This window comes from Mustelus asterias, chromosome 19 (genome assembly GCF_964213995.1).
Source record: "Mustelus asterias chromosome 19, sMusAst1.hap1.1, whole genome shotgun sequence".
In the NCBI taxonomy this organism is placed as follows: Eukaryota; Metazoa; Chordata; class Chondrichthyes; order Carcharhiniformes; family Triakidae; genus Mustelus; species Mustelus asterias.
Genome location: NC_135819.1, coordinates 66,647,685 through 66,761,701, shown reverse-complemented (window position 1 = coordinate 66,761,701; position 114,017 = coordinate 66,647,685). Strand labels below are relative to the sequence as shown.

Genomic DNA, 114,017 nt, shown 5'->3' with positions numbered 1-114,017 from the left:
AATCACTTTGGGACATCCTGAAATTGCAAAATATGCATACATATTCTTTTTTCTTCTTTAAGAAGTAATTGAAGAAAATAGCTTCAGTGAGATCATGAGATATGATTTTGGAGAACGTGATTAAGGAATTGGTGAGAAGATAAAGTTGTGGTCGGCTGTAATGAGAGAAGCTCTGTAGGCCAAATTGTCTTCCCCCATTCCTCGTATCTTTAATGTTCGTTTTTTAAAAAAAAGGAGACCTCACAAACATCTTTGTATTTAAGTAAGCAGAGGGAACATGATTTCACAATTATCTCATGGAACTGTTCAGATATTGCTAAACGGACTTGCATTTAAATAGAAAATACATCAAGAAATGTTTTTGTCACTTGGTCTACAACAGTTGACATATAACAGATGTTGTAATACAGGAAATCCTTTCACTGGAGGTTGACAATGTCTTAATGAATTTGGTTCAGATCAAATATAATATATATGTGTACATGTAGGTGACCACAGCATCAATGGCAGGAAGGGCACTCACTCACTTTTCCAGCCACCCGTTCATAGTAATGTGTGAACTGACCTCGAGTGGAACGTTACCAAAACAAGATAGGTTTAATAAGGTCATCATATCCTGATAAATACATCACATAATTTAAGTTTAAGTGTGTTTATTCATGTCACAAGTAGGCTTACATTAACACTGCAATGAAGTTACTGCGAAAATCCCCTAGTTGCCACACTCCAGTGTCTGTTTGGGTACACGGAGGGAGAAACTTAGCATGGCCAAAGCACCTAACCAGCACGTCTTTCAGACTATGGGAAGAAACCGGAGCACCCGGAGGAAACCCATGCACAACACGGTATCCTCCACCTGCTCCATTTCTGACTGATAATGGAAAAAATAAATGCACAGGAAAGCTTTAAGAGGTCAGAATGTGTGAATGGTGAAAAAAAGGTAGAGATTGTCAGAGGACAACCTGAGGAATGTGGCAGTTGGCCTGGGTGGGGTGTTGGGTGGTTGGGGGGGTCCCTCTCTCTTCATGGGGTATGTGGAGCATTCCCTGTCCAAGTCCTACTCCAGCCCCCTCGGTACATATTACATCCCTGCTTTTGTACTCAATACCTTGTCCTATAAGGAAAAGCGTTCCACATACTTTCTTTATCACCTTATTCAGCTTTCCTGCCACCTTCAGGGACCTGTGGATGTGCACTCCAAGGTATCTCACTTCCTCTACCCTCTCAGTATCCTGCCATTTATCGTGTATTCCCTAGCTTTGTTTGCTCATTTCATGTGCAATACCTCATACTTCTCTGCATTTAATTCCATTTTCCACTTCTCTCCCACTCAACCAAACCATTGATATTGTTCAAGAGCCATCTTCATGTCCTTTCCTTTCCTCAAGTTGTACTGATGTACATCAGGACCTTAGACTGTTCACCCTGCCTCAGAAAAATGTCCTGCAGCTGCCCTGTGGCAACTTTGATGCTGCCACCAGGGAGGCAACCTACCATCCTGGAGTCATATACCGCCACAGAAATGCTTGTCTAATGAATCCCCTAATACCAGTCACTTATCCGGGAGTTGGAGAGCCCTGGACCATTCTGTTTCCTCGGAAGGAACTCTTCAAATGCAGATAATAAAAATAGAACAAAACTTACTCCAACTTATAAATCAAAGAAAGGGTTTAATAAAGAAACTTCATTACTCCAAACATGAGGCCTCACCCTCGGCCAATCCAAGTTCGCCAAAATTCCCAACAGGTTCTTATTTATATTGAATCAGCTGGTCAGCTGACCATCACGTCATTCTGTAATTGGTTCCATGCTTTACTGGGTCAGCTGACTCTTACAGCTTGTTACCATTGGTCACATTACATCTAATACAAAGTTGTCACCAGTTACATTCCAACAGATTCCCTTTATTTTAATTTTTTTTTCAAAATAATTTAAGACAACCATCCTCCAGTATTCTTAATAACTTTCCAGTACCTGCACCCCTTTTTGTAAATCAGTCAGACAGCTGTAGATTTGCAGCAACCCAGTTAAGTTTGGAAACTTCTTTGTTTTCCAGCATTTGTTTAACACCAGCCAATGAATTCTTAATCGCTTTTCTGTTACACTTTTTGTTGAGTGAACATTGTCCCATAAAGTCCGATTGTCCACATAACACTCTATTGGTACTTTCTTACCCGATGTGCCCATTAAAAAAATTCTATTAATGTGTCAGACAAATATATTCCCATATTTAACACCTCCACCAACGCTTGGGTTTCAGCTGCCAATGTGATTTTGACTACCCTTCTTATTTTCTTTGCTTCCCAGGCCAAGGGGCAACATTTTCCTTCCTTACCTACCAGGAATATTATGAATCCAGCACCGCTTGAATGTCCATCTAGTGGATTGGAATGCGAGGCATCACTAAACACAACCAATTTCATATCTTCTGGTTCTCCTAGTGCTGGGAATTTAATCACACATTCCCCTAATTTTAACTTTTCAAATGTCTTATTAGCCTGCAAGATTTCTCTGACTGTGGCGCGCTTCAACATATTACTGAGCTCTAGGACATTATCGCTCCCATCCAGTCTTGTCTGTGTGCATAGCCAATTAAGCTGTCCTTTCATACTCCTCAACAATTCTGTTTCTTTATCGTTGGCCCGTTCCTCTTTTTCCATTGACCTCTCTCTGGTGATGGGAATGGGATCTATACTCTTTAGATCTCCCTTTTGACTCATCGTTACACCAGATGTACTTTGTCAGATATCAAGACCAAGTTATCGAAAAGCACCAGCTGCTTGACTCCCTACTTTAAATTCTGTTTTCAGCTTCTCAATTATCCTTTTTTCAAATTCTTCTGGGCCACTCCAAAGGAAATCATCCACATTGAAGTCGGTAAATATACCTCATGAGGCTGGTATGAGTCAAAATAGCGTAGGCTTTATTCTCACAAGCTTGAGGGAGAACCTGACCCCTTGAAAGCGGAAGCTAAAGTTCTCCCTGAACACAAGAAGCGTGGGCCTTTATACATCAGGGTTCCCAATACAAGTCATGAAGCAAAGTCCAGTTAACAGTCCTTGATCATAAGTTATAGTTCCTTTAACAGCTTCTGATAGTCTCTGGATCATGGTTAGAGACTATCTGGTATCCTTGGGTCATAAAGCACAATTCTCCTGGTCAAGGTGCCACCTCTGGTCCCCTGCTCTTCCCACAGCTTTTCCTTTGAAGTGACTGTGTACGATTGCAGCTGTCCCAGTGGGAGTCCTCCTTCAGACGGCCATTCTCGCACTCTACCATTTGATAGCTGCTTCCTTTGTTTAAATCATACACAAGCCTACGGAAAAAGTAAGACTTACAACCCTACATCTACATTTAACTGTCTGTTTTATCAGAATGATATAAACAAGCTAGGGAACCATGAACAAATGGCTTATACTACTAAAATTTAAAGATGAAACCAAGAACAAATGGCTTGTGCTACTAAAAGTTAAAGATGAAAGACATGAACAAATGGCTTATACTACTACCAGGAGCAATATAAACAAAGGGGAAACTAGCCATAAGGAAGGGTTATGTTTATGATACATTCCAGATACAAAGTTCAACCTTTTAGGCACAAAATACATTGAGTACAAAAAAAACATTAACTCTTTCCCTTCTTCACACCTGCATCACAAAAATTCCTGCTAATTTTCCTTTAGCCTTCCAGTAAAACATTGCTGGATTTGCTTTCAACTGGGCAGTCTTCAGCAATACAGATCGTACAGAGAAATACTAAAGCCATGATGCATCACTTAACCCATGTATACATTTGTTCAATTTCCACAAATTTCCCTGTGTATTACCTGCTTCTTTGGGTGGCCTCAAAAAAACTTTTCTCTGAAATGTTTCACCCTGCAGAAATGCTGCTTTGATATCTATTGATTTACACATCCAATTATTAGAAGCTAGAACAGCGAAAAAAAATTCAGTGTCACTTTCCCTGCTGTGGATGAATCAACCCTAATGTCTCTCCCATCCAAATGTTCCTCACCCACGGGCTACTAATCTGGCTTTAGTTTTATATGTTCCATCTTGCAAAACTTTCTCTGTGCAAACCCGCCTATGGAACAAAGCAGGCTGCCCTTCATCTGGTACCTCGGTGTACACCCCAAACTCTTTTCAACTGTTCAGCTCTCTTTGTTTGGCCTCTCTTACTTCCGCAAGCTCCATTTTGTTTGCAGCTATCAATACTTCCTTATCATGGGGGCTTCTGCTCCTATTCCTATCATTGGTTTGATTCCTAGCCTTCCTCGTTAAGCTCCGGTCTCTACTGCCATGTCTGTTTCTGTCAGGGATGCTACTCTCAGACCGCTGTTCTCTGTTGACACGCCTTTGGTCACAGATTCGCGACTTTTTCCTGGGTTCACGAATGCTTACTGTCTCATCCTCAGGACTTAGGTCTCGCTTTTTTTGTTTCCATCTGTCCACCTCATTTTCCCAATCTATAGCTTTGGCTTCTTGCCCTCGCTCTTGTATGTTGAGCAAGTGTTTGTACTTTCCTGCGGTCTTTCCTGCTTTCCCGATTATAGTGGCATCCCTCCACTCGCTTGACCCTTCGGGTATTTATGATACCACTATGCCTACTTTGGGTAGCTGAACCTCTGAAGTAGCAGCTTCATCCCCTGCTTCACTTGTTCTTTGTTGATCATCAGATTCCCTCTCAGCTATTGTTGACTGATCCTCATAATAACTCAGGGTATGTGCATGTGAGGTACAAGGTGCCTCCTGCCCTTCTGCATCTTGCTCAGATGCTCTAAATTCATAACCAATTCCCACTACTCTCGAAGAGTGAACTCGCACTGTCTGGTTACTGTGTTGTAATATAACTACCTTGCCGTTTGTTCCTATCACTTTCCCGGCCCTTTCCACTCTGGAACATGTCATCTATAACTGTGATTCCTTTCACAGAGGCCAATGCTGAATGGGTTCTCTGCTGCAGTGTGCATCATTACAATACTTAAGTTTTCGCACATATCTTGAAACTTACAATTTGCGAATTTGCCCCCATTGTCTGTCAAAAATTTAGGCGGTGCTCCCAATCCTGTTCCAATCCAGTGGGTCATAATTTTATCTCTAATGGTCTTTTTATCTTTGCCGTAACTCACCGTGGATAAGCTAAACCAGGTGGCCATGTCCACAAAGTGCAATAGATAGATGCTTTTATCCTTGTCCTATATCTTTAGATCCATCGCCACTACATCATTGAAATCTCATGCTAGTGGTAGAGAGAGGGACTGTCCTGGCTGGAGACATCTCTTTAACCTGTGCTTAACAGGTGTGTGACAACTCACGTTGTCTGTACCTTTAAGACTTGATTACCTGTAAAGACTCGCATTCCAACCATTATTTTGTAAATTGAGTTTGTGTCTTTATGTGCCCTGTTTGTGAACACAAGTCCTCACTCACCTGAAGAAGGAGCTTGAGGCTCCGAAAGCTAGTGCTGCCAAATGAACCTGTTGGACTTTAACCTGGTGTTGTGAGACTTCTTACAATTTCTATTTTGAATATGGCTCATGATTGAGCTTCCACAGCCCTCTCAGGTAGAGAATGCCAAAGATTCACCACCCTCCAAGTGAAGAAATTCCTCCTCATCTCAGCCTTATATGGCCTATTCCTTATCTGGAGATTATGTCCCCTGATTTTAGGCTCACCAGCCAGGGAGAAACATCTCATTTTCATCTACCCTGGAAGAATTTTGTAAATTTCAATGAGGTCAGTCTTTATTTTTCATAACTCCAGGGAATAAAGACGCAGTTGCCTCAATCTCTCCTCGTAAAACAATCACACTGTAAGAGGAATTTTCTGGGGTGTTCCACTTGGGGTTCTTGTACTCAGCTGAAGTCAACCAATACAGAGACCATGAAAGACACCATATATTTAAAGAGTGAAAAGAAGTTTATTGCTAATGCAGAATCAGGAGAAAAGATAGTCGGCAAGCACTGGCTACCCTTTCTGACGTAACAGTACAAGTGTGAGATTGATATACTCTTCTGAACGCTTCGATTTCCCGCCCAGCTTGTCACCCAAACTGGAGGGTTCAATTACAATATTACATGCTCTACCTGTCAGTAGGATTAAGAGCTCATTAGTCCATGGCACTGAAAGTTCTTCCCTCGTTACTAGGAAACCTAACTACGTAAATCCGGTAGATTCAAGGATATTGTTATCACCTGCAAATTTTAATTGGTAAGGGGAGTCTATTCCCTTGCCTATGTCCAGTCTCATTATCAGTTTCTCATTGTGAGAAACTGTACCAACCTCGTTAACCATGAGCTAATGCACTCCAATACATTCCAAAGTCCTGATTAACTTACAGCTGCCCGACTCAAGCTGACAAGGAGAACTGCTCACTCTATATTCCTTTGCCTCAAAAGAATTTGGTCAGTCTACTACTGTCTGTTTCCCATCATGCTGAGCAGTTAGATCCCCACTGGCCAAAGTTTACAAGGAGAGAAGAATACAGTTTAATTTCATAATACTTGGTTCAATTGTGATTATACAAATAATAGCTTTGCATATAGTATAGTATTAGGCACATGATGAATCTTTATTTTACATATAAGGCACCTTGTAATCTTTACCTTAACCTAGTCTACTTATAGTCCGTTTAAAACAAGGGGCTTTTATACTATAAATTTTATATTACCCTCCTTCACCCACCGTCCCAGGGATTCTGTTGAACATCCATTGCAGTCCCTCTTTTGCAATTAGATCCCTCTTCAGATAGGAGAACCAAAACTGTACACAATAAAGTTCAAGTCCAATACTAGACCTTGACTTAACTTTGCATGACTGGCAAGTACCCAGGCAGATATTGGCCTTTATCTGTGCACTAGTCTCTGTAGTCCTCTGCGTAGTCTGGTCCTTTGGTCTGGTCTGACACTCTGGCTCCGGTCTTCCTTCCTTCTTGGGTGTGGTGGCTTTCCTCGTGCTGGTCGTTGCTGGCAATGGTCACCGTTGTTAGAGAGAGAGAGATTCTTGGTTGCGCAGCATCCTTTATAACCCGTTGGGTTTCGCGCCCTTTTTGGCCATTGCCAATCAATCGATCAGGACTTGATCACCCTGATCGATAAAGTCCAATCGGGTGCTGCCACACCAATCTCTGGGTGTGTCCCCAATGGCCATGTCTGTAGGTGCTGGGGGCACATAGGACACACACCTCCCTCCCAGATAAGGGGTTATGGCGCCCCTATGTCTAGTAAACAACCCAGTTTGATCAGAAAGTCCCTTTTGTCCTGGAAATGGCTCATATCCTGTGTATTCAGTCATCTGAGTTGCAGCCTGTTTATCTCGGTCTTTTCGGCTGTCGCCTGCTGTTTTAGTTCTTGCCCAATTGTCCCAGAGTGCTTTATAAATCGCCATTTTAGGTGGCCCATTTGGCCACAGTAGCACCACCTTAGAAAGGGACTGAATTCCCGACTGTAGGCCCTGAATGGCGTCCATGGTGCTGTTTTCAATTATTTCCATGATAGCAGAAATATTAATAATAGCCTTTTCTAATTCTGAGACCCCAAGACCTGGAGGAGGGCCCGGGCAAACTGGTGAAAGCCGGTGTTACGGGTGACAAGCAGGTTTGGAACTGACCGTTCTTGACGCTTCACAAACCCTAGATGGTTGTGAAGGAAGTGGATTAACAGGTGCTTGACCCCAAAGGCCTCAGGGATCATGTGACCTATGGTGCAGGTGCCGGCCCAATCGACGAGGAATGAACCATTGTGAACCAGGGTCAGGTACCAGAATGTGGTGTTTTGGCAAAAAAGGAAGCCAATACTGGGTATGGGGAGATTTCTCCTGGGCATACCAACAGATATTTCAAGTCTGACTGAGACGTAAAGCCCTTAGGGCTACTTGGTCTGCACACCCAGACCAATCCCCATGGTTACAAGATCCTAATCCCTTCGGATAGGTGCCATCAGAAGGTCAGACGGTAACGAGACCATGGAGGCTGAGGTTGTGTGACCGCTGGCAATCACACTCACCCTTGGTATAGCGGAGTTCGGCCTCGGAAGTGGGCGATGCACAAGGGGTTGTTAGTCGTGCAATCCCAAAAAGGATTCATGGAACCAGACAGATTGTGGAAGCAAAACCAAGCTTCCCAGTAGCCATATTCAGCAAGGTAAGTACAGGAACCCAATGGAAGATCACCCACCTGAATGAACCCATGGGTATAATTCCTCCTAACACACAGCCATGCCCGTGCCTTAATGGCCACTGGGGTAGGCTGTTGTCTTCAGGATGAGGATCACTGTGGCTTCCTCAGACCACTCAAGGCTTGAAGGGAGAGCAAAAAATGCATTTCTGATGAGGCGGGGGTGGCAGGGAGGGGAGTACAGATCCAACATTGGGTCTGGTTGCCCTGTGAAGCGACAGCTTGCATTCTTCGAATCGTGGAATTGCTAATCCACACCTCTGCAAAGGGCAGTACAATCAATGACAACCAAAATTCACATTTCAAACAGTATCAAGTCCTTGTTTAAGTTTCTTCTTCTGAGGATGCCTGCTTGACATGGATCATGTGTATCCACAAAGGTTTCCTTTCCACCTTCACGGCTGTGTGAGTTGTCAGCAGGATGCAGTAAGGTCCCTCCCATCGAGGTTCCAGGCAATGCTTTCTTTGGAAGGTCTTAATGAAGACTAAGTCTCCTGGTTGGTAGAAATGGCAGCCCTCAGTGGTGACTTGCTTCTGAGCTTTCACGACCTGGGAATGAAATCTTTTAAGTGAGTGAGTTAGAGGTATGTAATAGTCCATCATTCCTTCATCCATGGAGTGGATATTCATCTGTTTAATAGTGAGGGGTGGGAAGATAGGTAAGCGCATGGGACATCCCATTATAATCTTATAAGGTGCCAAAGAAGGGAGCGCATGACCATGAGGGCCAGGGGTAGGGCTTCAGGCCATTTCAAGCCTGTTTCCTTACACAATTTGGCCAGCTTATTCTTTAGTATCCTGTTTTGCCTCTCAATTGCACCCGTAGACTGGGGATGGTAGGGGCAGGAAAGGTGGTGTCTGCATTGTAATGCTTTCAATAATTCCTGTATCAGTTTCCCTGTAAAATGAGGGTCATTGTCACTAGTGTCTTGGGAATCCTAAATCGAGGAACGTATTCACATAACAGCAACTTAGCTACAGAAACAGCGTCATTTTTTCTAGTTGGGTATGCTTCTACCCATCGCGAAAATAAACATTCAATAACAAGTACACAGCTATACCCCATACTTTTGGGCATTTGTATCAAGTCCATTTATAGTTGCAGAAAAGGACCCCATGGTTGTGGGCCTTCTGCTGCAGCCGCTGGCGGTGTCTTTCCAGGGTTATGGCGATGGCAGAGTAGGCATCGAGCAGCAATCTTTCCTGCCATGGTGGAAAATCTTGGTGCAAACCATGACTGCTGCACTACCCTGATCATCCCTCCGTTGCCCGCATGGGTATACGCATGAAACATATGGGCAAGCCAGGGCAGGAGTGCTATAGTAGGAACCCACCTTGTGGGATTGGATGGGTGTGGCCTGGGAGAACCCATTTTACTCGTTAGGTTAAAAGGACTTATCGTAGTCTAGTAGCACTAATACAGGTGCAGAAGCTACAGCAGGCTCTCAATCAAGGAGGGATTGTGGGATCCTCTGTATGGTTTGCCCAGTTAAAAAGCTTCATTTTAAGGTATTTCTGCCTAATGTAACTAATTATGCTATGCTTTAAGCTAACTTAAACTAATTTGGCCACCTCAGCTTGGAATTCTGGGTCCAGCCTAGAAATTTAGCTGCATTCTCTGAAAGTACAATGTAAGGTAAACAAGCTTGCTCATAAGGTGAACAGAAGCTTTCTCATGGCCACCGAAGCAAGTTGTTGATGCTGCTGTAGATTGCATGTACTCAACTTTTAATAATATAAGTATTCAGTTATATTGTAGACACAGATTGACGTTTAGTTAGTTCGATCCAGACTATGTTTTGAGTTGTTCAATTCAGCGCTGGCTCCCGGCCACTCCCTCTTTCAAGCAATTCCCATTTTGCAGGAAAAATAAAGAGTTCCAGAGGACATTGTCAGGGGCCAAGGGGAGAGTGAGGTCCAAGAGGCTGATTCCAGCATAGTTGGGAATCCACGCATTTACCTATATCTGTATTTGATAGAATCTGTGTAGCAGTAGGAAGCCACTCTGAACTTTGACAAAACCTAATAAGCATTATGGCAATAGAAGTTAGTTCCAATGAACATCATGCAGCTTTTGTTGTGGATCCTGGATGATCTCAAGAAGATTGTCTATTAGGGTTAACCCTTAGTATGCTAATGGCAGTAGCTTATTTTAACACTTAAAAAAGATATAACTCAATCTACTTGCTATGTGACACAATTTGGCATTATCTATAATTTCAATAGCAACAAGACTGTGGCAAAGTACCTGAATAAATCCCAAGATTCAATGAAATTAATTTATGGCAATAGTGTAAAGTGGGTGATCACAGTTCACCACCAGTTACACCTCTCTCCTGACTTTGAGGGGGATGGAAAATGAGCAGCAAATCCAAAATCGCTCATTTTAGGCAAATGGCAAAAGTCAAATTGCTCCCAATCTTTCAATAGGGATTGAAACAAAGAAAAAAAAAATGACTGTCCAAAATATTTGTACGTATCATGTTATCACATTTATATAGTTCCTCATGTTATTTCATTGTATTTATGTACACCAGATATTTATTTCATGCAAAGCATTTTCTCAATTTTGGTGTCTTTCATTTAATTGATTTTATACTTTGAAAACTAATTTATTACTCGGATTATTTATTTTTGTATTTATGTTTGATGTTTAAGATTAGAATACAGTTATGATTCCTATGGGGATCTGAATAGCCAATTTACTGAGCACTCCCCCCCCCCCAACAAATGAATAAATTACTGGATAAGATTGTTTGCCTCACCCTCTTATTGCCTATCCTGGCTGTGTTTTCAACTAGCCGTGTGTCATCGGATTTGGACATTGAGTGAAAAGAACGAACTTATATTATATCTCTTATAGCTTCAGGATGCCTCAAACTACTTTATAGCTAATGAAGTGCTTCTCCTGTTGTGATGCAGGAACTCCTTTGCTTTTATAGGTAAAAGCATAACTTTAAGATTCCTCCTGAAAGATTCATACCTTACATGATCACAGCAATGCCAAACTGTAGCAGTAAATGAGTTTAACATTCATATAAATCAGTAAGAAGTGATAGTTTACAATTATCACAGGAGAAGGTTTTCTCCCTCTAAATATTTACAATAAGGACGGGATTGAATTTAAATCTTATCACCAGTTCCATTGCCGAATATGTATGTCTTAAAAATATTAAATTCTATACCAAAGAGAACAGTGAGCATAGTGGTGTCCCAGCAGGGTTAGCACCAGTGTTAAGGATTACATTGGAAGCAGTTGATCCGATTTTAAATACAACCCTCAAAATGCTAGGCAAGTGAAAGTTGCAATCGATGAATCATATCACAAACCCCCTCCCCCAAATGACTGCAGATTTTTTTTACTGTAATCGTTAAAACATGGTCTTTTCTGTAACAGCAGTTATAAACATTTGTTCACACACGAAAAAAGATACATCAAATGCAAGAATTAAAGTAATCAAAGTAAATTACCAGCTGTATTAAATTACAATTTCATAAACCCTACAGAGTTACTGTTGCGAAAATAAAAACAGACTTTGCTGGCAAATGGCAAACAGAAATTACAATCTAAAACAATATGGATACTGACAACACCACAACAAAACTGAAGCTTCACAAGGTCAAGAAAATCAAAACAAACAAAAGAAAACAAAAAAATGCTATCACAGGAATAACATTACATAGCAAATTATACAAGTTCTACAATATTTTAAGCAGCAGTCACATATATTGACATTTATGGCTAAATTAAATGCCGCTACATGGTATAGGGAGTTGTTGGGGGTGCAGGCGGTGGGGAAGGCTGGGGTGGCACGGCCGAAAGTCTCTGGATACAGTCCCAGGACCAGTGTCCCTGGAGACCACAGGTGAAACATGCACTCGAGTCGCTGCTGAAATTGCCTTATTCCCAGCCCACATCCTCCACCTCTGCCCCAACTGGCCGGCGTATAAATACATTGTCTGTAACTTTACTCCTCGATTTTGGCTTCTGGTATTGGAGCTGGTGTTCGCAGTGCTGGAGGGCTCTAACAAGCTTGGGTAGGTCCTGTCTTCCCTCCCACGCAACACAAGTCATTGCAAACATTTTCTTCAGATCAGGATGCAACCCCGGTACAAGAATATTTACAAGCGCTGACATTCCAGCGTTTTGAGATATACCCAAATTCATGAACACAGAGCGAAACTTCTCGACATAATGAGCAGGCTGAGGGTCAGGGAGCTTGTTTGTGCACTAATTTATTTAATTATTTTTCAGTTAAATTAGTGAAAAAAAACGGAGGTTTTTTTTCTAAACAGGAAATAGGCCCAGCAGCAGCCTGGGAAGATTTTGGAGGGTTTAAAAGTGCTTAACTTGGAGGTTTCAGCCTCATTGTTCCACAGGAGCAGGCTGAGGGTAAGGGAGCTTGTTTGTGCACTAATTTATTTAATTATTTTTCAGTTAAATTAGTGAAAAAAAACGGAGGTTTTTTTTCTAAACAGGAAATAGGCCCAGCAGCAGCCTGGGAAGATTTTGGAGGGTTTAAAAGTAGGCCGCACCTTTGAGCGGGCAGCGTCGTTAGCGGGCAGTGGAGTGAGCAGGGGACAGAGTGAGAGCTAAAAGGGCTTTGGCTCACAGGGCTTCGGCGAGGAAGGTTGTTTGTTTGTTTTTCTTTGGTTACACCCCCTTTTTGTTTTATCCCCAAAACTAAAAAGGACATGGCTGGTATGAGTGGGAGGCCAGTATACTGCATTCGGTGTGGGATGTGGGAGTTCCTGGAGACAACTTGCCTCCCGGAAGTCCATATCTGTGCCAGATGTGTGGAACTGCATCTCCTGAAGGATCGTGTAAGGGAGCTGGAGCTGAGGCTCGATGAACTCAGTTTAGTTAGGGAAAATGAGAGAGTCATAGATAAAAGTTATAGTCAGGTAGTGACACCAGGGTCTCGGAAGGAAGACACGTGGGTCACGGTTAGGAGGGGTAATAGTCAGAAGGGTGATGTGCCAGAAAGCACCCCAGTGGCAGTCTCCCATAAGAGAAAGGGATGGGCAACAGATGGGAGAAGGGAAGGGAGTGAGCAGTCTGTGGAGGGATCCCCTGTGGTTGTCCCCCTCCACAATAGGTATATTGTTTTGGATTCTGTGGAGGGGGATGACCCTCCAGGGGTAAGCCACGAGGACCAGATCGCCTCCACGGAGACAGGCTCAGGGGTCCGGAAGGGAAAGAAGGGGTTTAGGAGAGCGATAGTTGTGGGGGACGCAATAGTTAGAGGCACGGACAGGCGCTTCTGTGGGACTGAACGAGAATCCAGGATGGTAGTCTGCCTCCCTGGTGCCGGGGTACTGAATGTCTCCGAGAGGGTAGGAAGCATATTTAAAAAGGAAGGTAGTCAAACGGATGTGATTGTACACATTGGGGGAAATGATGTAGGTAGGAAGAGCAGGGGGGTCATACGAGAGAAATTCAGGGAGTTGGGTGCTAGGCTAAAAAGTAAGACCTCCAGTGTAGCAATCTCTGGACTGCTCCCGGTGCCTAGTGCAAGTGAGGCTCGGAACAGGGAGATTCTACAGTTGAACGCGTGGCTAAAGGACTGGTGCAAGAGGGAGGGTTTTAAATTCATAGATAACTGGGAAATCTTCAAGTCAGGATGGCAACTGTACAGAAAGGATGGGTTACACCTTAACTGGAAGGGAGCAAATATCCTGGCTGGGAGTTTTGCTCGAGTGTTTCGGCAGGATTTAAACTAGTGTGGCAGGGGGGTGGGGAACAAAACAGGAGGTCAGTAAATACTGAGGCTGGGGTCGAGCTGGGGGCCAGGGCAAGGCTAGCTAAGAAGAGGAGCACTCTGGAGGAGGAGGATCTGACTGGGCCTGGAGGTCTGGAGTGCATCTACTTCAATGCGAGGAGTGTAACGGGTAAAACAGACGAACTTAGGGCCTTAATGCTTGTGCGGAATTTGGATGTGGTTGCGGTGACGGAAACTTGGTTAAAAGAAGGACAGGACTGGCAGCTGAATATTCCGGGGTATCAGTGTTTTAGGCGAGACAGAGGAGGGGCTAAAAAAGGTGGGGGAGTAGCGATATTAGTTAAGGAGCATATTACCGCAGTGCAGAGGGTAGACAACTTAGAGGGGTCATGTACTGAGTCGCTGTGGGTGGAACTCAGAAACAGGAAGGGTGCAGTCACTATGCTGGGGGTGTACTACAGACCACCCAACAGCCCACGGGAAGTGGAGGAAAGGATATGTCAGGAGATTCTGGATAGGTGCAGAAAAAATAGGGTTGTTGTAGTGGGGGACTTTAATTTCCCTGGCACAGACTGGAAAGTGCTTAGAGCTGGGGGACCGGACGGGGAGGAATTTGTAAAATGCGTACTGGAAGGTTCCTTGGAACAGTATGTAGATAGCCCGACTAGAGAGGGGGCTATACTGGACCTAGTTCTGGGAAATGAGCCCGGTCAGGTCGTCAAAGTTTCGGTAGGGGAACATGTGGCAAATAGTGACCACAACTCTGTTAACTTTAGGATAGTAATGGACAAGGATGAGTGCTGTCCTACGGGCAGGGTTCTAAATTGGGGGAAGGCTGACTATAGCCGGATTAGGCAGGAATTGGTGGATGTTGATTGGGAGAGGATGTTCGAGGGTAAGTCCGCATCTGGCATGTGGGAGTCTTTTAAGGAACTATTGATAAGGCTGCAGGATAGGCATGTGCCTGTAAAAAGGAAAGATAGGAAAGGTAGGATTCGAGAGCCGTGGATAACCAGGGAAATTGAGGATCTGATTAAAATGAAAAGGGAGGCATACGTTAAGTCCAGGCAACTGAAAACAGATGGAGCTCTGGAGGAATACAGAGAGAGTAGGAAAGATCTCAAACGGGGAGTTAGAAGGGCAAAAAGAGGGCACGAGATGTTCTTGGCAGGCAGGATTAAGGAGAATCCTAAGGCATTCTATTCATACGTTAGGAACAAAAGAGTTGTCAGGGAGAAAATCGGACCTCTCAGGGACAAAGGAGGGGAATTATGCTTAGAACCCAAGGGAATAGGGGAGATCCTAAATGAATACTTTGCATCGGTATTCACGAAGGAGAGGGGCGTGTTAACCGGGAGTGTCTCGGAGGGAGGTGTTGACCCGTTAGAGAAAATCTCCATTACAAGAGAGGAAGTGTTAGGTTTTTTAGGGAACATTAAAACTGACAAAGCCCCAGGGCCTGATGGCATCTATCCTCGACTGCTCAGGGAGACGAGAGAGGAAATTGCTGGGCCTCTGACGGAAATCTTTGTCGCTTCTTTGGCCACAGGTGAGGTCCCTGAGGATTGGAGGATAGCGAATGTGGTCCCGTTGTTTAAGAAGGGTAGCAGGGATAACCCAGGAAATTATAGGCCGGTGAGCTTGACGTCCGTGGTAGGGAAGTTGTTGGAGAGGATTCTTAGAGACAGGATGTATGTGCATTTAGAACGGAACAATCTCATTAGTGACAGACAGCATGGTTTTGTAAGAGGGAGGTCGTGCCTTACAAATTTGGTGGAGTTTTTTGAGGAAGTGACAAAAACGGTTGATGAAGGAAGGGCCGTGGATGTCGTCTATATGGATTTCAGTAAGGCATTTGACAAAGTCCCACATGGCAGGTTGGTTAAGAAGGTTAAGGCTCATGGGATACAAGGAGAAGTGGCTCGATGGGTGGAGAACTGGCTTGGCCATAGGAGACAGAGGGTAGTGGTCGAAGGGTCTTTTTCTGGCTGGAGGTCTGTGACCAGTGGTGTTCCGCAGGGCTCTGTACTGGGACCTCTGCTATTTGTGATATATATAAATGATTTGGAAGAAGGTGTAACTGGTGTAATCAGCAAGTTTGCGGATGACACAAAGATGGCTGGAATTGCGGATAGCGAAGAGCATTGTCGGGCAATACAGCAGGATATAGATAGGCTGGAAAATTGGGCGGAGAGGTGGCAGATGGAATTTAATCCGGATAAATGCGAAGTGATGCATTTTGGAAGAAATAATGTAGGGAGGAGTTATGCAATAAATGGCAGAGTCATCAGGAGTATAGAAACACAGAGGGACCTAGGTGTGCAAGTCCACAAATCCTTGAAGGTGGCAACACAGGTGGAGAAGGTGGTGAAGAAGGCATATGGTATGCTTGCCTTTATAGGACGGGGTATAGAGTATAAAAGCTGGAGTCTGATGATGCAGCTGTATAGAACGCTGGTTAGGCCGCATTTGCGTCCAGTTCTGGTCGCCGCACTACCAGAAGGACGTGGAGGCATTGGAGAGAGTGCAGAGAAGGTTTACCAGGATGTTGCCTGGTATGGAGGGTCTTAGCTATGAGGAGAGATTGGGTAGACTGGGGTTGTTCTCCTTGGAAAGACGGAGAATGAGGGGAGATCTAATAGAGGTATACAAGATTATGAAGGGTATAGATAGGGTGAACAGTGGGAAGCTTTTTCCCAGGTCGGAGGTGACGATCACGAGGGGTCACGGGCTCAAGCTGAGAGGGGCGAAGTATAACTCAGACATCAGAGGGACGTTTTTTACACAGAGGGTGGTGGGGGCCTGGAATGCGCTGCCAAGTAGGGTGGTGGAGGCAGGCACGCTGACATCGTTTAAGACTTACCTGGATAGTCACATGAGCAGCCTGGGAATGGAGGGATACAAACGATTGGTCTAGTTGGACCAAGGAGCGGCACAGGCTTGGAGGGCCGAAGGGCCTGTTTCCTGTGCTGTACTGTTCTTTGTTTGTTCTTTGTTCTATAATACATCCTTATCAGGTTCCTGTACCGTGCTATAAATCCTATGCCAAATGAACGTTAGGAGTCGGAACTATTAAAATACGGCCTTTAAAAAACCAAGGACGTTCTCTTAGGAGGAGGCTCATGTGCTTTCCCTAATGAATTCTCCATGATCAAAGAGGGGATCTGTTCTATCCTGCCAACCGGCGCAAGACATGGTTACACATAGACAAAGACCGACACAAAAAAAAACAGGCTAACAAAGGATTAAAACTCAATTCTAGCAGAGTGAAATCATCTGGTCCAGAGCGCCATCATGTGGCAGAAAAGGGTATCCATGATGTGAAGATGCCGGCGTTGGACTGGGGTAAAAGGCACAGTAAGAAGTCTCACAACACCAGGTTAAAGTCCAACAGGTTTATTTGGCAGCACTAGCTTTCGGAGTCTCATGCTCCTTCCTCTGGTGAGTGAGGACTTGTGTTCACAAACAGGGCATATAAAGACACAAATTAAATTCCAAGATAATGGTTGGAATGCGAGTCTTTAAAAGATAATCAAGTCTTAAAGACATTGATTACCTGTAAAGACTCGCATTCCAACCATTATCTTGTAAATTGAGTTTGTGTCTTTATATGCCCTGTTTGTGAACACAAGTCCTCACTCACCTGAGGAAGGAGCCTGAGACTCCGAAAGCTAATGCTGCCAAATAAACCTGTCAGAAAAGGGTATAACAGAAAAAAATCTGAATCAATTTGGAATTAGGTAATCAATCAAATCGGGACCGTGGTTTTCCGGGGACTCGAACCCTGGAAAAATGTGCCTACAGTAAGAAGTCTCACAACACCAGGTTAAAGTCCAACAGGTTTATTTGGTAGCAAATACCATAAGCTTTCGGAGCACTGCTCCTTCGTCAGATGGAGTGGAAATGTGCTCTCAAACAGGGCACAGACACAAAATCAAGTTGCAGAATATTGATTAGAATGCGAATCCCTAAAGCCAGCCAGGTCTTAAAGGTACAGACAATGTGGTGGAGGGAGCATTAAACACAGGTTAAAGAGATGTGTATTGTCTCCAGACAGAACAGCCAGTGAGATTCTGCAAGCCCAGGAGGCAAGCTGTGGGGGTTACTGATAGTGTGACACAAATCCAACATCCCAGTTTAGGCCGTCCTCGTGTGTGTGGAACTTGGCTATCAGTTTCTGCTCAGCGACTCTGCGCTGTCGTGTGTCGTGAAGGCTGCCTTGGAGAATGCTTACCTGAGGATCCAAGGCTGAATGCCTGTGACTGTGCTGCTTTAGAGTGCTTTAGCAGTGCTCCGAAAGCTTATGGTATTTGCTACCAAATAAACCTGTTGGACCTTAACCTGGTGTTGTGAGACTTCTTACTGTGTTCACCCCAGTCCAACGCTGGCATCTCCACACCACAAAATGTGCCTATACAGGGGGTCCAACACCCAACCCTTATGCTGCACCCTCAGGGGATTTGAACCCGTGTGCTTACTCTGGTAATGTTTACACAGGACAGCGTGTGCGTTCCCCCAGTCAAGATGGCTCAATGCCCAAAACCAGGCAGCCGCGGTCTTTGAGCCTTTTGTCAGCAAGGCACCACGCTACCTTCCCATAGACACTCCAGGGATTTGCAATCTCAGTGGAACCTCCAAAAACTGTCAGAGATCCTTGGGTACCAGCAACCTTATGCACACTTAGTCGACTCTTAATACAAACAGCACTGGACACCATGCATCCAATGCAAGGTCTTTAATTACTTGCGCACAAGGAGAACTCCCCGCCCTCCATCGAAATGGCTGGAGTAGTTCTGATGTTAGAGAAACAACTCAGTTATAGTCAATTGCAGCAAATCAGGAACAAGCGTTTTGTTCACATTCTTCATTGACAGACATATTTGCCAATTAAATCCTGGCTTTTCACCCTCTCATTCGATGAAAAATTGATTTCTGCTAATCCTTCATTTGCATAGCATATCCCCATATCTTGCCTTCAGTATTTGTTGTGGAAAAAAATCTGGTCTTGTTCACCCTCTGGTGAAGGTCAAAAAGCAGAATGTTTTGAGGGCTGGGCAAAAGAAGATTAGTCTAAAGCAGACAGGCTCCCTTGAAGGTCTGTAGCTAATAACATTCTCACTAGCTGTTAGAGAAGGCATTTTTAAAAAACATCTGAGCATTTTACCTTCCACAATACACCTGCATGATAACTTTTAGTGACCTTTTGGACATTCACACTTCCCAAACACCTACCATTTAAGAAATATTCTGTGTTTCTGTTTTTTCTACCAAGTAAATAACTTCACATTATATTCTACCTACCATGTTCCAGTCCATTCACTTAGCCTGTCCAAGTCCTCTTGACAGCTTCTTGCATCCTCCTTACAATCCCATCTAGTTTAGTATCATCAGCAACTTTGGAAATCTTGCAATTAGCCCCCACATTAGTTATGCAGATTGTGAACAGCTGTGGACTCAGACTGATCCTTGTAGTATCCTACTAATAATAGTCGGTCTCTCTGAAAATGATCCGTTTAGTAATACTCTCTACTTTTTGTCTGTTAATCAATTCTCAATATCTTTTAGTACATTTCTCCCAATCCCATGCGCTCTAATTTTATGAACTAAACTCCGTGTTGCAACCTTGTTAAGTGGGGTACCTGAGGTGACCAGTACTGCCTAAACTTCAGACAATAGAAGATTCACAGAGCCAGAATCTCTGTATTAAAGACGTAACTTTATTTAACCAGCAGCTGCCAGGAGAAAATCATTAAAAGGTCGAGGCCACTCTTGAGATAGAGCAGCCAGACCTCTTCAATGAGTTCTGGCATTTACAATTCAAAACAGATCAATTATAGGTTTTCTGATCAATAACTCCCACCTTTTATTAGCTTAAAATCAATCATCTTCAATATACACAAATCAACAATATCTGTTATGTCCTCTTAACCAACTGCATCTTACTGTCTGGCATAGTGGCATTTTATTAGTCCATAAAATTCGGAAACTAACTCCCGTCTTGGCTGACCACACTTCCTGTGTTGCCTGGTAACCTCAGACGCCAACCCAAAGTTCAAATGAATGTTCTCATAGGTTCCCTTAGAGTCATTGCCAAACCAGATTAACACATGACTCCATGTCTAAGCATCTTACCTGGGTAGTGAATAAACTCTATTCATGAAATGTGATTAAGTGTCCGAGGTATTCTCTCCATCTGAAACTTTACTGATAAATCTTGCATGTCCCCAAGATCTAAATATTCTCTTGGAATATGACTTACCCTAATGCCTTTTTATCATGATGCTTTGCAGCATATATGTATTTTAAAATCATAATCACTTGTTTAAATTTTTCACTGCATTCACATGTATGTAAACCATTCTCTTGTTAGCATATAAACTTGTTTTAAAAGTAATTTAACTTAATGCTGGTAGTTCTGTCAGTGCCTTAATATCTAATCATTTAAAAATCTTATTAACCTATTAGGATTCCCACTTATGGACCTTATCAAAAGCCTTCTGAAAATCCAGCTACATCATATTCACTGGTTCTCCATTATCAAAGCTATAAGTAAAAACTCCAGCAGGTTTGTCAAATATGATTTCCCTTTTGTAAATCCATGTTGACTCTGATCAATTTTACTCTAAATGTCCAGTTATCAGATCCTTTATCATAAATTCTAATATTTTCCCTACCACTTACATCAAGCTAACATGGCTGTAGTTCTCCATTCACCCTCTTCCTCCCTCTTTAAAATAGTGGGGTTATATTTGCTACTTTCCAGTCCAGGAGGAACCATTCCAGAGTGAATAGAATTTTGAAAGATAACCACCAATGCATTCACTACTTTCGAGCTACCTCTCAGGATGAAGCTCACCTTTTTTATTCATTGGATGCGAGTGTCACTGGCTGGGTCAGCATTAATTGCTCACTTCTAATGGTCCTTGAACTTAGTGAGTAGCTTGCTGGACCATTTAAGACACAGACCAGGCAAAGGTGACAGAGTTCCTTCCCTAAGGGCATTAGTGAACCAAATGGGTTTCTATGACAATGATGTTAAATCCAGAATTTATTGGATTCAAAATTCACCATCTGCCACAATAGGATTCAAACCCGAGTCCCCATTGCATTACCCCCAGTCTCTGGATTATTAGTCCGGTGACAATGTTACTACGCCACTGCCTTCCCATCGGAGTACGGGGGATTTATCAACCTTCAATCCTTTAAGTACTACCTCCTTCCTAATACAATTTCTTTTAGTTCTTCAGTTTTGCAAGTCCCTTGGTCGCCTAGTACTTCTGCGTGATTTTCCATATCTTCTCCCATGAAAACAGACAAACTGTTTTACTTCCCTCCCTTAATGGACATGGCCTTCTCCCAATGAGAATGGCTGCCCTCCCCCTCCGCCCCACCCACAGACCTCGCCTGTCTACTGATCATCTCCCCCTCCGACCGCCAGTCTTCCGATCGTTGATTCCACCCCCCCACTCCCCAACCAACCCCGATTGCCGACCTCCCGATCCCTACCCGCGCCCCCCCAACTGGCTCCACTCTGTCCGATATTATTACATATATTTGGATTTTGGAAAATCAAATGAGCCCGGACAATAGTGTAAATAAATCCATGAATATTAAAATCAGCCTTGCGCCATTCCCTGGTAAAAATCAGCCCCATAGTGCTTTCTTCCCCTTTCATCATGTGGATATGGAATCACACTCTATCTGGATCACATCTGAATCATATGGAAGTTCACATTTCAACAATGAAACCTTAATTCCCACTGATTTCACAGTTTTGATACCTTCTATTTGAGCTCATGAAGCCTAGCAAGAGTTGTTTCTGCTTCAGGGATATCTGCAGAATTCTTAGAAGCTTGACAATGTCTCCTGAGCATTTAGTTCTTTTCTTCTTTGGCAATGGCTACGCCTTAGACTCTTTCAAATAATTCGTTAGATCTTCAAGCTGTTCGATAGAATTCACTTTCTCTGCTTTTAAAGTTTGCTCTTTCATACTGAACGGCTCAGCTTTCATGTTATTTAGACTGTACTGAAGTTCAAGAATTTCATCAGTTTTGGTTAATTCAGCCTGCAAGCAGCTGTTCTGATTCATCAACAATTCCTTCTTTTGTTCCCAGCATTTTTCACAATGCTTACGAGAGACTTCTGATGCTTGGGGTTCATCAGGTTTTAACTGAAGATCTATTTTTTGCTGAAGTTGTGTCAGCAAGTTCATCCTTTAAGTCTTCCTTCAAGTATTATACTTCACGTGAGCGAGATTCCAATGTTATTACTTTTCCTTATCAAGCGCATCTTTTGTATATGAAAATTGATTCTCTACACTAATCAGTATTTTCTTGGCAGATTGCAATTTCTCTGTGCCACTATTCAAGCTTGCATTCTGTAAATGTGCTTCTAATTGTTTTTGATGTCCTTCATGCTCTTTTTTGGTGAGAGCTTCTACTTTTTGTTGCCATTGTAGGTTCTTAAATGTTTTTCCAAGTTTTCTTCCAAATGTCCAACAATTTTCTTCAGCTCTCGTCTCTTTTTGTACCTCTGACCCCTCATAAATTTGTTGTTCAGATCTTTGAACAGTTTGGTTCATTGACGACTTTAGTGTTTTCTTACATTACTATGTGGGTGGTACTGTACTCAGTCCCACAATAACCCGATATGCACCAGACCCTTATATTAACCTCATTATTCCAGGATCATCCTGGACTGCACAGTTAACACCTTGCTTCTTTTCTCTACCTCAAACTCCTCAGCCCAGTCATCTCCAACTACAAGTGTGAGGCACCCCCATGGCAATCTTTGTCACAAAGATGGAGACCAGCCAATTCTGCCAGCTCCATCGCTTTCGCTAGCTCATCAGGCCAAAGGTTCCCCAATGCCCTAGCTCTGAGTTGGCATTTTTCTCTAGTTTCTGTCCCATCTTCACTCACGTCCTCTCTGAGTTCATTGTGGCCAATTACCACTCAATCGCTATACTCTATCAAAAAGTGATGGAAGGTGTCGGCAATATTTTTTGAAAGGTTACGGGGTGATTCTCTCAACTCACTGCTCTGCTCTAGCAGTGCAATGGGCCGGGAGACATCAGCGGAGGCTGTTTCACAGGCTTCCCGCTGGCACCACGGCCTCCGCATGTCTCCGGCTCCAAGATTTTGAGAGTAATCAGCTCCGTGCCGGCAATAGGTGTGGAGCTGATCTCAATATTGAAATTAACATTAGCAGGCCCGGGACTGAAGTCTACAGGCCCACTAGCATTTCCCCCTGCCAGGGATGGTTCACAACTGTTCCCCACTAAATGGGGAACAGGCAGTCAACCCCACTGGAGTGAAGAGAGATCATTGAGGCCCCCCCCCCCCCCCCCCCCCCAAGGGGGGGGGGGGGGGGTCCTCAATAAGTTCCTTATTCCCTGGCACTGCCCAAGGGACAAACTGGCAATGCCCAAGGGTACCTTGGCACTGCTCACCAGGCATTGGGGGCAGGGCCTATTTGGGTGCCAATCGGAGTGGGGGGACCTGCTGCTACTCTGCACTGAGATTGCAGGCAGAACGAGGGAGGACAGCCATCGGGGCTGGATCGGAGAGGTTTGGGAGGCCAGCGATCATGGGGTGGGGGAGTCAGAGGGGCAGCGATGGAGGTTGTGGGGCTGGCCAGCGAGCGGGTGGATGGGGATGTGGGGCCACTGCGCATGCACTGATCTCCACTCTGACAGATTGGTACATGCGCTGTGACTCGCTCAGGGTAATGCTGCCAGCCTCTCCAGTGGGAATAGGCCCCACTTCCCGATTTTCAGAGGGAATCCTGCTAGAGCACTCTGAATCTCCAACACTCTGTGTATCACAAATTAAAAATCATGCTAAAAAAAATAAATCGGTGGAAGTTACTCCCACCTTCATGCAAATTGGGGCCTTTGAATTTCTTTGGGAGAATCCCGGCCTACTTGTTCATGGAACACAATTGTCATTAAATAAATGCAATGAAAAAGACGGATGCCAGGATTGATGCTCAACAGTAAGGTTTAGGTTATTTAACCTGATATGAAGAATAGAAAAGTTAATAATTCTTCGCTCTTCAAAAGATGTTCAACATTCAGAAGAAGGATTTGGATCTTATTTCATCTCCAACTACATCAGTCCTCCCGTGTACAAGAAACACGAAGTTAGCATGCAGGAACAGCACCACTGAACCACGTAAGGAGATATTTAGCCAGATTAACGAGGTATTTGGCCAGATGAACAAAAACTTGGTCAAAGAGGCAGGCTTTAAGCAATGTCATAAAACAGGTGAAAGCAAGGTAAAAAGATGCAGAGGTGTAGGGGAGATTTCCAGAGCTTAGGGGCTGGACAGTTGAAGGCACAGCCACCAATTCTTGAATGATTAAAATTGAGGATGATCAAGTGGCCAGAATTAAAGGAGTGTGTGCATCTTGGAGGGCTGTATGGGGTACACAAGATTAGAGATAGGGAGGAGCGAGGCCATGAAGTGGAAAATAGGGAGGAGAATTTCAACGTCAGGGTGGTGCTAACCAGAATCAATAGGTGAATGGAATGTGGTGTAAGTTAAGACATGGGCAGCAGAGTTCTGGAGAACCCATGTTTATGGAGAGTAAAAATATGGAAGACCAGCCAGGATTCCATTGTAACAGGCAAGTCTAGAGCAACATAGGTGTGAGAGTTTCACCAGGTGAGCTGAAACAGGGGTGGAGTCAGGTGATAAAAGTTTATTTATTAGTGTCAGAAGTAGGCTCACATTGCAATGAAGTTACTGTGAAAATCCCCTAGTCGCCACACTCCTGCACTTGTTCGGGTACACTGAGGGAGAATTTAGCATGGCCAATGCACCTAACCAGCACGCTTTTCTGCCCATCCAGTGCTGGATGTCGAAAGAGCAGTCTTATTATTTAGGTAGAGCCAGATATCATCAGTGTACGTGTGAAAACCAGCAGTGTTTTTGGATAATGCTGTTGAAGGGCAGCATATGGTTCAGAAATAGGAGGGGGCCCAGGGTACAAAAGGAAAAGTGTGAGAGTGGAAGAGAAGCCATTGAAAATGTTAGTCTGACTACAACAGATGGATAACAACAAAACCAGGTGAGTACAGTCCCATCTCACTGGATGATGGAGGAGAGGTATTGAACGAAGATACTGTGATCATCTGTGCCAAAGACCGCAGACAGGTCAAAAAGGAGGCAGAGGAATTAATTTAATTTTGCCATAATCACATATGTTATTTGAGAGAGTAAGAAAGACTTTCTACAGTTATACATGGCGTTGGTGAAACTACATCTGGAGTACTGTGTACAGTTTTTGTTTCTGCATCTAGTAAGGACAGAAACATAGAAATATAAAAACTAGAAGCAGGAATAGGCCATTTAGCCCTTCAGGCCTGCTCCACCATATGTTTTGATCATGGCTGATCATCAAATTCAATATCCTGATCCCCCCTTTGCCCCATATCCCTTTAGCCCCAAAAGCAATATCTAATTTCTTCTTGAAATCATACAATGTTTTGGCCTCAACTACTTTCTGTGACAGTGAATTCCACACATTCACCACCCTCTCTGGGTGAAGAAGTTTCTCCTCGCCTCAGTTCTAAAAGGTTTACCCCTTATCCTCAAACTATGACCCCCAGTTATGGACTCCCCCATCATTGGGAACATTCTTTCTGAATCTACCCTGTTTAACCCTGTTAAAATTTTGTAGGTTTCTATGAGATTCCCCTCTTACTCTTCTAAACTCCAGTGAATATAATCCTAACCGACTCAGTCTCTCCTCATATGACAAACCTGCCATCCCAGGAATCAGCCTGACAAACCTTTGCTGTACTTCCTCTATAGCAAGGACATCCTTCCTCAGATAAGGACACCAAAACTGCATACAGTAGTCCAGGTGTGTCCTCACCAATGCCTTATACGATTGCAGCAAAACTTCCCTATTCCTATACTCAAATCCTTTCACTATGAAGGCCAACATACCATTTGCTTTTCTTACTGCCTGTTGTACCTGTGCACTTACTTTCAGCGACTGATGCATGAGGCCACCAAGGTCTCACTGAGTATCCACCTCTCAATTTACAATAATTGAAGTAATAATCTGTCGTCCTATTATTGCTACCAAAGTGGATAACCTCACATTTATCCACATTGTACTGCATCTGCCATGCATATGCCAACATATCCACAAACTCAGCTGGTCCAAATCATGCTGAAGCATCTCTGCATCCTCCTCATAGCTCACCATCCCACCCATCTTTGTATCATTTGCAAATTTGGAGATAATACATTTAGTTCCCTCTTCCAAATCATTAATATATAATGTGAACTGTTTGGGTCCCAACGCACATTCCTGCAGAACCCCGTTAGTCACTGACTACCAATCAAAAAAAAACCCATTTATGCCAAATCTTTGCTTCCTATCTGCTAACCAGCTTTCTATCCATCTCAAGACATTACCTGCAATCCCATGTGCTTTAACTTTATATAGTAGTCTATGTGAGACCTTGTCGAAAGCCCAAATAAACTACATCCACTGGTTCTCCTGTCAACTCTACTAGTTCCATCCTCCAAAAGTTCCAATAATTTGTCAAGCATGGTTTCCCCATAGTAAATCTATGCTGACTTTGTTTGATTATACCACTGCCTTCCAAATGCTGAGTTATGTAATCATTGATAATGGACTCTAGCAACTTCCCAGTACCGACTATAGTTCACTGTTTTCTCTCTATCTCCCTCTTTGAATAGCGGGCTTACATTAGCTACCCTCCAATCAGTAGTAACCTAAACACTGAATAGCCCTCAATTTTTAGTTCCCATCCTTGCTCACCTTGGAGCCACGTCTCCGTAATGCCAACTATATCATACCCCTTTACATTTATCTGTGCAACTAATTCATCCAATTTGTTTCAAATGCTCCGAGCATTCAGGTACAAAACCTTAAGGTGGGCACTTTTAACATTTCGTTTCCAGTTCCTACTATTTTTTACTCTGTCGTTATCTGACGCTGGCCCTTGATTTCTCTGCCTATCACTTTCCTTATTCTCCTTTCTGTCTTTTCTTCTTGTTCTTAATTTCCCCTGCCCTGAATCCTTGCAAAGGTTCCCATCCCCCTGCCATATTGGTTTAAAAGCTCCCCAACCACTCTAGCAAGTACCCCCTTACCTTGGAAGGAATGCAATATAGATTCATTGAATTGATTCCTGGAATGAGAGGGTTATCCAATGAGGACTGAATTGAATGGGTCTATATTCTCTGGAGTCAAGAAGAACGAGAAATGATCGCATTGAAACAATTAAATTTCTGAGGGAGCTGGACAGGGTTAATGCTGAGAGGGGAGTTTTCTTGACTGGCGAGTTTAGACCTAATCTGAGGATAAGGGATTAACTAATGCGACCGAGAGATTTTTCTTCCCCTCAATTGTGAATTCTTTGAAATTCTCTAACCCAGAAGGCTGTGGATGCTCAATTATTGCATCTATTCGAGGCTGAGATTGATAGATAAGTTTCTATGGGATTCAGGCATTTGGATTGGGCAGGAAAGTGGAATGAGGTTGAGGATTTGCCATTATCTTATTAAATGATAGAGCAGGTGATGGCAACAACAAATGTTTAAAGGTGGTTCCAGAACTGAGAGGTTATGTACATCAGGAAAGATTGAACAAGCTTTGTGTGGTGATTGTCCCTTTAAAGGCTAAGGTGAGTAAGGCTATTCTGGCTTAAGGGACCAATTGGGACTCTGTGTGGGTGGGTAATCACACTCGAGGATGGAGTCCTCTTAGGCAGAGACATGTAGGTAGAGCCAGGTGTAGTCATGAGTCTGCGGTTTTCTTATTTAAAATTTCTTTGTGATCACAATGAAGTGCATCATTTCACTTTTTCCCATCTAGAGGCAACTGAGGCGACCTGATGGGAGGTCTTTAATATTAGAGAAGCATTTGATATAGAGAAGATATTTCCTACTTTAAAAAGGTGAATCCAGAACTAGGGGGCATTTTGTTCCTGAATTACTGCATTCCGGGGGAGTTGGTACACTGACAATGCTGTCAGGGAGTTCCAGGATTTTGATCTAGGAACAGTGAAGGATTTAGTTCCAAGTCAGGGTGGTGTATGGCTTGGAGTGGAATATGCAGGTGGTGGTCTTTGATGGTAGAAGTTACAGGTTTGGAAGGTGCTGTCGAAGGAACCTCGGCGAGTCACTGCAGTGCATCTTGTTGATAGTGCACACGGTTGCCACTGGGCTAGAGATGATGTGGAGATGCCGGCGTTGGACTGGGGTAAACACAGTAAGAAGTGTCACAACACCAGGTTAAAGTCCAACAGGTTTATTTGGTAGCAAATGCCATTAGCTTTCGGAGCGCTGCTCCTTCATCCTTCGACAAAGGAGCAGCGCTCCGAAAGCTAATGGCATTTGCTACCAAATAAACCTGTTGGACTTTAACCTGGTGTTGTTAAAACTGTTACTGGGCTAGAGTGACAGAGAGAATGTTATTTATGTATAGATCATTGTTAATACATCGAAAAAGAAAAAAAAAATCAAGAGAAACCTTTGTTCAGGGTGGTGAGAAGCTCGAGCTTGCAGCCACGGGTAGCACGGAACACACTTAATGGGACTTCGGACAAAGGCAGCGGTGAGAAAGGTTTGATAATTAAATGATGAAAGGTGAGCGGAAGTTCAAGCGGAGCGTGGACCATTTGCGCCGGTTTCAATCTCGCCAGTCTCCAGTTGGCTGACCCCTATTCAAACCTCCGGCCAACCGCGCATGCGCACCGCTGGGACCGCCGTGAAGCTGCACTGCGCATGGGCTGTCCAGCCTCCACATCGGTCACGGCTGTTTGAACGCAGGGTCGAAGTTATTTTTCATTTATTGTCTTCCGAATCTGACTTAGTGCGTGCGTGTACAAAGTTCGTCAACTTGTTTTTTTGAATGAGGTTGTCCGGCCATTTCCTGGTGTCCTGTTGACAGGTAAGGAATTTCTCCTCAGTACAGAGTCCAGCACTGGGCTGTGACCTGCAGCCTGTTTGGTTTAAAAACAAAACCCGCAGCGACCAGAAATAAATAACTTGCATCTCGATCAGCAACTTTCACAGCAGAAAGAGCCCCACATTTCCAGCCAGTGCAGTCATTTTACAAGTGCGGTCACTGCTGTAATTAGGCAGTCAACAGTTTGTGCAGAGCCTCAAACAGCAGATCGTATGGATTGATCAATTCCCAGGCAGTTTTTAAAATTTCCTTTAGGACTGCAGGTTTAGGCCATTTTTTAAAAATACTTTTCCAATTCAAATCAAATCAAGTCCAATTCACAGCCTCAACAAGTTGAGACATTCCCGATCCAAGCTGACAAGACCTGCAACCCCTGTCTTGGGCCTGATCTACGTGACCCAAGCTGATTGGAGTAGGCGCAGGTCTTCCTCCTCCAAGGCTTGAACTCAATTGCATGTTAGCCAAAAGGCCGAGATGCCGCTTTTAAAAATTGCTTCATATGAAAATGAAGCTTAAATGTAACCTAATGACCTCAACCAAGTGCAGCATCCGCATACTACATTTGATCTTAGCCAAAAGGCCGAGAAAAGCACTAATAAGCACTTTAAAACTTTAGTTTTTTTGCCTGTTTCCTGGTGCTGGGCAGCAATCCCAACAAGACGCAGAAGCAAGCTTTTTGGCGAGCACACGCTTATCTTGCGGTCAATGACTTTGTGCTTTTTCATTATTGTCATTGCTGAAAATTGAGTGCTGTAGAAGAAGCAGTGGAGAATTCAAAGTAGGTGCCCTCTCATATCACAAGTAGGCTTACATTAACACTGCAGTGAAGTTACTGTGAAAATCCCCCAGTCACCACATTCCAGCAGCTGTTCAGATACACAGTGGGAAAATTTAGTATGGCCATTGTTCCTAACCAGTATGCCTTTTGGATTGTGGGAGGAAACCCATGCAGACTCCGCGCAGACAGTGACCCAAGCCGGGAATCAAACCTGAGTCTCTAGTGATATTTGGTTTGACCTAAAAAGAGGGCAGCAGTGCTAATCACTGCACCACCATGCTGCCAATTAGTTCATCTTCATATCTTTTGAAGAGAAATTCAATATAGTTCCATGCCCCAGCTCTTTCTACACGTCCTTGCACTTTTTACCGCCAAGCATTATCCAATTCCATTTTGAAAACTACTATTAATTCTGTTTCCACCACTTATCAGGCTTTATGGAGCAACTGTTATCTGCCATCAGCTGGAGCACATTCCGCTGCAAATTTCCATATATACGTACTTACAGCAGCACCATATTCAAAGAACCTCATAATTCCAGGGCAGCACCAACATTCCTAACTTCCCAACAGCTGGTTCATCATTCCCTTCCCTTATTTCAGTTATTTCTTTTGCTGTCAGTGTATTTTTAGAGACTAATTGTGTGGTTTTTTTCCTGTCAATTCTCTGCATATTTCTGTCTGTTTATAGCAACTCTAGTTTAATCTAAATCAGTATGTACATTGAAATGAAGAAGCCTCATACACTGCGTCTCACTTCCCACTGGGAAACTGCTCACGACTCCTAATCTGTTTCCTCCTTTTTAACAAGTTATTTGTCAAAAATTTCCTTAAAGTTCATATGTTGTACATCACATCATCCATATCTTGCTTGATCAGGCTCATCAAGCATAGTCTTCCTTTCTGCAGCTTCTGTTTTTTTAAAATCTGGATATTTACCACAGCAGGATTAACACTATCTCTCCTCTTGAAGGTGAGTCTAGATTGGCCACTCTCCATTTCTCTGGTATACCTCAGTATGCCCGAAATATAATGTTTAGGACCTGTGCCATTTAAATTCTCCCTCTCTCTCATGTTCTTTGGGTGTTTCACATCAAGTGCTAGCAAAGAGTCTTCCAGCTTCACTGACATGCCAAATATTCTACTCTCATTTATTATTTCTCATCTTGCCTGCCGTCAATTCAGGACTTATCCCCTGTCCAGTGTGCTCTCCTTTTGTAAAAACTGAATTTTAATTTTACTAATTGTTCAGACAAATGTTGTATTTACATTGTGGTCACAAATCACAATTAGGTAAATAACATGTTAATGTGTTTTTGGTGGTATTGTCTAAGGGAAGAATGTTGCCCAAGGCTCTGGGAGTACTCACTGTTCTTCCTAATATAATACCATTGAACCCACCTCAACCACTAGGACAGGTAGGTGAGACTTCAGTTTAACGCCTCAGACAATGTTTGGTATTTATAAGTAGTTCCTTGGCACAACTCTATGGTGTAATTCTAGGAATGTGATTTTAACTCAGTCGCAGTGCTATGAACTCAATCAAACTGAGAGACCAACTTACTTGGGGAAGGGTTAATACTATGAGGGGGTGGGGCAGAATTCAGGAAGACAGATGAAATGGACAGACTCATGGTAGAAAAAAAATTAGCACAGAGAACTATGAATTGAAATATTTGGATAGGAAAAATGGAGACACAAAAAAATTATAGTGTGATTTTAAAGGTGGTGTAGAAACAGACCTGGGAGTGTATGTACACAAATCAAATTCAGAAGGTTGTTTGGCTTTATAGAAGAATAGAGGACAAGTGTAAGGCAGCTATCTATGCCTTTATAATATTGGTCAGACCTGTTTGAAACATAGAAAATAGGAGCTAGGCTTTGACTCTTTCCCTGCTCTGCCATTTAGTATCATGGCTGATCCTTGATCCCATATTCCTGTGCTGTCCCTATACCCTTTGACACCTTTAGAGTCTAGAAATTTATTCCTTAAATATATTCATTGACTTGGCCTTCACAGACTTTAGTGGTAGAGAATTCCACAGGATCACCACCCTCCCTTAATCTCAGTCCTCAATAGTCCACTCTGTATCTTGAAACTGTGACCATTCTTAATTCCAGCGAAGTGAGGCCCATTCAACTTGATCTCTCTATATGACAATCCTGCAATCCCAGTTATCAGTCTGGTGAACTTTTGCTAATACTCCTTCTTTGGCAAGTATATCATTTCTTAACACAAGAGACCAAAACGGCACACAATACCCCAGATTTAGTCTCAGCAAGGCACTGCACAGCTGTACCAAGACATTCTTACTCCTGTACGTACATCCTCTTGCAATGAAGGTTAGCATACCATTTACCTATAAACTTTTGCTGTACCTGTCTGCTTGCTTGCATTCAATGATTGTTGTACGAGGACACCCAGATCCTTTTGTACATCAACATTTCCCAATCTATCACCATTTAGATAATACTTTGCCATTCTGTTTCTCTAAGTGGGTAATTTTACATTATACGATGACTGTAATACTACATTCTGCACACTCATTTCCTTCCCAATGAACAGTATGCTTTGTCAGTACAGCGTGCAAGAAATACTTTTCACTGTATACTAATGCATGTGACCATAATAAATCATTCAACTTGTCTAAATCGCCTTGAAGCTTCTTAACATTCTCCTCACCACACACATTCCCACCAAATTTCGTGCCATCAGCAAACTTGGAAATATTACTTTTGGTTCCTTCATCCAAATCATTGATGTATGTTGTGAATTGCTGGAGCCCACCCTTCCTGAAAATTGAAATACACCACATCCACTGATTCACCTGTACCACCTATTCTGCTAAACACCCTGGTTGGTTTGTCAGACATGATTTACTCCAGCATTTTCCCTCCAACTGATAGACTAAGTGGTCTATAATTCCCATTTTCTCCTTTTTTAAATAGTGGGGTTACAATTGTTACCGTCCAATCTACAAACACCGCTCCAAAATGTGCAGAATTCTGGAAGAGGACAGCCAATACATCCACTATTTCCATGGTCACCTCTACCCTGGGATGTTATTAGGCCCTAGAGATTTATTGGCTTTCAGTCCCATTAATTCCTCCAGGACTTTTTTTAGTTATGCTAATTTGCTTCAATTTCTCCTCCTCACTAGACCCAGGATTCTTTAGCCTTTCTGGGAAGTTGTCTCCCTCCGTGAAGACAGAACTAAAGTAATTAGAACCATAGAAAATTATGGCTCAGAAACAGGCCTTTTGGCCTTTCTTGTCTGTGCCGAACCATTTTTTGCCTAGTCCCACTGACCTGCACTTGGACCATATCCCTCCACACCCCTCTCATCCATGAACCCGTCCAAGTTTTTCTTAAAATGTTTACCACTTTATCCGGTAGCTCATTCCACACTCCCACCACTCTCTGCGTGAAGAAGCCTCCCCTAATATTCCCTTTAAACTTTTCTCCTTTCACCCTTAACCCATGCCCTCTGGTTTTTTTCTCCCCTAGCCTCAGTGGAAAAAGCCTGCTTGCATTGACTCTATCTATACCCATCAAAATCTTGTACACCTCTATCAAATCTCCCCTCATTCTTCTACGCTCCAGGGAATAAAGTCCCAACCTATTCAATCTCTCTCTGTAACTCATCTTCTCAAATCCCGGCAACATCCTTGTGAACCTTCTCTGCACTCTTTCAACCTTATTTACATCCTTCCTGTAACTAGGTGAAAAACTGTACACAATACTCTAAATTCGGCCTCGCCAATGCCTTATATAACCTTACCATAACACCAACTTTTATACTCGATACTCCGATTTATAAAGGCCAATGTACCAAAGGCACTGTTTACAACCCTATCCACCTGTGACGTCACTTTTAGGGAATTCTGTACCTGTATTCCCAGATCCCTCTGTTCAACTGCACTCTTCAGAGTCCTACCATTTACCCTGTACGTTCTTCTTTGGTTTGTCCTTCCAAAGTGCAATATCTCACACTTGTCTGCGTTAAATTCCATTTGCCATTTTGAGCCCATTTTTCTAGCTGGTCCAAATCCCTCTGCAAGCTTTGACAACCTTCCTCACTGTCCACTACACCTCCAATCTTTGTATCATCAGCAAATTTGCTGATCCAATTTACCACATTGCCATCTATATCAATGATCTGGATGATGAACAACAACGGACCCAACACCCATCCCTGTGGCACACCACTAGTCACAGGCCTCCACTCAGAGAAGCAATCCTCCACAACCACTCTCTGGCTTCTTCCATTGAGCCAGTGTCTAATCCAATTTACTACCTCCCCATGTATACCTAGCGACTGAACCTTCCTAACTAACCTCCCATGAGGGACCTTGTCAAAGGCCTTGCTGAAATCCAGGTAGACAACATCTACTGCCTTCCCTTCATCCACTTTCCTGGTAACTTCCTCGAAAAACTCTAATAGATTGGTCAAACATGACCTACCACTAACAAAGCCATGTTAATTCTCCCTAATAAGTCCCAGGCTATCCAAATATTTGTCGATCCTATCTCTTATCACACCTTCCAATAACTTGCTCACCACCGACGTCAAACCTACTGGCCTATAATTTCCCGGATTTCTTTTGGAACCTTTTTTAAAACAACGCAACAACATGAGCCACCCTCCAATCATCCGGCACCTCCCCCGTGAATACTGACATTTTAAATATGTCTGCCAGGGCCCCTGCAAGTTCAACACTAGCTTCCCTCAAGGTCCGTGGGAATACCCTGTCCGGTCCTGGGGATTTATCCACTCTGATTTGCCTCAAGACAGCAAGCACCTCCTCCCCTTTAATCTGTAAAGGTTCCATGACCTCTCTACCTGTTTGCCCTATTTCCGTAGACTCCATGCCCATTTCCTCAGTAAATACTGATGCAAATAAACGATTTAGTATCTCCCTAATCTCTTTTGGTTCCATACACAGTCTACCACTCTGGTCTTCAAGAGGACCAATTTTATCCCTCACTATCCTCTTGCTCCTAACATACCTAAAGAAGCTCTTTGGATTTTCCTTCACTCTGTCTGCCAAAGCAATCTCATGTCGTCTTTTGGCCCTCCTGATTTCCTTCTTAAATCGCTTCTTGCACTTTTTATACTCCTCGAGCATCTGATCTGTTCCTTGCTGCCTGTACATTTCGTACAACTCTCTCTTCCTCTTAATTAGTGTTACAATCTCACTCGAGAACCAAGGTTCCTTATTCCTATTTACTTTGCCTTTAATCCTGACAGGAATTGTTTAATTGCTCTGACATTTCCTTGTTCTCGATTATAAATTCTCCAGTTTCAGACTAAGAGTCTTCACTAATTTTTATATACTTAATAGAAGCTTTTACCTTGCTATCAAGATTACTCTCAAGCTCTGCTTGCCCCCACCCTCCACCCCCCCTCAATCTTTCTCCTCCTTTGCTGAATACAGAACTACTCCCAATCTGTGGATTTGCTATTTTTCTAACAACTTTATATAACTCCTCTTTGGATCTTATACTATCCTTAATTTCTTTTGTAATCCATGGGAAGCTGCTTTTTTGTTTGTGTCGGAAAGGAATGTATAACTTACAATGCATACATTCATTCCTTAAATATTAGCCATTGTTTATCCACAGCCATTGCATGTTAACAAAGTTTCTCAATTTATCTTCGCCAACACTCACTTCATACCTCTGTAATCTCCTTTGTTTAAATCTAGGACACTAGTTTCAGATCGGACTTCTTCACTTTCCTTCCTGATGAAGAATTCTGTCATGTTATGGTCACTATTCCTTGAAGAACCCCGCACAACAAGATTAATTAACCCTTTCTCATTGTTAAAAGCCATAATAGAATAGTATGTTTCTTAACATGCTGGTCAAAAAAAATTGTACACATTCCTGGAATTCATCTGCCACAGTATTGTTGCTAATTGGATTTGTTCAATCTATATGTAGATTAAAGTTACCCATGATCACTGTAGCATGCATCTCAAATTTCCTGTTTAATGCCACCCCCTTACCTTTCCGCCACTGTTTGGAGGAGCATTGACAACTCCCACTAATGTTTTCCATTCCTTGTGGCCTCTTAACTCCACCTAGACTGATTCTATATAGATTTTCTGAGCAAACATCCACTCTTAATATTGCACTGATTTCAGGTGGGATTTTTCTGTCCCTCTGCACGGGTCAACTAGTGTGGCGGGGCAGGAATGTGAACAAGAGGTGAAAAATAGGCGTGTGACTGATTTAAATATTAGTGACCGGAGCCTCTCAAAGGATTAAGTAGCTCTGGGGATAGAGCGACAGAATCTCTCCAAAAAAAATCTGAAGTACATAGTCAAATACAGATCAATTATAGTTTTTCTAATCAATAATTCCACCTTTCATTAGCTTAAAATCAATTTCATTTAACAGTTATACAATAAGAAATATCTGAAGTACCTCAGCCAACCATATGATACTTAATAGCATGGTGATACTTTATTCGTCCAACTTATTCCCTGCTTAGCTCTGACTATTTCCCCATAACTTTGGAGGGAGTACAGAAAAGGTTTACCCAGGAAGCTGCCTGGTATGGAGGGTATTAGCTATGAGGAAAGATTAAATAAACTGGATTTGTTCTCCTGGGGAAGACGGAGGCGGAAGGGTGAACTGATAGAAGTTTATAACATTGAGGGGCATAGATAAGGTGAACAGTTGGGCAGAAATGACAATCACAAGGGGGCACAAGTTCAAGGTAAGGGGGTGAAAATGTTCAGTAGAGATGTGTGGGGGAACTTGTTTTTTTAAAGAAGGTGGTGGGGGCCTGGAATGCACTGCCAAGTGAGTTGGTTGATACATTCATGACATTTAAGACTCATCTGGACAGACACATGAACGGCGGAATAGAGAGGGATACAGGCGGTTGGTCTAGATAGGACAACATGATTGGTACAGGCTTGATGGGTTGAAGGGCCTGTTCCTGTGCTGTACTGTTTTTTGTAACCTAGTAACAGCAAACGCTACCGCAAGGTCAAAGTGGACGTTCCCTCTGGCTGTCTGCCAAGTTGAATAGAAATGTTTTCAGAAAAGGGTACAGATTCCTGCATTCAGGGGCATATCTATCCTTGTGTCTGGGCAGTGAATGCATCTATTCATTATTGTTGCAACATATATTCCCTTATAGGAATCCTCCCGATAAGACTACTGCTGACTAACCAGTTCCCAGACCTTTGGCTTTAAACTATTGACATTTCGCTAACCCTGCTTGGCTAAAGTGAACATTACTTTCAAAATATTAGTATATATGTTTTGAAATCATAATTACTTGTTTGTTTTACTGCATGCACATGTGTAAACTGTTTGTGTTGGCTGTTGTTAAGTCAACTTACTGATAGGTAGGAATAACAAGCCTAGACACCCATGGATGACCAGAGATACTCAGGATACGATGAGAAGGAAAAGAAAAGCTTTTAGCAGGTACAAGGGAAGCAAATCAGGAGAGGCATTAGTGATGTCTAGATAAGTGCAGGGTGGAACTTGAGAAAACAAAGAGAGGACTTTAACCTGGTGTTGAGAGACTTCTTACTATGCCCATCCCAGTCCAATGCCGGCATCTCCACATTATAGTGTAGGTAGACATGTTTCTGTTCTGCTTCTTCCTTAAGACCTCAGTAGCACATCTGCCATCACCTGCATGTTGACGTCAACCAGAGGCAATGATCTTGGACCTGGAAAGTAGTGGACAACTCATTGGACCACATTGAGCCCTGACAGGCTGCAGGGTGGCACAGTGGTTAGCACTGCTGCCTCACAACGCCAGGGACCCAGGTTCGATTCCAATCTTGGGTGTGTGTGCGCAATTTGCACGTTCTCCCCATGTTTGTGTGAGTTTCCTTCCACAGTTAAGTGGATTGGCCATCGTAAATGTATGGAGTTATGGGAATAGGGCAGAGGGGAGGGCCTGGATGGAATGCTCAGAGTTTGTGGACATCCAATGGACTGAAAGGCCTCTTCTGCATGATAGAGCTTCTAAGGTTCTAGGCTGCCCACCACTGATCTACCTTATTGTGAATGCTGCATTCATTCAGATATTCTCTTTAGATTTGTCTTTTTAACATTTTTATACTATTGCCCTAGCCTTTGTCTCCTCTTTTATTTCTAACTTGTTTCCCTTTCTTTTGTCTACCTGCTTGGGTTCCCATCTCCCTGCCACTCTAGCTTAAATCCTCCCAAACAGCACTTGTAAAAATTGCTAGGAGAATATTGGTCAGGTCCTGCTGGGTGTAACTTGTCCAGGTCCCATCTTCCACAAAATTGGCCCCAATGCCTCAAATCCAAATCCCCCTCTCCTTCCTACAACATCTCTCCAGCCATGTATTCAGCTGCTCTATTCTTCCTCTTGCGGCACTTGTGTTCAATACTGGACACCACATTTTAGAATGTCAATACCTTACACAGGGTGCAGAGGAGATTTACCAGAATGGTACTGTGCATGAGAGACTGAAGTTACGTGAAGAGACTAGAGAAACTGGGTTGTTCTCCTTAGAACAGAGAAGGTTAACAGAAGTTTGATAGAGGTGTTCAATCATAATGGTTTTGATATGTAAATAAGGATAAACCGTTTTCAGAAAAAGGTACAGATTTAAGGTAATTGGCAAAAGAACCGGTGGTGGCATGAAGAAACTTCTTTTTAATCCAATGGGTTGTATTCTGGATCCCACTGCCTGAAAGGATAATGGTGCAAATTCAATAATACCTTTCAAAAAGAAAATGGATATGAGAAAGCTCTGGTTGGTAAAAGTAGAGAAAATCCCAAGATATTATATGTGTATCAATGTGAAGAAGATAACCGGGGAAAGAGTAGGGACCAAAGGGGGCAATCTATGGGTGGAGCCAGACGACATTGGTAGTGTTGAATGAGTACTTCACATCCATCTTCACACAAGGAATAGAAAAGTGGTCGGTGCAGACTCGATGGGCCGAATGGCCTCCTTCTACACTGTAGGGTTTCTATGATTTCTATGAGTATGGAATACGGGAAGAGAGAGACTGACGTTCTTGAATAAATTGATATCAGGAAGGACAAGGTATTGGAGGTGTTGGAAGGCTTAAAAGTGAATAAATCTCCAGGTCCAGATGAATTGTGCCCTCTGCTACTGTGGGAGGCAAGGGAGTAGATTGCAGGGGCTCTGACCTAAATTTTTAATTCCTCTGGCCACGGGGGAGGTGCCAGATGACTAGAGAACAGCTAACGTGGTTGTGCTATTTAAGAAGGGTTGTAGAGATAAACCAGGGAAATACAGACCAGTAAGTCTCACGTCATTGGTAAGGAAACTATTGGAGGAACGTCTGTGGGAGAGCATCTATCTCCACTGAAAGAGGCAAGGCTTGATCAGGGATAGTCAGCAATGCTTCACCAGCGGGAGATCACGACTAACAAATTTGATTGAATTTTTTGAGGTCACCAGGTATCAGGCTTCATAACTTAACTTCAGGGTTTCTGCTCAGGAAAGACTGCATTCTGAAACTCAAGCTTCCAGGAGCTGCAGCTGGACACACTTCCTGCATAATGCTAGCCCCAAGCACTGGAAACGTGGCAGGCCTCCCATATGGAGCAAGAAGAGCAAACCATAGCTTCAAGCTCTCCTGCCATGACTAAACCCTTTTAAGTTTAAAAACTTTATAAGACTTAAAAAAAGAAATAAATCAAATAATTTCCTACCCTTGCTTAAATAATGACATACAATTTAATATGGTTTGGAAATACCTACCAGGACTTACTCACCAATCAGCTGCATCTGTTGGTCATCCATCATCAAGGAACTAATTGATGGGGGGGAGGATGCAGGGGTAAGGGGAATTACAAAATTAATGGTAGAGGAGAGGGTGCAAGTGAATGAAGGCGGTAATTTAGATAAGGGAGTAGAGGGAGAGGGTGTTCGCGACTCATCAAAGCGGGTCCAGATAAAAGCTGGAATAAGGACACTTTGCCTGAATGCACGAAGCATTCGGAACAAGGTAAATGAGTTGATGGTGCAAATCAGCACAAGTGAGTACGATCTAGTGGCCAGTACAGAAACGTGGCTGAAAGGTGACCAGGACTGGGAGATGAATATCCAGGGGTATCAGGCGTTTAGGAAGAATAGACAGGAAGGAAAAGGTGGTGGGGTCGCGCTATTAATAAGAGATAATATCAGGGTAGTACTGAGGGATGACATAGGCTCTGAGGAACAAAACGTGGAATCATTATGGGTAGAGATGAGGAATAGTAGAGGGAGAAAGACACTAGTAGGTGTGTTATATAGGCCCCCAAATAATAATGTTGAGGTAGGGAGGGCTATAAACAAGCAGATAAGGGATGCATGTAAAAACGGAACGGCAATAATCATGGGGGACTTCAACATGCACATTGACTGGCAGACTCAAGTCGGTAAGGGTGGAATGGAGGAAGAGTTCTTAGAATGCTGTCGGGATAGTTTCCTTGAACAGCATGTTACGGAACCGACGAGGGAACGAGCTATTTTGGATCTGGTATTGTGTAACGAGGTAGGTAGAATTAAGGATCTTATTGTGAAGGACCCTCTTGGGTCTAGTGACCACAATATGGTCGAATTTCTGATTCAGATGGAAGAGGAGAAAGTTTGGTCCCAAACCAGTGTCCTCTGTTTGAACAGAGGGAAATATGATAGGATGAGGGATGAATTGGCTAAGGTAGACTGGGAGAGCAGGCTGGCAGGTAGGATAGCTGAGGAACAGTGGAGGATTTTTAAGGAGATCCTTTTCAGTTCTCAGCAAAAATATATTCCAGCAAAAAACAAGGATTGTAAGAAAAGGGAGAACCAGCCGTGGATAACGAAGGAAATAAAGGAGAGTATTAAAATAAAAACAGCTGCGTACAGAGTGGCCAAAAATAGTGGAGAAACAAGTGATTGGGAAAAATTTAAGAAACAACAAAGAGAGACTAAGAAAGCGATAAAGAAAGGAAGGATAGACTATGAAGCTAGGCTAGCAATTAATATAAAAAATGATAGTAAAAGTTTTTATAAATATATAAAAAGGAATAGAGTGGCTAGAGTGAATGTTGGACCCTTGGAGGACGAGAGGGGGGAGTTAATAGTGGGAAATGAGGATATGGCTGAGTCTTTAAATAAGTTTTTTGTGTCGGTCTTCACGGTGGAGGACACAAATAGTTTGCCAAATATTAACGATAGAGGGTTGGCAGCAGGAGAAATACTTAATACAATTAATGTTACCAGAGAGGCAGTGCTGGGTAGGCTAATGGGACTGAAGGTCCCCGGGTCCGGATGGAATGCATCCCAGGGTATTGAAAGAAATGTCAGAGGTAATAGTGGATGCGTTAGTGATTATTTATCAAAACTCGTTGCATTCTGAGGTAGTGCCAGTTGATTGGAAAATGGCTAATGTTACGCCGCTGTTTAAAAAAGGAAGGAGACAAAAGGCGGGTAACTATAGGCCGGTCAGCTTAACGTCTGTAGTAGGGAAAATGCTGGAATCCATTATTAAAGAGGAGATAGCAGGGCATCTGGATAGAAATGGTTCGATCAATCAGACGCAGCATGTATTCATGAGGGGAAAGTCGTGCTTGACGAACATGTTGGATTTTTATGAAGATGTGACTAGGGCGGTTGATGGAGGAGAACCGGTGGATGCGGTGTTTTTGGATTTCCAAAAGGCGTTTGATAAGGTGCCCCATAAAAGGCTGCTGAAGAAGATTAGGGCACACGGAGTTGGGGGTAGTGTGTTAAAGTGGATTGGGGACTGGCTATCCGACAGGAAGCAAAGAGTCGGAATAAATGGGTGTTTTTCCGGTTGGAGGAAGGTAACTAGTGGCGTGCCGCAGGGATCGGTACTCGGGCCGCAACTATTTACCATTTATATAGATGATCTGGAGGAGGGGACGGAGTGTAGGGTAACGAAGTTTGCAGACGACACAAAGATGAGTGGAAAAGTGAATCGTGTGGAGGACGGAGAAGATCTGCAGAGAGATTTGGACAGGCTGAGTGAGTGGGCGAGGATATGGCAAATGGAGTATAACGTTGATAAATGCGAGGTTATACACTTTGGAGGAAATAATAACAAATGGGATTACTATCTCAATGGAAACAAATTAAAACATGCTACCGTGCAAAGGGACCTGGGGGTCCTTGTGCATGAGACGCAAAAGCCCAGTCTGCAGGTACAACAGGTGATCAAGAAGGCAAATGGGATGTTGGCCTATATTGCGAGGGGGATAGAATATAAAAGCAGGGATGTCTTGATGCACCTGTACAGGGCATTGGTGAGGCCGCAGCTGGAATACTGTGTGCAGTATTGGTCCCCTTATATGAGGAAGGATATATTGGCATTGGAGGGAGTGCAGAGAAGGTTCACCAGGTTGATACCGGAGATGAGGGGTTTGGATTATGAGGAGAGGCTGAAGAGATTGGGTTTGTACTCGTTGGAGTTTAGAAGGATGAGGGGGGATCTTATGGAGACTTATAAGATAATGCGGGGGCTGGATAGGGTGGAGGCGGAGAGATTCTTTCCACTTAGTAAGGAAGTTAAAACTAGAGGACACAGCCTCAAAATAAAGGGGGGTCGGTTTAAGACAGAGTTGAGGAGGAACTTCTTCTCCCAGAGGGTGGTGAATCTCTGGAATTCTCTGCCCACTGAGGTGGTGGAGGCTACCTCGCTGAATATGTTTAAAATGCGGATGGATGGATTCCTGATCGGTAAGGGAATTAAGGGTTATGGGGATCAGGCGGGTAAGTGGTACTGATCCACGTCAGATCAGCCATGATCTTATTGAATGGCGGGGCAGGCTCGAGGGGCTAGATGGCCTACTCCTGCTCCTATTTCTTATGTTCTTATGTTCTTATATTCTGAACTGTAATGCCTGGTCAACTCCTGCCCCCACTGGACCTGTGGAGGTAGCAAGGGACACCAGGCACAGCAATAAATTGCTCCCACACTCTCCAACTTGCATTCTGTGCTGTTTGTACTTTAGACCTTGCTTATATAACTTAGGCTTGTCCTGCTTCAGGAACCAGATTTAACCAGTTTACTTAATTAGCTGTCCCCTATGAGTGACAGCATTAGGAGGGCTTGTTTTGTTTTTACTTCCCTTAGGCCTGAAAGAAACTTAATATCTCCCCTTCAATTACCTGCAGTTAGTTAGATTTTAAGAAGGCAAAAGATTAAGATTTAAGAGTCAAATATCACTTGAGCCAGAGCCAGGGTCAGATCAGCTGAAGCAGTTAAAGGCAGTTAGATCACCAGTTAGTTCTTAACTCTGCCAGCTTCAGATATAGAACATAGAACATAGAACATTACAGCGCAGAACAGGCCCTTCGGCCCACGATGTTGCACCGACCAGTTAAAAAAAAAAACTGTGACCCTCCAACCTAAACCAATTTCTTTTCGTCCATGAACCTATCTACGGATCTCTTAAACGCCCCCAAACTAGGCGCATTTACTACTGATGCTGGCAGGGCATTCCAATCCCTCACCACCCTCTGGGTAAAGAACCTACCCCTGACATCGGTTCTATAACTACCCCCCCTCAATTTAAAGCCATGCCCCCTCGTGCTGGATTTCTCCATCAGAGGAAAAAGGCTATCACTATCCACCCTATCTAAACCTCTAATCATCTTATATGTTTCAATAAGATCCCCTCTTAGCCGCCGCCTTTCCAGCGAAAACAATCCCAAATCCCTCAGCCTCTCCTCATAGGATCTCCCCTCCATACCAGGCAACATCCTGGTAAACCTCCTCTGCACCCTCTCCAAAGCCTCCACATCCTTCCTGTAATGTGGGGACCAGAACTGCACACAGTACTCCAAGTGCGGCCGCACCAGAGTTGTGTACAGTTGCAACATAACGCTACGACTCCTAAATTCAATCCCCCTACCAATAAACGCCAAGACACCATATGCCTTCTTAACAACCTTATCTACTTGATTCCCAACTTTCAGGGATCTATGCACACATACACCTAGATCCCTCTGCTCCTCCACACTATTCAAAGTCCTCCCGTTAGCCCTATACTCAACACATCTGTTATTCCTACCAAAGTGAATTACCTCACACTTCTCCGCATTAAACTCCATCCGCCACCTCTCGGCCCAACTTTGCAACCTGTCTAAGTCTTCCTGCAAACTACGACACCCTTCCTCACTGTCTACCACACCACCGACTTTGGTGTCATCAGCAAATTTGCTAATCCACCCAACTATACCCTCATCCAGATCATTAATAAATATTACAAACAGCAGTGGCCCCAAAACAGATATGTCTTAAGAGAACTCACCATTCAACCAGCGAAAAGTACCCAATCGGACAGCGCTTACAGACAGCTACAGAAGAACCTCCAAATCTTTTCCAAGCCACCAGACCTGGTTGTATCTAGTTTTTTTGAGAGTGACTAAGATTCTGTTATTACTGTTTTGGTACTAAATGATCCTTATCTTTATTTGAACAGCATTTCAGTCGAACCATCCTTTAATTAAAATTGTTACTGGTTTAATTAAAGTTCCCGGTTGGTTGAATAAAATAAGTTGTTAATTATTCACTTAATGCCACCTTTAGGAAGGAGCACTGTTCTGGCCACCCTATCGTAGAAAGGACATTATTAAGCTAGAAAGAGTGCAGGAAAGATTTACTCGGATGCTACCGGGACTTGATGGTTTGAGTTATAAGGAGAGTCTGAATAGACTGGGAATTTTTTTCTCTGGAGCGTAGGAGGCTGAGGGGTGATCTTATAGAGGTCTATAAAATAATGGGGGGGGGGATTGGTCAGCTAGATAGTCAACATATTTTCCCAAAGGTAGGGGAGTCTAAAACTAGAGGGCATAAGTTTAAGGGGAGAGATACAAAAGGGTCCAGAGGGGCAATTTTTTCACACAGAGGGTGGTGAGTGTCTGGAACAAGCTGCCAGAGGTAGTAGTTGAGACGGGTACAATTTTGTCTTTTAAAAAGCATTTAGACAGTTACGTGGGTAAGATGGGTATAGAGGGATATGGGTCAAAGGCGGGCAATTGGGACTAGTTTAGTGATTTTTTAAAAAAAGGGCTGGCATGGACAAGTTGGGCCGAAGGGCCTGTTTCCATGCTGTAAACCTCTATGACTATCTATGACTAAATAAACAAAATCAAATTAACTCAGGGACAACTTAAAAGGGGCAGCTCCCAAAAGGAGGAGAACCGCCCAAAACGCAAGACAAAGCGTAAAGGAAACTTAAAACATCAAATTAAAATGTGATTAAAGGGGTCAATAATGCACCCAGTCCCTGCGGTGCCCAATGGGCACGGAAGCAAGCAGGTCTCTGGGGAAAGCCAAGGGAATTGTGATTAACAAAGAGCTGACGAGGGCCGTGGCCCTGCTCCATGCTAGCTTAAATCTGTTGCACCTGTTTTTAATGAACACAGATTTGTATGTGGGAATGGTTAAAGTCTAATGTTACCAAAGTTAACACAGATTTACAGGCTGTTTAGGAGCAAGATGAGATCTTGTACAAAAGCAAATGCGCTTAGAAGTATTTAGTAGATTATAAAGTGCTTATAGGTTGTTGCATAGCTATGAAAAGGAGTGTATGTATGCAAACTTGTGCTTTATTTCTTAAACTGCATTGGGATCGGCAATAAATGCAGGCAACACCCATGTCCCATGAATGAATAAAGAAAATTGGACTTTGTTGGAACAAGGCCATTATCAACAAGGTCAGGAGATAGGAGTAGGACAGCAAATGCAGTACAATGGTTTGAGAAGGGAAGGGACACCCAATTACTGTGGCAAATGAAAGATGTGTTTGAAATGCTGGAGAATGGTGCGGGAGCAGGGGTTGTGACGTATTTTCTAGTTTTGCATGAGAAGATGTCAGAACTGGTGCAGCTGTAAATACGGATGGTGGCAGTGACCCAAGATTTAAGGAATAATCCTGGTGGAAAGGGGAAAGATGTATTTGATCATGTTTCAGATGGTGGAAATGGCAAATATTGATGTCATGAAAGGAAGCTGTTGGGATGGAAGGTGAGGATCAGGGGAAAAAATATGATGATTGTATGAGGAGGAAGAAGGAACCAGGAAAGATGCACTAAATATGGGACAGTCCTAAACCTAGATTGTATCTTGATTGTAATAGACAGAAATGTTCAAACAAGAAAAAGGAAACTGATTCAATAGATGGTTTAGAGGCTTGTGATTTTACAGGCAAGTGTCTTTGAGAATGAAAGAGTTTGGGGAAAGACATGGCTATGGAACTGGAATCTGACAGAGAATTGAAAGAGTTAATAAATAACAATTATAAATAATTTGGCAATTTGAATACTGTGTCATTGATTCCACTGTGGTTGAGCACTTGAAGCATAGGCATTGTGCTAATTGCTGGGCCAAACTAGGAGCAACATAAAAATTGAAATATACAGTTTACCAATCTTTGACACTGCATGAGCTTAGTTAAGCCCTAGTATACTTTATTTGTTTGGTGTATTTATTTATTAGTGTCACAAGTAGGCTTCCATTAACACTGCAATGAAGTTACTGTGAAATTCCCCTAGTTGCCACACCCCAGCACCTGTTCAGGTACACTGAGGGAGAATTTAACATGGCCAATGCACCTAACCAACACATCTTTCGGACTATGGGAGGAAACTGGAGTACCTGGAGGAAACCCATGTAGACATAGGGAGAACTTGCAGACTCCGCACAGACAATGACCCAAGCCAGGAATCGAACTTGGACAATAAGCCAGAGACTAATTTTGGATTAATGCAGAGAATTTAAGGGGGACCAGGAACAACAGCAGGCAGAACATAGAATGAGATGCAAAAAATTCTCTTCGCTGTCTATTCTGGAAGCTGTCCAGTTGCTTTTGTCATATTTTTCTGCTTTAGCAATTCCGTTTAAAATGTGACGAAGAAGCTTCTACATAGGTTACACATTTGAAGTTATTCATTTATACATTTAAATTGTGTAACATTGTGTTGGGTCTGCCAAGGACAAGGGATCCTTGTAGCTAGTGTAGAGTTAGAGCATCTGTAAATCTAATCATTATTAATAGATATTTTGATCACATTTGGGATATTTTCGGAGTTACATTATTCTTGGCTTCACTTGTTACTTCATTAGGATATGATGTACTTTTGGATACATAAAGATTCATTAGCGGCAACTGTTCTAATAGTAACCACAATATGATGCGCTTCATTGGAAGAAAACTTTCCTCAGGTACTGTATTATATTCTACAGTCTTACTATGGTAACCTTTTTGATTTAAGTGTTGAATGATGTACTGAAAGTGTTTTTTTGAGTATGTTGTTTACTCATGATTTATTTTGTATAATGTAGGAAAAAACGGCAGCAATGGAATGCTGTTCTGCCTAACAAAACCCTTTAAGATCCTAATGTGCTGGAATCATAATGTCGGGGTTCTATCACTACCAATAACGGTTAAGGAACGGCTGTTTAATCGTCTTCACTCAACAGAAATGGGTAAAATTAAACCTGTGACCAAAACTGTTATAGTTACTACATCTATAAAAACTCAAAGGAGAAAAAGTTGTTTTTTGCACAGACCATGTATATTTTGCTCTTTGTTTGCTATAAACTCATGTACAAACGTTGAGTTTTAGATAAATACACAGTGATATCCAAAGGTTGAGTATCAAAACTTCAAAATGTTGATTCAATATACATTTCCATTATTGCCTTCCTCAAAAAATATTACTCCCATCCTTATTTTTTTAGGATACAATGGGAGTAAATTTTGACTTTTTGGTGGCACTGATTGGGCAACAATGAATTTATTTCTCTCTAAATAGATGTCGCCACTCAGGTGTTGCTTTTGGCTGCATTAGAGTGCTTCAGCCCATTTCCCACTTGCAAGGTGTTATTTCCATTGAAAACATGCATTGAAAAGCATGAGTTCAAAGTGTTGAAGATAACGAGAAAATGATTTAGTTCTGAAAAATTTAAAAGAACTGTGGATAAATAATTGGATTAAGATGGCATGAATGTGAAGTTGGTGAAAAAGAATTATGGAGGAAATCGCAGAGATTCTGACTAGAATCTTTCAATCCAAAGGAATTAGCATACCTTAGAATCCATGATTTGAGACTAAATTAGTTAGCATTTCAGAATGTCTAGGGTACTTGATGACAGCCTTGATTGGACAAATTTAAGAGAGCTTTATGAACATGTGGCTTATACAGATAAGGGAATGCAGCGTTTGTAAAGAGATTTTCAGACGACTTCTTACAATAGGCAGGTATGAGAGGAAATACAGCAGAATGGATAAGCAGTCGATTGGGAGAGAGGAAATAAAGTAGGAGGGTTTATGATTCTTCCTCAGACTGATATAACCACAGCTAGGGATCGCTGTGTTGGAATTTTCTGACTTGTCAAACGTTAAAGAGGGCTGCAGTAAAAAAAAAAGTCGGGAAGGTATGGAAAGGGAAATGAATGCATGAAGTACAAAATAAATTAAATAAGGTTTGGAATATACAATCTGAGATGTACAAAGAGTGTGAAGAGTTGAGCAATTGGCACCGATAAATAATTCAATAGGCCAATAGTCAAAAGAGCAAAGAGGTAATAACTTTGTACAAGTTGATCATTAAACCATAGTTATAGTAATGTGTGCAACTTTGGGACCCCATTGCAGAACATGCATTGAAACTACTGAGAACATAGTGGTTATACCAATAGACTAAGGAGCTAGTTAATGTTAGCTTGCCATATACAGGCCATTCCCAAACTAAATGAACTGAGACAGCTGTGATTGCAAATTATAATTTTTGAACTATCTTTGATCCTTTGTGCCCTGTTGCACCTCTTTTGACCCTTTCCTCCCCCAAATGTTCACAAGATTCACCCCCTGCTTCTTTAGCTCATTTCCACTAAGCTGCGGACCACACAACTTCCCTTTGCAATCCTCATGCTAGCTGAAATAAAAATAATGTTGAAATGCTCAGCAGGTCAAGCAGCATCTCAAATGACCTGAAACATTAAATCTGTTTATCTCTAAATAGAAGTCTGCGCTTAAGTGTTGCTTTCGGCTGCATTAGTGTGCTTAAGTTGGAGTTTGGTGACTGATGGACTTTTAAAGGTTGATTTCTATCTAAAGTCTCGGGGACCATTCTCCCCCCCCCAAAAAAATTCTAAGTGTCGAATTTGCGTAAAAACTGGAGTAAATCACGCTATTCTTTTCAGCGGGAGATTCAAAATGAATCTCCCTCGCTCTGTGCATTGCGGAATGCACTAGCGTGAATCAGTCCACAAACCAGTGGGCGGGGCCTATTCCCGCTGGAGAAGCCGGCAGCATAGCGCTGAGCGGGCCACTGCACATGCACTGATCTGTCAACGCCAAGATCGGCGCATGCTCAGTAGCCCCTCACTGTCAGCCTCCCAACCACTGGCCAGCCCCGTGACCCCTGCATCGCCGGCCGTACAGCCCCCCTGCAGCCTGATTGCTGACCCCCTGGATGTGTCCGGACCAGCCTCCACCTCCACCCCGGTGCCCAGGCCCGACCACTGACCTCCCTCCCTCTGTTTAAAAGCAAATTACTGCAGATGCTGGAATCTGAAACCAAAAGAGAAAACGCTGGAAAATCTCAGCAGGTCTGGCAGCATCCGTAAGGAGAGAAAAGAACTGATGTTACAGGGGCGGCACGGTAGCACAGTGGTTAGCACTGCTGCTTCACAGCTCCAGGGACCTGGGTTCGATTCCTGGCTTGGGTCACTGTCTGTGTGGAGTTTGCACATTCTCCTCGTGTCTGCGTGGGTTTCCTCCGGGTGCTCCGGTTTCCTCCCACAGTCCAAAGATGTGCGGGTTAGGTTGATTGGCCATGCTAAAAATTTCCCCTTAGAGTCCTGAGATGTGTAGGTTAGAGGGATTAGCGGGTAAAATATGTGGGGGTAGGGCCTGGGTGGGATTGTGGTCGGTGCAGACTCGATGGGACGAATGGCCTCCTTCTGCACTGTAGGGTTTCTATGATTTCTGAGTCCAGATGACCCTTTGGCATTGTCACTTTGCCCATTGGATAGTGCCATGGGGCCCAGGCTGGCACTGCCAGTCTAGCAGTGCCCAGGGGGCACCCCACCTAGGCACCTGGCCCATGGGGGGGGTGCTTCAATTGCCACTCAAACCCCCCCCCCCCCCCCCCCCCCCACTCCAACAGGATTGGGCGCCAGCTCCCCACAAGTGGGGAGCTATACTAAACCCCGCTGGATGAACCACTCCTGGGGGGGGAGGGGAGACATTAGCGGGCCAGGAGATTTCATCTCGGGCCCGCTAATGAAATGTAAAATAGATGGTAATGAATATTTGCATAATTTCTTCAACCTTGCACCGATTTCTGGTGCAGAGCTGACAGTGCCGGAAATGCGGTTGCCGGAGACTTGTGGGTGCCATGGCACCCAGCGAGGAGCCCGTGAAATGGCTTCTGCTCGAGTTTCCCGGACTGGTGCGTTATAAAAGCAACGCAACAGGATGGGAGAATTACCCCTCTAGTCTTCCTTTAATTTAGCAATTAAGTAGAAGTTGCAATATGGGTTGGGAGAAGGTGAGTATGAGTTAAGCTTGAAAACCATGATCATACAGGCTCTCATTGCACCTGCAGCTAGTTAATTAGATAGCTGGAAGCTAGATTCAGCGAGCTTAAAAGCAGGCCATCTACATTTTCTACCTTTCCTCAGAGCAGCAGTCTTTGTAGATAGGATCATATGGATTTCTGCTGTCCTTACTCCAGGGTAAGTCATGGCAAGGCAACTCAGCCATGTGGCATGCTCCTGCTGTAAGTTGTGGGAAGTCAGAGACATTTCAGTGTCCAGAGTGATCACATGTACAGGAAATGTCTCCAGTTGCAGCAACTCGAAATCTGTGTTGTGGAGCATCTGCAAGGATGGGATTTTCGCAAAAGAGGGATGGGATCCTGAAAACAGAATACAAGGAGCTAGGAAATAAATGAAAAAGCAGGATCTCAATGGTAGTAATCTCAGGATTGCTCCTGTGCCAAGTGTTAGCGAGAACAGGAATAGGAGAAAAGACTATGAATATGTGACAGAAGAGATGGTGTGGAGGAAGGATTTATCATAGAAATCATAGAAACCCTACAGTACAGAAAGAGGCTATTCGGCCCATCGAGTCTGCACCGACCACAATCCCACCCAGGCCCTACCCCCATATCTCTACATATTTTACCCGCTAATCCACGTGTCCCAGGACACTAAGGGGCAATTTTAGCATGGCCAATCAACCTAACCTGCACATCTTTGGACTGTGGGAGGAAACCGGAGCACCCGGAGGAAACCCATGCAGACACGAGGAGAATGTGCAAACTCCACACAGACAGTGACCCGAGCCGGGAATCGAACCAGGTCCCTGGAGCTGTGAAGCAGCAGTGCTAACCACTGTGCTACCGTGCCGCCCTAGCTTCCTCAGGTGTTGGGACAGATTCTGGGATGATAGGGCCTATACAAGCTGAATGGGTAACACCCCAGCAGGATCGTGAACAATATCCTTGCAAGGGTATTTGCAAGTATTGTGGGAGAGGTTTTAATTTAGAGTGGCAGGGAGATGGGAACCTGAGTGGGGAGATACAAGAGAGAGAAACAAAGATAGAAATGAAAAATAGAAAGCAAAAGTAGAAGGCAGGGGGAACAAGGGCTAGTAGCAAATAGGGCCTTAGTACCATAGAAAGCGTTCTTTCTGGTTGTATCACAGCTTGGTATGGCTCCTGATCTGCCCGAGAATACAAGGAACTACAAAAGGTCGTGAATGTTGCCCAATCCACCATGCAAACCAGTCTCCCATCCATTGACTCTGTCTACATTTCCCGCTGCCTCGGGAAAGCAGCCAGCATAATTAAGGACCCCACGCACCCCGGACATTCTCTCGTCCACCTTCTTTCGTCGGGAAAATGATACAGAAGTCTGAGGTCAGGTACCAACCGACTCAAGAACAGCTTCCCTGCTGCTGTCAGACCTTTGAATGGACTTACCTTGCCTTAAGTTGATCTTTCTCTACACCCTAGCTATGACTGTAACACTACATTCTGCACTCTCTCGTTTCCTTCTCTATGAATGGTATGCTTTGTCTGTGTAGCTTGCAAGAAACAGTACATTTCGCTGTATGTTAATACATGTGACAATAATAAATCAAATCAAAAAACATCTAAAAATGTTAAAAAAACAAGTCTAAAGGCACTGTATGGGAATGCATGGAGCATTTGCAGTAAGGTAGACAAATTAACAGCACAAGTAGAAGTAAACTGGTATGATATTATTACAATATGGAGTCAAGGCTGCAGGGTGACCAAAGCTGGAAATTGAATATCCAATGGTATTCAATATTTAGGAAGGACATGCAAAAAAGGGAAAGAAGGTGAAGTTGTTAGTTAAGGATGAAATCAGTGCAATAGTGAAAGGATATTGCCTCAGAAAATCTAGATGTGGAATCAGTCCGGGTGGAGCTAAGAAGCTAAATTTGCAGATGATACAAAGATAGGTGGTGGGACAGGTAGTATTGAGGAGGCCTCAGAAGGACTTGGACAGGTTAGGAGGGTGGGCAAAGAAGTGGCAGATGGAATACAACATGGGAAAATGTGAGGTTATGCACTTTGGTAGGAAGAATAGAAATGTAGACTATTTTCTAAATGGGGAGAGAATTCAGAAATTGGAAGTGGAAAAGGACTTGGGAATCCTAGTTTAGGATTCTCTTGAGGTTAACTTGCAGGTTAATTTGGTTAGTTAAGAAGGCAAATGCGATGGTAGCATTCATTTCGAGAGGACTAGAATTGATAATTAGAATAGAATCCTACAGTGTGGAAGGAAGCCATTCGGCCCATTGAGTCCGCACTGACCACAATCCCACTCAGGCCCTATCACCATACATTTATCCGAGCTAGTCCCCTGACACTAAGGGACAATTTAACATGGCTAATCCACCTAACCTGCACATCTGCACGTGGGTTTCCTCTGGGCACTCCTGTTTCCTTGTCTGCAGAATGGGAGGAAACAGGAGTGCCCAGAGGAAACCCACGCAGACATGGGGAGAATGTGCAAACTCCACACAGACAGTGACCCAAGCTGGGAATTGAACGCAGGTCCCTGGCCCTGTGAGGCAGCAGTGCTAACCACTGTGCCACCGTCACAAAAGCAGGGATGTACTGCTGAGGCTTTATAAGGCTCTGGTCAGACCACATTTGAAATATTGAGAGTAATTTTGGGTCCCGTATCTAAGGATGGATGTGCTGGCCTTGGAGAGGGTCCAGAGGAGGTTCATGAGAATGATTCTGGCAATGAAACGCTTGATGTATGAGGAGCATTTGAGGACTCTGGACTGTACCCGATAGAGTTTAGAAAGATGAGGTGGGGGGATCTCATTGAAACTTACAGAATGCTGAAAGGCCTGAATAGAGTGGACGTGGAGAAGATGTTTCCATTAGTAGGAAAGACTGAAATAGATAGGTTCTTGATTGGTAAGGGGATTAAAGGTTACCGGGGAAAGGCCGAAGAATGGGGTTGAGAAACATATCAGCCATGATCGAATGGCGGAGCAGATGTGATGGGCCAAATGGCCTAATTCTGCTCGTATATCTTATGGTTTAAGCACTAAGGTGTGGCAAACATTAGTGGGAGTTGTCTGTAGGCCTCCAAACAGCAGTGGACCAGAAGGGGTGGCATTAATCAGGAAATTCAAGATGCACGTAACTAGTGTGCTACAGGAGTCATAAGCGACTTTAATCTGCATATAGATTGGGCAAACCAAATTAGGTGGATGAGTTCCTGGAGTGTGTGATTTTAGACCAGTATGATGAGGAAACGGGGGAATATGCTATTCTAGATTTGGAATTGTGCATGGCAACACGGCCACCTACAAGCTTCCCATCAAGCTACGTTCCTGATTTGGAACTATATGATTGCTCCTTCATTGTTACTGTGTCAAAATCTTGGAACTCTCTGGACTGCAGCTTGCAACCGCCTTCTCAAGGGCAGTTAGGTATGGGAAACAAAGGCTGGCGTTGCCAGTGTGTATCCCATAAATGAATTTAAAAATCCACCAGCATCACCACCACTTCAAAAAAACCCACCTTGACCAGAGTCCTTGTAAACTATGTCCGATCTCTAAACTCCCTTTCCTCTCCAGGATACCCGGATCCCTCAGTACTATGGTGGCACAGTGGTTAGCTTCCTTTCTTTCCTATCTTCACATCTTCCTTTCCTACCTATCTTCTTGTCATCAGCAAATTTATTAACCATACATTCGGTTCATTCATCCAAGCCATTGATATCAATTATACATAGCTGAGCCTCCAGCACTGAGCCTTGTGGCACACCACTTGTCATATCTTGCCAACCCAAACAGACCCAATTATCCATTCTTGCCAATCTTCTATCCATACTAATGAATTACTCCTACACCATGAGCTCTTATTTTGTGTAGTAACCTTTAATGTTGCACCATGTCAAATGTCTTTTAAAAATCAAATTACAGCACATCAACAGGTTCCCCTTTATCCATGCGTGAAGGGTCATCTAGACTCAATGTTGGCTCTATTCTCTCTCCACAAATGCTGTCAGACCTGCTGAGATTTTCCAGCATTTTTCGGTTTTTGTTTCAGATTTCTGCATCTGCAATATTTTGCATTCATTCTCTTTATCCATGTTAGTTGTTACTTCCGCAAAGAATTCCAATTAGTTAAACATAATTTCCCTTTCACAAAACCACGCTGATTCTGCTTGATTGCATTGAGATTTTCTAAATGCTCTGCTTTAACCTCCGTAATAGATTCCAGCAATTTCCTTACAACAGATGTTAAGCTAACTGGTCTGCAGTTCCATGCTTTCTAGCTTCTTCCTTTCTTGAATAGAGGAATCACATTCACTATTTTCCAATCTGATGGGTCTTTTTCAGAATTTAGGGAATTTGGAAAGCTGAAACCAATGCATCGACTACCTCAGCGGCCACTTCTTCTAAGACCCCAAGATGAAATCCATCAGGACCTGGTGACTTGTTAGCTTTTAGTTCTAATAATTTTGTTAGTACCTTTCCTCTGATGATTATAATTGTTTTAAGTTTCCCCCTCTCTGTCACCTCCTGATTCACCATTATACCTGGGATGCTATTAGTGTTCTCTGCAGTGAAGATAAACACAAAATATCTGTTCAATTCAAATGCCATTTTCTTTCTTTCCATTATTTCCCCATTCCCACACTCCAGAAGACCACTTCCTTTTTAAGTGCCTGTAGAAACTATTACTACCTGTTTTTATATTTCTAGCTAACTTTCTCTCATACTCCAATTTCTCCCTCCTCATTAATCTTATAGCCAATCTTTCCCATTCTTTATATTTTTCCAATCTTTTGACCTGCCATTTGGCTTTGAGGAATTGTATGCTTTTTCTTTCAATTTAATACCATTTTAACTTCCTTAGTTAGCCACTGATGATGTGTCCTTTCCTCTATTTGTTTCTCACTGGAAGGTATTCTTTCCGAGCATTCTGAAATATCTCCTTCAATGTCTACCACTGTATCTCTACTGACGTATGTATCCCTTATGCTAATTTCTCAGTTCCTTTAACCAGCTGTCTTCATTCACTCATTTCCCTTATTTAAGTTTAAAATATTAGTCTTAAACTGAATGCAAAATTCAATAATATAATGATTACATAAATCCGAGGGAAACCTTCACTATGTGGTCATTAATTAACCCTGTCTCATTGAAATATAGTAAGAAGTCTCACAACACCAGGTTAAAGTCCAACAGGTTGGACTTTAACCTGGTGTTGTGAGACTTCTTACTGTGCTTGCCCCAGTCCAATGCCGGCATCTCCACATCATTGAAATATTCCATTGCTCTTCTATCCACCATCCCATCTTCTACTCTTCAAGGTCTGGCAACACCTAGATTTTTAGAATTCTTATCCTTGTTTCCAAATCGATTTGTAGCTTATCCCTCAGGCCTTTTCTGCATCCCTGATTTTAATTGCTGCACCATTGACGGTCATGCATTTGTCTGGACCCTTGTTCTGGAATGCCTTCCCTAAACTTCTCTGCCTCTCTATCGCTCATCTTCTTTAAAACACTCTTAAAACTTTCAGCATGATTTTGGTTACCTGAACTGATATCTCCTATGTGGCTTGGTGTCATGTTTTGTTTGATATAGCTCTTCTGTAGCACACTGGGATGTTTTTATTACATGCAGTGTGCTTTCTGAATTTAAGTTGTTGCAGCTGATTGCTTCATCACAAAACCGGCATGTTATCATTCTACAAGATCAAGCTCTGTTTGTGAGAGTTGAATTGTTCCAATGAATTTTACTTAGCTGAATCTTATCCTGTACATTAGAAGACGTGTGACTTAAATGTTTCCATTCCATCAATAGCCAATGGACATTCTTTTTAAAAATCTAGGTGCTATGAGAAGATACATTCACAGTGTGGCACCCATGATCAGAGCAGAGCCAACAAGGGGCCTTATCGATGAGCCAGTCCAGCTTGAAGTCACACATTTATTGCCTCGCCAACAAGTCACATTGCAATCAAGACTGCTGTCTGAGGATGCTGATTGGTGGGAGGCATACGCCCACTATGTCAGTGATTCAGAAGGGATTGTTCAAGGTTTGTGCAATTAAGTTACACTGTGCTACTTTTACAAAGTAATTCCATGCAATTGAAGCATTGGGGAGAACTTTAATCCTCAAGGACAGCTGGGTTGGGCCATTGCATTGCTCCCCTCCCACAGCCACTGCCATCTCCGCGTTACAAATATTTTAAACATTTGATGTATGTCCTATGTTTTAGAAAAGTACACATCATCTGCTTGCCGTTCTATTAGTTAATTCTTGCTGGCAGGCTTTTCCTACATAATGGCCCAGATAATTCAGACTACAGATCATTGGAGACCGGGCGTACCCTGCAAGATGCACTGTGTGACCCCTCGGAGGTCCTAAACCACTGACTCCGTTGGAGTTGCCCAGGATGTTTGAATTTCAGATGGGCAGTCCCCTTGTCCTCTGGAGCCCTCTGAAAAAGTCTCCAACTCTTGCGTTACAGTCAGATTTTGGATTGTTCTGAATAGCTACCCAGGAAATGTTAGACAGAAAAATCCTAGTCTAACTCCTGTGCAACTACACAACTGACACCCCTAATCATCCACACCGATGCCCGCTGATCACCCGATTCTCCCCGTCCTCTGCAGACACGACTTGATGCAACCTTATCACCCAACCTCCCTTCCCCGTGACCCCTAAATTCCAGCCCCAAACCTGATTAAACATCACAACCTGACTCCCCACTTCCCTGACCACCCTACTCCCCATCTCTGCTGACACCCCTAATTCAGTCGACCTGACCTCACTTTACTACTCGCCACCTGTTGCCCTACCCATTTGCTACTGCACCTACTTACTCATGCACCCTATCTCTTTACCCACTGACACATTCAAGCATTCACTTGCCCATTCATCCAGATACTCATACACTAACACACTAAAAAACTGGCTGAATGACCCAGTTTTTTGGTGTGTTAGAGAACACTTGCCAGAATACAGTGGCTAGTGCCATTAAAAAGGGAGTGTGGCTTGCCTTGCCCCAGTGATCTTGCGTTATAAGAAAGCAGTTGGAGTGAGGGTATGGTACGCAATTTTGAACCAGCTGGGATAGGAAGCCCCAGCCAGAAATGTGGCACTCTGGTATGGTGCAGAAAGAAAGCAGCAGAACTGTAATCCAATAGTGATTGTTGCCCCTCGGAAGATTTGAGCCGGTATGTCAGTCAAGATTACTGCAAGAGTAGAATACAGAGAAGTTAGTCAAGAAACAGTTGGTGCTAAAAATCTTGACTTATTTTCAAGCTAAGTCTTGAAAATAAGACTTTTCTTATTTTCTTGAACCTATGCTGTAAACAAGAAATATTTTCACTGAAAATTTCAATCTAATTGATGCCAAACTGATTCAAGAAGGAAAAGGTGCCTTCATTGATTATCTAATCTTTACATTGTTGTAATATTTGGTATATGTCTTACATTAAGAAATATGTTTTATAAAGATATATTTTTCATATGAACAGTATTCAGAATTTAGGGCGTGATCTTACCGGCTCTCCATGCTGGTCGATTGGAGTGACGAGCCAGTAAGATGGGGTGAGTGGCGAAAAAACAGGTTCATGCCCGGTTTCTCGCCCCTCTCGATCTTGCCAGCCCCCTTTTGCTGGTGAAACCATAGAGGCAGATTTCAATATTAATGACATGATTAGCATGTCATTAATGGGCACTGGAGGTTATTGTCCAGGCTGACTTACCTTAGCGGGATCAGACATGATGGCCTTGCTGGTGGAACCGGAGGCCATTAAAGCCCCAGGTGGTCGGGGGCAGGGCCGGTCACCCTGGCAGTGCCAAGGGGTGAGGCCTGAACGGATGGAGCTTGGCAGGGAGGAAGCTCTAAGAGGGGGTGGGAAGGTGGAACTCTGAGATGGGAGCTGATGGGGTGGTGACAGATCTCCCCGTATACGGTGTGTACACAGTACACTGGAAGATTAGGGCTCCTGCGCAATGGCGCCCCGAGAGCTCAGCAGCCGGCTTCACAGGTGAGCTGAGATTCCACCCTCTCCCACTTTAGTGGCAAGATTCGCATTATGGCATTTTCTCGCCCATTTGAAACTGAGAATACTTAGAAAATTCAGCACTTAGTGTTTAATCTAGTTCAGAATGTCATCTATTGTAAGTGTTATTTAACTGTATTGTTCAGTCACCAGAGACAAGTCACTTGGAGGCACTTATGTGGGCCAGGAGCCGATGGGCCTAATATGGAGCATGAAGCTTGCATCTGGCAGTCGCCCTGGAATGCGGTACAATTTTTAAAAATGCTATGGACATTAAACAAGATGCATCTGCTTAAAAAATAATAGCTGCTTATATTTATATTTGTTTTCTATATTTGTGTTTCTTAAAGCTTTGGGAAGCAAATAAACTTATCATTTCAATGATCGGAAAATTGGAAGAAAATATGTCCCTGTCCCGCTTGCTCCTGTTTGTCCCCATTTCACTTTCATTTCCACTGGTCATCTTCGTATGAGCATAACAACAATTCATCTTATTTTTTGTGAACTTTGCTAAGAAATGGTTTTCCAGTTTGAAGCTTATTTTACTGAGCCTGAATATTGTACTTCAATCCCAACGCTGCAGCACTCCCTTGTATGCTCGAGTGACATTTCCTGATTTCACACAGCACTGATTCTGTGGTTTTTCGAAGTGAACTTATCATACGTAGTGTGTTTACGGGCCCATCCTCACTGAACGTTATTGAGTCAGCACAAAGGGCGGCATGGTTTCCCGGCTTGGGTCACTGTCTGTGCGGAGTCTGCATGTTTTCCCCATATCTGTGTTGGTTTCCTCCCACAGTCCGAAAGACGTGCTGGTTAGGGTGCATTTGCCATGCTAAATTCTCCCTCAGTGTACCCGAACAGGTGCCAAAGTGTGGTGACTAGCGGATTTTCACAGTAACTTCATTGCAGTGTTAATGTAAGCCTACTTGTGACTAATAATAAATAAATTTTACTCTCTCCGTTTAAGACAGTCAATAGAGCGGAGATTTTCATTCCATCCATCTGGATTGACTTTAAATACTGGTACTAGAACTAAAGGTTTTGTGTTGTAGTACCTTGCAATTTTTGGACCTTTTTTAAATAAAGAATTGGGGATAGTGGAGGTACTTTAAACTTAGCATTTTTAATTCCTGCAAGATAAAAGAGAGTCGGAGACAATAGGAAATATTGCTAGTAATAAGCAATTTGTTAATCTGTCTTATTGATCAAAAATTACTTTGCATTAGCTATGTTAGGGTTTAGCTTCAATCGTGACTTTCTTGGCAGCCTTCTGTCTTATGAGTTGATGGCTTGTGTTGTGGTGGTCAACTCTACCTGGTATGGTTTAGGAACCCGAGTCTGTCATGGCAGTAAATGTCACATTTGCTGTGGAGGAAGTCTGAGAAGATACAGGATTCACTGGCCTCTATTTTCTCTGGGTCCTCTTCTTGGCCAGATTAACTTTTTGTTTCATCTCACCTCTTCCAATGCCCTTCCAAACAATCAGCCTCCTGGGTTCATGGCTGTCAGTGACCAACTCCCAGTTGTCAGTGTCAATATCCACCATCTTCCTATGTCACTCGCAACTGACCTTGTAGCAGAGGCTTGGATGCCCAGCAGGTCTTGATCTGTAGCCAGAAGGTCTTTGGGTACCTGACCATCATCCATTCGATGAACATGGCTGAACCAGCGCAGACATTGATGGGGTTTAGCAATGAATGTAAGCTGAAGGAATTGGTTGTAATATTTGTATTGATTTCAGCATCAGATAAGTGACAGATGGCTGGTGATTGTAGAGCCTAGATATGTGAAACTATCAACAACCTGTAGCATTAAATAAAGAAAATTACTGCGGATGCTGGAATGTGAAACCAAAAGAGAAAACGCTGGAAAATCTCAGCAGGTTTGGCAGCATCTGTAAGGAGAGAAAAGAGCTGAAGTTTCGAGTCCAGATGACCCTTTGATGCAGATGAACCTTGTCAATTGCATTGCAATGACTTGGACTATGACATTTATTTTACTGGTGCTGATAGTCAAACCAAATGAGAACCTGTCCATTTGCTACTGAAAGTGTTCCTCAGTATGGAATTCTAGTGCGCAATGTCAGTGTAGAGCAATTCTCTGACAAGGGCTTGGCGCACTTTTGTCTTGACCTCAGGCTGATCAGAACAATTTTCCCTCAGTTCAGATACCCTCTATAGATTACATGAAGACATAGACAACACAAGAGAGGAATATGCCAAAAGGTGTCAGTGGCAGAACATGATCCTGTTTAGAAGCAAAATATTGCGGATGCTGGAATCTGAAACAAAAACAGAAAATGCTGGAAAATCTCAGCAGGTCTGACAGCACCTGTGGGGAGAGAATACAGCCAATGTTTCGCGTCTAGAGCTGGACGATTAACCTATTCAACCCCACTGCAGATCTCAAAGGATTCCAATGTTGCCCCTTCATGGCTGACTTTACCCATGATATTATCATTGAAAGAGATCGCACTGAGTAGCTTCAGAGACGAGACAAATTTCTCTCGCAGCTCAGATAGACTGTCACTGCTCAGGTGATTAAGGTCCGCTTTGTTCATGGCATTTCTCTTGCAGCTGTTGGACTGAGAAGATCACGTCAACTCTGGATCTCCCAGTTCTGAAACCACGTTGGGATTTGGGACAGATGCATTTAGCCAAGATCTGCAGTCTTGACAAGAGTAACATGGGCAAATATGTTTGCCACGATGTTCAGTAAGGAGATGCCTCAATAGTTGTTGAAGTCGCTCTGATACAGAGTCATAATAGTTCCATCATTTATACCCTAGGGCACTTTCTTCTTCCTCCAGCAGAGATTTCCTGTGCTTGATGAGTTCAGGTGGTGTAGCGTTAGCATCTGTAGCTTTGCCCACGGCAAATGAGTCCATAGCTGTGGATTTGGAATCCAGCTGTTCAGACTGCATTGCTATGGGTCTGGAGTCACTTCTAGTGATGGCTGATTTCCTTCCCTAAAGGACATTAGTGAAGCAGGTAACAATTGACAATTGTTTGGTCACTATTAGACTTTCATCAAATTAATCTGTCATGGTGGGATTCAAACCCGGGTCCCCAGAGTGTTACCCTGGGTAGCTGGATTATTGGTCCTATCACAGTATCACTGTGCCAGTGCCTCCCCTGCAGTGTTGGTTTTGTATGATCATTGAACTAAGCAAATCAAATCATAACTACAGCCTTGTATAACCTGCTATGAAATTTAACATGTAATGGTTCAAATAAACATCATGTAGAACATTGAGCAATAGATTGTATAAGCTTTAGTGTCAAACCGGAAAGAAAATTATTTTACAGTTTTCTACTGGCTTCAGATTGCCTTCTATTTCCTCTTGAGGTCAACTGCGGCCATTCTCTAACTTCATGGCATGCAGCTGAGACCAATGAACCTGCCCAGATTATACAAATAACTCCGGGGTCATAAAATATCTTGGAGATGGGCAAAAGATCAGATTGTATTAAACAGGCAAATGTATGCCATCGCATTTTTTAAGTTCTATTTTGACTTTAGTTGCAAGTTATAATCATTGAATATGCCAATTTACCTTTTAGGCTGAGAAAGAAAGATGTGACAGTTCCATTTTCGGTAACCGTTTCTGTTTATGATGGATGGATTTCCAATAATTTTGACAAACGAGTAGCCCTGGCATCTGTTGTATTAGAACGTTTTTACATGGCACCAGGCACTACCAGGATAGAGCTCAAAGAGGGTCGTATCTTTGGAACAATGTTCTTTCCACCAGGTAATGAGAGTTGTGTTGCAAAATGATAAGTTTCATTATTTATCTTCCCTTTTTTGTTTGTACCCACCATGCCATGGATCATGCTGTATTGATGACTTTTTTTCAGTTCTGTCCCAGTGAGTTTCCATATCTGATTGCCAGTGGATGTAACTTTCTGTCTTTTTTTTTACCCGATTTTCTTACTAACCACAACACCTTTATATAGTACTGTTAACATACTAATGCATCCTCAGGTGCTTCACACAAAGATTTTGACACCAAACCACAGAAGGAAACATTAGGTCATATGACCAAAAGCTTGATCAAAGAGGTAGATTTTAAGGAGTGACTTAATGGAGGGAAGCCAGGCAGAGAAGTGTAGTGAGGAAATTCCAGAGCTTGCAGCCTAGGCAACTGAAGGTGTGGCCACCAATGGTGGTGCGATTAGAATCGAGGACGTTCTGGAGGCCAGAATTAGAGGAGTACAAATTTCTTGTAGGGTTGTGGAGCTGGAGGAGATTACAGAGATGGGGAGGGCCAAGGACATAGAGTGATTTGAAAACAAGGATGAAAATTTTAAAATCAAGAGCCAATGTAGGTCAGCAAGCACAGATATGATTGGGAAATGGGACTTAATGCGAGTTGTGATCCAAGCAGCCCACAGTACTCTCGGGTGTGGTCTCAACGACACTGTGTACAATTGTTGCAAGACTTCCCTACTTGGTTGTGATCCATTCTCTTGCAATATAGGGAAACACTCTATTTGCTTTCCTAATTGCTTGCTGCATCTGCAAACTAACATATTTTGTATTTTGTGCACAAGGACATCAGCATCCCGCTGTACTACAGGATTCTGGAGTCTTTCTGAATTTAAATATTTTGCTTTTCTATTCTTCCTACTAAATTAGATAATTCCACCTTTTTCCCATGTTATACTCCATCTGCCAAATTTTTGCCCACTCATTTTTCCTCTATCCCATTGCTGACTTTTTTGTCCGCATCTGTCCCTTCATCCAAGTCGTTAATAGGTAAATAACTGAGACCCCAGCACTGATCCCTTTGGGGATCCCACACTAATTACAGTCTGGCAACCTGAAAGTGAGTAAGAGTTTTAACAACACCAGGTTAAAGTCCAACAGGTTTATTTGGTATCAGTATTCTGTAACTTGAGTTTGTGTCTCTGTATACCTTATTTGTGAGCAGATGTCCACTCCATCTGACGAAGGAGCAGCGCCCAGAAAGCTAATGGCATTTGCTACCAAATAAACCTGTTGGACTTTAACCTGGTGTTGTTAAAACTCACTGTGTTTACCCCAGTCCAATGCCGGCATCAACAAAATCATAACCTGAAAGTGATCCAGTCCTCCGGGCTCTCTTCTGTTAGCTAACCAAACCTATATCCATACTGATATATCACTCCTAACAACGACTTGTTATCTTGTGTAGTAATCTTTTATGTAGCATCTTATTAAATGCCTTGGAAAATCCACATACACTGTGTCTACTGACTCTTTATTAACCCTGCTAATTATATCCTCTAAAGCTTTAACAAATTTATCTAACAGGATTTTGCTTTCATACAATCAAGCAGAATCGATTGGTTTTGGTATGATTTTCTAATTATCCTGCAAGTACTTTTTTAATAGGGGATTCCAGCATTATCTCAATGTCAGACGTTGGGGAAACTGGGCTGTAGTTTCTTGCTTTCTGTTCCTCTGCTCTCGAATAGGAATGTGAAATTCTTCCTGGACTGACAGGAAGGTCTCACCGGCACGGACTATAAAAGTTCTATGCAAATGTTTAAAAAGTTTTATTTTGATTACAGGTAAACATTGACTGTAGAAAACAAAACTATAATTTGGCATAACAATAAATTGGCTGTATTCTCAGCAAAACTGTAGGAAAGGAAAATGCACATGGCCATAATTGGTAATCTTCATCATGTCATCTGATAGGGAAACAAAACATCTGAACTACATATATTAATATCGGAATTTTTGATATATTAAGTTATGATAGATTTGTTTTGTGTTGTGGTGTTGGCTATTGTTCAGTAATGGCACTGTTGCCTCTGGCAAAAGCTCCATTCCAAAGATTTTAGCAAATCATCTAGATTAACACTCCATTGCCGTTCTGAGGGAGTGCTGCACTGTGAAAGGTGCTGTCTTTTGGATGAGATGTTAAATCAAGCTCCCATCTGTCTTCTCGGGTGAAATTTTAACAATCCTGTGGCACCAGTTGAAAAGCAGGTGAATTCCCCTCAGTATCCTGGTTGACATTAATCCCTCAGCACACAAAAACAGATAATCTGGTCACATATCCCAGATTCTGTTCGGAAGCTCTTCCTGGCTGCTATGTTTCATACAGTACAACAGTGACTACACTTCAGAATTGTTTTGGGTCATCCTACAATTCTGCAGAATGTTACATTAAGTGTTTATTCTTTACATTTGTGAAGAATTTAAACATGCTATGTATATGCAGGTTCTACAAAATTTACTTTCAATATGTGGTAATCATCATTTAGCTGTAGTGCTCAATGTCTTATTGACTTGCAACATACTGTTAGCTGCATCTTAGAACTATACTTACTATTGTCTTTATTAGGTCCTGGACCATTTCCTGCAGTTTTGGATCTATGGGGTGGTGGAGGAGGTCTTGTTGAATATCGTGCAGCTCTTCTTGCATCGCGAGGATTTGCAACTTTAGCTTTGGCTTACTTGGGACATAAGGGAGTCCCACAGTCACTGCAAGTCTTTGACCCAAAACTCCTTTATTTTGAGGTAAAGAAACATTTAATGGGTTGCGCTGATTTGGTTTTGCAAAAGTGATAATTGGGTAGTTGGCAGATATTTACTGCAGTGTACTTATCAGGAAAACATCAATGTCAAAAGTACTAATATGCCAAAGAATTGCAAAATTTGGATTGAAGGTCACATGCATAATTCCACTGATTATTTGCTGAATAATTAAGAGGAATTAAATTCCAAAAACATAATGTAAAGATGATGTAATTTTCACCGTGATGAGTCTTTTTTTTATTCATTCGTGGAACGTGGGCGTTGTTAGGTGGCCAGCATTTATTGCCCATCCCTGGTTGCCCTTGAGAAGGTGGTGATGAGCTGCCTTCTTGAATTGTTGCAGTTCATGTGCTGTGGGTTGACCCACAAATGCCGTTAGGGAGGGAATTCCAGGATCTTGACCCAGCAACTGCGAAGGAACGGCGATATATTTCCAAGTCAGGACAGTAAGTAGCTTGGAGGGGAACTTGCAGGTGGTGGTGTTCCTATGTATATATGCTGCCCTTGTCCTTCTAGATGGAAGTGATCGTGGGTTTGGAAGGTGCTTGTTGTAGGTAAAAAGATACCTCTGAGACTGTTAGTGAGTCAAAGTAAAGTGGGTTTATTACAAAAGCTTTTGGGAGAAGCAGGTTACCTAAAAAGCGGTCTGCCTGGCTTCTCTCTGAATACATTATAGAAACGTAGAAAACTACAGCACAAAACAAGCCCTTCGGCCCCACAAGTTGTGCCGAACATATCCCTACCATTTAGGCCTACCTATAACCCTCCATCCTATTAAGTCCCATGTACTCATCCAGGAGTCTCTTAAAAGACCCTATTGAGTTTGCCTCCACCACCACTGACGGCAACCGATTCCACTCGCCCACCACCCTCTGTGTGAAAAACTTCCCCCTAACATTTCCCCTGTACCTACACCCCATTATGGTGTGGATATTTATACATTATATATATATTATGGTGTGGATATTTATACATTATGGTTTCCAGTACCAGTCACGACGCAAACACTGGTCTGGTCACGAATCACAGTGCATCTGGTAGCCTCTGGTCACGAATCAGTCTTTGGGTTCACAGCCCTTCCGGCGGCATCGGCAGCTTTTCCCTTGAAGTAACTGGTGCGGTTGCGGCTGTCCCAGTGGGAGTCTTCCTTTCAAACGGCCGTTCTCGCATTTTACCATCTGCAGCCGTTTCCATTGTTTAACTAACACACAAGCCTGCAGAAACAGGTAAGACTTGCAACGTCTGCAAAATAACATTCACATTTGACTGTCTGTCTTTATAAAATGAAAGTTAAAGAATGAAAGACATGAACAAGTAAGTAAGACATGAATAAATAATTTGTATTGATGCTAGGAGCAGTATAAGCCTTGGAAGATTAGCCATAATGAAGGGTTATGTTTGTGATATTGTCTAGGTACAAAATCCATTAACCCTTTAGGTACAAAATACATTAATCCTTTCCCTTCTTCAGTGCTGTTTAAGGATCTTTGGTGAATTGCTGCAGTGAATCTTGTAGGTAGTACACACTGCTGCTACTGCGTGTCAGTGGTGGAGGGAGTGGATGTTTGTAGATGTGGTGCCAATCAAGCAGGCTACTTTGTCCTGGATGGTGTCAAGCTTCTTGAGTCTTGTTGGAGCTGTACTCATCCAGGCAAGCAGGGAGTATTCCATCACACTCCTGACTTTATATAATTGAATTTATACTTCTTTTATTTCTTATGGATCCCATTTTCTTCTGACAGTATTTTGAATGCATTTGTTGTCAAATCTCCCAAGACGGAACTCCGTCAGTTTGAGGTTTTGTAAGAATAAGATGTTATGCCAAATTGTATTATCTGAATTGGAGGGATCTTGGGGTCTGTCAGTAATGCGATGGTGCCCCAACATTTTTCAGAGGAGATTTCAAAATCTGGGAGTACTGGAACTTTGCTGTATTTGGAGGGCAGGATCTAACAGCTCTTTGGAGGAGTGGGGGTAGGGATGTGTGAGATGGGGCTGCATGGTGTGTCAAGGAGAATGGGACATGAACTGCCTTTAGCTTCTTTTAACTGGTAAGTCCCCAACCCCCTCGTTCTAACACCGCCTATCAGCCTCCTCTTGTGCATCATCAGTTGTCCCCTTGTGCCATCAAGGCACCTCCTGTGTCCTTGCTGCATTCACTTCCCGTGGGTACTGGTATGGATCAGACTATGTTCATACTCTTCACGCCAATTTGCCTAAATTTTAAGTACTCCTGAGACTCTGGGGTGCCAAACGACTGGAGCATTGCAAATGTTACACTCCTGTTCAAAAAGTGTGCAAAGATAAGCCCAGCAATTACATGCTAACTACGGTGGTGAAGAAACTTCTCGAAACAATAATTCAGGATAAAAATTAATAGTCAAATTAACAATACAGGTTGATTAAGGGAATTGAGGGCAAATAGTATTTGGCTAACTTGCTGGAGATTTTTGAAGAGCTAACGATGTGTTGATGAGGGCAATGCTAGTTAATGTGATGTACATGAACTTGCAAAAGGCACTTGATGTAGTATAGCAGACTTGTGAACAAAGTTATAGCTTATGGAATAAAAGAGACAGTAGCACCTTGGATAAAAAATTGGCTGAGTGACAGGGAACAGAGAGTAGTGGTTCATGGATGTTTTTTAGGCTGCATGGAGGAGTGTAGTGAAGTTACCCAAGGTCAGTGTTGGAACCCTTGCTTTTCCTGTTATATATTAATGAACTAGACCTTGGTGAAGGGGCACAATTTTAATGTTTGCAGATAATACAAAACTTGGAAGCAATGTGGACTCGGAGGATAATTGTGTAAAACCTCAAAGGGACATAAACAAGTTGGTTGAATAGGCAGATAGGTGAATTTCAATGCAGAGAAAAGTGAAATGATTTATTTTGGCAGGGAAAGCATGACGAGATAATATAAGATAAAGGGTACAATTCTAAAGAAGATGCAGGAGCAGAGGGCGATGGATGTACATGCGCATAAATCATTGAAGGTGGCAGGACAAGTTGAGAGTGGTTAATAAAAGCATATGGTATCCCATTCTTTATTAATCGGAGCATTGAGTACAAGAACAAGGAAGTTATGTTGAACTTCTAAAGGCACTAGAACCATAGAAAATTACAGCTCAGAAACAGGCCTTTTGGCCCTTCTATTCTGTGCCGAACCATTTTTTGCCTAGTCCCACTGACCTGCACTTGGACCATATCCCTCCACACCCCTCTCATCCATGAACCTGTCCAAGTTTTTCTTAAATGTTAAAAGTGACCCCGCATTTACCACTTTATCCGGAAGCTCATTCCACACTCCCACCACTCCTGCGTGAAGAAGCCCCCCCTAATATTCCCTCTAAACTTTTCTCCTTTCATCCTTAACCCATGCCCTCTGGTTTTTTTCTCCCCTAGCCTCAGCGGAAAAAGCCTGCTTGCATTCACTCTATCTATACCCATCAAAATCTTATACACCTCTATCAAATCTCCCCTCAATCTTCTACGCTCCAGGGAATAAAGTCCCAACCTATTCAATCTCTCTCTGTAACTCAGCTTCTCAAGTCCCGGCAACATCCTTGTGAACCTTCTCTGCACTCTTTCAACCTTATTTACATCCTTCCTGTAACTAGGTGACCAAAACTGTTCACAATACTCCAAATTCGGCCTCACCAATGCCTTATATAACCTTGCCATAACACTCCAACTTTTATACTCTATACTCCGATTTATAAAGGCCAATGTACCAAAGGCTCTCTTTACGACCCTATCCACCTGTGACGTCACTTTTAGGGAATTCTGTACCTGTATTCCCAGATCCCTCTGTTCAACTGCACTCTTCAGAGTCCTACCATTTACCCTGTACGTTCAGCCTCAGCTAGAGCATTGCGACCCGTTTTAGGCACCACGTGGGAGAGTGCTACAGGGGATGCTGTGATGTAGTGTTATTGTCACTGGATATGTAATCCGGAGACCAAGAGTAAAACTCCGGTGACCTGGGTTCAGATCCCATCATGGCAGATGATGAAATTTGAATTCAATAAAAGTATTGAATTAAAAGTCTAATAGTAACCATGAAACCATAGTCCATTGTTATAACCCATCTGGTTCACTAATGTGCATTAGGGAAGGAAATTTGCTGTACTTACCTGGTCTGGCCTACATATGACCTCTGATCCGCAGTGATGTGGTTGCCTCTTAACTACCCTCTGAAATGCCCTAGCAGGTCACTCAGTTCAAGGACAGTCAGGTTTGGGTGATAAATGCTGGCCCAGCCAGTAATGCCTACATCCCATGGATGAATGAAAAAGAGGAAGGATGTGAAGGCATTGGAGAGAATGCAGAAAATATTCACAAGAATGGTTTCAGGAATGAGGTTCTGAAGAGAGATTGGAGAAGATGCTGCATGGTGTACTGTTTGCCTCGGAGAAAAGGTGACAGAAAGGAAATTTGATAGAGACATTAAAAATTGAGGTGTCTGGACAAAGTAGATAGTGAGAAACTTCCCAGTCACGAAAAGATTGAGAATGGGAGAGCACAGATTTAAAATAATTAGACAAAGGAGCAAAAATGATATGGGGAAAAAAAACTTTTTCACAGACAAGTTGTTAATCTCTGAATACGTTGCCTCAGGCTGGCAAATCAGGGCCTGTCCACCAGAGATCCAGCAGGGTTCATGTGGATGAATATTTAATTAGTTTGGAAGCACATAATACAGCATGAAAACTCACCAATGTGGTTGATGGGAAGAATGCTGATTTTCATGTTTGCATTTAGTACACGGAATAGAAAACCCCACCCGTTGGTTAAGTGAGTGGACAGAAATTTAGCAAATGGAATATAATGTGGGAAAATGTGAACTTATCCGCTGTGACAGGAAGAATAGAAAAGCAGTGTGTTATTTAAACGGCGTGAGATTGCAGAATTCTGAGGTACTGAGGAATTCTGAGGTACTGGGTGTCCTGGTTTATGAAACAAAAGTACAAATATAGCAAGCGATTAGAATAGTAAATGGAATGTTGTCATTTATTGTAATGGGTATGTAATATAAAAATTGTGATGTTTTGCTGTGGTTGTCTAGGGTTTTGGTGAGACCATATTAGGAGTACTGTGGATAGTTTTGGCCTCCTTATTTAAAAAAGGATAAAATACATTACAAGTAGTTAAGAGGAATTTCACACGATACCTGGAATGCAATGGGTAGGACTACTTTATTAAGAAAGATTGTTCATCCTGGGCCTGCATCCTTTGGAGTTAGAAGAATGAAAGGTTATCTTCTTGAAATATATAAAGCTCTGAGGGGACTTGACAGAGTGATGCTAAAACGATATTTTCCGTTGTGGTAGAGACTACGAGGGCGATCTTACGAAAAAAATTCTAAGTCTGAAATGGGCGTGAAAAGGGGAGAGTTTCGGATATATTTGTTCGGCGAGTTCAAATGTCAAATCCTATGCACTTAGTGCATGAAAATGTGCTGAAAACTTTCTTGTCTGTAGGGAAAGGAGTTGGGCTTAAATTGCCAGAAAGCCAGCTGATATCAGCAGAGGGCACAATCACACATGTCAAGGCTTCTGCTGCTTTCAGCTGGCCTCTGCAGCCTATCGCAAGTGTCCCCCCACACCCGCCAAGAATGATTCCTCCCACGATCACTGTTGCAGAGTGCAACAGGGCCCCTTTCCTTCCCCCAGCAATCACAAGTTCAGAGTGTGAAGTGGTCCCTGCCGTGCTCCCGTGGCACTACCTGGTGCCCAGTATGCAGTGCCAGGGGACAAGGCTGGAACTGTCCAAGGGGCACCCTCCCCTTGACCTCCCGGGAGAGGCCTCAATGACCTCTGGGTCTACCGGTGAGGCCATCATGTCTGGTCCCTATTGGTGGGGACCAGCTGTGATTCTCACCAGAGAGATCCTCCCCCGGTGCGGCCATAGAGGCAAATGAGCCCGGACGATTGCATCCTGGGCTCGCTAATCACATGAAAATTATCTTCAAATTAAATTTGAATAATTAATTCAGCCTTGTGCCAGAAATGGGCAGAGGCTGATTGCGCCAGATATCCAGTGCTGGTAAGATTTCTTGACTCTCTCGCAATCTTTCTTGCTCGCCCCGCCCATCGGCCAGCGGGGAACAATGGTAAGATTGCTCCCTAAAACCTGAGGACACAGTTTAAAAATAAGGGATCCTCCATTTAATGTGGGAATGATGCAAAATCTTCTCTTTCAAACAATTGAGTGTCTTTGGAGCTCTTCCCCCAGAGAATGGTGGGGCATGGTCATTGAGAACTTTAAAGCCATACATTGTTAATTATTGAACAAAAGGGAGTCAGGGTATTGGGCGAGGCAGGAATGTGGATTCGAGGCCACAGTCGGGTCAATCATGATCTTATTAAATAGTGGAGCAGAGTTGAAGAGGTCGAATGGCCTACTCCTAATTTGAGTCTTTGTATGCTCTGCTGAAGATCTAGTGTCATTGCAGCAAAGGTAATTCAAACATTTGGTGTTTATTATTGTCAGATTCATAGAGATGTGTAAAATCACAAAAGGTATTAAATATTGTATTTACTGATTCACAGGAGGCCTTTAATACCCTGAATAACCATCCAAAGGTTTCAAAAGACAACGTTGCCATTTTGGGACTCTCACTTGGATTCACAATTGCACTCATGATGGCAGTAGAGATTCAAAATATTCATGTAAGTTGACCAGGCATGAAATATACTTAGACAAGAAGAATATTACATCCCTCAGATAATGGAAGCTTGACGAAAGTGTTGTGGGACTTCTTTGATGCTTCGCTCGTTAATGTAGTTATAATTACTGTTCCCCTCAAGTATCCCGACACAGTCACAGAGTGGTTCAAAATGCTTTACTGAAGACTATAGCTATAGGACCCTGACTTAGGTCATTAAGTCCAGTCAGAGTCCAGAATTCAGAAATACACAAGCTGTTATAGTTTCAAATTCAATTACAAATAATTAGTATATGCCAATCAAGATATAGGAGTGATCTCTGTCTACTCATAGTTATTGATTAAGGCTACACCATTCATAAGGTACACATATTAAAACCAATCACAATCACCTTATGCTTGCTTAATTATAACATCAACCAACGTGAGGTTTTAATTGCATCAGTAGATTATCTTTGCACACCCCAGCTGTGTTTGAATATTAGAACACAAATCAATCCTCCCATTCCAAATCCTGGTTTAATGGCCTCCCCCAGACTAAGACATCTTCCTCCTCTTCTGCTTATTTGGAAATGCATGTCTGTGCTGTTAAACTTTTGTGGTTTGCCTCTTTTAACGCTTTCACTGGACACAGTTATTAATGTGGCTACTATTCTCCTCCATAATTATTAGTATGGATATTATTCCCTCTCAGAAGTATACAATATATCATTCAATTATCTTACAACTTTGATATCTTAACTACTTTTGTCTGAAACTATATTAGTTATAAGTCGTCCATCAAGTATTTATTTACTTGTAGCTTTATAACTAGCTTAAGAACCTGTGGAATGCTATGTGATTTTGCAGTAGGGATTTATTCAACTAACCTTGCTCTTTTGCAGAAGAAATCAGACCTCTGGTAGGACTACCTTAAAGTACATTTCTCAACAAACCAGTGTATTTCTGTAATAATATATGATTCGTGCTTTGGCCTTTCTAATGGATTTAGTTGCTGAATATTGATCATATTATTTGTTACCCAATTTCTTGCCCTTGGATTTATTGGGCGGCACGATGGCACAGTGGTTAGCACTGCTGCCTCACAGCGCCAGGGACCTGGGTTCGATTCCCGGCTTGGGTCACTGTCTGTGTGGAGTTTGCACATTCTCCTCGTGTCTGCATGGGTTTCCTCTGGATTCCTCCCACAGTCTGAAAGATGTGTTGGTTGGAACCGAAGCGACTAGGGGAAATTCACAGTAACTTCATTGCAATGTTAATGTGAGCCTTTCTTGTGACTAATAAATAAACTTTAACTTTACTTTTATTTTTATTATGAACACAAACATGTTTTATGCATCTCCTGCAGTTAGTTGATCCATTCAATTATGAATGTTCTGCTTTTCCCTTAGCCCAAGTGCTTAGTCTGCATCAGTGGAAGTCATTATCACATGCTTGAGAAAGGAAAATCAGATATTCAGCCTACCTTTGCGAGGTAAGTTAATCGATTTTCCTGGTGTTTCATGTTATGTATATGCTCTCCCCTTCCCATGGGTTTTAATTCATTTATTGTAAGGGTAATGCTTTTGAAGATCAGAAAGATGCTAGAATCGATCATGAAGGAGATTCTAGCTGGGCACTTATAAACTCCAGGTAATCGGGAAGAATGAGCAGTGTTTTGTGAAAGGGAAATCATGTTTGACCAAGTTATTGAAGTTCTTTGAAGGAGTAACATGTGCTGTGGATAAAAGGAGAGCCTGTAGACCTGGATCTCCTGAAGTCATTTGATAAGGAGTCACATCATGGACGGTAAAAGCTCATGGTGTAGGGGATAATATATTAGCATGGATAGAAGGTTGGCTGGTGGAAAACAGAGCGTGCATAAATGGGTCGTTTTTTCAGAACGGCAGGTATGATGCAAGAGTCTCTGTTGGGGCCTCAACATTTTACAATTTATGTCAATGACTTGAAGAAAGTGAGTGAAGGCATGGTAGCTAAATTTGCAGATGACACAAAGATAGGTAGGAAAGTATGCTCTGAAGAGGGCATAAGGAGCTTGCAGGACAGATAAAAGGTTGAGTGAGTGAAGAAAATGTGAAGTTGTTCATGTGGCAGGAAAAATAAAAGGTCAGAGAATGGAAACGGCTGCAGAATTCTTGAGGTGCAGAGGGAACTGGGTATTCCAGTGCATGAGTCACAAAAAGTTAATGTGCAGGTACAGCAAGTAATTAAGAAGGCAAATGGGATGCAATCTTTTATTATGAGAAGAGTTAAACATAAAATTAAGGATGTTGTGCTTCAGTTATACAGGGCATTGTTGAGAACACATTGTGTGTAGTTCTGGTTTCCTAATTTAAGGAAGGTTGTAAATTCATTGGAGTTTCAGAGGAGGTTTACTAGATTGATGCCTGAAATGTCTTTTGAGGGAAGATTAGACAGACTGGGTTTGTTCCCACTGGAGTAGAATGAGGGGTGACTTGTTTGAAGCATACAAGATCCTGAATGGCCTTGAAAGGTGGATGTGGGCGAGCTGTTTTCTCTTGTGGGTGAGTCCAGTACTAGGGGACATTGTTTCAGAATTAGGGGTCAGCCTTATAGGATAGAGATTAGACGATTTGAGGGTTGTGTGACTTTAGAAATCTGCCTCAGAATGTGGTGGAAACGAGGTGTTGAATATTTTTAAGGCAGAGGCAGATTCTTGTTAGGCAAGAGAATCAAAAGGTTTTGGGAGTAGATGGGAATGTAGAACTTGAAAAACAAACAGTTCAGCCATGATCTTATAAATTGGCAGTGCAGGCTCGAGGGGCTGAATGGCCACCTTCTATTTTGTATGTTTATAGAAGCAAGTGGTTCCGACATCTTCACTAAAATTGAATGGTCTTGGGGGGGGAAAAGATCTGTAAATGCACCCATCACTGTTGAGATTGATAGGCTATGCAAATCTCTAATACACTTTAAGAAAGGATAGTTAATGGATTTAACTGAAAATATGTTATTGTTGAGTTACATAACTTGTCATTGATTTTTTTTTTGCTTCCCCCAACCAGTGATTCAAGCAAAATTAAAATGACGGAAGATGGTACTATGATATGGAGAAATATTATCTTACCATTCCCGGAAGATCCAAAGTTTATGGTTCAGGTAAAAGATTCTGCTACATATAGAAATAATTAAAGATATTAGGTTCAATAGAATTGCAGAGCAGACTGCAGTAAGAAATATTAATTTCTGTATGATTTGTATGACTTTATATTATTTGAATATTACAAGTGACAAAGCTAGCTGTACTCTGGATTGTCTGTTCTATGTAAGACCTTTGTTGTGTGGCAAAGTTAGTTTATGAATGACAAATTAATGTGACTGCATTGCAGTTATGCTTATTACCTTATTGAATGTGAGCATTTCTTCAATACATAGTCATTGTTTCAACCCATATCTGTTTATTCAAAACGTAGGTTATTATCTGTTTATAGCATCACTCGTTTTGTGAATTAATCTTCTGGATAACTGAAACTGCATTTGCAGACAAGCCGAGGTTGTGTGTTCGAGCCAAGCTAATTGAAAGGGAGTGAACACAGAGCTTTTTATCAATTATTCATGGAATGTTGGCGTTGCTGACTGGGCCAGCATTTATTGCCCCCCTGAGGGCATTTAAGAGTTGACCCAATTGCTGTGGGTCTAGAGTCACATGTAGATCAAACTGGGAAGGATGGCAGATTTCCTTCATGAAAAGTATGTAGTGAACTTGTGGGTTTTTACTACAAATGATGATGGTTTCATGGTCACCATTATTGAGACTAGCTTTATTGATGGGATATGGAGCTGTGTCTGCAGAGCATTAGCCTAGGCCTCTGGATGACTAGTCCAGTAACATTACCATTATACCACCATCTCCCCATATGCCACACATTCGTCCGCCAGTTGTGGTGGGGGTCAATATTTGAAATAGTGGATGGGATGCCAGTCAGGTAGGCTGCTTTGACTTCTTTCGTGTCAAAGTTATTCCATGTTGTTAAAGCTGCATTCGTCAAGGCACCTGGAGACTACTCCATCAAACAATATTGTGCCTTATAGATGTCGAACAGTCTTTGGGGAATCAGGAAGTGATTTTCTCTCGGTGAAATTCCCAGCCCCTGAGTTGCTCTTGTAACCATAATATTAATACGGCTGGCCCAATAAAATCTCTGGTCAATAGTGAAGCTCAAGATGTTGATGCTTGGGGATCAGAGGCTGCAAATTCAAAATGATTAACAGCTTGCAGCTGAAAAGCATATTGCCACTGAAATGAAATTCCAACCACTAAGAACTCCTATGTCCATCTCTGTAGACTGTGTCTCAGCTTATCCGCTGCTGAAACCTTCATCCATGCCTGTTAGTTCTAGACTAGACCATTCTGTTGTTCCCCTGGCTGGCCTCCCATCTTCCATCCTGTGTAAACTTGAGGTCATCCAAAACTCTGCTCGTATCCTAATTCACACAGTGTCCTGTTTGCACCCTCACTTTGTGCTCTGTATTGGCTCCTGGTTTACTAATGCCTCAATTTGAAATTCTCATCCTGGTTTTTAAATCCTTCCAAGGCCTTGCCACACATTGGGGCGATCCAATGACCTCATCCTGCCCATTTTTCAGTGAGGTGAGGTAAAATTGGGACTGAGTGGAAAAACGGGACACATGAGCGTGCCCATTTTCACGCTCATTCCCATCTTCCCAAAAGAAAATCCAGACACGGTCTGGCGAGACATCAATTAGCATGCTTTAGCATCAATATAATTAACGCAGTACTCTCCCAATCATCCCACCTCACTTACTTTAATGACCTTGTTGGGGGGAACCTCATACTACCGGCGAGTAAAACACGTGCTCCATAAAAGTCTGCTGCAGCAGTATTGATGGTGAGCGAGGAGATAGGGTCATTCTGACCCCAGGGCTCCATGCAGGGCAGGGGTCACGGAAGTGGTCATGTTGCATTTTGCGGTGGGGGGGGCCCACGTGGGTTGGGGGAACATAAGAACATAAGAACCAGGAGCAGGAATAGGCCATCTGACCCCTCGAGCCTGCTCTGCCACTCAGTAAGATCATGGCTGATCTTTTTGTGGACTCAGCTCCACTTACCCGCCCGCTCACCATAACCCTTAATTCCATTACTCTTCAAAAATTTATCTATCCTTGTCTTAAAAACATTCAATGAGGTAGCCTCAACTGCTTCACTGGCAGGGAATTCCACAGATTCACAACCCTTTGTGTGAAGAAGTTCCTCCTCAACTCAGTCCTAAATCTGCTTCCCCTTATTTTGAGGCTATGCCCCCTAGTTCTAGTTTCACCCGCCAGTGGAAACAACTTCCCTGCTTCTATCTTACCTATTCCCTTCATAATCTTATGTTTCTATAAGATCTCCCCTCATTCTTCTGAATTCCAATGAGTATAGCCCCAGCCTACTCGGGCTCTCCTCATAAGCCAACCCTCTCAACTCTGGAATCCATCTAGTGAATCTCCTCTGCACCCCCTCCAGTGCCAGTATATCCTTTCTCAAGTAAGGAGACCAAAACTGTACACAGTACTCCAGGTGTGGCCTCACCAGCACTTTATACAGCTGCAACATAACCTCGCTGTTTTTAAACTCCAGCCCTCTAGCAATGAAGGACAAAATTCCATTTGCCTTCTTAATTACCTGCTGCACCTGCAAACCAACTCCTTGAGATTCCTGCACAAGGACACCCAGGTCCCTCTGCACAGCAGCATGCTGCAATTTTTTTACCATTTAATTAATAGTCCATTTTGCTGTTATTCATACCAAAATGGATGACCTCACATTTACCAACATTGTACTCCATCTGCCAGACCCTCACCCACTCACTTAGACTATCTACATAGGGAAGGTGCCGCTCATGGGGGCTGACCTCAGGTCTTGGCGCTGACAGCAGCTAGCAATGGTGGGGTGGGTTGATGGGAATGGGGGCAGAATTGCATGGTTTCCTTGGGGCCTGGGACTCAGCGGCTGGCTGGGGCCAAGCTGGGTTTCTGGGGGTGGGGGTGACAGGAAGACTCTGCAATCGGGGGAGGGGGGGCCACTCTACAACCGGGGGAGGGGGTAGGAGGGACACTCTGCAATTGGGGATGAGAGGGAGAGTGTGCGAGGGTGGCATGCAAGGGGCCAATAACGTGGGGGAGGGTATCCGATGTCTGTGGAGAGGAGGAGAAGACTGTGTCCACAGCGGGATGGGGGGGGGGGGGGGGAGGAGGGGTGGTGCAGCAGGAAAGTGACCGTTTTGCTGCTTTGAGTGCATGCGCATTTGGGCTCGCCAATCTGCCGGCTTTCAGGCGATTTAGGCCCCTCCCCCTACTGGCAACAAACAGATTGAAGGATTTTTTTTCCTGCACAGAATGCATAAGATTTGACTTGTGGCCTCGCCAAAAAAAAGATCCAAAACGCTCCCGTTTTCACGCTCATTCTGGACTTAGAAAATGGGGGCGATCTTATGAAAAAAGATTCTAAGCTCTTCCAGCCTAGCACTCCTCTAATTCTCCACTCTTGAACATCCCAACTTTAATTGTTCCACAGTTGGTGGTCGTGTCTTCAACTTCCTAGGCCCTAAGCTTTGGCATTCTCTCCTAAATCTCTCCCTCTACCTCTCCATCCTTATTTCTCTTTGACCAAGATTTTCATCACCTGTGCTAATACCTCCTTATGTGACTCTGAAATGCTGCTTTGGGACTTTTTATTGTGTTAATGTACTGTATAGATACGAGTACTAGTCGTATTATTTCTCAGCAGGCAATATACGGTGATTTTGGAGTTTGTCGTTAAATCATAACAGTTTAAGCATGAATGACGGAATGTATAGGTGTAGATTTTCATCATTAAGAGACTTGCTCTGCTTGTGGAAAATATCACACTGAAAATGCAGGAAAGATGCGTGTGGTTTGTGAGGAGGCAATGGCCGAGTAGTATTATTGCGAGACTATTAATCCAGATACTCAGCCAATGTTCCTGGGACCCGGGTTCGAATCCCACCACGGCAGATGGTGGAATTTGAATGCAATAGAAAGAATATCTGGAATTAAGAATCTACTGATGACCGTGAAACCATTGTTGATCATTAGACAAACCCATCTGGTTCATTAACGTCCTTTAGGGAAGGAAATCTGCTATCCTTGCCTGATCTGGCCTACATGTGACGCCAGAACCACAGCAATGTGGTTGACTCTCGACTGCCCTCGGGAAACTAGGGATGGGCAAAATGCTGGCCAGCCAGCGATGCCCAGGTCCCACGAATGAATAAAAAAAAGTGCAACTGTAACACAAGATTTGTATTAAAGCTATTTTTAAAATACAGCATGTTCATTGTATAAATTACAGTTGGAGGACATTCATTGTTAGACACTTACTTGTACACATATAACAGGACACATATTAACATTAATGGTGGGTTGTAGAGTTAGGAACTATACACTTTGTAATGGCTCATTTTGTGACTGCATCTAAAACAGATACTACCTTCATCAACTGGTGTCTGTAGTTTAACAAAGCGAGTTTCTCTTCAAGGCCTTCAAACCTGTAAATTGTTTACCAGTCTATTAAAAGCTGAAATCTAAGATGGGAACAGCATAATTTTCACCTGTGGCTCCCAACTGCATATGAAATTTTGTTTCTTCAAATATTGACTGAATTTTTTCTGTTGAAACTATACATTTTAATGGCATTTGTTGCACAAACTTGTGCTTAAAGATTCATTCAAAACAAATATTTGAATTCAAATATTCCTTTTCACTGAAGCAATGCAGAGAAATTCCCTTGGGTAGCTTCCAAGATATCACAAGGCACTCCTATTTAGAAATTGAATTCCTATCCAATCACAGAAGGAAATAGAAAGCTCCAAGATTTTTTCCAAAGGAGATGGATGGACTCTTGAGGGAATTAAAGTTGCAGTGTTACAGGGATAGATGGGGGAAATAGGACTGACTCAATTGCTCCAAACAGAACTGGCAGGCACTCAAGGGACATTTCTATTTTCTCATGCCCGTCAGATTTTATAGTTCCAGGATTTCATAGCTGAGTAGACTGTTGTTAACTCCCCATTTCATAAACTTATATATTTGTTTGGCAGGTTGATAAAATTAGCTGTCCCTTGATGCTTATTTCTGGGGAGGATGATCAGAATTGGCCTGCACCTGAATCAGCCATTGAGGTAATTGCTGCTTGAACTCAATTTCAAGGTTAATCGGTTGATTTGTGAATGGGATTTGAGGTATGGATCAGAAATATTGAAACATGGATATTTGCTTACTTTTCTTTTTCAGATCCAGAAGACATTGAAGGCTGCAGGAAAGACTCACTTGCTCACATCACTCTCATACCCTCTAACGGGACATCTGATTGAGCCTCCATATAGCCCGCACTGCAGGGAATCCAAGTTTAAGATGCATTCCGTAAACAAAGCAGGTGAGCTTGTCCCAAAAATAGAATTAACTTTCTGAGCACTGATGAACAATTTTCTTAGAATCTCTACAGTGCAGAAGGAGGCCATTCGGCCCATCGAGTCTGCACCGACCACAATCCCACCCAGGCCCTATTCCCTTAACCCCATGCATTTACCCTAGCTAGTCTCCTGACACTAGGGTCAATTTAGTATAGCCAATCAACCTAACCCGCACATCTTTGGAGTGTGGGAGGAAACCGGAGCATCCGGAGGAAACCCACGCAGACATGGGGAGAATGTGCAAACTCCACACAGACAGTGACCCGAGGCCGGAATTGAACCTGGGACCCTGGCGCTGTGAGGCAGCAGTGCTAACCACTGTGCCACCGTGCTGCCCTATTTTATATTCCTATTTGAAATACAATCATTTTTAGGTAGTCTTGTCCTCATTAGTTAGACCCAAAGATGTTATTTGGGACATTAAAAATGGTAGTATCATAGTGTGATTATGATGCAGGAGGCCCTTTGGCCCTCGGGTCCATGCTAGTTCTGTGTAGATTAATCCATGATGTGGAGATGCCGGCGTTGGACTGGGGTAAACACAGTAAGAGTTTTAACAACACCAGGTTAAAGTCCAACAGGTTTATTTGGTAGCTAATGGCACTTGCTACCAAATAAACCTGTTGGACTTTAACCTGGTGTTGTTAAAACTCTTACTAGATTAATCCAGTCAGCCCTGTTTTCCCCTAACTATCACAATAACAATGCAAGTTTATTTCCCTCAAGAATTGATCCAGTTTCCTTCACATAGAATCACAAACTCCCTAGAATACGGAAGAGGCCATTCGGCCCATCCAGTCTGCACCGACTCTCTGACGGCACATCTTACCCAGGCCCTCTCCCCCACTCTATCCCCATAATGCCACACCTTTACCATGGCTAATCCCACCTAACCTATACATCTCGGGACACTAAGGAGCAATTTAGCATGGCTAATCCACCTAACCTATTCATCTCGGAACACGAAGGAGCAATTTAGCATGGCTAATCCACTTAACCTATTCATCTCTGAACACAAAGGAGCAATTTAGCACGGCCAATCCACCTAACCTGCACTACTTTGGAGTATGGGAGGAGACCGGAGCACCCAGAGGAAACCCACACAGACACGGGGAGAATGTGCAAACTCCGCACAGTCACCCAAGGGCAGAATTGAACCTGGGTCCCTGGAGCTGTGAGGCAGTAGTGCCAACCACTATGTGCCATGCTGTTTCAAAGAAACATTGAATTTTCTGTTTTCTTCTGTGATTAGATTTGAATCCAATTTTGCCTACTGACCAAATTATTTCCTAGATTTTTGCCTTCAGCTTGACGAGGCTGCACTTTATGCAAATGCCAATGTCATAGAAGAAAGATTTCATAGAAACCCTACAGTGCAGAAAGAGGCCATTCGGCCCATTGAATCTGCACCGACCACAGTCCCACCCAGGCCCTATCCCCATATCCTCACATATTTACCCGCTAACCCCTCTAACCTACACATCCCAGGACACTAAGGGGCAATTTAGCGTGGCCAATTAACCTAACCTGCACATCTTTGGACTGTGGGAGGAAACCGGAGCACCCGGAGGAAACCCACGCAGACACAGGAAGAATGTGCAAACTCCACACAGACAGTGACCCGAGCCGGGAATCGAACCCAGGTCCCTGGAGCTGTGAAGCAGCAGCGCTAACCACTGTGCTACCGTGCCGCCCTAATTGGGGAAAATACAGAATGTTCTGCCACAAATGTTATAAATTCTGACAGAGGACATACCTAAATGAACAACTGGTCATGTAAAGTTTCTCTTTTATTTTGACTACTGGTTGGACTGAGTCAAAGAATTGTTATTTGGGCTTCTTCCATTCTGTTTTCTTGTTATCACTGAATTTGTTTCTGTTTTACTTGACTCGTGCTACATGGTGCATTTTTCACTGAGCAGTCCCATTTTCAAGAAAGTGTCTGTGGGAGCTATAATCTAGAATAGTTGCTGCTAGTAATTCTACATGCTCCAATTGGAACTGCATTGGAGCAGACTTCAAACATTATGGCCCGGGATTCTCCCAAAAAAATTCTAAGTTTCCAGCATATGGGAAAATGGAGTAAATCCTGCTGGTTTTTTTAGAATGATTTCCAGAATGAATGTCCAACACTCTGTGCATCGCAGAGTGCCTCAGCATGATTCTCTCCAGAAGTCTGGGGCCGGGGCCTGTTCCCACTCAATGGCGCTGAGCAGGCATTGTGCATGCACCAATCTGTCAGAGCAGAGACCAGTGAATGTGCAGTAATTCCCCATTGTTGGCCTTCAGATCGCTGGCCTTCCTATCACTGGCCAGCCCCACAACCCCCCATCGCTGGCCTACTGACACCCCCGCCCCATTGATCGCTAGCCTCCTGGACCTCCCCGGGCCAGCCCCTATGTGCCCCTGCCCCCACTCCTGATTCTGCTGACCAGCGCCAATCACCCTCTTCCCTCCCTCCCCCAACCGTACAATTGCAGAGTGGTAGCCTGATGCTTGGTGGGCAGTGCCAAGGTGGCCCTTGGGCAGTGCCAGGGTGCCAGGCTGGCACAGCCCCAGAGGCACCCTGCCCCTTATCCCCAACTTCCCGGGAGGGCCTCAATGGCCCTGCATCCCTCCAGCAGGGTCAGGCCGCCTGTTCCCCGTTAGTGGGGAGCAGGAGTAAATCCTGCTGAAGGGAACCATTCCCGGCAGGGGTGGGGCGGTGTTAGCAGGCCTGGAGATTTCAGTCCCAGGCCCGCTAATATATGGAAACTGCGGTTTCAAGAAGCTAATTAGCTCAGCGCTGAGCTGAAAAACCTGATCCTGGAGACGCGCAGAGGCCATGACGCCTTCCGTTTCATGGAAGCCCGTGAAACGGCTGCCGCTGATGTCTCCTAGCCCGCTACACTACTCGAGCAGCGCAGCGGGCTGGGAGAATCGCTCCCTCCCACTGCTTTCTCTCCCTACAGATGCTGCCAGACCTGCTCAGTTTTTCCCACATTCTCTGTTCGTGTCAGATTCCAGCATCCGTAGTCTTTTGCTTATTTTAGTTAAGTTGAGAGCTGTGTTTAGCTTGTGTCTGATTGCTCTTAAGTTTTGAAATGATTATTTGCATTGACTGGGAGAGGATCTTTGTGTGCACTCGCGATTGAGGAGTTTTACAGGGTATATAAAGCAGTTTACTTTAGGCCTGCACATTATGTCCAGAAGTTTGTTTCTTTCTTTGAATTTGGTTGCTTTGAAAATGTATTTTCCCCCTCATCATTTTACAGTCGGATATAAAGTAAAGTTTTTATTTATTAGTCACAAGTAGGCTTACCTTAACACTGCAATGAAGTTACTTTGAAATTATGCTGCACTCACTTGATTCAAAAGCAGAATGGACATTTATAGTTAACTGTTGGCCTCATTCACCTGAAGGCTGAGGGGGGAGGAACCCATTTGGCCGACCTCCAGTTATTCTAAGAATCGTTAATTGTTAATCAGTGATTGAAAAATGGACAGAAATATTGCAGGAATTCTTTGTGATGCATGACTGTGCAACATTTCTCAAAACCTTTGGTTTCGCTCATTAGTGTTTCATCAGTGTTAACTTCCATAATGCAAATTTCAGTTCTTCCTCCACTGAGATAGATTTTGCAAGAGAAAACATTTTAAGTTGAGAATTTGTTCAGTTACTGGATTCCCAGCAACACTAAAGACTTGACCATTATGTTAACGCAACGTTTCAACATACTAATTAATAATACCTTATTTTACACTTCCTTTCTGCAGTGAATGTGTTGTGGGGCGGAGAGACCAAATCTCATTCAGATGCTCAGGAGGACTCCTGGAAAAAGATTCTAGCATTTCTAAAAAAAAACCTTGTGCTTCAACACCCAACTGCTTTAGCCCAAGCTAAACTGTGAGAGTGGCAATATCATGGTGCTTTTTCTGGACTGCATCAATGCTGAGAGAAATTTTGTCTTGTTCTGAGTCAAAAGAAAAAAATCCTTTTACTTTCTGACTGTAGGGTGTCCTTGCTCTAATCTACATACATTTTATTTTCCTTTTTTGACGCCAGTGTATTTCTGGGGAATGACCAACAAAAATCTTGTTTTTGGTGCTTTGGGGTAGAATTATAGATTGACAGACCACCGAGTTGTTACAGTATGGAAGGAGGCCATTGCACCTGCGATGGCTCTCCGAGGAGCAATTTACTCCATAGCCCTGCACATCCATCCTTTCCAGATAATCATAAGAATTAAGTGTACATTTGGGACAACTAGCTGGCTCAGTTGTTGGAGAATTCATTTATTGGAGAATTACTGGATAAATTGCTAATTGAAATTGTATCCCTAAGGATGTCACAATATTTTGATTGTAATCAGTTAATGCTTATCATTTTTATAAAATTACTTCAATAAAATTGTTACTTCAAGTATGGTTCTGCATATTCCTCGGAATAACTGCCAAATATTCAATGACTAATGCAGTTTCCTCTGAAATATATTTTTCATTTTGGAAACTTGTTCTCTGCTAAGTGAGCAGTTATTTTGAACATGACATGTTTCTATAGGGAAAGGTACGTTCGACTGAATAATCATGCAATACTGAAAGCCAGAAAGAGACTCTCGTGCTCTATTTTGATTATATTATAACTTGTAGGAAGATGTTTATCATGAATATTATGTTGTCATCGGAATGAGATGTTGCATCTACCACTAATAAAAGGATTAATACAACTTGGGGCAAATTTATTGTGAAAGAGCCACATAACAATCTGTGCTTATTTTGTTGTTAGGGATTGGGCAAATTGTGCAAACCTTATTTGGGAATATTTTTTGGTTGGGGTGCGGTGGGGGGGGGGGGGGGGGCGGGGGGGAAGGGGGTCTATTTGGGGTACTCCCCAGTTACGTTGCCCTGGAGCTGAGGTCACGGCATATCATATCATTAAGAGTAGCAATGCATGCTAACAAGCCTATAAAAATGCTAACAAAGTATTGAGATTCACCTATTCACATTAGCCGAGAGATTAATAACCAGAAACGTGGAATTAAAGTAATAGGTAGATGAAAAGCAGATCTGGAAGGATAATCTCTGGATTACTACCTGAGCCACGTGAAAGGCATAGGACAAATAATGTGTTGAATGTATAATTCAAAGATTGGTGTGGGAGAAGTGGAGGTTGTTTCATGGGACATGAGCACCATACTGAGGAAAGAAAGAGCGTACGATTGGGACAGCTTTCACTTGAACCGTGGGGGTTTGGTATGTTCACATGGATATAGAAAGTTAACAGACAGGACAATACAAAAGTGCAAGATAATATGGATCATGGTAACCAGAATATAACTGGAAGGGGCAGAGCATACAGACATAAGAGTTCGAGAACAAGTAGTTCCAGAGTAGAAAAAATTGGTAAAGACAAATCTTGACCTGAATGCACAGTGCATTTGTAACAAAATAGATAAATTGATGGTACAAATTAAAACTAATGTGTACGATCTGATAACCATTATAGAGATGTGTTTATCAGATGATCAAGACTGGGAATTGAATATGAAAGGATATTTTGACACTTTGAAAGGACAGGAAGAAAGGAAAAGGAGATTGCCTAGCTGTTAATAAAAGATTAGGTAGTTACAGCACTGAGTAAGGATTAGCTTCAAAGATTAAGGGCCGGGACTCTCCCAAAGAAGTTCCCAACATGCAGGAAAATGGAAGTAAATCCCACTGGTATTTTCAGTGTGATTTCCAGAATGAATCTCCCACACTCTGTGCATCACAGAGTGCCCTAGCGCAGTTCACTCTGGAAGTCTATGGGTGGGACCTATTTCTGCCCAAGAGGTTGGCAGCATAGCACTGAGTAGGCCACTGCGCACGCGCCAATCTCAGCGCAGTGATTGCCGATCTCCATATCACTGGCCAGCCCAATCGCTGGCCTTCCAAACACCCTCACACCCCCTGATCGCTGGTCTCCCAGACCTCCCTGGGCTAGCACTGATGGACACCCACACCCCTGATGCTGATGGCCAGCCCCAATGCCAATGTTCCCAGACCTCGTCTCCACGCACCCAATGGCCAGTCCTGATTGCCCTCACACCCTCCCTCTCCCACTGATCCTCTGCCAGAGTAGCAGCGGGTCTCCCCGCCCCCTTGATAGGGTTTATGGTCAGTAAAAAAATCCCTTTACTGTAGATGTATTGATGGAACTTCTTCACACCAAATACAACAGCCAACCCTTCTAAGTTTGAGAATATCTTTGCCCCGCGTCCAAAAGGGTCCTGGAGGCATAAACAATGGTCTTCTCCATCGCATCTTTCCAGCGATGTGATAGCGCTGCACAAACCCCATGTGGGGAAGTGTCACAGGTTAAAATAAGTTCTTTCTTAGGGTCAAAATGGGCCAGTAAGCTGAATGACAGTAACTGACGTTAGACCTTAGAAATTCCTCTGTCTGCAGAGCCTCCCAAGACCATCTGTGGTATTTCTGTGATAGGTAATGAAAAGGGGCCAGCATGGAAGCTAAATTTGGGATACATTTTCCATAATAATTGATTTATCCCAGGAAGGATTTTAGCTTCATGGTGTTCCTTGAGGTTGGTGCCTCCTTGATGGCCTTTACTTTATCCTCTACCAGGCTACTCGGTAGCCTAAATAGGTTATTTTGGCTGCCTAGAAAATGCATTTCTTCCTCTTAAAGTGAACTCGCGCCTGGGAGAATTGCTGCAAGGTTGGCCAGATGTTCCTTTTCTGAAGCCCACGTGACAAAACATAATCTAAGTGACCAGGTGTGTAGATGAGGGCAATGAAATGGGTGTAATCTTGGACTTCAGCAAGGATTTTGACAAGATCACACATGGGAGACTGATAGCGAAGGTAAGAGCCCATGGGATTCAAGGAAATTCTGGCAAATTGGATCCAGAATTGGCTGAGTGGCAGGAAGCAGAGTATAATGGCCGAGGGGTGTTTTTCAGACTGAAGACTGTGTCCAGTGAGGTCCCACAGGGATCAGTGTTGGGGACTCTTGCTGTTTGTGGTTTATATAAATCATTTAGACTTAAATGTAGGAGGATTGATCAGTAAGTTCACGGATGATACTAAAATTGGTAGGGTGGTAAATAGTGAGGAGGATAGCCTTAGATTACAGGAGGGTAGTCCTTGAAGGATGTTCTCCATAACTCTTTGAAAGATGGCACATGCAGACGAGACCCCGAAAGACAAATGGGTCTACTCGTAGAGTCCTTTATGTGTGTTGATTGTCACATATTTCTGGGAGGTCTCATCCAATTCAAGCTGAACATAGGCATAGCTCATGTCCAGCTTGGAGAATGTCTTTCCACCTGTTAATTTGGCCTAAAGATCTTTTCTGGGGCATCACCTCACACTTATCCGGATTGAATTCTATTTGCCACTGATCAGCCCATCCGACCAGCCCGTCTATGCCCTCCTGTAATCTAAGGGAATGTATTTTAACAATTCTGCTCCCTCTCCTTTCACACCAGGACTATCCCAGTTAATGTTGGGGAAATTGAAGTCCCCCACTATCACGACCTTATTACTTTTCTCTGAAATTTGCCTACACATTTGCTCTTCTATTTCCCCCTGACCTCTGGGGGTGTTCTGTGGGCCCCCGAACAATGTGATTGTTCCTTTTTGGTTTATATTGTTCATTAGAGGAGGCTTTTAAGACGTCTTCTCTCATTGCTGTAATTGATTCCCTGATCAAAATTGTGACACCCCTTCCTCCTTTACCTTCTTCACTGTCTCGCCTGAAGATCCTATATCCTGGAATATTGAACTGCCAATTCAGCCCCTCACTCAACCATGTCTCAGTGACAGCAATGAGATCATATCCCCATGTTTTAATTTGTGCCTCAACTCATCTGCCTTGTTCGTCAGACTCCTTACATTAAAATAAATAACATCCAATTTTGCCAAACTTCCCCTAACTGGCCTATTACTTCTATGTCTTCCTGACTCACTAGCTGTCTATTCCAATTTTGGCTGTGCATCTCCCCCTGCTGTACCTTCTCTCAGGATCCCACACTCCTGTCAAAAGTTAGTTGAAACTCTCCCTAACAGCAACAGCAAACATCCCTGCAAGAATGCTGGTCCTGGTTTTGTTCAGGTGCAACCCATTCACCTTCTACAGATCCCACTACCCCCAAAAACAGTCCCAATGTCCCAGAAATCTAAAATCCTCCCTCCTGCACCATCTCTCCAACCATGCATTCATTTGGACTAACTTTCTGATTCTAAATTCAGTAGCACGTGGCACTGGAATAATCCAGAGATTATTACCTTCTGGGTCCTGTTTTTAATCTACTTCCTACCTCCTTAAATTCTACTTGCAGGACCTCATTTCTTTTTCTACCCATTTCATTGGTACCAATATCTACCATGATTTCTGTCTGTGTGCCCTCCCCCTTCAGAATGCCCTGCAGCCGTTCAGTGACATCCTTGACCCTGACACCATCCTGGAGCTTCTATGGTGACCACAGAAACGCCTGTCTGTTCCCTTACAATTGAATCCCCTACCACTATAGCCCTGCCATTCTTCCTCCACCCTTCTTGTGCAGCAGACCCAGTCATGCTGCCATGGAGTTGTCTGCCACAGCTTTCCCCTGCACAATCATCTCCCCCAACAGTATCCAAAATACTATATCTGTAGAGAGGGGAATGTCCACAGGAGAAACCTGCACTACTTGCCTTCCCCTATGCCTGGTGGTCACCAATGCCCTTTCTGCCTGTTCAATCTTCACCTGCGATGTGACCACCTCACTAAATGTGCTATCCACAACATACTCAGCATCACGATACTCCATAGTGAACCCACCTTCAGCTCCAAGTCTGCAACGCAGTTAGCCAGTAGCTGCAGTTGATGCACTACCTGCACACGTGGTCACCAGGGACAACTGAAGCTTCCATGATTTGTCACATAGCACAGGAGGAGCATATCACGAGTGTGAGCTGTCCTTCCATGATTACCCTAAAGCCCCTTATTCAATTTTTAAACAAAAAATTAAGAATGCGATCAACTTATCTCCTTTAGCTAACGTTGCTTCCCTGCTCTACTTTCCTTATTCATATTACTTTATTATAACCACCTGACTTCTCTTGTATTGTTTTTCAGTAAATCCCTTCTTCCAAAAGCGAAAAGAAACCTCACTCCCCTTTTCACCAAACTCCCAAACTGCCACTCTCTTTGCTCATTGCACCCTTTATGGTTATTACGGAATAAAGCTCTGACAAACTATAGACTGCAAAATAAAGACCTTAGAATCAAAAGCAGTGAAAGTAGCCTGACCATTGTCAGCCAGTCGGCTGTTTCCATTTGCCCTGCATCATTTTTGAATCCTGACGTTATCTCAGGAGCTCCAAACTCCAAGGTAGCACTCAGATTTCTCACCAACTCTCGAGGGTTTTCCTGAGTTGCCACTCCCTTTTGTCCGACAAGAAGTGACTGTAAGGACACCATTCCCAGACTGCTTCACGGCGACGCTGACTGTGAGGACACTCTTCCCAGAGTGTTCACCCCTGTGATAGTCCATTGACCTCCTGAAAAGAGACCCCCTCCAAGGAGCTGGCGGGCTCCAACTTGACAAGAAACCACTCTGACAGCAGAAAATTGCCACCGCCTTCATAAACCAGTCCATATTTCTTCCCTTTTTATGTCAAATTTACCCCCAGCCTGCCCCTGGAAATTCTGCTGAAGGTGGGATTGGGTTGGGAAATCGCATCAAGGCTTTACCCTGTTTTCCCAGCTCTCCCCTCCGAATCCATCTCCATAAGAGCAGGAAACTTTAGCCCATTTAAAAATCGGTCTCAGTTGTGCCACCATGAGGTCTGCACTGGAACTACAGCGTCTTCACTTGCGGCATTTGAAATCAGTGCACTTGCAGTACCGCTAGAAGCCTGCAGATGACAGTGTTGAGGTACTGTAGCACTTGGTCTCGCAGTGCCACCTGGGGGTCTGCACTGGAACTACAGCATCTTCACTTGCAGCATTTGAAATCATGAGAAGGACTCACCTGATGAAGGAGCAATGCTCCGAGAGCTTGTGATTCCAAATAAACCTGTTGGACTTCACCTTCTCTTATAGCATTCGAATATTAGTAACTGTAAAATTGTTGCACTATTACTGCTGTGAGTGAGTGACCTCACAACACAGCAACTACTTGCACTTCTATATCACATTCCAAGCTGCCTGACTCAAGCATTATTATTCTGAAGTTCTTCTGTCTGGGTCGCTGAAAATTCTCCAACATTGGAAACATTCTTCCCACTCCAGCTTGTCCAGTCCCTCAGGATTTTATATGTTTCTATGCAATCCCCTCTCATTGTTCTAAATTCCAGTGAGCACAAGCTCAGTCGATCCAGTCTCTCTTCATATGTGGGGTTACATTAGCTACCCTCCAGTCCATTGGAACTCTTCCAGAGTCTATAGAATGCTGGAAAATGATCACCAATGTGTCCACTATTTCTTGGGCCAGTTTCTTAAGTACTCTGGGATGCGGAGCATCGAGTCCTGGGGACACAATCGGAACCCCATAGCACCGAGAGTAGCATTAAACAAATGCTGGAAAACAAGGATGTCTCAAAGCTAAACTGGGTTGGTGCAAATCTCCAATTATCCGATTGGTTTACTAAGAGGGGTGCGGGTACCGGAAAATTGTTGAGAAAGCTGGAGAATGGTTACCTCAAATTAATTTGAAGAAAATATAAGGGGAAACTGTTACAATGTAACCAATGGCAACAGGGTGTGATGGTCAGCTGACCCGGTAGAAATAGGAAGCAGGTGGGGATTGGGGGAGAATTTGTGGCCCAGTAACCATCTTTATTTTGGATTAATCTTGTGAAGTTGGTTTTTTGTATATTATTGCTTGCTCCGAGAGGATTCTTACTGCTGGATAAACACACATCATTATCAAGGCAAGCATGTTGCGATTACATTTCTGACAACCAATGACATTGTTTAAAGCAGGACCCCTGTTGCTGTGGGATGGGTGACTATTCAGTGCCCAATTTCAGGTGAGTTAAAATGATGGGGAAGGTGTGGGGTGCGGGTGGATCCAATTTGGTATGCAGCACAAAATACTGCCTCTATCTTAAACCTCTGCGTCCACCTGTACCCTTGGCACCTGGTTGGGACTGGGGTTAAACAAGACACCTGTGATTCAAACACAGGTAGCTCCATAAGATGCCACATCATCCAGTCCAACAGAAGGCTTACAGTCTATGGACAGAATTTTCCCATACAGGAATCGCAGCAGGCGGGACAGAAAATTCAGCAACCATGCAAAGGTCAGTTGACCTCGGGCAGGAATTTCAGGCCTTGGGCGAGCGTGGCTGGAAAATCCCGCCTCATGTGTTAAAGATCAGCAAACAGATCTGGATTGTTCCAATTCCAAGTTAAAAGCGAACGGCAATAAACAGATCCAGTCAAACAGCTGACCAGGAAGTTGTCACTTATTTGTATTCAGCAGAAAATGTGCAATTGCTAAAAATATTTCTTCTTTAAAGTCTGCCAAGTTTTTTTGGCTCTCCACTGTCACCCAGCTGGGTGTGACTGCACTCACCTGATTCCATTCTTATCAGTCTAATTATAACCACAGTATTGCCTCAATAGGCGGCATGGTGGCACAGTGGTTCGCACTGCTGCTTCACAGCGCCAGGGGCCGGGTTCAATTCCTGGCTTGAGTCGCTGTCTGTGCAGAGTCTGCACGTTCTCCCTGTGTCTGCATGGGTTTCCTCCGGGTGTTCAGGTTTCCTCCCACAGTACAAAAGATGTGTTTGGTTAGATGCATTGGCCATGCTAAATTCTCCCTCAGTGTACCCGAACAGGCACCGGAGTGTGGCGACTAGGGGATTTTCGCAGTAACTTCATTGTAGTGTTAATGTAAGCCTACTTGTGATACTAATATATAAACTTAAAACACTCCTGCTCCTGCACAGTTATCTCTGGTGTCCTCCAAACATCTGGACTTGGTTTCCTTCTATTTCTCATCGCGAGCTGTAACTCCGCAACATCATCCAAAATATTGATCCGGCCCACATCCCGGTCCCTCTCCTTCCTCAGCTCAGCTCACTGGTGCTGCTCCCGGGATGGCAGGTCTGTCATATGAGGAGAGGTGAAGTCGGTTAGGATTATTGTCACTGGAGAAGAGTGAGAGGGGATCACATAGAAATTTATAAAATTCTAACAGGATTAGACAGGGTAGATTCAGAAAGAATGTTCCCAATGGTGGGGGAGTCCAGAACTAGGAGTTTTAGTTTGAGGATAAGGGGTAAACCTTTTAGAACTGAGGTGAGGAGAAATTTCTTTACCCAGAGGGTGGTGAATGTGTGGGATTCACCACCACAGAAAGTGTCTGATTTCAAGAAGAAATTAGATATTTTGATTTGATTTGATTTATTGTTGTCACATGTATTAGCCTACAGTGAAAAGTATTGTTTCTTGCGTGCTATACAGACAAAGCATACCGCTCATAGAGAAGGAAATGAGAGTGCAGAATGTAGTGTTACAGTCATAGCCAGGGTGTAGAGAAAGATCAACTTAATGCAAGTTCCATTCAAAAGCCTGACGGCAGCAGGGAAGAAGCTGTTCTTGAGTCGGTTGGTATGTGACCTCAGACTTTTGTATTGTTGTGGGAAAAATCCACTAGTAGTCAGACTTCGAGATTCAGAAAATACGATTTATTAAACGGAGCTCCGTGGAGACAAGGCACATTGGTCTGTAGCAAACCTTCTCTCAATTGTATACCGGGAGCGGTTCATTTTTATATCCTTTACACAATGGGCATATCGGTGATTCGAACATTATCACATTGTTTAAGTGAGTACAAGTATTTAACATTTCATGAATGGGTACATTTCCCCATGTTTACAAGAGTACAAACAGGTATAGACATTTAACATTTTATGAATGGGTCTATCAATGGCTAGTTTCGTCTTGTGCGGGTGCTAATCGGTTCCCTCGCATTCATATTTCCCGCTTTCCTCTAACATTAATCTAAGCTCTTTGTTTAGGGGTTTCCTTATCTTAAAGATGTTTCGACCCTTGGCTTTGGCTTCCTGAGGTGTTTGTTTGCTATGAGTCACTGTCTGTACTTTGTAAGTGGTTTGTCTGTCAGGATTCTGGCTTGACGTTATTTCTGAACAGCGGGAGCCTGTGGCTGTTTTTCTGGCTTCTTTCCCAGTTAACCCTGTGTGTGCCAGGCAGCCATTTCAGAGTGTGCTTTCTTGTGCTGCCATTTTAAAGGGTGCCCCCCTTGTATTTTCCCCTTACAGTATCTTTTCCCTGACGGAAGAAGGTTGAAGAGAGAATGTCCAGGGTGCATGGGGTCCTTAATTATGCTGGCTGCTTTGCTGAGACAGCAGGAAGTGTAGATAGAGTCAATGGATGGGAGGCTGGTTTGCGTGATGGATTGGGTTACATTCACAACCTTTTGTAGTTTCTTGTGGTCTTGGGCAGAGCAGAAGCCATACCAAGCTGTGATACGACCAGAAAGACTTCTTCCTGTGGTGCATCTGTAAAAGTTGGTGAGAGTCGTAGCTATCATGCCAAATTTCCTTAGTCTTCTGAGAAAGTAGAGGCATTGGTAGGCTTTCTTAACTATAGTGTCGGCATGGGGGGAGCAGGACAGGTTGTTGGTGATCTGGACACCTAAAAACGTGAAGCTCTTGACCCTTTCTACTTCGTCCCCATTGATGTAGACAGGGGCATGTTCTCCTTTATGCTTCCTGAAGTCGATGACAATCTCCTTCGTTTTGTTGACATTGAGGGAGAGATTATTGTCACTCCACCAGTTCACCAGATTTCTATCTCATTCCTGTACTATGTCTCGTCACTGTTTCAGATCTGTCCCACTACGGTGGTGTCGTCAGCAAACTTGAAAATCGAATTGGAGGGGAATTTGGCTACACAATCATACGTACATAAGGAGTATAGTAGGGGGCTGAGAACACAGCCTTGTGGGGCACCAGTGTTGAGGATGATCGTGGAGGAGGTGTTGTTGCCTATCCTTACTGATTGTGGTCTGTGAGTTAGGAAGTTCAGGATCCAGTCACAGAGGGAGGAGCTGAGACCCAGGCCATGGAGTTTGGAGATGAGTTCCCTGGGAATAATGGTGTTGAAGGCTGAGCTGTAGTCAATAAATAGAAGTCTGACATAGGTGTCTTTGTTATCTAGGTGTTCCAGGGTTGAATGTAGGGCCAGGGAGATGGCATCTGGTGTGGACCTGTTGCGGCGGTCGGCAAACTGCAGTGAATCCAGGCAGTCTGGGAGGCTGGAATTGATTCGTGCCATGACTAACCTTTTGAAGCACTTCATGATGATGGATGTCAGAGCCACCGGACGATAGTCATTAAGGCACGCTGCTTGGTTCTTCTTAGGTACCGGGATGATGGTTGTCTTCTTAAAGCAAATAGGGACCTCAGATTATAGCTCCAGGGACCGAAGGAGTCAAAGGATATGAGGGGAAGGTGGGATCAGGATATTGAATTCGATGATCAATGTCGAAATCTCGACTTCCGAGTTTGACTTTAACACAAACACACATTAACACAAGATGCTTAACCGACAGATTGTCTTTATTTTTTATTTGCCAGCTTGACGCAAAAGCTTGACGCAAAAGGTCAAAACACCACTCCACTGGACAAAGGAAGTCATCATGAAGTCATCATGGTTTATACAATTCTACAGCTCACAGTCAGCTGGACACAATCCAATCAAAAGGTCAAAACACCACTCCACTGGACAAAGGAAGTCATCATGAAGTCATCATGGTTTATACAATTCTTCTTAGGTACCGGGATGATGGTTGTCTTCTTAAAGCAAATAGGGACCTCAGATTATAGCTCCAGGGACCGAAGGAGTCAAAGGATATGAGGGGAAGGTGGGATCAGGATATTGAATTCGATGATCAATGTCGAAATCTCGACTTCCGAGTTTGACTTTAACACAAACACACATTAACACAAGATGCTTAACCGACAGATTGTCTTTATTTTTTATTTGCCAGCTTGACGCAAAAGCTTGACGCAAAAGGTCAAAACACCACTCCACTGGACAAAGGAAGTCATCATGAAGTCATCATGGTTTATACAATTCTACAGCTCACAGTCAGCTGGACACAATCCAATCAAAAGGTCAAAACACCACTCCACTGGACAAAGGAAGTCATCATGAAGTCATCATGGTTTATACAATTCTACAGCTCACAGTCAGCTGGACACAATCCAATCAAAAGGGTTACAAATGACATACATTACGTATTGATGTAATAGAATGAAATACTGAACATCCCTGGGCTGTGTGATCACGGGTACCTTGTGGGACACCCAATACGTCACCATCAAGCCTTGTGAACTGTTCTTGATTCCCTGACCTCAATCTTTCTCTTAGTCAGACATATTTACCGAACGTCTCTTATTTTGAAAGCAGCCTCTCAAAGCAGCTTCATTAAAACAGTCTCACATGTGGGGCCTGATTCTCCCATCGTGACCCGCAACTTTTCTGCGGGTCTGGTCAGGAGAATCGCATCATTGGCCTTTTTCCGGGATTTGTGCATGCGCCGGGAAGGCATGTGCGTCTCCCAGAGCCGGAGAACAGTCACAGTCGAGACCACGCTGAAAACCGATGGGAAGGGAGTAATTTGAATATTTTTTAAATGTAGTTTAAATATGCTTTGCATGTCATTATCGGGAACTTGCCGGGCTGATAGATTCTCCCACCCCGCCAGGAATACTTCATTCCAGCAGGGTTTAGAGTAGCATCCGCGTTCGGGGAACTAGAGGGAGACCCCACAGGAATGAAGGGGAGGAATCGGGGCCCCCGAGGGGGTCAGGCAGAGTGGGGGGCGGCGGTGGTTCCCCCGGGCATGGGCACCCTGGCAGTGCCAGCCTGTCCGTCCTGGCACTGCCCAAGGGGCAAAGTGCCCATGCCCAGGGGGCACCTTGGCTCTGTCCACTGGGCACGGAGCAGTGCCAAGGCCAAGGGGCCTATTGTGGGCGGGGCCTAGGGGTGATTGGTGGGGGTGGGGGGATCCCGCTGCCACTCTGCATGGTCTATGCTGGAGGGAGGCCAGAAATCGGGGCGGACTGGGAGGGGGGGTCTGCCTCCTGAGGGGGGGTCTGCCTCCCGAGGGGGGGTCTGCCTCCCGAGGGGGGTCTGCCTCCCGAGTGGGGGTCTGCCTCCCGAGGGGTCTGCCTCCCGAGGGGGGGTCTGCCTCCCGGGGGGTCTGCCTCCCGAGGGGGGGTCTGCCTCCCAGGGGGTCTGCCTCCCGAGGGGGGGTCTGCCTCCCGGGGGGTCTGACCCTGGTGGGGTCAGCGGGGGGGGGGTGTTCTCCCTGGGTGAGGGGGTGGGGGATTGCCTCTGCTGGGGGGTGTGGGCTGGACATCGGGGCACTCTTGGACAGCGGGGGGGTGGTGGTCAGAGCTGGCCCGGGAATTGTTGTGGGGGCCGTGATCGGGCCGTGGGGGGTGCTGGAGGGGCAGCACTGTGGGGGTCCTGGACTGGCCAGCGAACGGGGAGACTGACAGATCGGGGCCACTGCGCATGCGCAGAGTTCCAGTGCTGTCAGACTCCGGCGCGAATAGGTCCCGCCCCCCTGGATTTTTAATGAGATTCCCGATTGGGACCTCTGCATTGCACACAGTGCGGAGATTCGAGTGTGAAGCTGCACTGAGAAAACAGTCGTGATCTGAAACAGTTTTCCCAACAATTCAGCACTTTTGGGAGAATCGCCCCCGTGGCTTCTTCAATTGACAAAGGGGCCCTACTAAAGCCATTAGTATTTTATTGCCTTGTTGGTGAAGTTAGCTGAATCTGTAAGGAATGTGGTCAAAACAACTTGACTTTGGGATATTCCCTGATTATACTCCATTTTGATAAGTTTGTTCATTGCCAATATAAATGAAACACATATATACATATGTGTAGACTAACTAATTACTGTATAGCAAATAACAATTGTTACAAGGTATTAAACATCTAATTACATCGACTGAAAACGTGCTTACCATTGATTAAAAGCAAATTCTACATCTGAATTGATTAAACCAAAAAAACCTAGCCGAGCCTGGCTATCTTATAATACAGTAAGAGTTTTAACAACACCAGGTTAAAGTCCAACAGGTTTATTTGGTAGCAAATGCCATTAGCTTTCGGAGCGCTGCTCCTTCGTCAGATGGAGTGGATATCTGCTCTCAAACAGGGCATACAGAGACACAAAATCATGTTACAGAATACTGATTAGAATACGAATCCCTACAACCAACCAGGTCTTAAAGATACAGACAATGTGAGTGGAGGGAGCATTAAACACAGGTTAAAGAGATGTGTATTGTCTCCAGACAGGACAGCCAGTGAGATTCTACAAATTCAGGAGGCAAGCTGTGGGGGTTACTGATAGTGTGACATAAACCCAAGATCCCAGTTTAGGCCGTCCTCATGTGTGCAGAACTTGGCTATCAGTTTCTGCTCAGTGACTCTGCACTGTCGTGTGTCATGAAGGCCGCCTTGGAGAACGCTTACCTGAAGATCAGAGGCTGAATGCCCGTGACCACTGACGTACTCCCCCACAAGAAGAGAACAGTCTTGCCTGGTGATTGTCGAGCGGTGTTCATTCATCCGTTGTCGTAGCGTCTGCAAGCTTATAATAGCCCTTTCTTTTCTATCTTTCTACATCAGCCATGATCAAAATGAAAGGTGGAACAGGCTCAAAGGGCCGAATGGCCTGCTCCTGCTTCTAGTTTCTGTGTCTCTATTTTTCTATGTTAAAACTGAGAATGCTATTGTCCCGCTCCCTGCCAGCGACGTAACGACGTTCATGTCCAGGAAAGTTGAGAACCTGATTTGAATGCATGATAATATCATGAATGGGCAGTCCCACAGTAACCTCCCTCATCGTTATAGATCCCAGTTCTGGGGTGTACTGGGGGACTCTGAGCTCTGAGAGTGGGGTATGATTTGGCCCTGTGAGGATAGGAGAGGATGAAACAAAACCAAAGAATGCTGAAAGGGTGTGTATTATGACCACCATGGAGAACACGGGGGAGCGTCGATAGATCTCCCCGTGGGCCATGTGGAGTAGGAACTCCCTTATTGAGCGAGCAGAGGATCACCCAATAGGAAGTGAGCAGCAGGAGATTAAGAACCTGTTGCTTTAACCGGGGCCGTTGTTGTAGGTCCCGGAGGACAGACTTGCTCGCTGTAAACCACGGGTTCAGCTCTTCCTTCTGGTTTCCAATAAAGGGTTTCTGGTGACGGGAAACTGGCTTTGGCTGAATTACTATGTTGGAGTTAATTTTGAGAAGTGGCTGCAGATGTGAGATTTGTTCCTGATAAATTAATCTTTGCCAAGTGTTTAGAATTTTCATTTTGGAAATAGAGTATGGGAGATTTTCTGATATTAAATGAAAAGAAACATGATAGTTATGGATTCCAAATGAAAATATTTAATGATATATCATGTATCTTTGGTCTTTGTGCTGTCTGATCTATCTAAAGAAGGAAAGCTTAAACAATGTCATGAAGAATGTTACTACATAATCACATCACCTAATAAAGGAGATAGTGAGAATGCAAATGGAATCCCTCAAAACCAAATAATAACACTCCAGATTACCTCAAGGAGATCCCTCAGAATAGTTACTTTGACTTCGACCTACCTGACTTGGTTGATCATCCTGTTGTAGGGAAATATCCCTTTACCAGTGCAGAATAGAAGTCGAGTCGCAAATCAAGGTTCAAAGCATGTCTTTATTGTACAATTACTGGGATCCCAGGGAGACCCCCGTAGCCAGCTCAGAAACAGTGGCTTGGCCACGTTGATCTCAATTAAATCACATCAGCTCTGGATCTTTATAGGGATCCAAATTCGCGCGGGAACATTTGATTATGCTTTTTTACACAATGTATAAAGTGGTCTGTCAGTTTCAAAAGTCCCTAGGAAGTTTCATCGATTAGCATTTGTATGGTGTGTGTTCGTGTTAATGGGATTACTTGGTCCTGCCCCGGTGTCTAAATGCGTTTCCCATTATCATCTCTATGTGTCCTCTTATTTGAATTGATCCTATTGTTCCGTGTCTGTGTTTCCTGCTTGTGAGATTGAGTGTTAATGTCATCCTGTCCTGTTGGGTGTCTGGGGTATTTCATTCTTAACCTTTTATCCTTATCTCTTATTTTATCAGATTTTTATGTCTGCCTTGGCCGAATTGGTAATATTTCAGTGATAGCTTGGTTTTGATAACCCACTCTATGTCTCGTTTCATAGGGATCTTGATCGTCCTTGGCCAGTTTAAAATGCAGCTGCGCGCTGTTGCTAGGCAGATTAGGGATCTTCCGTAGTTTCTGAAATTCGTGAGTCTCTCAGCTGTGCAGGGGGGGACCCGATCGAATATCCATCCGGGGGTGCCCCTCTGCATTGTTGGCCCGTTATGAGTGGTGCCAATTAGTCCAATAAAAATATGTTTGATGATACAAATATGGTTTTCTGGAAAATTTCCTCCTTCAGTCCCTCCTCTCGTCCAGGGGGTGCCATTCATGGACGACCTTCAGAGGAACAGTGATTTGTACAGCTGTTGTCCTTGCCGTTGTTCCTCTTCTTCTGTGTCGTTGTTAAGTTCTTGCATCTGGATACTGGCAGTGGGTAGCATTCTTGATGTAATATTTGCACATATCACTTTAATACAGGTTAGGCCAAGGCAGAGTGTGAACAGGATGGCTACTACTAGGATTAATCCCTTCATAATATATGCTCCCCAAACTGTGTTAAACAGCCATCCTAACCACCCATCAGTCCCTGTTAACCCCTGTTTAAAGTTATCCAATTGCTTTTGTATCCCGGACATGGCTGCTGTTATGTTTAGTGTCTCGTCGTGTACGTATGTGATGCATTTTTCCTTGATGATGGTGCATACCCCCCCCTTGTCTGGCTAGCTGATAGTCCACCGCATATCTCGTTTGTTGTGTGTATAGTCTGAGTTCTGCGAGTTCTTGGTCAATTGCGCCTAATGCTTGTAGGGTGTTGTTTCCTAAAATGGTCAGTCCACATATGAAGAAATTCCTATTACTGGCACTGATCACCCCTGCGGCGCCTCCCAGGGATAGTGTCCCCAGAAATCCATATCCTAAAGAAGACCCTAGTGTGACAGGGGCCTGCCAGTCGGCGCAAAATTCTGCGCTGATGGCCCTGGTCACTATGCGTTTCTGGACATGCCCTTCGCTTGGGCATGGAACCGTGAGAGGTCTGATTGTCCCTACGGAAAAGAACCTTGGAGGCCTGTCTGTGGCCGTCATATATACATTTTTAAATAAAAACACGTACCCGTCTTTAACCCGATAACATGCATTACCCCGGGGTCGTTTGACCGCATGGCCCCATCTTGTGGAACCTTCCCTCCCCCTGGACTGTCCACTTGATTGTACCTCTTGGTGAGAATCAAATGGATATGTCCCTGAGGCTGAGCTTACGTGGGTGCCGTTGCACTTGCCACACATAAGCTGCCTACCCGCGGTGACTGCAATGCATTTTTGTTGCTTGCAGTCACAAGTGAAGTGTCCTTCCCGGACCCGGCACTCCTGGAGAGCACAATGTGCCTCAGCGCACGAATCATTTTTAGGGACAAAGGCATGCACGCACCCCCATCCCTCTCCCTTAAAACATTGTGGGTAGTTCCCATGTGTCTCCTCCGGTTGGGGTCCCGTCCCCCTTAGAATTCCCGGCTCAGTGAGCTCTACACACCTTCCTTGTATCCCTTGCTTAAAGTACCCAATATGTTCTTTGCAGGGTGCCCCCGATGTGTCAATAGTGAATAACTCTTGTGGGAGCCACCCTGGTGTTGCGATGAATAGGGAGTTTACTGATCGCGCTGAAGGGTAACAAGCGGTCCTATTCCCATAGATCTGGATGTGTGTTTTCAGGAATAGGTTTCCTTCCATGATTGGTGGTTCTGCTCCCCTAACCCCCATATGTTGGAGTGTATTTACAATGGTCAGGGTTATTATCAGATATGTCCCTGTTCCCATATCGCTCTTTTTTTTTTCAACAGTATTTTACAATTACAGTATATACAGAAAATAAACAGGCAATTAAATTAAAAGTAGTTGGTTCCGACGTCTTGATAGTAGATCTGGTCCTGGTTCCTGTGGAATTTGAATGAGCAAAACGGTATTTTTTTTAGTTCATTTGTCCTCATATAGTTTTAATTGGGTCCAGTGTTTCCAGACCCCCTGTCCCCTTATATCTATACAGGCACAGGTATCTCCGCTAATAATGACCTCGTAAGGTCCGTGCCATCTTGGGGCAAATCCTGGTTTTGCAGGAAGCACTTTTGTTAATACCCGGCTCCTGGCTTTTGGGACTTCTGGTAATATTTCTGAGTCCCCCTCTGCGTCGACCTGTGCCTGATTAGAAATTACGGACCGGCGCATCCCCTTCAATTGGGTGCTAAGGTCTCGGATGTATTGTCGGATCCTATCTTTTATCGGACCCACATCTGTCCAGCCTGTAATAATGTTTTCGGGTAAGTGCATTGCTCGCCCGGTCATCAGCTCGTATGGAGTCAAGCCGGTAGTTCGATTTGTGGTCGCCCTAAGCCTCATCAGAACTGCAGGTAGGACTTCTGTCCAATTTCTACCTGAGGATTGCATTGCTTTTGCCATTGTTATTTTTAGAGTCCGATTCATCCTCTCCACCATCCCGGAACTTTGTGGGTGATAGGGGATGTGAAATTTTTGTTTTATTCCTAATAGTTGGCAAATGTTTTTCAGAACCTTTCCTGTGAAATGTGTTCCCTGGTCCGAATCAACTTGAATTGGCATCCCCCATCCATAGCAAGCTTAGTGTGAATTAAATAACACTTTGTACTGGCCTTTTTTGGCTGCAATTGGACATCCATTCATTTGTATGTAATCTTATCAAAAGACATCGCTTTCCCCATTAAAATCACATGCCATACAGCTCCGATCTTTATATGAATACTCTTACACTATCTCTAATTTGATCATTTGTTTGCGTGCAAGCGCTACACCACAGTACTTCACAAAATAATTATGTCTTTATCAATACCCAATATAGTATATGAATATATCATACAAAGTTGGTTAAGGCTTTTCAGGATTTGATGTTATTCTTGTGTCTATATGGCAGTGCTATACTGTATAATAAAAATAATCAAGCGGCAGTTGTATCATACCACTTTACACATCGTACCCGTGATATCCAAACCCTTTTAATTCAAGCCGTTTCTTTTTTTTTAAACTGAGCTCCAGATCGAAACCCCCGCACTCTAGGAAAAGTAACAGGCGCCGAATCAAAATCAAAGCAGGTACAATACATACCAGTTATTTGATTAGGAACATTTTGGTTTCTTAACTGGCTAGGTTTTAAGCTTTGCAGTGCTTTTATATTTGGCAAACCTTGAACCTTGATGGCTCATGAAATTCCGACGGCAGTACATAATTTTAACTAGTTCAGAATACTAAACTATCTGACGTTCGCAAATCGCGATATTCTGCGATTAATACTGTATTTCACTGACTTGATACACTTTAAACTAATTCATAGACCTCAGTCTTTTGTTCCTGCTTTTCTACCTTTCCACAAAATAACTTATTTTCTTCTCTTAACTCCTCAACTAACTCTTATAATTTCTACTTCAAGACAAAGGAAAGAGCACATGCTTCCTTCCAAGGTTTAAATCCTTTCTTAACATTAAAACAAACAACAACAAAGCATCCACGCAACCACTTTGTTTAAACACACACACACACACATGGAAGCTTCCAAAAGTCATTCCACAGTACATCCTTTTTCATTCAAACTTATCATTTCAGACTGGGATGAGTGTAAAACATTCAAAGAGAATACAGAACATTGATTAAGACAATCGCTTTTATTCTTCTTTCTTCCAAACTGTAATTAACTCAAAGCAGAAGTAAATTCAAGAAATCCTATCACTTTAATCTTTAACAGTTTTAACACTCTCCCAGCCCCCTGAGGCTAAACCAAGGTGCAATACACTGCACCCACTGCCTGTAGCAAACATTCCACAGGAACAAAGAGCTCCCTGCTCTCAATCTAATTACAACAACAACCACCTACATTCGACAAGCTACCAGATCTCACAAACACACTGAAATACAAAAACTAAGATCTCTCCTATCCATCTGCTGCCTTTCCCCTGGCGTAAAAGGCTTATAGGTTGCCTTTGGTTGTGCTAACGTCCCTCCTCTCGTGACTGGCGCTAGATTATAATTTTCTACATTTTCTTCTGATGCTGGAGTGGCTGTATGTTTCTGCACTGACTCGTATGGGCGCCGAGGGTCCGTTTCCTCTGATCTCTGCGTTATCTCCGCAGTGTGTCTTCTGTGTTCTAATTCCCTCACTCTCTCCTGTAATACTTTAATTTGTTCTGTCTCTTTGTGTCTCTCCTCCATTGAGGCATTTACTTCCTCAATTAGTCCAGCTAACTGGGTCACTAATATTACTCCCATTACTTTTGTTTTGTCCCGTTTAACTCCGTCTACCCACTTTCTTTGATCTTCTAAAGTTTGTGATGCGTTCCACCCGTTCCGTTTCATCTTTGCAACAATCGCTTCTCTGGCTAACAGATACTTCAAAATGAGAGCTACTGCAGTTTCTCCCTTAACAACGTGGTCTGCCATTTTTCTGTCTAGCAGTCCTGCAACCCCCGTATGCTGGCTGCTACAGTAAAAGTGCCTCAACTCTCTCCCTTATCTCCTGTCACTGATACTGCCCCAGCACCGTCTGTATTGCTGTAGGGCCTCGTAGTGAGGTTCCAGTGGGTCTCTTTCCCCTGGGCTCCCCCAACTATTCCTGACACCTCACGCTTGGACTATTTTGTGTTGTCTTATTGGGATGTGTGCTGGTTGTTTAGTGGGTTTGTCCGCCCCTGTTCCCAGCCCCTCTAAGTACAACGCCTCCCGCTCGGCCACCACCCCCACTAGCAGGGTTGATCCGTTACCCCAAAACCGGGTATCCTGCTATGGGCTGTGGTGTTCCCTACAGACGAACAAGGTTATCAAACTCCGCCCGGGTCCCTAATGGATCCTCCGTCGTCGTGTCTCTTGGTCAGGATGGATCGGGTCCCCTTTTCCTCAACACTTACACACATGTATTCTGTTATCAAAGCCCCTGTTATAGTTAGTAACTGTATCGACTGAGGTTGTTCGTCCCTGCAGAGTCAGTGTTGTTACCCGATTTACACTGTCCGTGCCTTGCACCCTGAGTGCCTGTGCCTCTTAGCGCCCGCTTCAAAACCCAACCTTAGCTTGGGAGATTTCTCCTCTTAACGTCCAGTTTAGGGTAGGGCACCTTGAGTCAAGCACTCCCTTGTCCTATTGCCTTGGCACAGACAGCGGTTTCATTTACAATCCTGGGTTAGTTACACCAATTAGTTCTGCATGCGGTACTTATCTTTATATTAGTCTTAATTCCTGTTATCAAATAGCCCAAAACCTGTTATCTTTACCTCTGGTCCTTTACTCCTATTAAAGTTAAAAGTTACTTACCTTCTTCCACGCGGTCGTTCTGACCTGTACCTCTTTAGTGCGGACTTCTGTTTCAATTTAAAAACTTAGGCAAGATTATACAGTTCTCAACAATACTTAAAACAGACAAACCCTAACCCTTAAAGGTACCTCACTTTGAACGGAGACCTGCACTCGCCTTTGACTGCTCTGGATTTGTATCAGATTCGTTTAAATTTAATCCCGACTTTCAAACTGTGGCCATCAGTCAGAAGTCAGATATCAAATCCTGCCGACTACGCCATTTTGTTGTAGGGAAATATCCCTTTACCAGTGCAGAATAGAAGTCGAGTCGCAAATCAAGGTTCAAAGCGTGTCTTTATTGTACAATTACTGGGATCCCAGGGAGACCCCCGTAGCCAGCTCAGAAACAGTGGCTTGGCCACGTTGATCTCAATTAAATCACATCAGCTCTGGATCTTTATAGGGATCCAAATTCGCGCGGGAACATTTGATTATGCTTTTTTACACAATGTATAAAGTGGTCTGTCAGTTTCAAAAGTCCCTAGGAAGTTTCATCGATTAGCATTTGTATGGTGTGTGTTCGTGTTAATGGGATTACTTGGTCCTGCCCCGGTGTCTAAATGCGTTTCCCATTATCATCTCTATGTGTCCTCTTATTTGAATTGATCCTATTGTTCCGTGTCTGTGTTTCCTGCTTGTGAGATTGAGTGTTAATGTCATCCTGTCCTGTTGGGTGTCTGGAGTATTTCATTCTTAACCTTTTATCCTTATCTCTTAGTTTATCAGATTTTTATGTCTGCCTTGGCCGAATTGGTAATATTTCAGTGATAGCTTGGTTTTGATAACCCACTCTATGTCTCGTTTCATAGGGATCTTGATCGTCCTTGGCCAGTTTAAAATGCAGCTGCGCGCTGTTGCTAGGCAGATTAGGGATCTTCCGTAGTTTCTGAAATTCGTGAGTCTCTCAGCTGTGCAGGGGGGGACCCGATCGAATATCCATCCGGGGGTGCCCCTCTGCATTGTTGGCCCGTTATGAGTGGTGCCAATTAGTCCAATAAAAATATGTTTGATGATACAAATATGGTTTTCTGGAAAATTTCCTCCTTCAATCCATTACTATTCTTGCCTAACAAAAATCTGTCAAAATCTTTCCTTTGTAATGTTCCAATCAGCACCAGCCTCAACAGCTTTTAAAAGGAGAGAGTTCCAGATTTTCATTCCCATTTGTCTGAGGGATTTGCTTTCTGATATCACCCTTGAATGGCCTAGATCTAATTTTAATGTTTGCCCCTTGTACTGGACTCCCCCACCAGAGAAAATAATTTCTCTCTGTCAATCCTATCAGAAAGGCAGCACAGTGGCACTGTGATTGGCACTGCTTCCTCACAGCGCCAGGGACCCGGGTTTGATTCCAGCCTTGGGTGACTGTGTGGAGTTTGTACATTCTCCCCGTGTCTGTGTTTGTTTCCTCTGGGTGCTCCGGTTTCCTCCTTCACTCCAAAGATGTGCAGGTTAGGTGGATTTGCTGTGCTAAAATTGCCCCTTAGTGTCCAGAGGTGTGTAGGTTAGGTGGATTAGCCATGATAAATGCTTGGGGTTATAGGGATAGGGTGGGAGGTGGGTCTGGGTGAGATGCTCATTCGGAGAGTCAGTGCAGACTTGATGGGCCAAATGGCCTCCTTCTGCACTGTAAGAATTCTATTGATATCTTTTAATCATATTAACCATCTTTACCATCTGTTCACTGCAATACAAACCAAATTAACCTCATAATTTAATGTTGTTTACACCAATATCATTCTGCTGAATCTGTGCTGCACCCATATCAAGTCCAATATATTCTTCCTGAGGTTCATGGTCCAGAACTGAACACAAAGCCTTTAATGGGGCATAGAATCCTAATATAATTGAATGATGATAGAGTGCAGCTGGAGGGCATTTGGTCCATCGTGTCTGTGCCAGCGTTTAGAGAAATGTATCAAATTGGTGTCACTGTGCTGCCCGTTTCCCTGATCCTTGTACATTTTTCCACTTCGAGTATGTGGGGGAAACACAAATACAAAAACACAAGTATTTATTCGATGTCTTTGGAAAGTTATTGGCAAATATTTTTTCATCACTCTGTTAGGCATTGCACTCCAGATAATACCATCGCTGTGTGTAAAGGAATTTCACCTCATCGCTCCTCTGGCTAATTTATCAATTATTTTAAATTGTATTCTTTCCTTGCTTACTTTATCAAAATCCTTGACCAGTTGAATATCTCAATTAATCACACCTTAGTGCCCTCAGAAGAACAATCCCAGCTTCTTTTTCATCTTTACATAACTGAAGTTCTCTCATTCCTGGAACCATTCTAGTAAATCTCAATGCCTGGAACAGGGAAGAATCAACAGCCTGGGAGCCTCAATGGCAGGCATTTATAGAACGAATCGGTGAACTCCAGAAGTTGTTCATACCTGTTTGGTGCAAGTCTGGTAAGGAAATTGTGGTCAAACCATGGCTTCCAAGGGAAATTAGAGGTAGTATTGGATTCGAGGAAGATACATACAAATTGGCAAGAAAAAGCCATAGATCTGAGGATTGGGAGCAGTTTACAATTCAGCAAAGGGGGATCAAGGGATTGATTTAGAAGGGAAAAATGGAGTATGAAAGTAAGGCAGCAGGGAGCATTATAACTGACTGTAAAGGTTTCTATTGATATGTAAAGAGAAAAAGATTGACAAAAACGAATGTAGGCCCCTAGCAGTCAGAAACGGGAGAGTTCATAATGGGGAATAAAGAAATGGCTGAGGAATTAAATTTGTCCTTTGCTTCAGCCTTCACAAAGGAAGACATGAATAATGTACCAGAAGCACTGAGAGAAACATGTTTTAGTGAGGAGGTGAAGGAAATCAGCATTAGTTGGGAAATGGTTTTGGGGAAATTGATGGGATTGAAGGTGGATAAGTCTCCAGTTCCTGGTAATCTTCATCCCAGAGTACTTGAAGAAGTGGCTCTGGAAATAGTAGATCCATTGGTGCTTATTTTCCAAAATTCTTTGGACTCTGGAATAGTTCCTACAGATTGGAGAGTAGCTAATGTGATCCCACTATTCAAAAAGGGAGGTAGAGAGAAAACAGGGAACTATAGACCAGCGAGCCTATCGTCGGTATTGGGGAAGTTGCTGGAGTCTATTATCAAGGATTTCATAATTTGGCATTTGGAAAGCAGTGATATAATCAGACAATGGGGAAATCATGCTTGATGAATCTGTTGGAACTTTTTGAGGGCGTAACTAGTAGAGTTGACCGAGGAGAAACAGTGGATGTGGTTTATTTAGATTTTCAAGAGGCTTTCGTCAAGGTCTCTCATAACAGACTACAATGTAAAGTTAAAGCACATGGGATTGCAGGTAATGTTTTGAGATAGATAGAAAGCTGATTAGCAAATAGGAAACAAAGAGTTGGAATAAACGGGTCTTTTCCTGTGTGCCAATTAGTGACTAGAGGGATTCCGCAGGGATCTGTGCAAGGACCCCAACTGTTCACATTATATATTAATGATTTGATCTGGGAACTGAATGTATTATCTCCAAATTTGCAGTTGATACAAAGTTGGGTGGGAGGGTGAGCTGAGAGGAGGATGCAGAGATGCTTCAGCGTGATTTTGACAGACTGAATGTTTGGGCATCTGCATGTCAGATGCAGTACAATATGGATAAATGTGAGGGTATCCACTTTGGTAGCAATAATAGGAAGACAGATTATTACTTGAATGGGTGTAAATTGAGAAAGGTGGATACTCAACGAGATCTTGGAGTCCTTGTACATCAGCTGCAATAAGTAAGCACCCAGGTACAGCAGGCAGTAAAGAAGGCAAATGGTATGTTGGCCTTCAGAGCTAGAGGATTTGAGGACAGGGATAGGGATGTTTTGTTGCAATTGTATAGGGCGTTGGTGAGGCCACACCTGGAGTATTCTGTGCAGTTTTGGTATCCTTATCTGAGGAAGGATGTCCTTGCTATAGAGGGAGTACAGCAAAAGATTACCAGGCTGATTCTGGGATGGCAGGTCCGTCATATGAGGAGACTAAGTCAGTGAGGATTATATTCACTGAAGTTTAGAAGAGTGAGAGGGGATCTCATAGAAACTTATAAAATTCGAACAGGGTTAGGCAGGTTAGATTCAGAAAGAATGTTCCCGATGGTGTGGGAGTCCAGAACTAAGGGTTAAAGTGTGAGGATAAGGGGTTGTTGTACCAGTTAATTCTCAGAGTCTTTCGACCAGTTGACTGACTCAAAACATCTACGCTGGTGCCCTTATTTGCAAGATGGACAAAGGACAAACACAACTCAATGTTCAATAAGTTTTTTAATAATAATACTATTAACTCTTAATTGCCCACATAAAACAAGGGGATACCCCAGATTCAAGTATACTACCCACAAAGATGGTTTGGTTAAACTGCCGACCCGATTCTCTGAGTCCCTCTGGTCTTTCGACACGAATGTGAGTCTCGGTGGCAGCTTCTTCCTTCCTTCCTTCTCTGGTCAGTCTTCCGGATGGTCAACGTCACCTCCCCCATCGAGTCTTCGCTGCTGGTGTGCCTGAGATGCACACCTTTATTCTCCTCCTTCCCCGACTTTCCAGAAACTTCTCTGGCTTCCGGCCAATGAGGCCTCAGGAGGGGGTCACAATACCCAGTAAGTTTCTTGATATCTGCCTGACAGGATACCGGGGTCCGCCCCCAGCTGCCCATCTCCATGATGTTGTTTACATGCAACTTGTTGCCATATAAGTTAATTGCAGAAACTCTAGGTGACAGAAAGTCTGGCCTGATCTGGGCTTCTAACAATAGGCCGGTGCATTTCAATGGGGTGCGATGATCTCCTGCTGGGTCTCAGTAGAGTGTGAGATCTTTGATGGGCGATTGGTGGGACAGGCCCAGACATGTTTCTGTGTCTTTGTATATTTGACCTTCGTCAAGTCTGGCCTGCCCGAGGTTTGACTGTGTTTGATTTTAATATGTCCAATTCCTTAATTTAGGATATCCGATTTATTCAGCCTTAAAACTTGGCCCTGATTATATTGCCACAGAGTAAACCTTTTGAAACTGAGGCGAGGAGAAATTTCCTCACCCAGAGGGGGTGAATGTGTGGGATTCACTATCACCGAATGTTGCTGAGGCCAAAATGTTGTCTGATTTCAAGGAGAAATTAGATACAGCTCTTGGGGCTAAAGGGATCAAGGGCTATGGGAGGACTTGGGGATAGGATGTTGAATTTGATGATCAGCCATGATCAAAATGAATGGCGGAGCAGTCTCAAAGGGCCGAATGGCCGACTCCTGCATCTGGTTTCTATATTTTTATGTTTCTAAGGTATCCCTGAAGGGGTGAGGAGGGCTATTCCTGCTCCTACTGACCCACAAGGATTCTGTCAAACTGTTCTCTGTTCTCTGTTCAATTTTCCATGGCAATTGCTCGACCAATCAGAGACCACTTGCCAACCAAATGGCACTCTCTTGACAAGTGGTATAAATTGTTGTTGCCTTTGCCGTTGAATTATCGTGTGAACTGTCCTGATGAGTACAAGCTGAAAAGCTTCAACAGCGTGTCGATTGTTTCAGTAATATTCAAGCTCTGTACTACCAAACAAATATGAAAATCTATAAAAGTTTCAAGCTAACATTTATTGCCTCTCCAATGCCCAGGTTGCCAATGGTGTCAGTTTTAACTGGAGTATTTGTGACTGTGTGGGTCCATGGTGATAACAGGAGGCATGTTCTGATTATATTGCTGGGTGGGCGGGGGGGCGGGTGCAATGATGTTGTTTAAACGAGGGCCCTGGTCCTGTGGGATGGGTGGCCAGGCAGTTCCCAATATCAGGTCAATTACACTGATGGGTGTGAGATGAATGAGAACCAATGCAGAATGTGGCGAGAAACACTGCTACCATCTTAATCCTTGCTGTCCACCTATACCCATGACACCTGTTGGGGACAGAGGTTAAACAAGACCCTGAAATTCAAACTCAGGCAGATCCATGACCCAGAGAAAGAGGAGATTTGCAGCCAGTGTGTTTATGTAGGTTACTTGGCAATGTGCCCTGGATTCTCCTTCGTGGAGCTATTCCATGTTAAAAGGGTGCAGCAATAAACAGATTTAGTGAAACTATTGGTGAGGAAGTTACTATCTATTTTTATTCAGCACAGTGGTTAGCACTGCTGCCTCACAGTGCCAGGGACCCGTGTCTGTGTGGGTTTCCTCCGGGTGCTCCGGTTTCCTCCCACAGTCCGAAGATGTGCGGGTTAGGTGGATTGGCCATGCTAAATTGTCCCTGAGTGTCAGGGGGACTAGCTAGCGTAAATGCACGGGGTTTTGGGGATAGAGCCTGGCTGGGATTGTGGGTGGTGCACTCTCAATGGGCTGAGAGGCTTCCTTCTGCACTACGGGATTCTGTGATTCTATGAAAATGTACAGCACCCAAAATATTTTGTTTCAAAGAGTGCCAGGTTTTAGTAACACAATCGAGACCATTCTACACATATTCACCACTCCTGTCTCATAAGAAGTTGACTTACAGGGAAATATTTAATGAACATGAGTTGTTATTTTTACAATTGTAATAACTCCTGGAGTTAGATGTTGAGGAACAGTGCTTCATTGCATCAAATAAAGTGAAACAAAACCACAAGCCTGTGGTGAACACAAACAAGTCCCAACCAGGTCAATGGAATAATGGAGCCACTCGGGATCCTGCTTTCTAAAGGTCTCTGTATATGAGCTCCACCTGGTGAGTTAATTACCAATCCCCAGGGAGCTCCTATTCACAGTGTCCTACAGGAAGGTCAATCAGTGATTTCCCATGCAAGTCCCAGGGGTTATCACACCCTTCCCCCTCTGAGTGCGAGGGCTCTTCCCTGCTCTTTGGACGCCATGGTCTCTTTCATCTTTCAACCCATGGACTTCTCTCTATTCCATATTCCGCCTGGTCAGGTGGGGTATACAGTATTGATGAGCATCTCTTTCTGGATGACTGTCGAAATATCACTGGAGGTGGTTCTTCCTCAACGACGACTCCTGGCTGAGATTCCACTGCTGATTCCAAACCTTCGCACTTGGACTGTGTCTCCTGGCGAAAAATCTCTATCAGCTTTGAATCTAACATGGCCCCTTTTTTGGGCGTTTTGCTTTTCTTCAACTTATCCACTTAAGTTTGGGAAGGTAAGGCTTAGCCTGGTCTGTAGGCACCTGCCCATCAGTAACTCGGTTGGGGATGAACCTGTCGCTCCATGTGACACTGTTCTGTAATTAAAAAGGAAATGTGCCAGTTTTGTGTCGACAGATTCCCTGGTCTGTTTTTTCATTCCCTTTTTAAAAACTTAGACTGCCCGCTCCGCTAATCCATTTGAGGATGGATGGTAAGGAGCTGTGCAGACATGTCGTATTCCATTTGTTTCCATAAATGTCCTAAATTCCCTACAGGTAAATGGGGTTCCATTGTCTGTCACAAAATTCCAGCCTGTATCTGCTTTAAATCTGATTTCTTGACTCTATCCAAATAAAAGAGTTGATGCTGGAGTCTGGTTGGCGAGTCTGGAACCACAGGACACAATTTCAAAATGAGCCACTTCGGACTGAGATGGGAAAAGATTCTTTTACTCAGGGGTTTGTGAATCTTTGGAATTCCCTCCCCCAGAGGATTATGAAAACTCAGTCACTGCGTATGTTTAAAGCAGAGATAGACAGCTCTGTAAATACCAATGACATGAAGCTATAGGGGGCTATTGTGTGGGTAAAGCATCGAAGTGGATGATCAGCCAGCCCTGATCTTCCCCTCCCCCCGATGGCCAGCTCTGATCACCCACTATCCCGATGGTCAGCCCCGCCCACTCCCCTCCGATGACCAGCCTGACCTCACCCACCTTGATGGCCTGGCCCGATACCCCCCCAACCTAATGGCCTTACAGCCCCCCCCGAAGACCAGGCCCAATTCCATCACTGCCCACCCCCGATGGCCAGAGGTGGGGGGTTGGTGGAGACACTAGCCGGCCCATGAATCCAATCCTGGGCTTGCTAATTACATGGGAATTGTAATTTTCATGTGGCAATCAACGCCGCGCCAATTTCCGGTGAAGTCCCCCACGCTGGTGTCTCCCGGGTCAGTGCGCAGCTCGAGCAGGAGAATCCCGGCCATCATTTACATTTTTAACCACCCAACTTAAACTCCCATTCTCTGAGATTGAATTCCTTCCACTGATTAATTCCTTGTCATTTAAAACCATCTAAAACATCCCGACATCTCAGTACGAATTACACTTGGGAAGGGGCGGAACAGAAGGTTGGTATAAATTGATGAAAGCTGTGTCAGCAATTGCAGAAATCACAATAGAATAAATCCATTCGACATAATGACTGTCCACACTTTCACCGAGTGACATGTGTCATTTCATGCTTTTGTTGCCTGTTGATGTTGCCTGGTCTCGAGGATGTTGGCTATGAGGAGATAATCATAGAATCCCTACAGGACAGAAGGAGGCCATCCGGTGTATCAAGTCTGCACCGACCAGAATCCCACCCAGGCCCTAGTCCCGTAACCTCATACCTTTACCTTGCTAATCCCTCTGACACTCAGGGTCAATTTAGCATGGCGAATCAACCTCGCCCACACATCTTTGGACTGTGGGGGGAAACCGGAGCACCCGGAGGAAACCCACGCAAACACGGGGAGAATGTGCAAACTCCACACAGCAGCAGTGCTAACCACTGTGCCACCGTGCCACTCCAGGCAGAGGTCATAGAAACTAGGATTGTTTTCACTGGAAAAACAGGCTGACGGGGGACCTGATAGAGGTCTACAAAATTACGAGAGGACAGTCAGAGGCTTTTTCCGAGGGTGGAAGTGTCAATTACAAGGGGGCATCGATTCAAGGTGAGAGGGTGAAAGTTTCAGGAAGGGGTAAGGAAGTTTTTCACACAGAGTGTGGTGGGTGCTTGGAACACGCTGCCAGAGGAGGTGGTGGAGGCAGGCACATTAGCACCATTTAAGAGGAATCTGGATGGGTACATGAATAGAGAGGGAATAGAGGGATATGGACTGAGTCAGGGCAGAAGGTTTTTTTTAGTTTAGTTCGGGCATCATGATCGGCACAGGCTCTTTGTTGCTTTGGAGAAAGGCAGAGGTGTGACTGGTGACAGGAGTTTTGGGGTAAGATTTAATTTAGAGTACTTTTTCGCGGGTGTTATTTATTTATTTAATTATTTTTAAATTTTGGCGCGAAACTGGCAGTGGCCGCGGGGTTTACTGGGAAGGGTCTTTTTAGTTTTTTTTAGTGCATGGGAGGTTTAAAAGGCAGGCCCCACTATCTAACGGGCAGCGTTGGGAGCGAGCAGCAGAGTGAGAGGGAGCTGAGTGAGAACTGAGGGGCTTTGGCTCATCGGGCTTAGGCAGAAAGGGCGAGCAGGGGTGAGTTTCTTATTTTTTTAAATTTATAATTTACTTTTCTCTGTGTACCTTGAAAGAAAGGGTGAAATATGAGTGTTAAGCCAGTGTGTTGCTCGCAGTGCAGTATGTGGGAGGTCCTGGAGGCACCTGGCCTCCCGTACATCCACATCTGTGAGGGGTGTGTCGAGCTGCGGTTCCTGAGGGCCCGTGTTAGGGAGCTGGAACTGCAGCTTGACGATCTTA

At 43.6% G+C, this 114,017-nt stretch overlaps 1 protein-coding gene across 4 annotated transcripts; it reads left to right on the top strand.

Annotated features, from left to right (window-relative positions):
• Positions 1 to 28,662: 28,662 nt before the first annotated feature.
• Positions 28,663 to 84,599, top strand: LOC144508036 (peroxisomal succinyl-coenzyme A thioesterase-like). 4 transcript variants are annotated; one of them, XM_078235749.1, is made up of 13 exons: positions 28,665 to 28,837; positions 46,731 to 46,829; positions 46,950 to 47,093; positions 56,015 to 56,221; positions 58,346 to 58,445; positions 61,766 to 61,956; positions 64,543 to 64,718; positions 71,290 to 71,409; positions 72,797 to 72,879; positions 74,432 to 74,525; positions 79,490 to 79,570; positions 79,683 to 79,824; positions 83,618 to 84,599. In XM_078235749.1, exons 2-13 carry the CDS (start codon positions 46,796 to 46,798, stop codon positions 83,749 to 83,751), a joined length of 1,506 nt encoding a protein of 501 aa, XP_078091875.1. In that variant the 5' UTR covers positions 28,665 to 28,837; positions 46,731 to 46,795; the 3' UTR covers positions 83,752 to 84,599. The 4 variants fall into 4 exon arrangements, with proteins under 4 accessions (XP_078091876.1, XP_078091875.1, XP_078091877.1 ...); XM_078235750.1 differs by lacking the exon at positions 46,731 to 46,829 and having other exon boundaries at positions 28,663 to 28,837; XM_078235751.1 differs by lacking the exon at positions 56,015 to 56,221 and having other exon boundaries at positions 28,690 to 28,837.
• The last annotated feature ends 29,418 nt before the right edge of the window (positions 84,600 to 114,017 follow it).

Excerpts from the sequence above, each read along its gene's own strand:
- LOC144508036 (XM_078235749.1), top strand. The coding sequence starts at position 46,796 with ATGATGCGCTTCATTGGAAGAAAACTTTCCTCAG. Across the intron at positions 47,094-56,014 it reads TCTTCACTCAACAGAAATGG|GTGCTATGAGAAGATACATT; the intron begins GTAAAATTAAAC and ends TTAAAAATCTAG. Across the intron at positions 72,880-74,431 it reads ATTCAGCCTACCTTTGCGAG|TGATTCAAGCAAAATTAAAA; the intron begins GTAAGTTAATCG and ends TCCCCCAACCAG.